The sequence below is a fragment of the Struthio camelus genome, chromosome 1 (genome assembly GCF_040807025.1).
Source record: "Struthio camelus isolate bStrCam1 chromosome 1, bStrCam1.hap1, whole genome shotgun sequence".
Lineage (NCBI taxonomy): Eukaryota > Metazoa > Chordata > Aves > Struthioniformes > Struthionidae > Struthio > Struthio camelus.
In genome coordinates, this window is record NC_090942.1 from 102,785,292 (window position 1) to 102,929,470 (window position 144,179).

General features: G+C 39.2%; 1 long non-coding RNA gene across 2 annotated transcripts; it reads left to right on the forward strand.

The window, feature by feature from the left end:
* The first annotated feature begins 1,908 nt into the window (after positions 1-1,908).
* On the forward strand, positions 1,909-89,515 carry LOC104144203 (uncharacterized). Of its 2 annotated transcripts, XR_694075.2 has the most exons (7): positions 1,909-2,030; positions 49,626-49,667; positions 57,105-57,135; positions 57,338-57,396; positions 76,953-77,140; positions 85,858-85,945; positions 88,197-89,515. It is a non-coding gene; the product is annotated as an uncharacterized lncRNA (long non-coding RNA). The 2 variants fall into 2 exon arrangements; XR_694077.2 differs by lacking the exon at positions 85,858-85,945.
* The last annotated feature ends 54,664 nt before the right edge of the window (positions 89,516-144,179 follow it).

Here is a 144,179-nt window from a genome sequence, read left to right on the forward strand (position 1 = left end):
GGTTTTGTATAGCATGTGTCATTACTGAGAAATACTGCAGAAACTGGCCCTTTCTATCCCAAATTTTGTTGGGTAACTTTTTCATATGGAAAGTTTTCCTTACAAGTTTCCTTTTTAAGTCTATCAGGCTGTAATTAACATTTCAAAATATTTTGAAATATAATATGCTCTTTTGTTTGTGTCATAAATTTGTGCACTTGCTCTATTTTACTTATTTCTCATGTGAGAGCATGAAAGCTCTGTGCATGTTTTGCTTTTGTTTTAATAGGGATATGATCTAAATGAGAGCCTATTGTAAATCTATGTTTTTGCATGTTAGACTAGAAAAGGTAAAGAAGGACTCCTAGCATTATATATTATAATCTACTAGTAAGGAATTTTGCTCTCTAAGCATGATGTGGTTTGACCTGTGATTTAGTTCTGTGGCTAGTGTGTACGCAGAATCGCATAGCATAATTTTATATATAAAAGCCTGTAGCTGCGCTCCTGGCAGATGAGTTTAATTGATACTCAACTTTTTTTTTTTTTTTTAAACTCTTAACAGCAATTGTAGGCGTACATCTAGAGTTCCTTTAAAAACAAAAAAGAACTCCTCCAAAAATACGTACACAAATAACCCCAACTTTCTATCTGTCGACGTCTTATTAGATTGTAAACATTCGTGGATTCTAGGTTGCTCATAGTGTTTTGGGAGTAGCCTCATGTGCTTAATAGAATATGTTGTAGAATTATGTGCTTTAAAAATAAAACCTTTTAATAGGGGAATAACTGAACACGTGGTGCAAGACAATACTCAGAAGACTTATTTCTTTGGATAACAGGAAGAAAACGTGGAAAAAATAGATTAGAAATGAATCCGTTTTGACTGCATATCACTTTTAGTTCAACACGTTTTATTCTTCCTTGTTGATGTTTATTATACACTTTATCATCTTTATTTTACTAAGAGAAGTTTTGCAGCATGTTTTCCTTTATATAAATGGAGGTGTTTTAGATTCAGCTCAAAGACCAATGGGGATTAGAAGTTATCTTCAGGAATTTGTTATAATTACGTTATATCCACATGAGCACCAAAAGAATTTAGCATGATTAATGCTATTATAAGGCATATGAGGATTAGGAATAATAGGTTGCTCCTGTTTTAAAGAGAACCAAGTACTTGTACAAGAAGAAACTCAAATATTTAAACTGCGTTTTATATAGTCAAGAAAATAGAAACAGTAGTTTTATTAACTGCTTATGCAGTTGCACTATGAGCAAGTTAATAATAACTAACGATAACTTCAAATTAATAGTGTTGCAGCTGAAGCTGAAAGCTGACAAGTGGAATAAACTTGCAGAGAGTGACGGAGCAAGTTCTCTCCTCTGTTTTTAACTAGTGCAAATTAATTGCAGTAGCTCAGACTGCGCTCCGCTTTATGTCAGAACTTATCTATTGCCGCTACGTAAAATATTACTCTTTATGTTTAAAGTCTCTTTTTGATTGTATATATTTTAAAGACAAAGCACGTGAATGTTTTCTTTCCTTGGGAACTAAAAAAGAGAAACGGATTTCAGCACCTCCTCTGCCATAAATGACCGTCAGTCAGCTTTGCACGCTGCGGCAGCCTCCGCTGTTGGGTATGGCAATATGTTATCTGGCTTTATACCGGGACTGTGAAAGGTAGAAGGATGTCTGTTACAACCCACTGCTGATGCTTTGCAAAGCTGAGCTCTGTGTTTATATGCAAGCTGAGGGTTGATTAATACTAAAATAAGATCATGTATTTAAAAAAAAAAAAAACCCTAACCCTAGTAATTTTGTGGAAATAGCGTGCATAGCAACACCAGCATGTGATATAAGATGCAGTCAAGTCTCAGGCGATATGATCAGAGTAACAATTTTATTTCTAAACATACTGCTCTAGCCCTAGTTTTCATCCCCAAGGGCAGGTTACTGTGGTCAGAGGTACTTTAAGAACTAGCCTGTGTATTATCTCGATCTGTTACTCCTGCTCTTTTACCTTACTTTTGCAAAAAATCTTCTTAAAGTAAGTATATTGTTTGAGTACAAATTGGATTTTGTCGCTATGCTTTTCTCTCTCAGCTCAGTAAGCATATAGGTAAGGAGAGCATATGTTATTCTATGACAATATTGCATTAAACTGTCCTGTATGGTATTATTTGGTATGATACTGCTCTTATTGCCTATAATTTGTGGACTCCTTGAACTTGCAAGAAATAAAATACATTTTAAAAAAGCATCTAATCCTGATAAGATATGTTTAAGTAAATATTACTGCTTTTTATGGAGTTATCATTTTAAGATAGTTGGATTTTTCCTGTGTGCATGAGAGAGAATTTAGTATGTTTAACCAAACTGATTGCTGGGGTGATTAGCATAGCTGGCTTTTATAATACCATAAAATGAAATATTGTGATTGGACTGTGCTCTTAACTCTCTTTAGTTCACTTCACTAAAAATTAGAAGTTTAGTGCTTCATTGTGCTTTACACAGCTCCACTGCCAGCTGAAGAACTGGCAGGAATATGCTTTGTGGAGACTATGAAGCACGGCTCAGAAAAATTCCTTATACAGTGGGCAATCACAGCACAAGACTACTTTTTTTTAGTTAATGGTAGTCAAACAATAGTGAAAATCATGAATGAATTTTTGCTGTGTGTGTGGATAATCATAACCTTTTCTATATTTCATTCTGATTTTTTTCCTGTAAACTTCTTTATGCTGTTTACTGATTTTTTTTTTGTTTTTTTCTTCTCCCTCCTGTTATCTGATGACAATTTAGAAAAATAATAACCTAAAGGAACACAATAGAATGGCAGCTTGTCTTTCAAGAATTATCTCATATTTTGCCTTTTATCCAGTAGATCTGTTGTTTTCATAAGTGAGTGATCAGTGGTTTTATTATAACTGGGATATAAATCTAAATTCAGTTCCTGGTGCCACAAGGTTCTTGCTTTTTTTTCCTTTTTTCCCTCTTTGTTTCCTCAATAGTCTGTGGAAAATGCTTACAGAAAAAACACCTTCAAAAGCAAAAAAAAATTTATCCTTTTCACATATGGGTTATCTAAAGAGCTTTTACAGATGAACTATGCTGAGGCAAACCCAGTCCAAGCGAGCTGCTGGCCACAGGCAGTGAGGACCGGGGTAAGCAGCCGAGGGGAAGGGAGGTGGCAACTATTTTAGCAACTTCAGCACTGGCCCAAGCGACTGCTGTTTTCAAAGTGTGCTTGTGGGCTTTTTTTTTATTTATTTGTTTGTTTTTAAGTACCTCAGAGTGGTAGTGTAAGCGCAGCATATCTGGTAGTTAATTTTGACATGGGTAGAGGATAATTCCATCTATGAAATCCATGTTATTTGCCTATATAAAAGGTAACTCTTCTAAAAAGGCACCTTCAGACTGTAAAATGAAGTTTCTATTATTTTCTTAGATTTGCTGCATGAAATATTATGACGCTAAAGAGTCTAAAAACAGTTTCTCTGGATCCTAGCTGCTTCACTTAAAAGTTTAGTGGCGATTTTCCCCGTTATGTTTGGATCTGGCATTAAAGTGCTTTGAAATTCAGTAACAGTGATCTGAAAATTGAGGTGAACAATTTTTAAGGGTGGGGGGAAAGGGGAAATCTCTTCGAGGAAATGTTTTCTCCCTGTTTGTGCATGAACTCTATAGCTGTGTGAAGCGTGTGCCGTTGACTGTGATAAATGTGTAAGCACCGTGCGCATTGCCGTTTACAGACGTTCAGAAATGCCAAATCGTGTCATACCTGGAGATGAGTTTAGACGCTTTGAGCCTAAAACGACCCTGAAGTTCTTTTGATTTATCCAATAGCTCTGCAGCCTCTTGCATCTACGTTTTTGGTTTTCCCCGTCACAAAATAATATTGAGGGGGGGGAAAAAAAAAAAGCCAATGCCTTTGAAGTGCAATGCGAGCGTCTGGCATAATCCCCTGAATCCAGGACTTTGCAAAACAGCCAAATACCCCAGAGGGACTTGGCAGTGGCATTTAAAGTGAGGGTCCAGCGGAGGATGAGAAGGGTGAGCGCTCGGCGCGCTGCATCTGCTGCTGCTGGCAGGACTCGGCCAGCGGACGCTGTATGTTTTGGTGGGTGCTGCAAGAGCGTGTGCCGTGAGACTGCCATTGCAATTGCAGAGAAGAGGGGCAGCTTTTGTACCTTTCCAACTGCTTTGTAGAGCAAAGTACTGAACCGAGGGCTCCCGTGAGTTTGTAGGTAATACTGTTCCCCATCCTATGAATTTCACCTTGCTGCCTCACCTTCACAACGTGCCAGGTGCAGCGATCGGGTTTATTTAAGCTATAGAGTTTATTGCTTTAAAAGCTGTCTTACCAACATGTAGCAATAATTTAGTAGGTGCAATATATTCACTAAACGACTTTTGTCTGGCGGTTTGGAAAATACTGGTTTAACATAGAACACCTAAATAGTGAATATTTTCTCTTTTCTCTCACTAAAAGTCTGTCACAAAGATGATAGGCGCAAACAGATGTATATGGGCAAGTACCTGGTGGCCTTTGCCACTCAATTGGTCATTGGACAAATAGGCAAAATATTCCGTGCGTCCCGACTTCAGAACAGCTACTAACTGTACCTTAATGTTGGCTAATCATTATCCTCAACCCCCGCCCCCCCCCTTTCAGATTGTTAAATATACACTTATTAAAAAAAAAAAAAAAGGGAGATTGAAGCTGTCTGAGGCTGGGGGTGAGGGGGCCTGAAATCTGCTGCTTCCACACCTCCAGCCTGGATAATGCCTGCATTTACCTAACTTGCTTCTGCGTGCGTAAGGCTCCTGCATATTTAAAGGCTGGGTATTCAGGGATTATCTGTCGTGCTTTTTCTTTTCGTTCGGATCACGCAAGGCGCGGATGCTAGCCAGATGCATAACTGGAACAGAAGGCTGGGTTTTTTGGGTTTTTTTTGTTTGTTTGTCGCCCCCGGCCCCCGTTGCATTCTTGCCTTCCCAAAAGCTTTACTAGGGCTACGCGTTGTGCTGGACCTTGCGTTCGGAGGGAGGCAACGTTACCATCCTGAGCGTGCAATTTTGTAAGTCCTGCGTCTGTAGGATCCTTGCTTGTTAACGCGCACAGGCGCCTGGCTGAAAGGCACGCTATTCTTCCCCAATCAGTCCTTAGCAGTGAAGCAGGACGTCTTGAAGGAAGACGTCTGAAAGTCAGAACAGCGTGGTGAACGATTGCCAGTAGCAAGGGAAGAAAATATTAAAATTATAATTAACATTCAAGGAAAATATGATTGCAAAGTGCCTAAAGAGGCAATGGTAGATTAAAATTTCGTGTTTGTTACATGGCAAAGATGAAAATTACATTTATTTTTCTAGGAAAATCTAGGGAAAAAAAAAAGCACCGCAGAGTGGTGCCTAGCTCCACTTAATTACCTGTTCATTACAGATTTGCTGCTCTGCTACGTAAATTATATTTCAAAACAGAATCAAACTATTATATAGCTAATTAAAAAACTCACTCTACATGTTTGCTTTTGTAATCTTGATAATCTTCTCCCCCCACACCAGGAGATTAGTAGCAGGTATGTTGGTAAAATAAGTGAATAAGAGATCAAACTGATATATCAGAGAAAAGGAGTATATTGCTGCACAGCTTAATGATGCGCTAAGTTGGGTGACACATGGACTTCCATGTCCTGTTGACTTACGGACTCTTGTTCTTAATCTAGATAATTTTAATTTTTATTTCTCAAGTTAACTTAACTGAATTGAAAAGGTTTCTTGGTCTTTTTCTTTTTTTCCTCCAATGTTAAATCCTTAATCCTATTTTAAGTACCAGCAGCATTAATGGTAGTTAATAGTAATTCCCGCATGTGTACTTTGATTCAGAAAAATCAGAGGTTTAGGGGCTGGTATCACACTCCTAGTATTCTTTGTTGCAAATTATTTGCAGATGAGGTTAATTGAGCCATCTCACTCTCTGGTTTTCGTTCTGACATGTCGGTCACAAATTGAATCATAAACCCTTACAGTAATAATCAGCACATAGCCTTTAAGGACTATCCCTGATGAAACACAGTATGAAATCAACAGTTTCTCAAAGCCTGCTCTGAATTACTGTCTGTAGCAGAGCACAGTACAGTTTGTAGCGTTACTAACAAATTATTGCTTTAGTATAAATACCTACATAATTTTATTCTATTCTAATTCATGGATATGCTAATTTTGCAGTAATTGTCCGAAGAAGATTAGCTATTTTTCTGCAAGGTTTCATTTTAGCAAATTTCTTGGCTCAATAAATTATAGGATTTTCTTACAGGTAATTGTCATGGCAAAATTGCAAAACCATTACAGAAGTTAAGTGTAGAGACTTAAATGTTGCTCCTAGGCTTTGCAGTGCCAGAAAATTAGTTTCCCTTAATCCTGTGAAAAGGTAGGTATTCAAAAGCCGTAGCGATTGCAGCAAGTAATCTTTAACTCAATGGAAAACAATATAGGTGAAGCCAAATTTGATAGTTTTATAGCCGCTCTCCCTGCATAGTACCCACCATGAAAATTTGAATGAATATACTTGTGGCTTAAAAGCACGAGAAATCTGTCTTAAAATTCAAAATGGGAAAAAGGAAGAGGAAAGTGAAATGGAGCCGGTTCGTTCCTCTTGCTAAGTATATGTCTCTGCAGACATATTTTGGGTGTGCTCACAATATACAAGTAATGTGACAAGATATACTTTGAGCTATAAAATACATAGATTTTCAGAGCTTTGGGGGGGAGGGGTAATATGGCCTCACACAAGTTATCTCGTGTATTAAATTGTGTTGTATAGCATTTACAAAGCAGAGGTCCTAACGAATCTCGTTTCGCTTGACCCCTGAAAGGAATCAACGCAGTGTGCACCGTGAATGTATGACCGTGTTGCAATATCTGTATTACTTTAAAGCGTCTTATAAGTGCTGTGCAATCTGTACAGCATGCAGCATCCATTAATGAGTGTTATAATTGAAAGAAGCAAGGTTTCTGGACAAAATGGCCTAAACTCTGCAGGCAGATTTTCTCCTGTGCAGACAGATTTTCAACATGATGCATTTAGGAACTTTGTTAGCTGTTATATTTGCATACTTTGGTATCATGTCAATTTAGATTTGTAAGAAATAAAGATGTTTCACTAAATATTCTGCAGCCCTTTTGGGGGTAAAATACCTTATTTGTAGTCTATATTACTTAAAAAAAAAAAAGTTTTTGAATTTGCAGTAGTGTAGTGTGTTATCACAGTGTGCTTTTTTTTTTCAGTGCAAGGTCAGAGAAATAAAAAAAACAATGGATGACACTTTTCAGTATAAAAGCATGAAACCAGAGTAGTTGTGTAGCACAAAAGGTGCTGGCTAATCAGCTATTCTGCATTTAAATATGGGTTTAAATGAGATTAGAAATCCAGACTGTGCAAGAGATTTCAAGTCCAGAGGTCAGAAAACATGCTAATGAGATAATAGGAAGTATTCACAAAAGCTTATCTACGTTAGAAATTTGCTTTTCCTTAAAGAAATCCTTCCACTAAAATACTTTTAGCCATATTTTTTGACCTATTAATGCTTAAATTGTATCACACTGTCTATTAGTTTAAAAATAATCTCTTAAGGGACTCTGAATGAATTATAAATCTTTTGGGGGAGGGAAGACTTCAAAACCAAAACTTTTTGAAGTTTCTTTTTTCTCCCTTCTTCTTCTTCTTCTTTTTTTATTGGATGTGTTACATTTCTTAAGTTTAATTGCATTCTCTGTTACGCTGATGTAAAGCAGAAGAAGTCTGATTCCTGCAGGGTGCTGGTGATATTTAAGTATGTGGAAAGAGAGACAACCTTACTCTCAGCTGTTTGGTACATATGCAGGAACAATAAAAGTTCATATCTTATCAACCCTCCTGAACAAGTGCTTTGAGGCTGAGTTCTTAGAGATGAAAACTTTTTTGAACTTTTCTGATGAAAGTTCTGATGAAAAATGCAATTTTATGGAAGCAAAAATTTTTTTGTAGGCAAATATGAAGCTTTTTAGTATACTCAATAACATACAGAACATAACTGACAAATGTCTTCCATTTTGACTTAATGCCGTTTCATTTCAAATTTTAAAATTACAGTTTTAAATTGAGGATTGCTTCACTTTGAAATGGTAACTTAAAAACTTGAGCTAGCTTTTCAGAACAAAACATACTTGTCTTTTTCTAATCAATCTAAAATCTTATTTTCTTTTTTGGCAAGTCTTTCAATGTGCCCTGTTAAATGTACAATACTTTTATAGGCTATCCTGTGACGAGGCACAAAAATGGATCTGCTGACCATAATCAAAGGAAGAATAGAGTGCTGCAAATGTTTGCAAAAAGCTATGGTACGGATAGCCAGGCACTTCCTCTCAGCCTGGCTTTCTCAACAGAAACGCAGTTGTCCCAGTCATGGATAACATAGAAAAATGGCAGTTTTCTACTTTCCCTTCCACTTTTTATGAAGATGTAATGTTTGTTTATGCATTGCCTGACACCATTTGAAAACAAAATTTTCCCAAGAAATTCCTTTGTGAAAATTTCTGCTACAGTTAAGGACAAAAATACTTGTCATGTAAAAAGTACTCTCCACCTGTGTGGAATATTGTTCTTTACCAGCTTAGAGGCGCAATGCCTAGGCTGAATGTGGGACCAAATGAAAGGAGTTTTGAAAGAATAGTATATAAAGCTGTTGATAAATTCATTCAGCATTGTAAATCTGTGGGGGAAAATGAATTAGTCCCAAGAAATACACAGTTGTTGCTGATCAGCTTTTAATGCAAGTAACGTAAAAGTGTTTTTTGTTGATGCTTTGGGTTTTTTCCAAAACGAGGAGGACAAAAAATGGCAAAGGGAGAAAATCTGGGTGCTGCTTGTCCACAGACCCCCCACAAGAAAGCTCTTCTGGCCAAGGCGGTGCGACGCACAGCCAGCAGTGCAGGTGCTCCAATGCTGAGCACGCAGATGCCTGCTGTTTCGGAGATCCCGCTCCCTCTCCCCAGAGCGCGGGTGAGCTGGGGGGCTCTGGGAGGTTTCCTGAAACCAGTTCCCCTCACCATAAGGCTCGTGCAGCCCCTCTGGCAGGCGGAGGGGGACGCCGAGGCAAGCAAGCCACGATATTTTCCAAAGGCCTCCCCTGCTCTTTGTCTGAGGGATGAGATGTCGTTCACAGTAGGCTCTGCACCAGTTGTGCTTTTATGAGCAATTAAATAATTAACAATGTTGACATCTAAATTATCTTTGCTTGGCATCCGAGTTAACCCCTTACTGAGACCTTTGGGAAAATTATATGTCTCTGAGCCAACGCTTCAGACTTGGGGCAGGCATTTCTGCTTCAGCTGGGTGGTTTCACATTCACATTGCCTTCCCTGCCATAACCTCCGGGGCTTTCGGAGGCGATTCTGCAGTGGATTTAGCACTTTGGTGCAACCCAGCAAGATTCTTTAATATCCAAGTCAACGAGACTGTCTGGGCGCTTCAAGAGAAACATGTCCTTAAGCAAAACACGAATCGGATCAGAGCTCTTACTGCCGTTGGGTTTGTTTGTTCCTTGACAGCATCAGGCTTTTCGTGAGAAGTAGTGCCCATTAAAGAAATACTTAGGCTGTTTTGTTTGACTCTAGTCTATACCAGAAAGTTTAGTACTTTAGTGTTGTTGTTGTTTCAGTCTCTCTCTTTCATCAGAAAAATGGAAGCGGGGTTATGTTCAGCTACAACCAGGGCAGCATCTCTTTGTGTATCCCTGAACCTGAGAAAAAAACTTCTTCCCTGTGAGGGTGACAGAGCACTGGAACAGGTTGCCCAGAGAGGCGGTGGAGTCTCCTTCCCTGGAGATTTTCAAAACCCGTCTGGATGTGATCCTGGGAAATAGGCTCTAGGTGACCCTGCTGGAGCAGGGAGGTTGGACTAGATGATCTCCAGAGGTCCCTTCCAACCTCAGCCGTTCTGTGATTTCCACAGATCCTCTTTCATTTAGCCCTTGGATTACCAAAAAGAACCCTTGCAGCTGGAGTATCAAATGGTGTTCGTATATCAGCTCACTTGTTTTTTTACATCTTCTTAACTGATGAAAGTAATGTAGTCTCTATTGTTTCAGTACACCTTAAATGTTAAAAATAGTGTTGTGATCAGGTCAAATCACAGCTTGCGCCCTGATAGGAGCTTAAAGAAAAGAAATCCTTCCCTCAGCTTTTCTCAGCCATTTATCTCAGCAGTGCAGGCTATTATCAGGAAATAAACTCAGATCCAATTAGCTTTATCACTTAATTAGAGGCACATTTTCAGATCTATTCTTTAGTGACCTCAGTGCTATTGAAATGAAAATATTTAACTTCTGAAGAAACTCTGTAAGTTCACACCTCTCCATTCATTAAATTTTGCTGTTTGATGCCAGTCAGCCCGTTGTGCATTTGACTTTAGAAATAATAATATGATAAACATGGCTGGGGTAGATGATGCCATTTTCAGCTCCAGGGATTTTATTTATTCATTCTCTCTTTCTCTGTCACATACATGCACACACCTCATTTTGAAGACTAGAAAAAGCACTCTGGAAGAACCATCTAGGTTATTTGGAAGAAAAAATGGGTGAAACCTTGAGGATTCTTGGAAAATCTTGCTATCCATCAAGATAGGCTGAATAACTGTGTTTTACTATTTTTAAAGAATAATTGGCTTTTTAGTTGTGAAGTATGCAGTTGTTAGCTTCTTCCTTTCTTTCTTAAGTAAATGCTGGGTGCTACAGAGCTTGGAAACCTCCAACCTTGTGTGCTGGAGCCATTTTCCCAGGCAGTGCTTTTTCCAGCTTGTGTCCTGAGGAAATTAGATTTATTCAGTTGCTTTCTCTGTTCCATCCAGTCTGTCTCTTCTCTCCTCTGAAATAATTTTGAAATTCATTGTCCAGTTTTAATCAAACTTGAAAATGAAACTGAAGTCTCGAAAATAAGTAAGTTTCCTAATAGATGGCCAGGAACAGGAGGGAAATTTCCAAAATAATGCTCCAAATGAGGGGAAAATGAGCTTAACTCGGCAAGTCCACCCAGCAGCTGCTGGCTGGCTGCTCTGCAGGTGTGTAGCTGCTCTGGCTGTGATAGCGCGGGGAGGTTTTACATTCGTTGCGGCCAGGGAGGCAAAGCAGCCGTCAAGAAAGCTCAGAAAACTCAGGGAACTATTTTTTCACATATACAGCTGTGCTAAAACCGCAATTGTTTTGTTCTCAGAGCTGCTGCAATCAGTGTAGAAAAGCTGAGCTTGCTGAGCTGTGCTCCCTCCAGGAGATTTCAGTTTTTTGGAGCTTGTTCATTTTCTTTCATGTGTTTTACGCTTTCTGTGAAACCCCTACTATCTTCTGGTGGCTGGAGAAAAGTGACTCAAACACAGCATGAGGGTCATTCCTCCAGAATGGGAGACAGAGCCCTTGTATTTTAGGGAAGAAAACTGAGGGGCCTTTCCACTTACAGAGGTATTTCTCTCCCGTTACTCCACCAGCAGGAGATAAAAGCTGAAGTCCCTATGCCCAACTCCTCATTTAATTCCATAATTTAAAAATCTACCTTACTCTTTCAGTACTTTTCTCTTTCTCTCTCTGAGTGCTCTAACAATTTCTTCTTCCGTGGAACTTTTATACAGGAGCGATGTTTTTATGATAGGGTGGTTTTGAATATTTCCCCATATTTTTTTCCCATTTTGGAAGGGGGAGGGGGTGTGCACATGTGGGCTGTTTATGTACGTGGGCTGTTTTTTTGTTTTTGTTAGTAGCTTTTTTTTCGGGGGGGGGGGGGGGGACTACTATTTGCAATGGACATTAAAAAGATGTCTGACATTCACCTGGTAGCTGGTGCCTCTTAATACTTTAAAAAGTGGGACTCAGATTTCCCTGTAGATACTTTTCACTGGGGATTTAAGGTGACAGGAACTAGAAAAATAATTGGGTTGATGGAGGAAGGTGTGGTTGTGAAGAAGACAGAGCTCCTGCAGTTGTGGCTTATTTCACAGGCGTCCTCTGCTCCCTCGTGCTGAACCCAGTTGATGCCCCATGTTAAGTCAGTATAGCTTTGCTCAGTCTTTTAAATCCATGTGTATACCTGTCATCTCTCCTTGATGTGATATGATGAATGTTTTAGTTTCTAGTAAAAGTTTTTGCTGAATGTTTTGTGTCTATTTGTTCTGTTTGTTTTTTATTGGGCGGTAGAGAAAAGAAATAATAAAGAAGGCTGCGCAGAATTCTTTATTTAGAAATTGCTTTTTGAGATTTGCATTCATAATTATTCTGGAACCGTGGATGTATTCCAGGGCAGATTAGCATCTGCTGGTGAGAGTTTAGGAGAATTAACCCTGTCATGATTAATTATGGAATGGTATCTCAAATCAAATCAAATTTGACCCACTCTCTGTTGTTGTTGTTGTTGTTGGAGCTGTGATTTGGGCATGGATTGAGGGCCAGCAATGTCTGGCTTCTAATCCAGGCTTTCATGCTGGCCAGGCTTGACCTATTGCTCCTTCCTGTTGTACTACTTTTCTCCTTCTTAGCATAGGAATGACACTACTTACCTTTCCTGATATGTGTTGCTATGGTTAGTTAATATTTGTAACCTCTTTGAAATCTTTGTGGAAGGACTTGGAGGCTCAAAACTATTGATTTTCCAGCATTGCAAGTATACATTTTGTTTCTCACATTTTAGGAAGCATATTATAACCAGCATTCCGTTATTGCTTTCAACTTTTATACAGACTGACTCAAAAAGCTCAGACCTTTGGTTTCAGTATTTTGACTGTATATTATATTAGGCTTTGAGATTTATCAATAAGATAACTTTTAAATGTAATTTATTTTGTTAAATACAATGGAAGAAAAAGTATGTTGCTACATGTTCTGCATATTTTAAAAGAATACACTACACAGCAAAAAAGGACTTTTCTCAGTTAAGTTAAATTAAGGGCTAATGAGAGCAGTGCTGTCTCAGTTAATCTGCAGTTTGCTTCTACTACATCATCCTTTTCTATTTTGTCTAAAAACACAGTTAGTCAAAAAAACTTTGGCTCTTCTTTATCTTTAACCAGTCCGTTCTTCTGCAGGGGGTATTTCACTAGTTGTAATTTCATTCTGAATATTAGAGGCTGTTCATTCATCCCTTGGGACTTTATAATTTTCCCTTTTCTGTCATCCATGTGTTGTACCTATCCCCAGAAGATTCAGTCCTCAGCACTGTGGAAGTGGGAACCATCTTCATATATGTGTTACCGCAGGCCCTTTAGGGGAAGGGTGACAAGTACGTTTTGCATGTGAATGTATGAGCAAAGTCGGTGTTCAAGTGAGGGAGAGAGTAGCAAGCTGGGGTGAATAATTCACTGAGCAATTAGGAGACCGTGAGGGCTGAAAGATGAGTCAATGCTGTGTGTTATTTTCCCCAGCCTTTGAAAGGAGCACCTGGGAGCCCTGGCACCATTCCTGGCCAGGTCATGTTTGTCCGGTCGCTACGCCATCCATCTTGCAGTTATATAATCCAGTTTACAAAAAGGAAGTGAAATGTTTTAGCTGGTTTCCTAAGGAAATGAGGCTTAAGCAGTCATTCCACATGCCAAATTTGACAGCGTTTTGTGGAAGTCAGCATCTGGGATGTGAAGAGAGACTAAATTAACGTGCCCAGTGGGAAAAAAAGCAAGGACAACTGATCTGTTTGGCAGCAGCCATCAGCCCGATCTATATGCAGAAGGCTCGACTGGTCGCAGCACATACTGTTCTTTGCCAGAGCCAGCAAGCCCAAAATTTTAGTTAGAAGTCATTGAAGAAAAGGTAAGAGTATGGTAGAGGTGATAGGAATATGCAGAAGGGAGCTGGGATTATGGCAGTCACAGAAAGGATGGGACAGGGCAGAGAAACATAAGGTTAGGCTAGGAGATGTAAAAAGGACCTAATGATGTTGTGGTGGGGAAGTCATAGAAGACCTGAGACAGAAATCCATAGAAAACTAGTTTTCCATAGTTCTACTTATTGTAGGCCAGTGCACTTTGCTGTCCTGGGACATCATGAAGAAATAGGTGAATTGAGATCACTAGTAGGAGATAATGCTTCTATGTTTATAGGCCAACTGAGAGGAGAAATTTTTTCTCAATAATGTTTTGGCCTATTGCTAGTAGGAGCATGGTTCAGAGTGCATGAGGTCGTTTTCCAAGTTAGTGTGACACCTGATGCAAACAACCTTTCTATAGCTAGAAATGTAATCCTAATCTGCGATCTCAGGTCTGTCTGTTTTAACTGTGCACCTTATCCTTCCTCCCCAAAGCACTGTTTGTTGCAGTATCAGCATGATTTATGAATGTATTTAAGTATTTCAGCCACAAGAATTTCAGAAAGAAGAGGAATTTGGCCTGAGGCAGGGAGGGAAGACTGGTAAATTGGATTGGTTAGGGGACCATGTGCAAGTCATGTACAATGAAATACATGGCCCTGGTAAAAAAAAAAAAAAAAAAAAAAAAAAAAAAAGATGATGTAAAGGAGAAGTGAGAAATCGGGGCTTTGTGGAGCAGAAATAGTCAAAATGAGATAGATGAATGTTTCTTGGATGGAGAGGGAATGGGAATGAGAATACTGATGGCCCAGAAGGGCCTGAACAGGTAGTTGAAATACGCTGCTGAACATGGAGAACCAGCCAGGGAGCAGGCCTGATATTTCCCTTGTTTTCTTTTCTTGTGGGGTGAGAGAAACAAATCTATTGAAGTACGAGAACATGTTTAAGTACCTTTTGAATGTTTTCTGTTAATGACTCTCCTGGTAGTCCTTCAAAATCCATAAGCCTGTTGGTTTAAAGAGCTTTTTTTATTAGCACACTCTGCTTAATCACTTTCTGTTGTTTTTCTTCATAAAGAAAAAAAAAAGTATGAATAAGGAAAAGGTTGGTCTTGCTAAAGGGAAGTGAATTTGCCAGCTACAGAGGAGATATATTAATCTGAAATATGAGCTGTCAGTTCTATGGCAATACTGAACATCCCAATAAGACCAGACTGCCATGCACATTCCTGCTGTTACAGAAAAATAAGGACTCTTCCTATTAGCTTTGTGCGATTGGAATGTGCAGCTCTTCAAGCCATTCACCATAAAAGCGAGGCAGTTTAGATGTAATGCTGAATAAAAAAGAAGGAATAAGCTAGAGGTGAAGTCCATGTGCAACCTATTAAATTAGCCATGATTTAGACTACGTTCTCAAATTTTACACACTAAAATGTCTAACCTTAGACATGCAATGTAATCAGCAGGTCCCCAAACGTGTAATAATGTTCTTCTTAGGGTTCTTCTTCTTGTTTGCACAGCTGCCAGATGGTGTATGGCATATCCCATTTCACCACATTATTATTATTTCTGTCTAAAGGTTGGTGAGGGCTACAAGCTGGACGGGATATTTCACACTTGAAGGTCGTCTGTGAGTTTGATCCATATATTAACAAAGACTGAATCTTTGCAAAGCCCCAGGCTGTGCAAGTAGTTTTTGTTTACGAAAACTGTAAGTTCTTTGGGGCAGATAATCTTAATGCCTGTCCATACAGCTACTAATGTGCTTAGTATAGCACCTACCTTTCTCATCTTCTTGGTCTTCCTAGAAAAATCCTTCTAATCAAGTTGCTTCTTTTTCCTTCATCCAATAAAAATACACTGTGGTCACAGGCATCTTAAACTTGCTTTCGACCCTTCCACATCTTAATGCTACCCACTTTCTCCTTCACCTCTAAATTCCTAAAATGACCTCTCCATGACTGCTGTCTGCAGCTCTTGCCCTTCAGTTTCACCTTATATCCTTTCCAAATTGACTCTTTTCTTGCATAGTACACTGGAACTGCTCTGTATGCCATGTTTCTGGCATGTTTCTTCAATGCGCATTTTAGGGCAATCACTTAATCTTTTGTCTCCATCCCTCCCCCGTGAGAGATCACCTTCTGGTAACTGAGACCTGTTGCTTGTATGTCATCTTTGACTTAACTCTCACTCTTGACTACTCACAGAAACAGTGGCTAAATTTTGATCCCAGGAACCTATGTGCAGGCAGCCATAACCTAGCATCTTTTACCTGTTCTTGATTGCTGTCATTGTGCTTGGCTCGTATGAAATGACATCGCTAAAATAATTGTGCTGACATGTCATGCTGCTTAATATTAACTCTTTGTGTCAATGGTTCTCCTTTCATCTCCTTAGATGATTGCAGCCTCTGGCTATGTACTAGTATGTGTGTATTTTCTAAAATAAGTCCTTTTCTATGGCCTATGGGTTTGGAGACATATGGGATAGTCAAAGTGCACAGGATCAGAGACCTAAACTCTGACTAGCTAAATCTAGAGTCTGCTCTTCCTAGGATTCAGGAGGGAACGAATGACTTGTGCTGTGGAAATCAGCATTGCAATGTTGCTGCCTTCTGTTCCTGTCTATGTTATACCTGCTTTTTATAATTTTTGGGGAGTTCGTTCTATGTTTCTGTGCCTTGGTTGTTTTCCTGCATAACTGGGAGAATAGTAATTAGTAAAGTTGTGGAGCTAGGCTCAGGTGTGCTCAGTGAGTTGCTTCCACACTACAGTCATAACCATGACAGAAAATCCTAAAAGAAGGAATAAGCAATGTTTACAGCTTTTTATAGATGATTTGCACAGTCCTTCACTGCTGTGTGTGCGTATCTGTTTTCATAGTCAAAAGCATTCTCGGCAAAGGTGATCTATGAAAGAAGAAAATATCCCAGCTGATTATGTATTACAGCTTTTGTCATCGGGGATTCAAAAACTGAACTCCACTATAAAGCAATCAGTTGCACAGAATTTAGCCAACTCTACTGGGAAAGAAAGACTGCAGCTATTAAAGTATGTGTTCAGTAAATTATACTTGGGGGGGGAGAGTTTTTATATCGTACATTATGTCTCAGTTTCTGCATGATCAGTGTTGTTGTTTGTGCACCAGCTGGAGAAAGTAACTTTTCAAAGAGTTAGAAAATAGGAAAGAACAGGATATCTTACAGCGACCAATTTCTAGTAAGTAATGAAAAAAGTGGCAAGAAGTGGATTCAGTATTGAGTGGGTTGAGGCTCATCCATCAGCATGTAAGGCTGATTTCACCCATCTTCAATTTCTTGTACAGATGCATGTCACTGCCACTATTAAGCTAAAAGCATCTTACTTCATCTGGTTGTTGTCATCAGATTTCAATAATTCTCCAAAGACAGGTATCTCATTTGCATCTGTAGGACAAAAGAGCATGTGATGCTTTGTGATACGTGTGGGCGTGTATACTGATGATGAAATAATATCACTATTTAGTACAACTTATTTGTAGTTAGAAAGTTTGGGTCAATTTTTTATCTGGTATCAATTCTACAACTTTGGAGTACTTTTAAAAATTCTGATGGGATTAGCCTTTAACTTCATGTGTTTCACCCTCTTTTGTGTTTATGCGTTTGACAGAACTGTACAGTTTGAATCTCATAATATGAGCTAAAATTTAACAGTCAAAACTGTTGACCTTCCCACCTTCCCAGTTCTTTCAATAAATACTTATCTCCAAGTTTCCAGATAACTGCACCAGATTATCTAAGCATAGTGCCTGATGCTGAGCCATAACTAAGTTACTAGGAAATCTTAATTCATATTTTGGGGACAAAAATGGCTTTATATCAAAACAGAAACTTCTGTTAGTAGCATGGTTGTTTCACTAGTTGCCTCAGTGAAGATGTGCATGTTCAGCTTCAGGCGCTTTCAACCTTTCACTACAAACTTGCACTACAGTTTGATGATTGTAGCCATCCTGGGCAAGGCCAGGGAGCAAATTAATGTGTACAGCAGAAGAACATAAATGAACAGAAAATCCTAAAAGAAGCCCACATGAAAAGGCTTTCAGTTGTGTTTGTTTATTTGTTGGTCATATGTTAATGTCAAGCATTCTCATGAAATTACTACTGCAGCTGTTGAAATTACCAAGTGGTAATGAGAGAGGGCAAGAATGGACAGGACTCGAGGGGACTTCTGCATTTATGGTCCCTCTGGCACAAGGTTGAGGTGTGGCTGCAGGGTAAGTCGAAAGATCGGCTGCTTCTCCTGCTTCTCTTGTGTTTCTTTGCTTCTGTTTGAATCAGATAAACATGCAATCGTATCATCATAGAAACTTTTAAGTTGGAATGGACAGTTTGGTCTTGCTTTAACCTTTCTCTTTCAGTATTGTTAAATTGTCACATTGTACTAGCAGGAGAAAACAAATAGGAACATATTAGGTAATGGCTGAGCTATTGTGCTGTGAATTTAAACTAATATAAAATTTGACTTCCAGATAATGCCAAAAATTATCGACGTTTGTGCACTCTTTGTGCTAAGTTAATATGGATGTGCAACGTTTAAAGGCACAAATTATCTCCAAGTAAGATTTAGGTTTATCTTGTACAGCATTAGCACTGAAATGCACAGTTAGAACAAACACAAATTGATTCATATTATGTTTTTTTCCCCTCAGTCAATAAGACTTGTGTTCATTAAAGAGATGTTATGTTAGCTTTCTGCTATTTTACAACAAACAATTCAAGCTTTAATTCGAGATCAGAGGAAGAAAAGAAGTTATATGTTGACATGATGGATCTTTAAAAGCAGTGTTCATTTGAACCCTATTCAAGACAAAATTCATAGACATAAGAGTGTTATTGATCATTTTTGCATCATAGAAAGAACTCAGAGCTCTGGATGGACCCTTGCAAAGAGTGTGTGCAGGGCCTAGCATGTCATCTGTCTGCATTTTTTTTCTTCTTTTCTTGCAGTTGAATTGTAAGTCCTAGTTTGAAAGCTGTACAGAGCTAAAAATGCAAGACTGTAACCATATCTGCAATTACTTTTTTGTGCTTGTGTACTTTCCAGTTAATGTTTGTTTCTGTTAGAAAATGCTCAGTCAGTAAATCAAAGCGCTTTATTGGAATGTGGGACTCGGGGGGCTTGCGCAGATAGTTGCCCTGGAGGACTGAACCTAAAGGCAATATTTCATGGCTATTTTAGGAGGAGCATCTGAAACAGTGTACGTGGGCAGTGAGGAAGGACAAGGGATTCTGCAGCCATCCCATCTCATAACTTCCATGATAATGTGAAGCGCCACATGAACAGGGTGCAGGACCCACAGAGCAGGAGCTTAGAGGGAGAAAAAAACTTCTGCTCCCTGTTCATAGAGCCTTATTTTCAAAATCACTGATTGTTCTCCATCAGATTGAATAGTACTGCAGTACTTAGCTATATCATAATATTTCTTTAGTATTATGAATGACTTAAATGGTATTGCCCATCATTACAAGAAATAAAACTATTGTTGACCATAGAATTTTCCCTGGAAGTGATGGAAGAGATGGACGATGACCTTAGGTATGTACATGTGTACGTGTAGATATTGTATTACTTGCCAGGATGGAGTATTGAAGGGTTTTTTTTCCCCTAATTGCAATTACATCTATCTTGCTCATGCCTGAATAGAATTCAATAACGTAACCTTGGCTATTCCCTTCTGGGCTCAGGTTGGGAGAAAGCATTAATTTATTTTTGTTTTTTCTTTCTTCAGAAATGCGATTTTTTTGAAGGAGCTGTGGTCTCTGATTTTGCAGGGTTCTCAGCTTGAATTTCATTAATCTATGTATTCAGAAAACATATGCATCAGAATCGCATTTTCAGCCATTACTATCATACAGCACTACAGCTTGATGGAGAGATGCAAAAGGTAGGGCTGAGGAGAAAATATCCTTTGTACAAGAAGAATTAACTCTGGAACCTTACGATAAGAAAATTTTCTTAAATTATTGCACTATATGATATCGTGTGTTAAAGAGCTTTGAAAGTTCTTGCTGTGAGGCTGGATGTGAAAGGAGCTGCATATGCCTGCAAGATATTAAAAGTAGTTTAGTAGAGAAGTATGAAGATTATACATTCCTCCTTATAATGATCTAGGATATACAGCTGAAGTCTTCCTTCCATATATTCACAGAATCAGAATAAGATTTGGAGGGGGGAAGAAGTTTGAGAGTTTTTCTAATTAGTTTGTTTTTAATGGCAAATTTGCTGTTCCTCATCAATAGCTTTCAGATGTAAGTTCAAGTGCAACTTGCATGCATTGAATTTAAGGATATATCAAAAGGTCTGTTTCCATCCTTCAAAGGTTGGATTTTGCACAAGTCTGCTCTGCTGAAACTAAGCTTGAAACTTTTCTTTTACTTTCTCGGAGCACTCAAAATGTCAACAAATCTAAACAAAAAAAAGTATTGTAATGACTAATAAATGACATAAATAAAATTCTCCCTGAATTTGTTAGTCCTGCAACAAAACCTGATGTTTGTGACTCCAGGTGAACTTTAGAGGAATACCTTGCTTTACTTAAAAACTACTCAGTTTACCTAGTCAGTGCATACCTTGTTTAAAGAAAAAAAAATGCCTAACAGAAAATGTTACTATTCTGGGGAATATATATTTACTTTGAAATGCTTCTTAACAGTTGAAAAATCTACTCTAAACTTTTTTTTAAATGATTTTTATCACCAGGAATGTTTCCAGCTGGTATAGGAGGTAATAGGAGGTGTTGCTTTACAGCCTATAGCTAATGAGAATTATTATGCTGAAAGACAGTAATAAGACTTGAGGAGAAGCGTTATAGAAATCGGTAAAAAGTAAAGAAGGCAAAAAGCAGAAAAAGTTCTCTGTTTTCCATTTGGCATCTAGGTACCAACGAAATTGTGTTTTCACTGTATTTTGGATAGTACAGAGAAAAGGAACAGAACTCTGCTCCAGCTTGCTTTGCTGGACAACAAGACAATATTTCTTAATCAGAAATTATGTATTTCCTTCTTACAGCATGGACTGTAATATTTCAGAGAAAGATGGCCAGTGAATGTCTGAAAAGAATTCATTCCTGAAAATAGAGTACTCCATATGAACTCAGCTGTGAATAGCAATAACAACGTTGTACTTCAGTTCCCTGTTTCTGGGCGCAGTTTGGATGGGATCCTCCCTTCCCTCCTCTTTTCTAATTTTAAAATACTGTTTATAAAAGCAACATGTTGTGTTAGGTTCATTTTCTCTTTTTCCTCTTTTTCCTTCTCTTTTATTCTCTCTTTTCTCTTCTTTTTTGTATGAAATGTAGTATTTGCTACTCACTCTTAGTAATTCAGATAGGCATTTTCCAGCCTGGCTGAAGAATATTTAAAGCAGTCTGATGAAGTTGTTCAAGGGGATGTAAGCATGCCTTCCTGGGCATGTTAATATATTTTGAAAATATGAGAGTGCTGCCTGTGAAATCTGCTATCTTACTGGAGGAAATATCTATCCCCCTGATCAGGAACCTCTGAGAGCTTGTAGTGTCACTCTCTGTGCTCTGCCTGTTATTGCAACGGTACGTTTGCCTTTCTAGAGATTTCACTTCTTAAGCATTGCTTCTTCTGTGAGGTTTGTTTCCCCCCCTCCCCATATTAAGGAAATAAAACTACAGGAAATGACTATACGCAGTGCGGTGAACGTTTTGCAAAACAGTACCTCTTAAATAGACAATCTGCCGAAAGAGAAGAGAAACTACAGTGCAATTCCCCTACCGCATGGTACATGCATAATAGTGGTTAATGACCTGTTTCTTGGTAATTATTTTTTGCTGCTATTTTCTCTTACTGTATTATGAAGCCTTGATAGCATAAACAGAATCAGAGAATGAGAATTTGTTGTGGTTTTTTTTTTTCTCTCTAGGAGATTTTGGTTAAACTAAAGATGAAGGGTCTGAAACAAAGCGCAGTTTGATGCACTTTTTAAAAGCCCATCTAAATGCGGCACTTTTTAAAAGTGCATCAAGTCTCTAAGTTTACCACTCTTCTAAAACTTGAAATCTCTGCCTGATTATTTGATAAGGACGCACAGCATAAGTGTTTTATTCACCTACTAGTTCTTCGCTGACCTTCTGACTTTCTTACTGTTGCGGGGCACAAATCCTGTGATCTTGTCTTCATGCCGTTTCTTTTGTCATTATCCATGATTCATCTTCGTTATGTCTCGTCAGACTTGAGTTATCTTTAATCCTTTGCTAGGTCTCCCTAAGGGCAGTATATCACATCTCTTGACACTGCACATGATCTCCCAGTCCCTGTTGTCCTGCCCTGTTCAGATTCCCTGTGTTCATTTGCTACCTCTGAAATTGTGCCAAGTATCCTTCTTCTTTTTTAGTAAATGTGCAAATTTGGACAACCTACAACCACTTTCATTTTTCAAAGTAATTTGTATGAACAAGTTAAAGAGAATCAGTCATAGTAACAAATCCTTCAGGGCCTCAGTTGTTATCTTCTGATTTGCAGCAGATTGTCCTGGGACACGATTTTATGGCAAAATATAGTTTGGCTGGTTTACTTTAACCTCTCACTTCATTAGCCAGAGTAATATTTGAAAAAGGTTGTGACCCTTCTCACTATTTAGATTAACCATTTCTGCACCTTTAAAATGCAGATAGGGTTTAAAACCAAAATATAGCCATTGTGCCAGGTTGGGGTTTCGAATTATTTGTTAGCTGTATTCTAAATGAGTGTCTTAGAGGGGCTCTTTTCCCCTTAGAAGGTCTTTGTGACTACCTGAGAAGGATGACATTTGCAAGGCGTGTCCTCTTCTCAGAGTAACACTTTTTGAACTATGTTGTGACTGTTGATTCCAATTTGCACTAATTTAAGTGAAAGGAGAAACTTCTTTGTGTTAGTCTCGGAAATAAAGTGAGGCTGGAATTAAACTTAAGTTTTTTCCCCTAATAGTGTAATAGTTAATCCCTTGCCCCTAAAAATTGCAAGAATTTTGGCAATTTTTCTAGAAGTAATCTTCATAAACCTCAGGAATTCAGAATATAATCTCAGCTTTAAAAGAACCGAGGTATTTTAAAAACCGGAAAAGCACCATTTAAACAGCAGCTTTAATCCTGCTTTGTCATGACTTTTCAGTCCTGCTTCCATGTAAATTACTGTTTTCAGGATGTAGGAAATTATATGCAAGTGGTAGATAAAGATGCTGACATTTTTGCATGAGTTTCAGAAACAACTTTCAGTGACACTTAGGTATCTTCTTCATTTACTTGGAAAACAGAAAACGGAACGGAAACATATATGTTACTTTGGTGCTTTTAGAGTCTCTATTCAGAAATGGTTTTTGTGTTTATTAATACCGTAGTTGAGTTACAGAATCTAAATGCGGAACGGTAGATAACTGCCTTCGGTAGAAATCAATGTTTAAATAGAAGTGGAATGTATATGTGATCCTGTTGAGCTTGTATGGCTGTGAAGAAAGCCAAAGATTCCAAATACCCTTACAGAGTTATGATGAGTATGTCTGAGTGTACAGCTGAAATAGAAACATACAGCTGTATGTTTAACTGGTATGCTGATATTTTTGTGGGTTTTTCATTATCTATTCCTTGTATCTCTAAAAGGCCAGGTAAAGATTAAATGGATGTAACAGGTATGTATATTTGGGTTTTTATTTCAGGAAAATATATCAAAAATCTCTTTATTGTGGGTTAATTTTGAAATGTAAACTTAGGAAATATCATGCTGAGGTGATGAGGTATCCCACATTATTTTTCAAATGTCTCAGGTTATTCAGAGTTACAAAAAGCCACTTCTTTAAGATGTGTATAAACTGACTTCTGCTTTCATCTAACATGGACAACACTGGGTGTTATCCGTGTCAGATACTCTGTAGCATCTGACAGTACTCTATTGCCTGCAGACTCCTTCCCGGAGACTTAAGCTGTTTCTCGTACTGAGTGACTGGATAGACCATGGCCTCCAAGAGGGGTGGCTGCATGAGCTTATTATCTGACTCAAAGACTCGATCTCAGCCCCAAGAGCTTCTTGCCAGCTCTTCTCAGCAGGAAATGTTCAAACTCGTTGTCCAAATGCCAAAACCTCTGGCTCCTGTGGACTTCTGTGCATGAGTAATGTCCAGCTCTAAAGAGTAAGCCTAGAGACTTACTTTTCTGGATTGGTTTTAGATGTCAAACCATTGACACTCAAGCTTTGGGAAACACTGAGCTCAAATTTAACATAGATGTGACCATGTTTTCGTGGGGAAAAGCTGGTCCAAGGAAAGCTAGTATTGTGGTTTCATGCATGATGCCGTGGCAACATTTTTTGTGTGGTTGAACCCAAATCTCTCGTCCTTGAGGTTTATATGTACTCATCCAAAGTGCTGTCCCTTTCACTAACTCATCCAGTTAGTGGCTTCCTTGAATATCTAGCCCATTACATACACTGAAACAAATTATTTTACCCTGTAAAACGATGGTGCGTCCTGGAAAGATGGATTATGATGTTTTCTAGAGATGTGTGGCTGAAAAAAAGTTTCAGCCATGATATTCAGTAGCAAGAGGCAGAGCTCATGACCGTCAGAGATAAGCTATTGTGTTTTTAGTTTCCAGTCTGCTGCATGAACTGCTTTTGTAATTCTTGGCTACTAAAAGAGGAAGAGGTGGGAGGTTAGGTAGGAAAGGAAATACTGGAAATCTATGTGCATGGATATGTTTACCTCTCTTTCCAAATCAATTGAGTTAAAAGAAGGTGAAGGACTGATGATTAAACACTTCCCAAACTAGTGAAAAAAGGTCATGTAAATTTGTTGTTAGTAGTTGAATGAATTAATGAATAGATTTTTGGCCACTGGCCAAACAATGCATGGTAATAGGTTTTGTTCCCATTGGCAAGAGGCTTGTGGGCAGAACACACTCTTCATTTTTAGGAACATTCCTCAATCTTATGGATTTATGGCTGAGTTGGCCTGTTCACATGCCCTGTCAATAGTGGTTTCTGGGTCTCACAGTTTGATAGATAGTCAGCTGGTCTTATTGGCTCTTTACTTGCACTCATTTGGAAAGTTTGTTTAATTTTGTTCTGTACCTTTCCTAGTTAGTACTGTTAAATACTCAATACTGAATTCATATAAAAGATGCAATCATTTTTTAAAAATTTTTCAAAACTAAAATGCCCAATTTGGTCTTGTTTCACTTTTTCAACAAATAGGATGCAATAGAAGTTGATTATCTTCTGTTCCAAACTTTGTCAGATTAGCTGCAAAATAACTTTTTTCTCACAGTGTTACATAAATACATTTTTCTCAAATGGTAATGATACCAAAATATTTAAAACAAGGGCTTTGAAGTGTTGTCCAGCTGTTTCAGTGTGTACTGCATTATGAAATGTTTCTATTTTTGTAGCTTTGAGGAATACCTTAATATCAAGCAAAAGCTGGTGTCCTTTTGCACCTCATGGAAATGAGGAAATAGTCGAAAGCACTTTTCCTTCCTGATGGTCTTCTGTTGCATGATGCTGAGTGACCACTTCAAAGGTGAAACCCCTGTATTTTTGTATTTGCATAAATCTTAGCTCCGGCCTAACGGAGGCCTAAAAACTGATGTAGTACAAAGGATTGCTGAAACTTTTGAGAAAAGTAACAATACTTTAAGTCTCATTTTTGTGATATTGGAATCTTGATCTCTTACGGTGAGAAATGGCAGTTTATAGGAGTTGCAATACACCAAATAGATACGTTTTATCACTGGACTTAGTAAGTTGTTTATTGATTTTTTTTATTATTTTTTACATTTTTTCTTAAGACCAGAGGGGAGAAATTATTTTGGAAAGCTGAGTATTGGAAACAAGGAAACAAAAACTTTCGGAAAAGGGTATAACAATTTATCATGATTTTTTTTTTTTATGGAATTTGTTAGCAGAAAGGAATAAAAAAGAAGGAAAACTAGATGAGGAACGTAACAAAAATTTTGCCTCAGTAAAAGTCTTCAGAAGCTCTTATGACCTTTCAACTTAAAAAGGAAATCTTTAAAATATCTTTCAAGTTAAAACTTGTTCTCTCATCCTGCTGCCATCAGCAGTTGTATTAAGACCATTTTGAAATCCACTAGCAGTTCGCGAGGTTTCCTGCCGATGCAGAAGTACAGTGGTTACCATTGGCACTGTACTGAAATGCCCGCAGTGTTCCCTTCCGGCATTTTGCATTAACTTCTGCATTTGCAAAGGTAGGTACAGTTTTAAGACGTGAACTGACGGGGTTCAATCTGTCGCCCAAATAAAGAACTGTTGTGATAAAATCACTGAGCAGCAACTATTCTTTTTAATTTTTATCAGTATTTGCAACTAGGGGACTCTGAAAGAGAAGCCTGAGGATAAAAGTAGCAAATAATGGACAGAGATAAAAGCCTTTAAATATTCATCTGCCTTTCAATCAGTATGTGCTCTGTGATTGTCGTCGTCTTACCTTAAGATACCTTTCATCCCTGTGAATTTTTGTTTCAGTGCGGAACAAAATGAAATGGATTTAAATCTTAAATTTGCTTCTTTACATAGTAATGACATCAAGAAACCAAGATCATTTACAATTTTTTTCATTATTTGACATAGTTGGTCAATGATATGTTAAGAGTTCACGTTTTAAAGCTTTCTTATGCTTTCTACTAGTCTTTCTACTCAAAATAAAGGTATTAGAGACTTTTCATAGTGTAGGTATTATCATGATAGGGAAAAAGATTTTATGATGAATGAGAGCAGGAACCACAATACTATTATTTTTTTTAAATGTTGGATAAAGTGTAAAAGAAATGTCATTATGTAGTAATGGCAAATAATGCACATTCTGCATGCAATAATTAAATTATTTACTTTCTCCCTGACTGCTGTGAGGCTACTTCTTAAAATTACATCATGTTTATTTAATTCCCTGAAGTGTTTGAAAGTACTTCCTGTTCTTTTTTTTATTTTTTTTTGAAGTGTTTGTGAAATTCTGCTCTGACAGAGATTTTCTTGTTGATTCCATGTTATGCACTGACATTTCAAGATCAGAATGCCCAGGCAGCATGGTAGGCAGTTCCATACTTTCTAGAAGTGCTCAAACAACCTCATTAACCTCACACAAAAGGTACAGACTGTTTCACACAAAGAGAAAAATGGCGAGCCATATACTTCAGTAGGCAGTTTTAGCAGGCTTTTGCATGGTATTTGGTTCCTCCATGCTCCATTTTCTCATCCTGTTCCAAATACCTTGAGGAGACCCTCAAGCAGAATCACTCTTTTTGAAGGTAGGTAGAAACCAACAGAAAAATAAGCGATAGGGAAACTTTCATTTGATTTTTTGTGATGTTTATTGTGCCTGATTTTTATTTTACGTGTGGGGTTTACTGTTCTTTACTTGTGAATCTGGAGTGAAACATATGTGACATAGAAAAGTCCAATTGAAATTAAGCCAGCCGATGTGGTCAAAGGGCCCGTGCTTGCTTTTCCTTGTTTGTGTGGATCTGACACAGTGACAGCCCTAGGGGCTTTCAGAGGGAGGATATTGATAAGAGGTCCAGTACATATATTCCCACTAATCTCCTGTCTGGCCAGTGTGACTGGCTAGTCAGGGAAAATAAGATACAAGAATGTCTGGCAGAGGGTGGCTTCAGAGCAGAGAGTTTGGCATTAAGGCCAATATCTTCAGAAATACGCAACTCTGCCCATCGCCAACCACTGGCATTATCTGTAATGATGAGGTACCACTGTACAGCAGAAAGGCAATACAAGGTCATTGCTCGCTGCCTGTGGGCCGTGGGGGGATTCTGAAGAAATGTCTCTCCCCGAGCGTTGCTGAATTTTATTTACTTGTAATCTGTTTCCTGGCTTCGAGGCTGGCATCGGTTGTACCTCCCAGCTGGGCTATCTTTACCTTCCACTCAGTTAATATTTTGATGAAACCCAGAGCAAGTGCTATGGCACATTATCATACAGGAGGAGGGAACGGGAGCATGTTTGCCAGCATTGTGTGGGGGAACGTTGTGCTTGGAGCAATATTTTTGCTTCTTGCTCTCTTCCAGTTTTTACCTCTTCTTATTTCAAATGCTGAATTTGTTGCATGACAGCCCTGCTGCTCCATCCAGGGTTCCTCAGTGAACTTGCCTGAAACTCGCACCGTCTCCCTCTGCACCATCCTTTGAAGTATACCCTTTTAATGTGAATGAGTTGCTTCTAGGGGGGATTTCATTGCTTTTCTGTTTTCACTCTTTTTCTGAAGAAAGGATAGCTGTCCCTTTGATTTTGCCGCATTCAGATGCTTCAAGCAGCTCTGAGTAAGAACATTTCAAATGACATGTTGACATTTCAGATGGGTCACTGACAGCCCTTCATGGCTACTTCTGCCAAACGTTAGTTTTACGTAGTGGTGGCCTTCATCAAGTGGCTTTGTAAAAATTTCATTGCTGTGTGAAGTGATTTCCTAATGTTTCTTCTCTTAAGCAGAATTAATTATGCAGAGAGAGGTAACTAGAGAGGCTCTGTGAGCAGAAGGGATATGAAAGGCAGGATTGAAGGCAGAGGGGTGATGTTCCAGCAATGGAGGCTTCCTCCTGGGCAGCAGCATAGAGCCAGCCAAGCAGCGTGGCTCCCTGCACCCAGAGACACCCAGGTGTGCCCTTGCTTTGGGGAGATGGCAGGTGTCTTTCAGTGTTTCAGGAAGGGATCTGTGTAATTGGCCAAACCTGGGAACTGGTTTCCAGCTGTTTCCCAGATGACTTGACTTTGGCCAGGAAAAAGTAGCTTAATTTTTCCTCCAGCTCTAGTCCCTCGTATAGGGAACCCCATGTGCCACTTGCCCAGGCTTCAGTATTTGGTCCAGTTTGTTTGTGGTGACAAGGCTTCCAAACTATTGGCCACAGACATAGAAATAATGTGAAATGTTAATATTGCTGTTCCTGATAAGAGTAATGTTGGAGGATAGGGGCAGTTTTTAAGTAGCAGAAGTAGGAAAACATTTAAATTGAAAAACACTTGAGTGGCTTTACACCAAATGTTTCACCACTTTTAATGTGTTGCATTTCTCCTCATTGTTCTGCTGGAGTGAATATGCAGGTAGACCTGCATACCCATATAATACTATTTGGAGATAAACAGACACACATACCATGGTTTGGATCACGTGTCAGGTGTTAATGTTGGATATATTTGTGCGGATACATGTTTCAAATGTTTTTTTTGTATTTTAAGAGAAGCTTGCAAAACAGCAGTAAAACTGAAGTGGCAGTATCTGCTTAGTTTTGCAGAAAAACTAGATGAGATCTGCTCCAATGTTCAGCTCACATCATTTTAAGTATGGATCTGACAGGTTGCAGAGCAGTTCCAGAGGGGTAGAAAAGGGAGAAGGACTGATCCCATTGTGACAGTTTGTTTCAGTGGGTGTTGTCAGCAGGTCTTGGCCTGTAACACAGCATCTTCTGGATAAGATGGGTTGAAACTGAATATTTTCTTTGCAGGAAAAGATGTGAAACAGCCTCAAGAACCTAAAAGATGAGAAAACTCTCCACCTGCCCAAATAATGACTTTTGGAGGAGTGGCTCTTGTTATTACAAGAGAGGCAAGCGTGAGGCCCAGGGAGCACACATGCAGTCTCAGTGGATTTTCCAATCTCCATGCAGCTTGATTGCTTTATCCACATCTGCAGTCCTCCACTCTGATAAGGAGCACGGTTCTTGTATGGTGTTCCTGTGAATGGAGTGTTAGTGCTGGGCACTTTAATCAGTGCTAGTACTGAAAAGGGTGCAGCCCTTTTCTAGAGTTGGGGTCACCCTCCTATATTTTATTGTGATACTATCTGTTTGTTTTTATGGACACTTCATTCTTCCTTTAAAGTATATAGATGGATATAAACCCAAAAGTAGACTGAAGGGGAGAGCTACTGAACAGAATTCCTTGCCCTACAGCAAAGTAACCAAAGTTCCAAATCTAAAATTAAATGTCTATTCCTAAGCGGGCAACTAAGTAAAAGATACTGAGGTGGTAAGTTTCTCCACCTCCCATTAAACTGGGTGTGAATTTCATGCCTGGACATCTCAATTTGAAAACGTTATTGTTCTGTGCCCAAGTCTGATCTGCACTGCTTAGATTATGTTACCCAATTTGGAGAGCTGTTTCTAACTCTAGTATGAAGTAGTGTAATACTTAGGTATTAGTACCAACTAGAATGGTCTACTCAATGTAAGCATAAATGGCAGACTACTACCCTAAAATATTACAATTTTATAAAAATGCCTATGTATGTACTTACTATAAAGTTATATTGCAATAAAGACTCAAAATATTGGAATGAGATTGCCTTGGGATTGTACCTTTTCCATAGCATACGTTTATATAGTAAAAGCTATACTCTTACAGGTTCAAAAGTTGAGACAGTATTTTCCTATTGTTGGCAGTATTTGCCCTGTATGTATGAGGAGGAGCTCAGCAGGCAGAAACCCATTTTCACTATTGTGCATTGAGTGAATTGGGTTTTCTATTTTTAAATTTTTTTTTCCTGGAATGTGGTGACAAAATTTTGCCAATGCTTTTGTTAGCAGCAGCAGTTGAAGATCATATTTTAGACTAAATGTATTACTTCTTATTGGGGAAGGAGGTATGTGAGTTTGTTTTCTTTTTTTCTTTTTTTTTTGATGCAGGAAAGAGTGTGGTTTGATAATGACTTTTTTTGACTTTTTTATAGATTTTTTTTTCTTTTTTTATGCTTGCTTGTATCAGGGAAAATTAGTTATTATCTCTTAGGCCTTTGTTTTATTCCCTAAGAAGCCCATGTTATTCGCCAAAACTAGCATGAGAAGACTTTTTTTTCAGAAGGACTTGAACCAAACCTCTATATTTTTTACATGAACTTTGAGAATCTTCAAAATTCAAACACTGTGTATGAAAAGAGCATACAGACAGCCAACCTAGAACACTGAATCAAGCTGTCATCTGGACCTTTCCATGTTCAAGCAGTGATTTAGGTTTTCTTATTCCAACCCATTTTTTGTAAGAACTACTCTCTGGGATAGCAGATTAGACTAAATTGAGTTGTTTTAATTTATCTTTTTGAGGCTATCTTCCCCAAGAGACTTCATGGGGCTTCATAGTCTCAGCGGGCTTTCCCTTCTTCTGTCCTCTGGACAAGATTAATCCCTTGTCATTGCCAATGGATAGAAGGTATATAAACACATCAGTATCTCCATCCCCATGAACTCCATCTGGGCTTGTTACCACAGCCTCGCATCATGTAGGGTGGTGGAAATTGCCTGTGTGCCACTATCTTGACTGCAGCAACGCTATGATGTGTTGCTGCATCAAACCAACTTGGAGCTCAGCATCAAGCACTAACAGGCCTCCTTGGTTGGCCCCATGCCTGCTGGGGCTGTTGCATGAATGTAGGTGTTCATAAGTTCCACCACAAACCCAGTTGCTTAAATATTGAGAATATTGTATCCTTTGTGCTTTTAATACTGTGATGTGAAAATTAGGGAAAACTGCTTGAGCATGGAAAGGGAGGTAGTATCTACAATTATGCAGTTAGGTGGAAATGCAGTTAAACTATTGTCTCAGTGTTTTCAATGAGTTAGTGTTGCTTAATAATTTTGTGTAACGGGTGCATGACCAACGAGTGTTTTTTCTTCAGTGTGGGTGAGCTATCTGAAGAATATGTGCATATGCTTAACCATTCTATGCAAAAGTTGTGTTGGAAGTTACTCTTACCCAAAACACATGATACCCGTGAATATTCACTGGGGTACGTGCAGTTTGTTTTGAAAGAGCAAGGGAAAATATTTGTGAACAATCAACAGATAAGAAATTGGATGTCAGCTTGCTATAGTAAGACTTTTGCATTTGTCTGCTTAAGTTACTATGACGTTTGATTTTGTTCATAGCACGTATTTTGAGCAGTTAGAATCTTTTTTGTGATGTTTAAAAACAAATTTAGGGGTGTGGAGGGAGGCAAACTGACCAGTTAGTTTTTTGAAATAAGACCTATTTTAAGTTTTGTATGGCTGTATCAACTTTATCTTCTCAGTTAGTATGACTCTACTTCTCCATAAGTTGTTTCTGGTAGCCTGAAACTACTAAATGTTGATTATACCAACTGTAGACTGCGGTCTGTATTCCTCAATAGATGCTCACTTCCTCTTATATAAATTTTTATCCTCTGTGGTAAAACATTTTCTCTCTGGAAAGTAACTGATACAAAAGTAGTTTGTCCTCCTCATGTAAAAGAGGCAGTAATATAATATGTTTTCTTTATGCAGTATACCATTGTGCTACATAAAAATCAAAAGAGGAGGTCCCATTACGGTGGGAGTTTTTTCTATACAAAAATCATGTTACTATTTTCTTTCATTTCTAAACAACCTTTTTCCATGCTGCCTTTAACCCTCCAGAAAGCTGCCCTGTGGTACGTATTTGGGGGGAGAGGGGGGATCTAGTAAAAGACAAGTGTTTTGAAGTTAATACAACAAAAAAGGTAAAGATGGTGAAGATATGCAGAGAGGTATATTTAAAAATACTTTATAATTTATGCTGAAAGTGAGACAGCAGGTTGATGATAGGCGTAAAAATGGAAAAGCAGAGAATATAATGAGATTATGTTGATCAATATACCACATACAACTTGTCAAGCACACGCACACACGCGCGCAAACACACACACACACACACACACCTGTAAAAGGCTGGAGAACGACAATCGATCTTTCAAGGGAGTTTTCCAAAACATGATAGAGAACATTGAGGAAAACTTGAAAATACTGAACAAATGTAACATCTGGGCAATGGAGGCTGGCATCATTAGCAGACAAGAAATTGGAGTAAGCATGCAGCACCATACTTGGCACAAAACTGAAGACAATTACAGGGAGAATATACGTAGGCATGAAGGCCTTTGAAGAGGAAGGTCAAGGGTATGCGTTCTATATAGCCGAGATTAGGGAGGGAGGGGAAGGGTGCAAAGAGACAGTCTAGGACAGTCCAGAAACAGAATTGTGGCAGGTCTAGAGATACCTGGGAAGCCTGCAAGGCAGCCAGCTGAGGTCTAAAAGCAGAAAAGGCAAATTTTTTTCAGAATTGTGACCTGTCAATAAACCCTGATGCTCATGGGAAAATTCTTCTGGCCCTGAACCAGCTGGTGTATATGATGCTGTAACTACAGCAAGTGGATTTACTTGCTTACAAGTCAGCTCTTGACTTACTGCATCATGCCCTACTGAGACATATGGATGTGGCTATTCTTTAATCAGCACTTAGTATGAAAGAGATTTTTTTATTTTCCTCTGTAGACCCACAGTTTCCCCACTAGAATAGTTTAAGAGTGCATGACATTACCCTTATACTTAAGACCTAGCAAATATTCTATCTGTAGCCCTAAGTGCTTTCAGTAAAGAGGGCCTAAGATCTGGCCATCTCCTTTCTGCTTGGGCTTGCAAGTTCTCCCCTAAGTAGAATGCACATGAACGGTGAGAAAGGATGCTATTTTAAGTCTGGCATCAGACTGTGGCATTCAAAGTTTAATATTACTGCTGAGTGTTTCAGGCTAAACAATCTTGAAATCACTTAGAATTAAAATGAGAAAACAAGCTGAAAACTGAGCAACAGAATAGGCTACAGGAAACGTGACTCCAGAAAACAGCTGGATAAGTATATAGTAATTCTGATATTCAGCCAAGGAACTCAGCAATGCCAATGAGATGACTGGTCATAGCGTGGTGATAATAAACATCTGGCAAATATTTGTGGTGAGTACTAACCCATAGGCTGAATTAATTTGCATGAGACACTTAATAACTGTAAAGAAATTTTAGGGGGAAAAAAATCGTTGCCTGCATGTTTGTGTCACTGTATTCTGGGTGATAGTCCCACTGCTATCAGTAGGGATATACCCAAAGCGTGTCTTAACTCTGCACAAATGAAGAAGGCAAACTTCACCAACAATTCACAAAAAAAAGTACCGAAAGCGTGGACCAAATCCTAAAAATAGTGATGTTTTTTACTTAGACTTCATAAGAAATTATTGACTATCAGCACAGAAATATGCTGCTGTTCCCCTATACCCAGGTACCACTAACTGCTGGTTGGAAACGATATTGGTTCTTCCTGATGAGTTGTCATCTGTGTGTCTCTATTTGGTGAGAAAATATGTAAACCTTCAGACCTAAAAGCAGAACTCCTGGAGTAGTCTAGAAAGGTGATTTCTGCTGCTCGGTAAGGGGCATTGAGACTGGGTATTGCCTTGCAGGTGTACCTTGTGCTGATGGGCTCATGTTCCCTTCTTCTGGGCTTCCTGAGGGTGTCTTCGCAGTTGGTGTTGGCAGTGGCTCTGTGTAGCTCCTGTCACTGGCTGGATCCCACATTTATATTCAGGGCTTTGGGGTGCCAGGGAGTACACAGCCAAAGGGTCTATCCTCACTGTGTTTTCTCCTCCCCTCCACTCCCCTTTTATTTACAGAAAATCCCACTCTATCATAAAATTAACCCATCATAAGGCACTTGCCAGTTACACATGACATGCCTCTGACACGGAAGATGGAAGAGAATAACGGAGGAGCGGGTTGTGGTTCTTTCTGTTTTAGCTTGTTTTAGGCAATCACTTGTCAGTGTCCAATTTTCTCTGCTACCAAAAACATATGAACACGTGGGCCAGCGTCAACCAAAGCTATCAGGAGCAGAGAGTCCCAAAGGAATTAAGTTCAGGAAAAATGGAACTGCCCCCACAGAGCGCATCGCTGGCCAGGCAGCACCTCCAAGCCTGCTGCAAGGCTTCCTTCCTCCTGTCCCCCAGGAGGCGGGGGCCAGGAGGAAGATGGGAGTGGGGACTTTCATCAGGCAGAGAGAGGAGGCTAACCCATGTGGGAACTGAGGCAGGATGAGAGGAGGGATTATAGCAAACACAGGGAGCAGGAGAGGATTGCTGCAATGGCAGGTTGCAGGGATGTGAGACACAAGTCTGCAGGAAACATGAGGGTTTTTTTTTTTGCTTGTTTGTTTTTACTTAGGTTTCTCATGGAATAACTGTTTTAGTTTTTAATGAAGCGTGAGGAATGCTGCCAAAAATGGAAAAAATTCATTTGAATTTTTAATGAAGCTGATTGTACCTCTTTTCCATTTAATTTCCATGAATATTCTAGAGAATATAAAGGAAATATTCACTGGAGCAATAAATGTTATGCTAATTCTGTGGGACAAAAGTGGGAAGTGAGTTTTGAATTCGTAATTGGGAGTATTCACAATGATAACCTGCTTTATACAGTACCCATCTAAAATCATGCTCTGTTTGCATTGAAATCAGAGACTCAAATATATTTCTTAAGAAATGTAAAGCTTTTGCAGAATTAGTACATGAGCAACGTATCTAAATAAAACTCTGCATACTCAAAGTATAACGAATTTTAGAAAAAAATGATTTTCATTTGTTAAAGACAAGGCACACAGTAAGCAAGTTTTCATAATTCTTGAAATAATATCAAACAGTCATATAATTAGGAATTGCTATTTGTTCATAGTTTTTTTTTGTTTTTCAACAAAAAGTTTATTATTCACAGAGATAGTTCTTCCATCCACTATGTCTGCGAAATAACAGTTCCTTTCACCAGCAAGGCCAGCATGAGATCATCAAGTAAGGCAACACTGAAGGAAAAGTTGTAAGAAACCAGTGGAAGAGGAGGAAAGAAATATAAAGGTACCACACACTTAATCTCCAGGCATAACAGATTTAGGACAACACTCCTGACCAAGCTAATGCAAATTAAAATTTAGACTTTTTGAAATAGTCTGAGTATTGAGAGTATTTTTATGCGCTATATAATGTAATCACATTATTTTCTCCACATATTTTATATAACCCTACCAAACTGCATCTGTTTGTATATAATTATCTTGTCCTTGTTTTTGTCTATCAGTTTCCAGTTCTCCTTTCTATATAGCTATATATCTTTGATAGCTCTCAGGGATGTATCACTGCATCTCTTATTCATGTTAGTTGTGTTATTGGCTTGAGTAAAGTTGCTTCAATGGGTAAGGAATAACTTTGGCAAGGCTTACTCTTTGTCAGCTTACCCTGATTTTTAGAGTCTGTCATATGAGACCAACGTATCAAAGCTTTGGCACCAAAGCAGCTTGATTGTCTTTTTTCTCTTTTCTAATAAAAGTGTAAATCAATGAATAGTATTTAACTATTTTGTGCGTATAGCTGACTAAATTGATTTAGCAGTTAATTTTATTTGATATGCTTTCTATGGCTGATGGAGTAGTTAGCTGATTGATAAACTCTCCTTTCACCTTTGGAGACATCAGTATAATCTTGGCATAGGTCACACTGGAAATTAGTTTTGATAGGCGTGTTTTAGTCTTCAGTGTATGTTTGTCCACGCCATAAAGCTATCAAGCAACATGACACAGCTAACAGTCAGCGCTGCAGACAAGCTCCTGACCAGACAAGCAGGCAGGATTTTGAAAGGCAATTCATGTCTTGGAAAAATTTCGATAGGGCAGAGCCAAGCTCAGTTTTTCCTGAATTCCTGGTTCTGACTAGTCACTCGGCTACTCAGTTTTCATGGACAGCAAATGTATACATTAGAAAGCATATTTTTCCCAGTTATTTTCTGGAGATTTTTTTACTGCAGCCTTAAAGGAACTAAGAACAACCCTAGAACGGGCATTTTGGTCTAATCAGGAAGCATCCATTTGAAAACATCTCTTGTTGCTTATTTAATCTTTAAAGTCTTAGCTGCAAAATGAATCCAACCTTAACAGTAGCAGATGCTCTTAGAGGTCATACCGATTTGTATTCTAGCGTTACCTTTGGTCCTAGGCAGCCCGGTGACCCTGTTCCAGGCTAAGCAAGAAGTCTCTAAGGCAGACCTCAGTGCTGAATCTAGAGCTCAACAACAGGAGCCAGCTTGCTGCTTCTGACTTGAGTGTGGGGTAAGAGCTTTATTATTTCACATTCTCTGTGTATAATTTCACCATGCACACCCCTTATTTCTCATAAGCAACTGCATGCTGAGCAGCAGAAAGGAAAAGCTAAGTGGAAACCAACAGGGATCTGTCTGTAGGAGGCACTTGTACTGCTCACACATGCAGGTGTCGTCGTCTCATCAACTGCAACACCTCTCTGTTTCACTTGCTTGCGTCCGTAAGGTTGCCAGGATTGCTGCTATGCCCTTATATAGCTTTTAAAGGTATAGCTGTGCATCTGACTTGGTCATAGTGTGATCACAGGAAATAGTGTTGATGGGTATTAGAGAAGGAGAAACATACTCATTGAGCCCAGCTGATGCATCTAGGGTTATTTTTGTCTTGTCCATAAACATACAAAGTATGAGAAGAGACCCCTGGGAGGCCAGTGACACTAATGGAAAAGTTAAGTGTGAGACTATACAGCTGGACTAGATGCCTTTTATTCAGAGTTGTTATTAATTTAGACAAAGCAATCTAAAGCTGTCAGAGATGTAACCTCTGTGTTCGCCTCTGTAAATTATCATAGACTCTATCACCTTAATAACAGGAATTCAGGCTTTGATATTTGTCTTAGGGGTGAGCCTCAATGTACTAGGCTAACTTCTGATTTGAAAGAAAACGCTTTACTATTGTCTTTTGGTAAGTTTCTTCTTCATTTTGCTGGCAGCTTATCTTCCCGAAAGTGGTAAAAGGTGAAGATGCTAGTGTGTATCAACTGTAACCTGTTGAGGCATTGGGTCCTCTGTGTAATCAAATTGCATATGGCTATCAGAAGAGATCTATCTTGAGTTCCAAATATTCATACTAATTTTTGACATTGGAAAGAATCCTAGCAATGGTGAATTTTTATTCTCTTTTCCAGTCATAGTTACATACCAGCTGTACCCTGAAATAGTTGCAACAGTTTTTCTTTAAAAGAGAGTATTCTTCGCCGTGCTGAGAATTGCAACCTGAAAAGACTATTCTGATTCAGTGGTCTCAAATGTCACCTCCCTGACCTCACAAAATAGACTTTTCAACTGTTGTATATCACCTCCTACTTTATCCGTACCCTCTGTGCTCTCATCACATCCTCCTCTACATTGACATTTGATTCACTGAGCTGGATTCTGACAGAGAAATCTTATATTAGCCTCTCTTCTTGTGAGACTGACAAAACCTTTGTGATAGATATGCTTTCTTCTAAAATTTGAAATAGTCTAGTATGTACCTACCTCTTTTGTGATGCTGTACGTATTGGGCAGGGCAGAATGCAGCTTAAGAACTAGGCATCTCTTTCATAGTATTTTTATACTGTGCTATGGAGAATCAGAATTGATTTCCCCTAATGTTAAACAATGGCTAGGTCTTTTTCATTTTTTTTTTCTTTTAATCTAGGAAAACATAACTCATTCTATGACTGTGTCCCTAATTAGTAACACTTACAAGCCTTGACCTTTCAACAGAGAGCTTGGCTCAGCTTCATCTATACAGAATTGCCCCTATCATGTAGCTGTGCATAATAATAAAAACAATTTAAAACACATTAAAACATTTAAAAAACCACTTAAAAGCTTAGAGCCAGACTTTTCCACATTTATTCGTGTTGAGTAGTAATTTGGTCTGATAATAGTCCCAGTGAGACCATAGTGAGACACTATGCACTGCAAGTAAGGGAGGCAGAACAATGATGCTTAATAAATAAGCAGTTGTGTCCTTTATTTTATCCATTTCTGGCTCAGTGGTCTTCATGTCCACTGCATGATTTCTTCCTAGGACCAGCCTAGTTTCAAAAGCCTTATTCTGGTACCTTATATGTACATAAATTTCTTTGACTTCATTTTTCCCTCGTGATTTCTCATTACCTGAGGATATTAAAGCAATAGCCAGCATCTAATGGCTTTCTCCAGACCGATGTCACTAGCTAGGCAACTAAAAATTTCATTTCCCAAGTGACAGTGCAGCAATACTTGCTCTGGTGAGAGAGTTCTGGCATGGCTGTCCCGAGCCCTGGCAAGTCTTGTGAAACCCACTCCCTGGTACCACGGTCCCTCACGTGTTTAGGATGCTTCCAACTTGTGGAGGAACTGGTCAAACTTTGATACAGCCCTTTACTCAGATTCCTTTTTTTCTCTAGCTCAACTTGCTTTTAGTACCACCTAAAAGGCAATGAGAAATAAGTTCTGTGTAAGACCCTCTTACCTGAGTTTAGAAGAGCAATGCCTTCTCATATCATGAACTGTCAAGACCCAAGTTTGTATGGCTCCCATTCCTTACTTCAAATGGTAAAAGTTTCCTCTGCCCAAAATAATTTTAAAAATTAACAAACTCTTACTCAGAAACCCTAAGTTATTATTTAGTTATTATTAAGCAATCTTATTCAGAAGAAAAAATGCAGTCAGTCTCAAAATCAGTATTTTGTCTCTGAGCTGGTTCTTTTTATCTAAATGTTTCATCCTTTTTTCTGAGGAAAACCAACTCAATACGCAATTCATGTTCTCCTGTCCTAGTCAAAGTACTTGTTCAGGGTTTTTTTTATAGGCCACACCTCTGCTTACTCCAAGCTGAACTGCTTCCTTTGTATCTATTGAGTCTGACAGCTCAACAAGTGATGAGGGTTTACAGCTTTTAATAAGAGAACTGCTATTGAGTACCTTAATTCTAATTTGTGTAGGTTCTCATATTCCCTTACATTTGCTCAATGTTGTGAAGGAAGTAATGCCTTTCAGTTTTATTCGGAGCAGAAATACAGGTAAGTACTCGGGCCAGCTATGTTGGATTTCTTTTCTTATTAAGGATGATCTTGTGATGTTGAAACAATTTCATCACCTTGGATGTTTTAAACTTTAGAGAAAATTATTTCTGCTTTTAAAGAAAGAGGTTTCGCTACTACATCAGGAAAACTTGAAGCATACTCCCTTTGATTGTGCTCTCTCTCTTTTTGTAAAGTCATTAACGTTAGCTGCTCGTTCATATACAAGAGAAGAATATTGTAAAATGCCCTTTGTTTTGCAGTTTACTACCATCTGCTATTAGCCTTTGCAATGGAGACGCCAACTCAATCACCAGGCAGAAGCTAATATTTCAGTTCCCAGCAATTTGTTGTAACTCCTATGCGAACCATAGTGTGCATACACTATCTACCTAATCAAATTCTTCCTATATATCACAGTGATGCTGAGTGATAGTTACCGTGGGTTCAAGAGTCTGGGCAAACTGCTTTAATTCAGATTAATGTGTTTTCTTAGGATTAGAAGAGAGAGTAAGGTCTTGATCTTCGAGATTACACATTGCCCATGTAGGCTGACTCGACAGTTAATGAAAACTGGTCTAATGTGATTCAGCCCAGAGCAACAACTGGTTGGTAGGCAGTTACAAAAGCATGATCTCGAGTTTGCATTTATTCCAGCTGTCCTTTACCACCCTCTTCAGTAACTCTTCAAAGCTGACTTTTTAGGGTGAATAAGGAATAGGCACCATTTGATTGAATAGCTTCACTATAATTCAAGAATAATGCCTCTACACAAGGAATTTTATTTCTCTAAAAAGCATACAAACACACTGTGGTCTGTGTAAGAATAAACAGAAGATGAACAAAAGAACAAACTTAAACCAAAGACTCTTTCCCCCTAAAAACTTTCCAAAAACCTGGTATGATAGAGAAATCAGGCAATACTAGAGATGGGTATCAAACCAAAGTCCATCCTAAGGAGCACCTTCTTATGTGAGGATATCCTCTAAAGTACAGATTAGCCTTTTATAGGCTCTTTCTCCAGCATTCCTTTTTACGACTTTTGCAAATAATTGCATATTATTCTCTTCGATCCAATAACTACAGATGTATTTCTTCAGCTTCCTCATTTTTATTCCTAAATAAGTAGTACAATCTTTTGGCAACTGTCTTTCAACTGTTTAACAAGGGAAGTAATGCTGTTAACCTTGAAATTGGAATGTTTTATTTTTATTTCAACACAATTTTTCTGTTTTAAAGCTTCTGAAAAGAACAGAATGGCTCACACGCATTTCAAACCTGTGGAGATGTGATGGAAGCAAGACTAAACAAAAAATCATTGACAATGGAGTGCTTCAGCAGTTGAAGTGTGGTTTTGGTGTTCTGCTTTTATTATTACTATTTTGCAGTTGGAAAAGGACCTTTGCACAGCTGCCATTCTAGCAAAATAGGCTAAATGCCCTTCCATGTTGAGTTCTAAACGTCCACAAGCATAAATAGAGGGAAAAGATGCCCTGCTATTTAACACAGTCAGTTTTCTGGGTTAATTGATTAATGTTTCATCTTTTGCTTTTCTGTCTACATTTTCTGATTTTATAATTGCTATTTCCTTTAGCTATCATGCAAAACATTGTATATTTTAGATGGCTGAGATTATAACCAATTCATTTCAGTTAAAAGCTACCAATTCAATTCCTCCTTCCTTGCTACTTAACCTAAGCTGCTTCTGAACCATTCGGCTATGGTAACAACTCAAAAAGAAAAAGATAATTATGGTAAACTGAGGTGTCATAGTTCTCTTTATATATGGCCATTGTAACATATATAGCAGACCAACACTGACTCATCAGTAACACTAAGCCTGCAATTTTGCTGTGTTTGCAATTTAAAAGAAGAAAAGCAATTCACAATTACATGTATTAAACTTTCAGATGATGCTGGAATTATGATGTACATCATTTATATTATCTGTCAGCCTATATGGAGAGAATGTCAGGTCTTTATGTGGCCCAGGTGCACATTTCTTATAATTTAATCAGCACAAAGCACCCTCATTTCACCAGAGGACTCTAATTCATGCTGTGAAAACCACACCGTGCCCTCCATCCTCCCCCCGCCGCAGTCAGTAAATTACAGCTAACAATTCATAACGGCTACCTGCACTTAATCTAGCGCCCTATGCAGCAGGTTCACCCAGCTTCACTGCACGGCCCCGTAGCGTTATGCAGAATGCCAGGAATTATCTTCATGGAGATCAAGGGTATCAGAAAGGGCTGCGGTAAAAAAATGTAGTGATTGGGTCTGGGCAAATGTGTGTATGAAACGCATTCACGATCTCCGTTACAGGACGGTGTTCCTCTGCTCTGCGAGGAGGAATCGATATTGGATGATAGCCAGCTGCTTGCCTACTTTCTTCCCTCGTTTCTTTTTATCTTCCTTCCCTTTCTTCCCTACTCTGTCACAGGCCAGTGGTCGGGGTAACGGTCTGAGGAAAAAGCTGTCTTGTCAGGGGAAATTCAACTTTCCTCATGGCCAGACCCTGCAGTAAGATGTTAAATTTAGAAGCCCAAGGTTGGGGATTGGAGCACCTCTGTGATGTCCTCCTCGGTCAATTCCTGGGGTGGCCATGCCCTGTGTGGGCTGGTGGGAGGTTTAATTTTTTTTTTTTTTGTCTGTTTGCTTTCTAAAGGCTTTTCTACCAGAAATGTAGTTGTCAAGAGTTTGCTGTCAGTACATGGGTATGCTCTAATTCCTGTTGGCAACAGGGTATCCTTCGACAAGGTGAGATGGGTGACGGAGGGTTGTGAGGCGCCCCTCAGTGAGGGACCATCCTTCAGACCTGGGGCACTCAGCGAGAGCCGCTACTGTGGTTGTACCTCTGTCCCCATGCACGTCCCAGGAGGCTGCATCACCCCAGAAAGGTCTTCACAGTTGCCTGTGCTTAGTGCTGGAACTGACCCTCCTTCTGCTACCCACCAAACATGATGAAGAGGTTAGGGCTGACATTTGGAAAGACGATTTGGATGCTGAGTTCTCATTAGAAACTGGTGGAAAAACAGGTGCCAAAATCCTATCATTAACACTGTAAATCTACCTATCCCAAATAAAAGACAGAGAGTCAGATAAGGAAAGACTAATGCCTATTTTGTTGACTGAAATTAGTTGATTTCCTGCCACATTCAATAAATGTATTTTTCTTGCTGTGTCTTCTCACCTTCGCCTACTCCAAAATGAAGGTGCGTGGATGTGGAGGTGAAAATTGCCTAGGAAATGTTGCATACAGTCATTTTGATTTTTTTATTTTGGAATTATATTCCTCTTCTATTTATCTCAGTTTAACGTAAAAAAAAAAAATAAAAAAAAATACTGGTCAACTCAAAGGTTAATGCCTTATGCTGTTCTACTGAAGACTATTTCTGGGTACAGTAACTACCAGTCTTTCTGTGGCTTAGCATAAAGTAGGTTAAAAATAGGCATGTATGAGAAATGTGCTTATTTATCACCAAAAAAAATCTTCATGTTCTAAGGCAGGTGGGGCAGGAGGAAGAAGGGACAGTCAAAGCTTAAGCTCTGCTAACACCAGCATCCCTATCGATTTTAGTTGTATGCATAATTCACAAGTAGTAAATCATAATTGATGGGTTTATTAGTTTTAAAAAAAAGAAACTAAGAGAAACATTTAAAAGGCTCCTTTGGTTACAGTCTAATCCTATACTCCTTTTAAAGGGGAATCATTAAAGATAAAAATGTTGTGGAGATTAGAGAATACCAAACATCTCTTATTCCCAGAATAAGGGCTAGGGTCTGTCCTTGGGTACTGTAGGCAACGAGAGTTGCTTTTATGCAAGGAAAATAATTTATTTTAAACATTAATGATTTATGCTTGGCATATCTCTCACCATCCAAACGTTTATAAATTGAAAAGATATATAGCTGCTAAAGAAGTCAAAGGAGAATGTTTATATTGGCTAATATAAGGTGACATTCTTGCAATGGGCATGAGACCAGCAAGTAGACATTATTAATCCAAACTAAATGCCACTGTTTTCTCTATAAAGTTCATGCATTTGGTTGTAGAGAAGTGTGTGATAGTCTGATGTGTTTGTTCTGGATATTAATACATTGCCCATGATGTCCCTGAGATACTTGTGCGTTTCTCAGTTTCATTTTGATAAATTAGTTGATGTCATTACAGTTGGAGATCAAAAGGGCTCCTGTGAGATGAAAGGGGACATTTGTTCTTTGAGTTCTCCTGTTAACACTAGCATAAATTAGTCCAGATTCTGTATCTAAACAAGATCCAAAATATGTTGGAAAAACAGTGGTGTTGTGCAGTTTTGGCTAGCCCACAGTATACCTTACTGCAATTTGATCCCCTGACCATGATTCATGTACGTTGCAGATGGGCAAAGGGATCACCAGAGGAGGAGCCCCATGTCCTCTATATAACACATCCTCTAGCTGCTGTGCATTAACATCAGGTACCCCAGCTAAAGGTAACCTTGGCATCTTTCTTTGCTCTGCTTATGTTATTGTTGGCATTAAGGTTATCCAGGCTTCAGCTTAAAATAGAATCACTTAACTGTGTTTTTCTCTTCGTGTGTCTGGCCTTTGTTGGTTGCAACTCTCTCCGCAGTGGGAAACCCATTGCTGTAGTAGTATTGGCATCCAGCACTTGGCAACTTAAACCTTGCCCACAGTTATTCAGTATAGGTTGTTACAGCAAGCGTGGAGATGAGTAGGAAGGAGCAGCAGGCTGCATATTCCCAAATTTAAATCAGAACGTGGAGTAAATCACTGAAACCCCTCCATGTTGGGAGTTCCCCACGATAGGGTTTTCACAGGTTTGTAAGCCTGACTGCCTCTTACTGCGTTTATACACAGCTTTCCACAGATTGGACTAGTTGTGTCGTAGCAGCTGAAGACTGTATGTTGTTTCTAAAGTGATATGTGCAGAGTGTATTGATATGTGCAAGTTATGGATTTTGCTCAATATTTATTGCATGGAATAATTTGTATTGTCTGATACTTTGAGTGCTGGTGAACACTGTTTAAATTTCAAACAAGTTCAAGCCCGTGGAAGGTGCCGGTGCTATAGAAAAACAAAAAGTTACAGTCGGCTATTTTCCTTTTAACTTCTTTACTGAACCATTTCTACTTGCTTATTGTGGAGGGACTAAATATCCCTTCAGACAATTCAGTTCTTGGCTCTCCCACTCTTGTCAATGGCATACACAACCCTAGTGATAGTCCCCCCCCCCCCCACACACACACCTTGTGGTTACAGTATTTCTTCTATAGAAATTCTCTGGAGGCCACAGACTAATTTTACTTAAGTCGGTAGATGGGAATTACATGGCATTGACTCCTGAGTTCTCTCCGTCTGGTTCAGATTATAACTATTGACCTAGAGGTGAAAGGCTCTATATCCCGTTACCAATTCCCTTAGTCATACAGTTCCTTAAACGGATGATACAGGATGCTAGTATTCAATAGCATCTGCACTAATAGCACTTACTCAAATTTATTGGCAAAGATGTCTTCCAGGTTTTGGTTTTTGAACAACAAATACGTGTCTGTACGTAGCTGCACTCACGAACTCCGTGCAAAATCTTGAAGCCCTTATTCCTCTAAACTTTTTGCTGAAGACAAATATCCTAAGCAAGAGTTAAAGGCAAAATGACCTGCCTGCGTGGGTTTTGGGTTTTTTTTTTGTTTTTATTTTTTGGGACTTTTTTAAGAATTCTGGCAAACTATTATTCACAATAATACACTAGATACAGTGAAAGCCCTGAAATTCAGAAAAATCTCTTTATCAGTTTTCCTGTTTGAATGCCAGTATAGTCCTTTTCATTTGTGATTGGGACTTAGCACACTTTCTGATTGCTGCTGTATTAAGAGCTACACGCCTCTGCATTTCAGCTCCCTTTTTAACGTGTACGTGTGAACAGAGAAGAACTGAGATACAAAGGATGGAGAGTTTGGAAGCGTAATCTTTTTCTCTATTGAATGCAGGTGGAAATCTGCACCTTTACCTGGCATTTTATTTGAGGTGATTTTCACTTCTTGTTCACATCATTACTATTGTGTAGCAGATGTTGGGTTCCATCGTTTATATTGCACTCTGGTCACCACATATAACACAGTTTATATACGCATATATATGTGCGTACAATGTACAATCTCCATGTACAATGGTAAGAAAAGACACTCATAACAACCAAAAAAAAAAAGTCCTGTGTTTAATTTGAGGACAATATCAATTTAAAACTACAAACAGGAAAATATGATCTAGTTTTCCTAGCATTATGAATATCTGAGCTTGTTCTTGTAAGATGTATCTGACTATTTTCTTTTTTTCTCTGGTACTACACATATGGAAATGAAAAGACAATGTGCTCCTTGGTATCTCATTATATATTACTACAAAACAAATGTGTCAGATGCACAGACATTGACTAAGGTGGGCTAAGTTTTATTTGGTATGTCAGCAAGAAAATTGCTTACATGAGGAACAGCCAAAATTTGGAGAAGGGAATGAGTAGCAGATACTGTATCAAAAGTGGTAACCCCAGAAAGGTTAAGTGACGGGAAAATAGTGAAATAGGAGAGTATACTTTAGAAGAAGTAGGATTTAAGAAGACTAAATACGGGGAGAATAGGGTATAATGAAGCAGCTGATTCAGAATTGCATTACTGGTATTACTCAGGAAAAAAGCCTCAGATATAGGAAAAGGAGTGATGTAACTCTGCTTTGGATTTGAAATATGGGAAAAAAGAATCTAGGAGTAAGAAGGGAGTGTTTTTAGGCAGTGTTTAACAATTAATGCTAAAAAATATTTGTACTCTTCATTAGACACAGAAATAAGAAACAGAATATTCAGGTTTCTTAAGTATGTTCTGCAACGTGTTTTCTTCTCCTGTCCTTCTAGACACCTTGAAGCTTGTGAGTAGGAGTTGCAAAACGTTTAGAAAGAACAGTTCAAAGCCTCTCAGTTAGGAAGGAACAGCCAGGGTGCCGAGTGAGATATCTGTTGCCAAATAAGAAATGGTAGAGACAAAAAAAATAAGCAACCTGAAGCTTTCATAGGTTTCATTGTCGTTAGCAGTGTTAACCAGAAAGTGGAGCAGCCTGGAAGGAAACAGGCAGATTAAATATAGCTAAGTCTGCCACATTTCCATCTGCTTTTACGTATCCAAAATACAAAAGAGCCACCTGCTAATCAGAAGTGACACATTGCATTTATGAATGCAATTAGTCTTTTTTAGTTAATCATCTTAATTAGTTTGGAAATTTTTAAACATATGGGAAAACAGCAGAGGATCAAAAGATATCAATTCTACAAATAAAAGTAGTAAAAATATGATGAGTAATCACATGAGTTCAGGACAAAATTACAAAAATTATAGCATAAACAAGATTGTGATTAAAAAAAAAATACAAATACTCCTCCCCTCATCTAAACTAAACGTGATAAAAATGAAAGAGGAAGAAAAACAGTAAAAATGATCTCTCCCCTGTACATTACTACCCTCTTCTCCTTCAAAAATCACACAGTATAAACACAAACTAGGAAAAGGCAAGCAAAACAGGTTCAGTTGACCATATTTATGTCTGTGTTACTTAATTGCACAAACCCACTTTGTCTAGGCTTCAGCTTGTGCCCTTCAGTTTCTTTTGGGCTGCATGTTCAGCTTCTTCAGTTACTTCCATATCAGAAAATTACATAATGAGGTTATTTATGCACCAAATAGAGGAAATAAAGGCTGCCATTAGAGGCAATGATAAGTGAATTTCTATATTTTTCTCGAGATTTTTGTCCATTTTCTGTTTGTTTTTGTTGATACAGCTGTAAGTAAAATGCATTCATGGGATACATAAAAAGTTTTTTTAAAAAGAAAAAAAAGCTTCCTGTAAAATTGTTAGGAGAACACACAGATACTTTACAGCCTGCCTTTAGAAGCACAGCTTTGTGGTAGATACATGACTATGCGTGTTTATCAGCACTGGTTTCGCATGGCTTCTCCTGGCAAGGTTTTAGTTGGAAGCAATTTTGATTTGGTTTTGATTAATCAGATACCTAGCCTTTGGGGGTAAAATTCGTGCCTTGGGTAATTTTTAGTGGAGTCCCTGGCTTACCCCGGTACAATTTTAGTGGCTTGGCTGCTGCAACGTGGATGCAACTTGGCTAGGGCTTTACCTGGCGGCAGCACGTGGCCATTGGGTTGCCCACAGGCCAGGTAGACCAAAGGCCCTTGGAAGGGGCAGGCAAGCAGCCGCCAGGGCTGCAGCACCTCCTCATCCTGATGAATCGTTGCCCAAGGTATGCAAAAAGAGTGGGATTTGGTCTTTTTTTATTTACTTATTCCTTAGGTGTTCACATCGTCCTGATGTACCCATGCTAGGTAATTATAATGCCTAAGACTTCATTTCTACATGCATTTTCCTCTTGGCTTCCCCTTTGGTATTCATCCTTCCTTTCTGCAAATCTGCTCTTCCAGAGTAAAATCCTTAAGAACTACAGGACATGTCTTGTAAACCTTGGAGATGTGCTGTAAGAGAGGGGCTGTATTCACGAGCGGGGCTGTGAAAACAGCCATCCTTTTAGTGGGCTGGGGATAGAGCTTTTGGCTACACCAATATCCAGTGTGGGGCATGCATTGTCTAAGGAAATCCTGCTGCAAGCAGCAGAGCAATATAGTTGTTCTGCAGCTTACTTTACTGCAAATGTGTCCCCACAGCTGAGTTCAGGATGTGCTCATTCGTGTGCGAGTTCCCTTTTACAACACTTATGTGCAATCTAGTTTTCTTATGAGAGTGAGCAAACAGCCTGCAAGACATACCTGCAGTGCCAGGGAGAGACAGGAAGATTGGCTTTTGTTCTTTCGACATGAAACAGACTTCTGGGATAAAGATGAGGAAGAGTGAGTTTTAATTAAAAATCCTCTCAGCTTATCTTCTCACTCAAGGGAACGTGATTCTTCAACCATTAAAAGCAACTGGAGCATTGCAGTCCTTTTTCTGGAAGTAGAAATAGGTCCTAATAGAGTGAGGCTTATTGTGTGCAATCCAAAAAATATTCCACGGCGCTCCATATGCTTTGCATGCACTGTATACAGGATGCAGTTTCTGCACCCCGACATGCTCTCAGCAGTGGGATGCACTGCATGGCGAGCTGCGTGGGCAGGCACAGCTCACCTGTGTCAAAATGGCCTAGATAGCAGCCAAGTAACGCATAGGTGTGTGAGCATGACCTGTGAGTGCATTCGATAGCAAAACCCCATCGTGCTAAAGAGGAAGATGACCCTTTGTAGAGAAATTTGCAGAAGCATACTAACATTGAGTAAGCACCCAGGTTTGCAGCTTATTTGTTGTACTGCTGATATTGATTCTGAGTGTATAGGTCACTGATCGCCAGTTATTTGCATGCTGCTAATAAATCGATAGACTGTTTGGATCCTGATAAGATTTAAACTACATGAATTGAGCAGTTTTTCCCTGAAATGCTAGTGGATAGAAAGATCAGATCAGACAAATCAGAGAATAGAAAATGAAAAGATTGGGCTCCAGAGAACTTGTTGCCCTTTTATTTGACTGTCATGTTGCTCAGAGATATTATAGCTCTTCCATGTGTTTTTGTTTTAAATAATGTATGGGTTGTACTGCTATTGCTGTTTCTTTCCTTCATAGTTTTAAGAAAAAGCATGTTTTAGGGCCTATGTCAGACAACACATTAGCCTTTTTTCTCTGTATAATGTTTACTATGTAATGAAGAAAAATGAAAAAAGATGAAAGGTAAATAAACATACCAGTATATCCTTTTTTTCAGTTTCTTTAAAAAAAAAAAAACAAAAAAAACCCCAGGTATTTGAAACACCCTGTCATATAAAATATCCACTTTCTTCAGAAAGCAAGAACATTGTGAATCCACAATTGCTGCTTTCCTCAAGAAACAGTAACACTGACCTTCCTCTAATCCTTTTGACCTACTATTGTAAGGCTAGCTACAAACAGAAATAGAAACCACATGCTGTTGGTCAGAGCATCCTTAATTTCTCATCAGGAGTAAAATAAATCTGTATCCTCCATGAAAGAGCTCATATTTCTCTCCTTTCTTGCAGCTGAGAAGGAGCACAATGGAAAAGGACGCTGAAAAATCATAGGTGGGTAAAAGCCGTGACAACACCTGTCAGGGCTCAAAAATATCTATTCAAAAGATAGAAAGTATGCTTTTCTTTCTTTTAACGTCTGTGAGAGTTCCTATAAACAGCTTCTTGCTCCCCTGCAAGTGGACAATTTCTCCAGTAGGTAATTCCTGAAGAAGTTTGTCACCAAACAGTGAACAAGCACTGATAGCATTCACGATGGTGCTTGATACTGCCAGCATTTTTCTACCTGTTACCCAGAGCGTGGGCGAGAGTGCCAGTGGCAGTCCAGGGGTGAGGCACGTTAGCTTATGGGCTTGGAGGAGCAGTGCAGTTTTAGCATGGACTGGAGGACATAGCTATTCCCTTGATTGTCCCCACTTAACCACGTGATGGTTCACAGAGCACGGTTGATGCGTATGAGCTGTACTCCTTTCAAGAGGAAAACAAACTGCCTCGGGTGTGCGCTGGAGAGGAGAACATGTGGGTCTAAGGTGATCTCTTCTTGCCAGCTCTGATCCATGAACCTGCTGGGGATGTTCAGTTCAGGTGCTCAAACTAACTGTAGGCCTTAGCAAATCCCCCAGGCTGCTGTGGTGTAGTTGTATGGACCTCAGAACCATTTGCTTCCGTGAATGCTCCTTTCCTTTTATACTGAAAAACTTGCCAATGTAGACAGAGCCCAAAATAAACAATAGTTTGTAGAACTGCATACCTTCATAATAACTTCCAGTTATATGTTTAAATATTAACAGTAAAGTGGGATTGATTAGATAGAAAAACAATCTTTAGAGAAATCTCAGTTGCTTCAGATGTCTTGAGAGATACTGTCCAAGTAGTAACAAAATCAGAATTCAAGTTACATATACTCATAAATATCCTATTAGGAGGGCTGATGTGCCACAAGCCTCTAGAAGATAAGAAGACGCGACTATTGCTTTTTAAGAACTCATTTGTATCTCTTATTTGTTTCTTAACCTTTTATTCTTTTTACTAGTCAGAATAGCTAGAATATCCCAGACCTTGACCGTGGCATTTATGCTAAGGCAATTTTGATTGCATATAAGAAAGGGCTGGACACACATCTGTCAGGATTGCGTTAGGTAATAAAGATTCTGCTGTAGGGTAGGGGGCTGCACTAAATCACTTTTATAGAGCCTTTAGGACTATTTTTTTGTATGATTCCATATCTTCTTGTTAGTGATTCATGGTAAGATATTGTCTGGTATGCTATGTACATGATATCGAGTAGTGCAGATGACAAATTGCCCACCTGAATATCAAGCAATTTGGGTGATGGATTGTCATCCCAATTAGAAGCTTAAGATCAATCGCTCTAGGGGTCAAAATACAGCTGACAGCACAGCCGTAGTCCAGAACATCACTAAGACTGTAAGAAACATTTCATTTCCCCCAAAGTTCTTCATTTGTAGTAAATAAATGTGCCTCAATACTTAAATATTTCCTGGGGTCACAATATTTGAGTGTTTAAAAAATAGCAACGAAAACTAGACCTTGTTGAGAATTTTTTACCTGTACTTGGAGGACTGTGGGTATATCAGGGATCAGTCTTTTGGCAACTGATCAAAACACCCATTGGTCCTAGGAACAATTTTGGGTTGGAGGCTGAGGTGTATGAGATGCCTCTCAGCTCTGAGATGAGGTTTCTCGCAGAACAAAAGTAAAACTGGTTAATTGTGTATAAAGAGGCCTTCACCACAGATGCTTAGTTATTTCAGATGTTCAAGCCTCAGAGAGGGCAAGATCCAGGTGCAAACTCACGTCCTTGCTGGTCATACTGGAGACTCGGGATTGGCTCTCCGGCACCTCAAGCGGAGTACCCATCATGCAGCGCTCCAGTCTCTTGTTATGTGGGGTCTTCCTACTCCTTCTGCTGGAGCTCCTCCAATTCATATAGCTAATTCATTGTATCAGGGGCTGACTCTGTATCCCATTCATCTGGTATGTAAAAAAAGCTAGATTCAAAGCCTTGCTCCAGAGAGTATTTATTTATTTGTTTGTTTACGGGAAGTGGAAGGCTATCACTAAGAAAGACTAAGGCATCCGCTACCGCTAAGCAATGGCCTAGGGAAAGTCTGCTGGGAGATTCTGGTTCGTGTATTCCCACAAGTGACCTTTTGCATAGATGATTCCTGCATGAAAAACAAATCACAATCTGCTGTGGATATTTGAACTGAAAGTGGAATGACAACATTTGCATAGTATTCCTCTCCTGGCTGCACTTTGAAGCTGTGAAATCCCATCAGTTTGGGGGACAAATCTCTACCAAGGTCATTTTACTTGCTGCACAACTTACACTTGTTCATTTACATCAGGAGTCAGAAGGACCCTGCAGCACGCAGGGGTACCTTGAGATGACAATTATTCTGATGTGGAATTTTGTGTACAATAATTAAACAGTCAGGTACAAGCAGACATGTGTTACCCGAAGATAACACACTCCTTGGAAGTATCATGAGGCAGAAGTTGAAATTAGTGCCTCCAATGACCCGGGAAATGCATTATCTCGCTACAGCACAAGCTTGGAGTTGCATTGTCGCTGTGTACCAACTGCTGCTCCTACTAGTTGTATTGTGATTGATTGTGCCATGTGAAACATATGTTTAAAACATGTTCACCTGTCATGCATCATGTGATGATGTCTGACTCTGAAGTACGGATATATTAAGTGTGTCACAGGTGCATGAAGTATCGTTTTTTGACAGAAGTCCAAGACTAGCAAAAGTTATCTTGAAAAGGGCTTTAGAATCAGCATCCCATAGCTTCAACAAAACAAACATCCATAATGCAGTAGAGAGAATACTGATATGCAATCACTTAAAATTTAATGTCCACAACCACCGTGTCTTATTATTAACCCTTTCTTATAAAGGTATGCATGTATCTATGTGCTAGCATGCACGTGTCTGCGCATAGAAGAGCAAAGCAATTTTCAGTGTTTCTTTTTAACTTACCATTAATTTCCAATTTTCCCTACTGTCGGTTATTTCATTTTTCAGCTGATTGACAGGAAGCGTTTTTTAGTTCAGCCGTCGCCAAACAGCTTGGCACTGTAACCGGCCCATTGGTATGTCGGCTAAAGCAGCCGCAGCAGACAAAGGCCTTTGTGCCGCTCGCTCCTTCTCACAGCGCCGCAGCGCGACGCGACATCCGACAGAAGAGAAGGTCTATCTTTAATCTGAGCTGCTCAGGAAATCAAAGGAGGTGGATTAAAACAAGAGCAGTGACTGATTCCCGCAGGAGATCGCTTTCCTGTTCCATTTGATATAATGAACAGGATAATCAAAGCAAGGTTAGAAACCCCCTGTACCTTTTCTCCTAGGATTTTTGTGGTGTCAGTTCACAAAGTATTATAATAATTGAACGCACGTGTGATAATGGTTTAAAAACTAGTTTCATTTCGTACCTTAGAGGAATTTGCATATGGCTGTCCTGGCAAGGTGTGCGTCTGTGCAGTCTTCAGGCTCGTAGTTAAACGCGTTAAATTATATTATACCTGCACCTGCTTGTTTCTTTGTGTTTTAGCATCTTTCTGTCTTTGCCAAAACTAGTTACAGTGCCTGTATGAGGACTGTATTTAAAGGTACGGTGGGACGTTGCTTTTAAAGTTCAGACCCAATAGCAAAGCAAAAACCTGATGCTCTTCTCTCTCAGTATTAATCATAAGACAAACGCTGTGGGAAGAGGCACCGTGTTTGGTCAGGTAACATCCTACAGAGTCCTAGTGGTTGCTCTTTTCTTTTAAAAACGGGATGCCACCGGGACTGTGCTGATCCCTCCACTAGGTACACTGAGGGGGCACGAAACACCAATTACTCGGGCGGTGGCCTCGTGTAATTTAAGTCGGTTATGGTGATGCAGGTGGCCCTGAGGGGGGGAGCGCGAGGGTCTTCTCCCCAGCTGCTCCACGCGACGGTCTCCCTGTGTGTGCCAGGCTCAGCGGACCCCCTGTGGCAGGCAGCCGGGGGCTCAGCCCCACGCACGCCGTGCTGGGGGATGCCTGCGAGCGGCCTCGTGGTGCGTTTACTGCAACGTCGCAGCGGAAACATCTCGTGGACTGGCACTAATGCAGTCACCCAAAATTCCCCTGCCAGCGCTCATCGCGGCTGTACCACGTGAAAGCACAATAGTGCCTTTAATGTGGAAAGAAGTATTATGTCCTTTACTGGCAATACCTATCACGTAAGTGAAATGTGCTACTCTAATGTGTTTTATACAAGTTGGTGGGGGTTTTTTTCTCTCTGTTCTTTTACAATGAGGTTAAGGTGGCAGAGTAGGATCTCAGCTAATTCTGTACTGGCTTTCTTTGCACTTCGGCTGAATCCACATGGGACGGTGATATTCAGCTCTGCATTACTGCTATTTCTCACTTTAATGACCCTGGTAAATCTTTAATGATTGCCATCACTGTCAGAAGGGCACAAAAGGCCCTCGTCTTTCTTGATGCAACCTAAAAAAACATGCTCACAGATGTCAATTAAAATAATGGCATTGGTGGTAGGTCACTTGTATTTTTATGGCTACTTACGTCTTCTTGCAAAAAGTAACATAAAAATTCCACTCATAATCATTATATTCACTAAGAAAAGTAAACGTAGATGTCTTGGGTTTTGCTTTGATTAAGCAGGGCAGCACATTCCAGACAAAATGAATTGGGACAGATGCTTCACAGAAATGGGCCTCATCGTGTGAGTCAGTACCTAAAACCTACGCTGTTGTTTTAAATAAGGTATTCTAAAGCATGAGTTGTTCATCCTATAGTACTTACTTGAAAGTCTGCCTCAGAGAAATTCATTTAACATTAGAACCAAGCCATTTTTCCACCATTTAAACATTGTTTCATCATGAGTGATTTCTCTATCGCAGTATAGCCTTTAAGAGACAATTCCTTCAAATTATGGGGTGCGTTAGCAGTCTGGTGAGCTGGGAACTGGATATACTGGTCTTCTGCTTTTGTTAATAGCAGTTGCATGCCTAATTCACTGAGCAGCACGGAGAAAATGTAGCCCCATGGGTCAACGTCAATGGATTCAATGAGATCTTCACCCTCTAAAAATGTCATTAGTGGGAGTAATAGCTGGCTGCGGGCCCTACCACTCACTACAGCTGCAGCAAGTTGGCTCTCTGGGGGAGCAAAGGTCTGACAGAGAGGGGCTCTGAGCTCATTTGGGGAAATTCCCATAATTCACCACTGCTGGGCCATTTAGAGGAGGACTTGAGGAGTCTGCAGTCTTTGGGGGAGATCAAGACCTTCAAGCCAAATTAGGAAAACTGTCCTTAGCCCCAAACAGCTCCGGTGACAGCATGGCTGATAAAATAAGATCAGAAAGGAATCCACCTTTTAGTATTGTACTTCAAAATAAAGAAAACTTGAGAACGTTTTTGCTATACCTGGAGTGATAGCATTTTAATCCGTATAATATCTAGAACGTGATGTTGGGGGAGGATGAATGACCTAAGCGAGCACTGTGTAACCTGAATTTTATTAAAGATGAATAACTAAAGGTTGAAAACTTTAATATTGGAAACTCTAGATCTTTATTTTATTCATAAAGCATATATTCCTAGTATATTTTAATTATATTTCTGTGTTCACCTAATTTTGTAGTGTCTTTTGATTTTTGGCTTTTCTGTAGTTATTTTCCATTTCTAAGTCATTTGATCTATGTTTTCCTTTAGATCTTTGCCTCTCTGTATAGTTTACTAGGAAAGAGTTCAATAACAATTTTGTCTCTGCTGTGGATATTTCTTCAGTGAAGATTATACAAAGATATCTCCTTTCTCGGGCTCCATTTCAAACAGGGCTTCGAGTGTAAAATTAGGGAAAAAAATCTTTAATCTGAGCAGTCCAAGACATGCTTCATTTCAGCTTCCCTTGATATGGGGTTGATACAATAACGTCAACAATGAATACTCACGTTCTCTGGTACTATATAGAACTGAATAGTCCCAAGTCTGCTAATTGTCTATTTGCAGATTTTCATATTTCATTAAAAAATAGTAGGCTCTTGAAAAATGTAGTATAGTGTTTGACTAACTTCAAGATAAAAGATTCTTCTGTTAAATATGCATTTTTGCTTGGATGTGGGCTCTCCCCTCTGCATTTTGTTTTTTCTTTTGCAAATAAACATATCACAAAACATTATAATCTAATAATTAGAATATTCCTATGAAAACACATTGCTTCACATATTTCTAATGTAAGCTGCATAGTAGTTCCTTAGTTAAAATTGTGTTGAGGTTTTTGCTTAAAATATTTTAAACCTCTTTGTCAGATATGAATTACAGAAAGACTATTCACCCTGTACTTACAGCACTTACTTTGATTGCTGAATGGGTTATGTGCGAATTTATGAGTAAAGATATTAATTAGTTTGGGTTATACATTTTATTAGATATAATTTTCTAGCAATATAATTCTTGAAATTTGAAAGATGAAAATTAACCTACTTGGAGTTTATTCTGAAGTTAAAGATACAGATTTTTCTTCTTTCTTTATGCATGTGTTTTTATGTAAGGATATCATTATTTATATTCATTTTCATTTTATGTTTTAATATTTTCCTCATACTGTTTTTTCTTCAAATGTCTCTGAGATAGCATGCAATTGATATAGTGCAACTTTTTGAGGAGGAGAAGGATGCGCAACTGAACTTTCTTCCTTAATCTATAAAGAGAAAATAAGAATCTTTTTTTAAAGAAGGCTTGACCCTCAAGATGCTAAACATATCAATCTAGTACAGTATGTAAACACAGCTTAACTTGAAGTATTGTAGCCCCAGGTGATTTCAGTGACATCTGGGCTTTGTGTTTGAAGCTAAGCAAAGTACTGAGTTTTCTGCAGGATTCAGAACTGTCCTGCTTATCTCATAACCTAAAAAAAGTAACCTTACTACTAACCTGGTTTCATACAACTTAAAGCTTTATCAGCTGCAGTGAAAGCATAACCGAGCATTAGCCCTTTCCAGCCTTCGAGAGGCAGGTGGTGGCATGTGCTAAATTACTTGTGGAAACAGGGATTTGCACGTTTCCCAGAAAATTTCACTTTTCAAAACATCTAATCCTTATCATAATAAAAAACTGAATATGCCAAATGGTTGTGTGTGTGGAGGAGAGCATGATTTAAAATAAAACAGCCTAAAGAAGAACCAAAATGACACTTGAAGGCTGAAGGCTAAAGCCTCAAGTCCCAGCTCCCCGGGTAGGCAGAAATACCTCAGACCAGGGCATCTGCAAGCCTCCGGGAAGGACCCCAATTCCTGGCCTCAGGCAGCTGCCTCCACATGGGGCAATCATTTTCACGCTCCTACTGTAATGCAGATTTGCTTCTGTATTTTAGTAGAATAATTAACAAGTCCGCATGTTTACAGAAGCATTTGGGATCATATAAGTGAATTTTGAACTTGCTGACAAGATGTGTTTCTTTCTTTGTAGGTTTTGTGTTATGGAAAGATCCCTGTGAACGGTAAGTTAACAACAGTTGTGTGTAAGAAATTGAAGAGGAGAAGAGAGGTTCTGTACTACTTGTCAGAAAAGTTTACAAATGATGCTTAAGGGATAATTTACTAAAAAAGACCAAAGAAGTTGAGACAATTGACAGATTTGTGTGTGCTTGTTAGCAAATGTTGGCACCTATCCTGACTAATTTATTATTTTTCCTTTGACAGCCATCAAAACTTCTTGATTTCAGAAGTTTCTTGAAGATATACGTCTCTCAAAAGCAAGGGTAAGCATTCTTGCACAGGCTGCTCAGTCAATCATATTATCTTCTTTTAGGGAACACGTGTTAAATTTTGCAGTAGATTTTGGAATACGTATTTCATATTTTTAGTCTGCATCCCTGTATGTACTATTCATGCTGTAGAACTTGTGGGTAAGAAGTCAATGAGAATATTTCTCTATGATTTGTTCATATCTTTCTAAAACTGGTTTTGAGCTGGAAGTGTGAAAGACATCAGATTACTGGTACTTGATGCTATAATTCAGCCACATATTAAATCAAAACAGCCACCAGAAAAAGCAGTCATGCTCTCTACTACCTCTCCTGTTCCAGCAAAAGTATTTATGACTGAGCAGTGATTTTCCCAACCTTGCTGTTGTCTGTCTATACAATACCCAAATCTAGAGCTTTCAGACAAAAGCCTGTTGATAGGAAAGATTTTTTTTTTTTTCCATTGTAGTTTAGTGTGAACCTCAGCCAGAGTAACTCTACTGTTATAACTTGTCATGTGGAGACTCTGAGTATGGTATATTAATGAATGCTTTTTTTCAGTTTGTCTGAAGAGACGAGAGTAAAAATTTCTGATATACGTCATGTAAACGTTATTTATTGCAAGTGTCTGTGATGAAGCTTAAATGGTATGTGTAGTTCCTAGAAATAAATGGGAATTCTTAACAATTTGTGCAAATACATTTTAAAAGGTTTTCATGCTGACAGTAAAATAATAAATAAATAAATAGATAAAAATAATTTTAAAAAAGGAATGGGTTTGAGATCTACCAGAGTAGTATTTTGTGAGGCTCAGGAAGGAATTTATACATAGATAATTAGTAAAGGGCTTTCTCCACAGCATGCTCTGCTTCTATGGATGCCCTACAAATTTATACCCACTAAATTTTAGCCTTGCCCTTACAGGAGACTCATACACTGGTGATGCCCTAGATATCACCACGTGTTATCCCTATTTCTTTTTAGATAATATTGCAGGCCTTAAACTGATGGAGAGCAGCAAAGGATGATGTGAACTTGGGGCGTGTGAGGGCACATAGAGCAGATACCACGTCCTTCCTGGATTAAAGCTCTGCTCTGCATTTGCCTGCATTTATGGGGAACTAGACTGATCTAGCAGATCCCTTCCAGTCTTATATACTGATCTTACAGGGGATAACATTTGTTACATCTGCTGTTTTGTTACTCTTAGGTACGCTGATTCCTCTTGTAATCTCAGTCATTTTATCTCATGAGGTTATTATCTGATATATGTTTACATGATTTTCCCATCCACCCTGCATTTTGTCTTTTGGGATTTGGAATTGGAGATTTGCTAATTGTTTCGTCCTTATAAATATCTAAGAAGCATTTTTTTTTTGATTATCATCCTCTTACCAGCATCCTAGATCAAATGAGGGCAGACCTCAGGCATACATTTGGCCTGACAGTGAAATCATTCAGGTGCTCTTGGACCATGGGGTTCTGCAGGGTTATGAAGTTTTGCAAAATCATCTGATAGCATAATAGGTTATCTCCTTTGTATTGGTATGTGGCTGCTCTTATTTTATATGAAGGCACCAGATTCTCATTTTTCCTGCATGAGTAGATGTTCATCCTAAATCGCTCACATGTTTTCCTAGGGCTTTTATTAAACTTATTTTAATTGATTTAAATCTTTGTTTATAGTTGTTTGTTAATTTTTATTATTATTATATCAGTAGATTGGCACCTCTAGTCTTTTTCATACTACTGCAGGCCTCTAAGAGTTTGGGTGTGCCTCTATGCATCACTTTCAAAACGCTACCTCGTATCATTATAATTTTATCATTTTTAAAAGTCACCAGCAGTGTTTGATGGGGTAAGTCTTTGTTTTTGTGTAACAAAAAAAATATTAAACAGATGACGTGCTCACTTAAAAGATAACATGTCAAGTACTTTCCACTCTTTTAGCATTGTCCATGCAATGCGGTTTTGGAAAAACGCATTGATGTGGACTATGTAACAGCAGAAAACTGTAACTAAATTTGTATTGTGGAGTTTGTATCACTGCTGGAGAAATGTGAGCCAAAAAATTTATTCTAACATAGTGATCATAGGCAATGGTTGCAGAATCAAAAAGCTAAAATTCAAATCTGTATTGGGTAAGGCTGTGCAACATCCATGAGAGGCAATGAATGATGCATTTGCAGAGTAAATTAGAGCTTGTAGTAAAATGTTAACCTAAAATCTGCAGATTTGAACAGATATAAATGGGAGCTAACTGTTCTCTGAATTTTTAATAGCCTTTTGATTTAACTGTTTATGTGAGATGCTTGCATATATGACCGACAGCAATTTCAAGATCAAAGTAATTCGTGATGTAAGTCAGTATAATTTGAACTGGAGATAACGATAGTTATGCCCACATATGCTAGAGGTGTTTTTGGATGAGGGTCTTTGTAATCATTGTATAGACAAGGCTGGAAAGAAGAGAGAAATTGTGCTAATTGCTTTCTTTATTGTTTGATTTACTGGCTGCTAAATCAGGAAATATGTCAAGTCTTTCCCCTCCCCCCCCGCCCCGATCTTCTCAATGGCTGTTTTCATACTTTCTACTGTAGAATTATTAGTAATATTATTAAAACAAGAAGCACTTTTCAGCATCTCACCTTGAAGACAGCTTTGGGAATTTTCCTCTTTGATCTTCACTCTTTTTTTTAAACCTTATGTAAACTTGATTTTACACTCCGTCTCATATTGGCAACCTGCCATGTCCTTCTGTGTTCTCATTTATTTGTCTTTTTGTTTCGCTGCTATCTTCTGCTGCCTTTTCGTGTAAAATTAACAAGCTCTTGCTTATACCATGGCTGAGTTTGGTCCACTGACTGATCCAAACGTGCTATTTGTGTCTGCACGTTCTTTGTGTCTGGAAAGAGTCCTGCTTTCACATTACAATCACCGTGACAGCTGATCGGGAAATCAAATTGCTTTTTGTGGAAAAAATCTTAAGGAAATAAGTTTCTTGAAAATACTTCCAATTTTTGAAAAAAATGTTTGTAGAAGTTTTCCATTTTCTCTGTGAAATCCTGTAAGTAATATTTTAGATTGTATTTAACATTTTTTTTATGACTTTGATATAAACAAGAGAAATGATTTTTTTTATCATAGAATTCATAGGAATGTAAAGAGATAATATTTTTATATGCTAATAGATCTTGTTTGTGTATGTATTTATATGGTGCAAAAAATATTAACAAAGGAAGGAAGTCAATATTATATTATTTACTAGCACAAAAGATAGGAGTAGAGTCTTGCCTACCACAGACTGATTTTTGTTCTCCTCAGTAAGTGCATCGTAAAAATAGCCCTGATGAGGAATGATAGAGATTCCTTTATTTTTCAAATTTTGGCAAGTGATTTTATCTAAATATTTAAAATAGTTGTCTTTTAAAGCTACCTAAAATGTTCCTATAGTGCTATGGTCTAGTAGTTGCAAAACACTCTGCAAATTAAATTGCAAATAGATGAGTTCTGTATGATGTAGTCACTTCACCTTCTAGTTCTTATTGCTAGTGATTTGGGAACTAAGACCAAAGTTTTATTAAAAAAAAAAAAAAGCTGATGATTTGGGAGGATATATCATCAGCATATGTGGAACTCTAAATCTGTAAATAATCTCCTGTTCCCATAGTTAGTCTTTTCCCTGTGAAAAATGGGCCTTGTTACATTTTGCCCCATATGCCCCCAAATGAAGGGCGATGTTTTTGAAAACATCGGCTTTGAAAATCAGCCGTGCAATTTGAAACAAAAAGGATTTTGGCAGTCCCTATTCATCCAGTGATATATCTGAAATCACAAAAATCGCCTGGAGGTCTGGCCAGGGGAATATCCTCTGTGACAAGGAACATGGCTGCACACCAGCCCAATGCTAAGGCTGCCCTCAGCCTTAACGCAGTGAGGTGAAGAGGGTCTCAGCTCCTCTCCCCATCACACGTAACCACATAGCTGCAGCTCATAGGAGATAAAATAGTAATAATGCTATTCAAGCTTCATTTCAACACTTCCACTGTCTGCAGGGGATAACGCAGTGTATTATTTCTTCAGCTGAAAAAGGAAAACATTCTTGTGGACAGTGTTTGCTGAGTCATCTAGTTGTAAGGGCATTATGGCAAACTGCATATGTCTTCTGTAAAGAGAGATCTAAGCTGAAAAATACTGCACTTTAGCTTCATCTGCCCCGGGGGAAGAAAACAGTGGTCTTGACCGTGAGCCCAGCCAGGGTATAGACACACTGTGAGAAAAAAACAGCTACCCTGGACACGCTTCCTTGCTGCCTCTGACCCACGCACATATGCTGCATCAAGCACATTTATATATGTATTACACAAACTGTTCCAAACGAGCGGACAATATGGCCTTACTGATGCTATTACTGAATTTCGTGTTTGTCATTCGCCTGTTTGTTTTCCATAAAATTTAATACTCACAGTCAACCTTCAGGTGACGTTTTGTCTCTTTCTAAGCCTTTGTTACATTCAAAAAGCTGTGCGAATGTCCATCAGCTCTCACAGCATCATGGTGAGAAAGCGTAGGGAGGAATTTCTGGCCTGTTTCACTGATGAGGCAGTGCAAAAAAGGACTTGCTGAAGGTCATATGCCCAGTATGTGATAGGACCAGAACTCTTGAGAGTTCAGGATCAGACTTGGCTCTTAAATTTATTTCCTCCTTCCTCCCCCACTTCCCAAAATCCAGTGTCTTTTTGGATGGGGTAAATAATTTAGCAAAGGCTGAAGTGACTGAGATATCTTTAAATGTTAATATTAGTGTAATACTAGTTGGGGAAGCTGCTACTCATTCTTCAGTCCTACTTCATATTGGATCATTCAGAAACTTGACTTAATATTCTAAATTTAGCGTGTATACTTAATATTCTAAAGTTAGCTTTATACTGTAGTATACTGTATAGTATGTATACTGTAGTACAGCTTAGTCACCAAACAGGTAGAAAACCCATTTTGTTGGACACTGTCCAACATACCGGTGAGTGGTAGTCAACACCCTAAAACAATACAGTTGCAGTCACGTTAACTGTTCTAAAACAATCCCATGGTAATTTATGACTTTCTGGTCTGGGGCTTGAGAGCCCCGTGTGCGTGTCCCCAGCTTTCCTTCAGACATCCCGTGTGACCTTGGGGAGCTCGTTTACCTTCTGTTCTCATTGCCCCATCCGTAAAAAAAAAGGGCATTAATGGCCCTCTTCCTGTCAGGGGCTGGCTGAGGGTCTCAGGTGCTGTGATCAGGAGATGAATAATTTGATAAATATAGTTAGAATTTTTCAAGGAAAACAAACTAGGGAAAGAGGCATATGCTGCACAAGAATTATTACCAGTCAATTTCCAGATCTGCTATTTTTTCTCGCTTTTATATCATCCCACAGAAAATTATATAGACCTAGCTCTAGTTTATGTACCCGGCCTGGATGTTCCAGACTTCAGACTTGGTGCTGCTGTTGTGTAACCATTTAATATTGTTATAGTTTTGAAGTAAATACTAACATCTTTTGTGTGCTAGAGATCAGTAAAGTCTGTTTCTGTAGTTCAGCAACAAAGGCAGAGAGATGTGCCAAATTATTCAAAAATAATTAGAGCAGATGGCAAAAGATGGCATCTCAAGCCTTCCAGAAAGAAACACCTAATATTCCAATTGCATTTTTACAGATTAAATGTTGACTGAGATAAGTGCAGTAAGGTACTTTTTATAAACTTTTATTGACAGCTTTTGTTTCCCATAGACAGAATTACGGTTTAGCTAGGTAAGTAGACACATTGTAATGTAACTTCAAGACAAATTTCACAAACAAAATAAGGTAACATAGATGGTGGCATCTGTATTTTTTAACTGGCACTGCTTTGCATGACGAAGAGTGAAATAATGTTTCTCCAGTGGACTTGTGCTTATTGCGTGTCCTTCTTTTTCACTTAAATTATTTTTAGTTTTCTCTGCTCAAAATCTCATGGAAATGTCTGGCTGACTGAGATGGCTTATAAAGAGAAGACTTGTGAGGAGGTGAATCCTTGCAGTCTTAGGTCCCTTTTGGCTTCTCAGATCTTCCCAACCTCCTACCACTAAGTAAAAGTGGATCAGCACCTGCGAAGATGCTCTCCATAACTGTAAGGCCAGAATTTGCCTCTTAAATCACAACTCAAAGCGCATTTCAGTTTAGACACAAGAGTTTAAAGTTATAAAAGAGGAGAATGGAGGGAAGAAAAATAATTTATTTTATTTTGTCATTTCAGTGACTTTAAGTCCCACCCCAGTAAATATTTCCAGCTTAGATGGTGTGGTAGGGGTAGAAGGCTGGGGTCACCCAGGTAAGCGTGAATGGTGGTAAGTGTAAGAGTGAGGAGGAGGAAGATGAGGTTTTTACTTCATCACTGACTCCCAAGAGCTGAAGTATTAAGGAAAATAGCAAACACAAGATCCACCACAAAAAATGCTGGAGGTGCTGGCAATAGACAGATTCCACTGATTCCAGTATACTGTCAGTCAGAGAGTATAGAAGAAAACTGTTTTATCTCTAGAATAGATGGAAATGAAAGGATAAATTCTGCTTATGGTTGAAGTCTGCTTGAAGAGCTGAGGAAATTGGGCCATCAGCCCAATTTTAAACCCTTCAGATAGATTTTTAGTCAGTAAGGACTAAGGAAAAGAAGCAAAACAAGTTAAGAAGTTGGCAATTCAAAAAATGACAGAGATGAGGGCCACCCCACTTTCTATAAGTTAAGTTTTGGAAGCGCTTATGTTTTAAAGGATGTCTTGTAGGAAGCTGTAATGCCACAGAAGGAGACAACAGCTACTTTTCAAGCTGCATCTCATGCTGGGAGTACAGAAAGTGAAGATTATAGCAAATTTTCTGGAAGGAGCGGGTTGCAGGAGCCTTAATGACTGGTGACAAACCAGACTTGTGAGTTTAGTAATTGCTCACTGAATTTATCTTTCTTACAGCAAATAGATAACATGCCAGAATGGGCCAAAGGGCTCAGGTGAATATTACCAGACTATACTCCAGACCTTTAGTGACGAAAGAGAAGGAGTAAACAACTTCATTAAGCTGCGGATAGCAGGGCAGGAGACATGGGTTTTAACCAATTTCTAGTTCCTCTGTTGGTACTTAGTGCTGCGTTTGGTTCTTTAGTAAGACAGAGTGGTGTTAAATGTGCTGTCCGAGAAGTGCTCTCCCCTGGAGACGATGAAAAATACCAGGTCATCCAAATGGACGTTGTTGCAGGAATATGTTATTTTGGATGATATTTTCAGCAGGAAAATTCAGGTCTTGAATAGAATATGCAGTGAAATGAGAACAAGGGAGGGCTAAATCTGTCATGTGGGAGAGCAAATTCAAGGCCCTGCTTTGAATTGAATAAGCAAACTAGGAACTGCATAGTACCTACCTACCTAGTATACACAGCACTATATACAGAAGCCTGCTGGGGGGATGCTTGCTTGCAGAAAATGGAGCAGTGAAGCTGTCCATTTGTCAGGGCAGTGAGAACACATTTCCCAGTTATGCCCAGGGCCCCGTGTTCCAGTTTTACTTTGATTCAGGCACAGTAGGAAATATAACCCAGATCTTCCACACCGCAGGTGGGTGCTTTGTCACCAGAATGCCAAGAGCTGCTGTGTTGGTATCGCATGACTGCTGAATCAAATGTCAAAACTTGAACTATTCCCCAAAATGGAATTTTTGTTTTTTGATATTCTGCAAGAAATGGACACAGAAGTGAAACGCCTTCGGGTTATTTATTTCACTTATTGATAAACTGTAAACCTACTAAAAATATGGAAGTCAGCTCTGGGTGGTTATCTATAAACTGTAGCACACCCGTGTGTATGGAGCCCAGTTTGAACTGGGAGGTAGCACAGGAGCTTTTAGAATAACCTTGCTCCTCTGGTATTTTCTCCCCTATATTTGACTTGGAATTGGAAAGCTGGTGTACAAGTATTAAGGCGTGGGTTCAAGCTGAGATACGCTTATTTTAGGGCTCAGGCTGGAAGGAGCTGATTATCTCAGGTTAAAAGTTGCTCAGGGGACACTATTAGGCAGGAGGGTAGCAACTTGTCTCATAGGGCTGCTGTCAGATACTGTGATGGGCTGTGGATACGGTTAGACCGATGGGTCACAGCTGAGCAGAGTGTCCAGGCTGAGAGAAACTGCTCATCTCTGTTAGCAAAGGGGTTAAATAGTAGCTGCAGGTCAGTGCAAAATTAGGGCTGGTTGTGTGGGAGCCTAAGGAAGAGAAGGTGAGAAACTGCAAACTCTAGATAGGCCGAGGAAGATGAATCTGACTGCTTTTTTTTTTTTTTTTGGATATTACTTCACTTTAGATGAGTAAATTGATACTAAATAATGTTATGTGTAGAGTAGTGAGCTCATATTGCTAGCTGCGCGGTCACTTTTCAGTGCAACAGCTTTTTGGAGCCTTGGACCCAATGGTAAGTTTCAAGCTCTTGAGGCTTCGTGTTAAATGGTGTGCAGTATACACAAAGTACACTGCCAGCTTGAGTTTTTATTTTTAAGGTGTTTAATTTTTGTATTACCATAATTGAAAACTGCCTGCGTTGTTTCCAGAAACTTAGTGAGGCGAGACAGTTGCCAAAGTACTGTCATCTTTACGTTTCACCAAGTCAACGTAATGAAATTGTTTTGCCCTTCACATCTTAAAATAGTAGTGAAATGGAATTTTACTTTAGAGAAGAAAAGAAGTGCAGGTTGCAAATGGGACAGGATTGTGTGTCAAGTGGATTATGCTCCTGTTGGGGTACTCCGGATTTTACAGACACAAATCTGAATTTAACATATGGCCCCAGCCCTAGGCTAGAGTCCTATTTGAGTTATTCCAGGCTCGTACAGAGAGTGCTGTGCTCCAAACAGGAATCCAATTACCAACGGCAGCCAGGCAATTGAATGGCTATAGAAGAAATACTCTAATAGACGGGAGGAGGGCTGAAGGGGGAGGAGTGGGGAGAGGACTATGATTTGTGTGGTAATCAAGAGGAGAAGGTCAATTGTAATAGAACAGGCTGGTTTTGGAGACAAAGCTCTAATGCAGGATGCCTTCCACTTTGTTGAGGGATGCTATCAATAGATCTACTGCTTTCATTACAAAAAATGTCACTAGCTGACAAGATGAATATAGGCAGGGAAAAAAGGGCTTTTGATGGATCAGGTGATTAAAACCCAGACTGCAGATGAGCAATTAACAAACGCTAAACTGATGACCTGTATGGGAACTTAAGTATATGAAGGGAGGAACGGAGAAGGTGCGGCAGTGCGAACACACGCGTGCAGCTGGTTTTGATTGATGACACTGAATAGGCTTTTAAATGTGTTTTGAACTACTGCGGGAAACTGAATAGAAACACCAAAAAAGCCTATTGTCCCTGGAAAGAACATGTTTTTGTTAACTATTTTATTGCAATTTAAGCAGCTAGCATCCTGCTTTTCTAAAGGCAGCGGGGATAGCGATGAGTACTTATTGATCACCATTTGTATGACGACGGCACGCAATAGCGGGTCAGAGCCTGATTTGAAGCGTCTGCTGTGTCAGTGCTAGAATGCACGAATTGCACATTTCAGCCACTCATTTCCCGAGAGCAGCTTGGGCAGCTGACACCCCCAGGCCTAGGAAATTGCTTACTTTTTTTCCTCCTTCATCTCACAAGATGAGGGCTTTCAAAAAATCTGAGTGTACTTTCCACTTGAGAAATATCAGTTAAGTGTTCAGTGCCTTCTTCCACCTTACAAATCCATCTTTAAGTCAGAAAGTTTTTTTGGTTACTTATGTTTGATTTACTGCTATTTACATAATGTTATGTGTGATTCTTGAGATATGGCAGGTGAGCTAAGGCTGCCATCCGTTTTAAAATGCTAACATTTATGTAAAAGAATTGATTGTCAAAAAGCTTCTAGGGCAGTGTACGTTCAATTTATGATTTAAAGAATTACTATGGATTTATCAAAATATTTCTGGGATTTTAATTGTCTCTTATAATATAAAGAGCTGAACTGCATTGAAAGAGAATGTGGGAACACCTACAAGCTTTGTTTGAAATATCTGCATTTTCTTTTCTAAAGGATCAGCTTTTAAAAAACTGGGGCATTAGAAGTTATAATGAAATGTCAAAAGCTATTTATTCTATAAAAGCATATGGTGTTAATGTTTCCATCAGTGCTGATAAATCCATCATGGCTTAATCTGTTGTGCTCTGTGTGGTAACAGGACAAGAAGCAGCCATCTGCTTACCATATTTGATTGCTGTTTCTTTGCACAAATACAGTCCTGCTTCTAGCACTTAAGAATGATTAGCTGTAACTTATGGAGCTTGCTGTGGTGTACCCACTGAGTAATTGCTGGAGAAAGGGATTGCAAGAGCATCTGAACATGGAGGCAAATTGTAAGCAACTACATTTGTGACTAGTTTAAAGTCTAACAAATCTCCCTACATGTGTGCCATAAGGGAAAGAAAAAAGGGCAGAGTGCAGTCTGTAAAGGATGAGGATGTCGATTACAGACATTTTCCACAACCTACCCTGCAAAAACTTGAAAAGCCTGATTTGTTTCCCCTCCAAGCCCCTAAGGGAAAACATTCCTTGATTAAAAAAGGAGAAAGATTTTAATTGCTCTTTCTGTCACGTTCCCAGCTCAGTAATTTATTTTTCCAGTAGGGCATCTGTGTTTCACTGGCATTTTGGTGGGCACCTTCACAGGCCCGGGATGGGGTTTTCTGCTGTGCTTCCCCTCGCTGGGTGGCCGGGGGGTGAGGCGGTGGCAGGGGCTGAGTCACAGGCACAGAAAAACCTTCTCTCCAGCCACTTTAATAGAATATTGTATTTATTCTATTCAAAGCAGTAGTTCTCCAAAGTCCTTCTTAAAAGGACAAAGTCCTACCTCTAAAACTGAACCTCCTCGAAACCCTACTCTGTCTTGGCATTTTATCCAATCAAGTGTTTGTTTACACAAGGGCAAATTAAACACACGATGAAAGAGAATTCATTTAGGAGAGCAGACTAGGATATTCAGAACAAGTCCAGTGTGCCTCTTCAAGTACCAATTTTGCCCTATTTTGAGTTCTTAAGTAGGATTTGAGGTTTTCTTAGAACTACTTATGGTACATTACTCACAGCAATTTTCTTTCTGATTACCTGTAACTATTACCCTTCTCCCTTTGCAGCATTATACCACCTTTTCTCCACTCCCCTGAAGACCCCAACTCACTCTAACGGAAAATTAAAGTGAAATTTCATCTTAACTATCACTGGGCTTTCCTCCAAAAAAAGGCTTAATTGTAACTTCAGGATTGTATTAGCCTAACACAGAGAAGAATTTCTCTTAAATGCATGATATAGCTTTTGGAAGCACTCTCGGATATGTGAAAGATCCTGGATGTCATACAGAATAACGTATGTGTATTTCGCTTGCTCTGATAAGGGTCAGCCGTAGCTCAAGGTTGTGTTTTCAATGGTTAGTTAAATGGGCACTTCTCTTCTTGAAGCGGGGATAACCTATGCAAAGCCAACAACACAGCTGCTATAGCTCCAGCTGTTTTCAAGCGGGCTGCCCTTATGCTTTTTTGAGAAATAAAATAGATCATTTGCAGTATGCAGTGCGGCTCAGATCCTACCTTTAGTGCGGTTTCTGCATACACAAAGTGTCCTTGAAGATGGTGGTGAAATACTTTCCCTGCTGTTCATGGGCTGTGTAAGCAGCTCCATGCCGTAAGACACTTTATCCTAACTTAACGTGAGTGACCAAGAGACAAAGATGTTTTTTATGTAGCTGTTGACAAGGATGGTTTTTTTTGGAAACGCGTTGAAGAGCGAGTCTTTCCCTGGCAAATCCCAGAGTGCACCTGCTTTAAGAGTCTTCCTGTTGGATAGATGGGAGGAGCAGGTAGGCAACTTCATTCAGTGAGGTAACAACAGAAATTATTGCCAAGAGCAGTCGACCAACTAAGGCAGCGTGTTCTTGCAGATTGCGCAGGGACCCCTGCTCAGTCAGCAGTTTGCGGTTGACCTGCCTAGCCATTCTTGAAAAAAGACAGGCTTGTGTTCCTTTTTTATAATAGGAAACATTCACAGTGATTGGATAAGACAGAAGAGCAAGTTAAAATAGAAAAAGAGGAGTCAACAAGTCAGAAGATATGCAAGCATCTCCAGAGGTACAATTGCACTGTATCAGGGCAACTCCAGAAATTCAAGGCTGGTGCAAAGGTATTCTATGTGTTCCTCCAAAAATATCTCAGGAGGAAGATCTTTGGTCCTAGCTTAAGGTCTAGAGTAAACTCTATAGATCAAAAAGGTCAGGAAGAGCTGTTGGAAAACCAGTTACCTTTCACAATAACATCAAGGTCTTGATCATTCCAGAGTAACCAGATTTCTCTAAATCTACATAATAATGTGGCATATGCTTATTTTTAATATCAAGCTGTATTTTTTTCTGCTTCATACATTTTTTCAAGTAAGGATTTAATGCTCTTCACATATCTGGTGACAGAACTCATGTGTAATCCGGAAGAAATGGGAGAATGGTGTCACCGGGACAGTCCTCATTCTGCCTCATTGCAAGGCCTTTTTCTTTCAAAGTTATTGAATTTTTGTTCCATGCCATAATCATACAAGATAGAAGAAAAAATAACTTGTTGCAGTATTAACTCCATCTTTGCTTTGAGAGCAGGGATTGCCGGCAGAGAGATTCTGCTGTTGCTTTTATCTTGACTAAAAAACGGTGACTTTTGTTTTCTGCTCTTGGTTGGGTTTGTGCCAGAGCCTTACAGCAAATTAAATATGTATTTCCCATATAACCCTTGGCTAATTCAGACACAAAGTAATTGATTTTAGAATAATTAATTTAAATCTATTGCCAATATTTCTGTGTGTCTTTTGTTGTTTTAATTATCTAATGATCTGATGGTGCAAGCAATATAGGAAAGAGGTTTCATGTTTATTTGCTTTTGTATCACACAAAGTCCCTAATATGAAAAGCAGAGGTTTGCCATCCAAGTTGCGATGGACTTTTAACCCAGCCACCAATTTGACCTGAACAAATCAACAACTTGCATGCCATTGTTATGTACAAACATTGCACGTAGGAAACATCCTGCATTGTGCTTCAAGTAAATACTTAATTTCTCAGTTTTATTTATGATCATAAATGTGTTTTTTGTCAAAGAACGAGTTCATGTGTTCTTTCATTCAGGCAAAGCCTAGATCTACTTTTGAGAAGACCACTTTTTTTTTTTCCCTCCCCCGCTCCTCCTCCCCCCCTTAGAAGTAGTAGTAGTATGAACTGACGTTGTGTGACCGTGCATTTTTTTGCTGTCTGATTAATGCATCCTAGGACATAGGATACAATTGGTTCTTGAGCTAATTACTCTAGCTAGTTCGTTACTGCTAATTTGCAACATGACCTCTTCCAGCATAGCAAGTTAGTGTCTGTGCCATGCTAGTAACTGTGAAAAACAAAGAAAAAATTACTTAGGAGTTACGTAAGGATGGAAGGTGATATTATAGTTTTCTTCCCTCACTGCTAGCTGCAGGATCCATCTGTGACAAGTGGAAAGCTTGTCATCACCCAGGGGGCTGAGGAGTGAGAATCCAGCGACCAGGATGTTAAGTCATTTATCAATAACTATATCAGTCTGAGGATGAGAGGGCAAAAAGTTGACGATGCCTTTGTGGAAACTTGAGTCAGAATGGAAACCAAAAATCCACAGTACACGGAAACTGAAGACGTGAAAAAAAAATAGTTGGGAACAGAGAAGAGAGTGAAGTTAATATCTAAAACTTCTTTGAAATAGATGAACCATGCAGAAAGCAAACTGTTGTGACAGCCTGGGATATCTGAAGGATTGAAGAGGATATGTTCCCTCAAGCAACTTGTCAATAGTCGTAACTGAAACGCTCTAAATTCTCACCTCATTGAAATTCATTAAAGTCAGTATTTAACAAGCATTTCTGGAAGGGATTGGCAAGGCATTTGCTTCTAGCAATATCCTGAGGAATCTTTTATTGTTGAAAGATGAGAAGAAGAGTAAAATTTTGAGATTTTGCAAAATTAGAGGATGCATGCCTGCAGGCAGAATTAAGTTTGTGGATGCTGGAGCCACTGAATTTGATCAGATTCCTGCCGATTATGATTCTGCTAAACAAGAGATGCTGTTTCCCTTCTTCTTGCCCTTCTCTCTCACATACTGAAGCTTTTGGCTGTTTGTGCAGAAGCAGGGATCTAAGCGCAGTTAACTCCAATATGGGGCCTTTCCTAACAGCCCAGTGTAGGTTTTATCAGAGATGCAATTTAGCACTGCTGCTTTTAAATTTCTTTGGCCTTCTAAGTTGTTCCCTGTAAGAAACTTTAATACTGCCAGAACTTTCTTCTGCTATCCTATATAGTTCCGCTGCCTGGTTATTACATGCATATTATGCCTACTTGGTTGCTGTTGCACTAGCTATAGCTAATAGCTATATTATTATTTTGGCAAATAGTAAATGTTTGTTCTATTTTCCATCGCTGTCTATTGCATATACTGTTTTACAAGCTTCACAAACAGCTTCCATAAAAGTAAAATCCATGAACTCTTGAGTTTGAAATAAAATCGCATAGTACTTTTAAAAAGTTATTCTCATTTTATAGTCATTTGTCAGGTAATCAATTTAAAGGTCTTCTATACTGCCCTTTCAATGTGCAGGTGTAACGCCTATAAACATTAATAGGATTTACATTTCCTATTGACTGGAGACCATACTTTTTAATTTGCTTCTTATTCTTTCAGCGTGTAGGTTACAATGATCTGTTGCAGGGTAAAATATTACAGTATATTTGCAAGTACTTTCAATATTTTGTTTTGTCAACTTTGTCTTAAATTTATTCTAGTTCGAGAAGTGAAACACAAAAGCAACATTTTTATCTCTGTTTCCCAATATGTGCAAAGATAACATGGCACACTCTCTGGATTTTATTTCATAGCTAATACATTTATGAGGACACAAATATGGTTCTTAGTATTGATTACACACCCCAGGGGAAAAAATACTCAGCGGACTAAAATTCTGAAAAGGGAAACTGGGGTCATTCCTGGGGGAGCTGCTCTCTGAGCAACTGTCCAGTAAAACTGGAAAAGGGCAAAATATGAGGAGAGGTGGGGTGGGTGGCCTTCAAAAACAGGTGAGGAAGCAGAAAGCTGCAAACCATACTCCAAGATTTGTGGGTATACAAAAAATAGAAACCCAACAATGTTAGGAAGGAATTTTTTTTTAGAACGTTGAAGATAGAATTTCACCCTACTGCAAGTGGGTATATTGTACATGTCTCTGCTCCCCTGCACCAGTGCTAAAATTGGCCCGGACATCTGGAGGCTACTGCGTTATCCTGATTTTCAAAAGAAAGAAGAAGGAGGAAAAAAAAAAAAGGTAGTAGTTCTTCCATATGGAATAAAATCTTCTGTGTTTCAATTGCACTTTTACGTATGCAAGGTTTTCTTTAGGGAGATTGAACTCTAGCCGGTCATTGGGTATAAGAGTGTGTGCTATCAAAATTGTAAAAAGACAACATTCAAACTTCAGCAAGTCCATCACGTGTGTCATGCTAATCACTGTAGAGCTTTCTTCAGACTCCATTAGCAAAATACGCTGGTACAGACCATAAGAGTCTACCAATGGAAATTTACTGAAAGCCCTAACAATTGTACCGTATAACAATTTCAGTCATTTTGAAGCACATTTATTTGACATTGTATACGGTTATTTAAGAGCAGCTGACTTTTCCTTTGGTTCCCAAAGAAAAAATATGCGTTTGCTCGCTCGCTTTCCATCCTTGCCTCAGAGCTTGACTGATCATTTCTTTCATCAGAGGTCATCTGTGCTTCTAAAAATGAAACCTGTGTGGCCAGTGTTTGTTCAGTTGTTGCATATTAGCTCCTCAGTGGTTAAAAAGATCTGAACAAATAAGAGGGCTTACCCTACATTATATTACCCTTTATTAGTAGGAAATTGAAGTCTAGAGATTATTATTAAGCCTCAGCCACTGCAGGCTACCCATACCCTGATAAAGACCCTTCAGACTGACCTCTGATCAAGCCGCATTAGATGGATTTTACCCTTGTTACTAATTAAATAAACAGCTCTGCGGTATTATTCTTCCTCATAGCCGTTTCATGACATCAGCTCTCTGTGGCACCCACGGACAAAGGGAATCGGGTTCCTATTTGAGATGCGGTGGCGTATTAAGGCCCTGACACTAGGCCATCCGCTGCTCGGCTGCCCTGTTATGTTTAACACACGGGCATATCAAGTGTCCAAGGGCCTTTCGTTGACGTTTGCGGAGAATAAAGGCCAGGTTCTCATTAAAATAGAAACTGCAGATTTCATTTTTTAAGTGGAGGAAAGGCAATCTAATTTCTGCCTTCGTGTACCAGAAAATACAGAAAGAAACAGGTTAATGAAGCTGAGAGGCTGAGGCATCAAAAAAGAGAATATCTGGGTAACTGTGTGCTACCTTTCTATCACCTCACTCAGCTTTTTGTTAGAACTGTATCTTTGCAGATACCTTTTTTTTTTTTTTTTGGTATCTTTTTTTCACTTCAAGCTAGGCACATAGTTAAGTCAACGGACCCTTGAAATTTCGTAGTGTTTCAAGTGGAAATTTCATTTTGAAGGGCATAATCTCTGTGCCAGTGTAACCTAAAAGTAAATAAATTCCAAGTAGAGTATTTATTATTTCTTGTGAAGAAGTCATCTCCACTTTAAACAGAGAGAGTTCACTGGAAACAAAATAGAGATGGATCTGGGGTTTATTTTGTTTTTCTGATTTTGACTGTAAGGAAGAAGCCCTAGAGTTTACACAGTGTTACAGTCAGATCAGAAGGTCTAGCCTAGATAACAGAAATCCTTGTCACTCATAGGATCACATACAGAATCACCCCGTTGCTCTGCTATAGACTCTACTGCCTTCCAGCCTCGGTTAAGGGGAACATATGAGCAGGAGCTGGAAAAATAGATGTGCGTTTAATCAAAATAAATAATCATCTCTTCTTCCCAACATTGCTGGTTTTGTTTTTCTATCTTTGATGACACGCTGTTAGGGAAAACAGATGGGCTAGGGCCTTTCCAAGCACTGAAGGCCTGACTTCAGCTTCAGTGTTCAGAGGAATAAAATCATAATTTAGATAATTAAGAAGGACCCGTTAGGTTTTTTGTTTGGTCCTTTGACGTAACAGAAGTCTTACAACTTCAGTGAAATGAATGCCACTTGAACTAGCATATTTATTTAAACTAAAAAAAATTGCAATTGAAATGTTAAAATTTCCAGTGAAGAAAAGAATCCACTGAAAATTGTTGGCAATTTGTTTCAGTTGCTGCCTGTCCTCACTGTTAAAAAGAATTGCTTGCACCTCATTTTTCTACTCTGTTGTTTTTCCTAGCTTTAGCTCTCCTTAGTTGTTTCTCTTGTACCTTTTGTGTACAAGTTTACAAACCCCCTACTATCAGTTTTCTGTTCCTCATGTAAGTACGCGTAGCCTGTGCTAAGCGCTCCTTAATAACTTCTAAACAAACGAAATTGCTCGGGTCTGTGATCCTTTTCCAGTCCTTCAATCATTCTCATGGCTTTTCTCTAAACCACCTGTTTGTAACACCCCCATCAGCAGCGTACCCTCACTGTGATACCACAGTGCGGCTCGCAGGCAAACATCCCTGTGTCCCGGCAGATTATGTAGCCCAAAGGTTTTGAGCCCGTGCTAATGTGACTGGTTGCCTGTTTTCACCTCTCTGCCATTGCTGTGCGTGCGTAGGTCTGAGATCCTCGAGCAGGAGGACCTGGCTCTGCCTTGGTGCCGAGGAGTTTGCACATTGCTGTCGCCCACCTTCACGCCTCCCTTTGGGGTAGCATGCGCATGGATCTCAGCCCTTAAATTTACAAGACCACAAAACCTATTTTTCAATATGCAGCTGGCACCACGTGGGAGTGGAAATGGTTTCAATTTCTCTGTGAAAGATGAATTTGATGAGAATTTACTAACAATCTATAAATATTTCCAAAACCAGAATCAGTTTTGAAGTTACTCTATTTATTTTACTACTCATCTGTTTCGCAGTAGCTTTTGACAACGTAGGAACTTGAAGTGCAAGACAAATATTGTTGATTGTCAAACTCTATAAATTATCGTTAGCACTGTGTGGGAATTTTTTCTTTGAAGTGCTTTCTAACAGAAAATGAGGTCTTGTGAGAAGTAGAATATTTTGTAGAAAAGTTAATTTAGATCAATCTTTTTTTTGTGGGAGAATGGATTATAAACAGTAAGCTTGATTTCACTTTCAGTATTTCTCTGAAACAAATAGGTTTTGTTTGTTGATTTTTTGTTATCATTTTTATCATGTATGTAATTTATTACAGCAAAAGAAAGAAAAGAAACTTTAATTTTATAAAAGCAAAATTTATATCAATGCTGCATAAACTTTTAAATTTTTTTTTATTTTCCCTTTTGCAGCAGAAAGTTTTAAAAATCCTGTAAAATCCTATCCCTGGAAATCTTTATTTGCTTGTGCTGTGGACGTTTTGACTTGCACTTTTGCTCGAGGCTAGAGCTGGGCCGTGAAACTTGTTTTCACAACCTGCTAGGTTGGGAAAACTGAACACGGGAAGGCAACTAACTCAGATGTGAACAGTTTGGACACTGGAGGGGCAACCTACTCGAGTCTCGCAGTGCAGTGTACCTGAGCCCACGTTCACTCATGGATAGCACTGGACAGATCGTTACAGACTACCTACAGCGGCTACTTGTGCTATCTAGCATACGTATGCAGTGTAGGAAGTTGCTCCTCCTCCGTCTCAGTGCTTACTTAGAGTTTTCACAAGACAAAACAAAATTCAGGTGACAGAGAAGCAATAATTCCTTCCTACAGATAATGTATGGAGAAATTTAGGCTATACTTAAGGTCATGGGAAATCCACAGATAAATTCATGATCAACCCAATTTTAACTCTGTTCTAGTTCCACTTTTTTTTTTAATGCAATTTACAGCCTTTCTCAGTGAGATATATTTACGTATGCATCCTTTGAGGTGAAGCTTGTTTTTTTTTAATTTTTGCTTGTTTGTTCATTCGTTTGTTTTTCCCCTCCTTGCTCCTCCAGTATAATCGTTTCTAGAGAGTCATTCATTCGTAGTAACCAAACCTTGGTATCTGAGATACTGCTGTTATGATTTTTCTGAATATAGGTTGCCCTTTGAATAGCAACTGTCGTAATTAGGTGGTGATAAAAGTGATAAACTGCATGAAAATACCTTCTCTAAAGGCATCACATCCTAACAAGGATCATGAGCATATATTTTTTCCTAGCCTAAAACTGAGCACATAGATTATCTCGGAATAGTACATAAATTCTTGCTGTGTTATACAGTGTCATAGTATAATGTCACACTGTTTATACTTACATTGCATAAATGTCACACTCTGTCACAGAAGAGAAAAAAAGTGGCCTTGTCCCAGAGCAGCATGTACTTCCCCCCCCCCCCCCCAACTTTTTTTTTTTCTTTCAGTGGAGAATGAAGAAAATCCTGAACCCGGTGACCTTGCAGCCTCCGAGGAATGCGCATGCATGACGCATCCTGCATTCTGATACTGCGAAGTTCAGTGCCCTCCATGTAAATCTCTGCTTAAAATACAGCAGCGTCGTTAGTTGGTATGACTGATGAAACGTTGCAAAGCCAGAATGAATCACAACAAGGTAGTTACAAGGGATGGGAGAATGTAAATAAATCAAAGCGGAGATACTAAAGCGGTCTTTTAACCATAACATTTCTCAGAAAGTGAAAGGTGGGGGGAAATGTCGGAATTGTTTTTCTAAGTTTTCTGTGTGTCACTTGTTAAGCTATTCTCCAAGAAATTCTTAGGGGATAGGATGTGCTGTTTGAGAAAACTCAGTGGCACGCTTTTGTGTCTCACTTTAGGGATCTGCTCAAACTTTCTTTTACACCTTTCAAGGTGTTCGCTGTACACCTTGAGAGAGGGAGAAATCTCTCTATCCGTTTTCCTGAGATCTGCTCCTAGGAATGGCATGTACCAGAAAGAAGAATTAATCCTTTGTGTATAATTGCAGGCATTCTGGTTAGCATGAAAGAAATGGTTTGTTCGGTTTTGGACGTGTATTTTTTGATTTGAGCCAATCCCTAATCCAGGAGGGAGCTTACCGAAGCTCTTTAGATGGCTTTGATTCCTAGTTTTGTATTATTTGTTTGAGGTCTTGTCTTGCTTAACCGCTCCACTTCAGAAAGTACAAGGTATAACGAAAGTGGCTGGTCACAAAACCACACGTTTATAGCAGTTACTTTAATGTATGGTTCATTTTACTTATCTGCGTATCTCAAAAGTAACAGCAGTTCCAAGAATGCAATTTCCTATCCTCTCTTCTAAGGCTATGGCAAATCGATAACTGTCTTAAATTTCCTTTTTCTTTTTAGCTTATTTGAGAACCTATATTTAAATTTAGCAGATACACTTAAAGCTATAGGACTTTGCTATAAAAGCAGATGTTTGTTGTTTTGTGCGTATATATGCATGTGTCAGCAGGGAGCACGCAGCAGGTGGTTGGGAAGGATGTTTCGATAGCTTCAGTAGCTTAAACTTTGTGTTCTCCTTATCTCTGCCTGGATGGCAGACTTTTGCTTTTATCTGTTTTCTCATGTAACGATGGCTTTTGCCATCTGTTAATTTATGTCTGTTCCCAGCTAAGTCATTTGGAGAAAGAATTTGAATCTACTAGTGTTACTTAAGTTGTAGGAGGAATACAAAGAAAGAGAAATTTCATCAGTTGTGTTCCTTTTCACTTCCCTGCAGAGAGTTTCTTTATGGTTTCTTCCTTATAGGAAGTTTTCAGCAATTCTATTACAGATTTTTAGCTCTTTGGAACAATTATGAAGTAAAATTTTATCTACTGTAAATGCAAAGAATAGACTTTCCAGAAATGCTTATTTAGGTCTCCCTTCCAATGTCAAAAGCTGATTTTGAACCATGAAGCTTAAAAAGTCTGCGGATTTTTATATGATGTTTTCTGTTACCGGGATGTGGTTAACAAGATGCTTGAATAATAAAAGAACTTAATATATATATACTGTACAAAAACTAAGAGTTAGTTTGTGATCCTGAAGAATACCGTATGTTTTGAATTTAGCTGACTGTAACGGTTTGTACTTTCCCTGTTTCATTTATGTATTGTATTGGCCTTCCTTGCTGCATTAATACTTCATAGGCACATACAGTATATGGTGATTGACAGCTGTTCTAAGGCCCTGATTCAGGAAAGCATTGTGGTGCATGCTGATTCCTACTCTAATCAAAGTCAAATACGTTAAAGCACTGCCTTGAATGGAGTAAAGCATGTGAAGCATGTTTTTGAATACCTACCTGAATTAAGGTCTAAATAATCCTCCTTCAAGGTGAACAAAATATATTCCTCACTCTTTTAATTGTAAAAAAATGAGATAGCTAGCCTCTGCCATTTTGTTTCTTAGCGGCTACATTTGATTCATACCAAAAAACTGTCCTAAAAAGTATCACCATTGGAAAGAGGGTAAAGCACTGGGCCTTTGGTGAGTCCCGAACAAAACACAAGCAGGAGCATTAAAAAAGAATGACTTTCTCAATGAAGTTGCTATGGAAATGTCAATAAGCAGACAAACAAATTAAATGATCTGGTCAGGACTTTTTGTTTCTGCTCTTCTTTCCTCGTATGAGAAAGTACAGGAAGGAATATGTTCAGATAATGTGGGAAGGAACATATTCCAGAAGTCCTAACGTTGCACCAGTGACTGTCCAAACTTGAGTATCTTGTAAAAATACAATTAGATCGGTAGGTCTGTCATGGAAGGTCTGTCTTGAAGTGAGAGACTGAAAACCAGTGGTGTCCATTTAGAAACCATACCACAGTGGAAACCCTCCTGCCCCAGGCTGCCTGAGAATAAGCAGTACTGGAGGATGCTCAGGAGCAATGCTCAGGTCTGATCGCACCGCTGTGGCAGCAGGCCTTTATTTTTGGTGTGCCAGCGATGCCCAGCCTGTTGTGTTTTAATTGCTGGCAGTGACTGCCCTTTTGTTTTTATGTATTCCCTCTCTCAGTGTGCCTTCCATTCTGGTTTGTTGGCAGCTCTGAAATGCTCATAGTTCCAGCAGTGATTGCTTTCATAAGAGTCATGAGAGAGTGCACCTCTAATATTACCCGCACTGTAGGTAGAAAGCAATAGTTATCGTTGGCAGTATGCCTGTGAATAGAAAGTGACATTTTAAATGGACACTACTGGTGCATCAAGCAGATGAAATTAAAGGGAGACTGTGACAGCTAATGAAAGGTTGGTATGGGAAATGTCCCGGGTGAATTTGTTGTTTACAGGCAAGTATACCTGATTGGATGGAGATACAGCTGAGTGCAATTCACAGTGGGAACAAGGAGATATCGCGTGACAAATGCAGCTCTCCCAGGGTAGAGTTAGTTAGTCCTTGCTTGGGGAGATTCATAGGTTAAGCAATATCATCTGAAGTGCCATCATCAATGACTGAAGGTTTTTGGCTGCCAAAGAAATTTTTGCTGCTTCATGCGGGGAAAACAGCCTTTTGCAGGTCATTTCCAGATGTTAATAAAATAATGCGCAGAGGCACAGAAAGCGGCTTAAAAGCAAACAGAATCAATCTAGCATCCTTCCTTCACGAGAGAGGTAAAAAGGCCAGCATAATAATCTGTCTGATATGCATACAGTTAGTTAAGGCTAGTTAGTTGCATTTACACAATGCATATCTCACGCTAGTGATTGCTCAAAGTGATTTTTGGAAAATGTCTGTGTATAAGCATTACCGGAACTACATGGGTACTGTAGTACTGCAGCAAAGTCTGTGTGCCAAGTTTTAGTCCCCATGAGGTGCGCAGGGCTTTAAACATTGGCTTCAGTGTGACCATGAATTGGATTAAATTTACTCTCCAGGGATACACTGCTTAATCGAGCAACGTCCTGCCTGGCTAGTGCACTCAGTCTTGAACAAAGCTATTTTGCAGCTATTTGATAAAATTTAATTTTGAGAAAAGTCAGAAAACATCAATATCAAAACTTTAAATAAACATTTTTTTTTAATGTAGACCACCTAATTTTATTGTTTAGACTTCTCAAGCAGAAGATTCATTTTAGGTCTGTATTTTTGGGCATACTTCCATTTATACACCGTCTTGGATCGCTGTTCAAACAGAAAGAACAAAAGGCAGGGTTTTCAAAAATTTTTAGTACAGCTGGCATCTCAGAACTGGTTCCAAGCCAAGGTCTCCAACTCACAGATCCAAGCAGGACCTACAAAGGCATTTACCAAATGTTAGGAATGAAGACTAGGTGTGCTCTAGCATTTTAAAATGCTAAAATAAACAACATTATGGTTTTTGAGTTTTCTAAAATTGTGTGCGAAGAAGGGAGGCACGAGCTAAAAATTGCATGTGAATATTATCGGGTGAGTGTGTACGTATGCATGTGTATTTAAAACTGTTTGTTATTAGTTTGCAGATAGGGATCCTGAAAAGAAAACTGAAGCAATCAGAGTAATTAACTACTTTTTATTCTCACTAGGAAAATCTAGAATAGTTTTAGATGCAGAACTTTGCCATTTCTTTATACAGTGGACTAAGCCAGATAGGTGATTCAGCAGTGATGTTTTTGCTGGCAGCTGGCTGGTCATTCTTCAGTGGAGCTGCAGGGCCTGCAGATGTTGAACTGTTGGGATTCTACAGAGTTTCTAAAAAATATTACTCAGATAAAATCCATATCCATGGCCTGCTAAGAATCCTGCATGGCGGTATTCACTATTGATTCAAGTTTTGAATATTAATGTGTTAGTGGCAACTGTGGGAAGCTACTGAAGAAGAGATAATGATGTAAAAAGCTAATGAAAAATAGCTATTGCTAATAGAGATGATTGTTTCTAGGCATGATGTGAAAGTAATTGCAGGTGTGTTCTTATTTTCAAGCAGCTTCATCCTTCTCAACAGGGACTCTTCGCTGCTGAATTATTTAGGATTACATTGTTGTGATTGAACAGAGTTCAAATTTAGAAACGTAGCAGCCAACAAAAAAGAGAAACTGGAACTGCAGAATAAATAAAGTTTTGCGACTTCAGTGAGTTCTCATCCTATCTCTTGCCTCTGCTTGTGCCACTTATCAGCACGGTCAGAGCTTGAGAGGCACTGCGGAGGGTGACGAATTAGTTGTCGGCCCTGCAGCTGGCTCCCCCTGCAAAGGGCAGGTGCTGAGGCTGCCTCTCCTAGGCACCACGAAGAAATCCCTTCCGGACGTCCTGCAACCTCATCCTTCCCTGCAGAAGTAAGGGAAGGCAGCTCAGCTTGGCCCCAGAAGAGAAAGAGTTAACTGTTCAAAACCCCAGGCTCATTTCTGGGTCAACCACCTGGCCACGGGGAAAGAGTCACAGTGCCAAAGCCAGTACCCCAGGGCTGCCCCGAAGGGAAGGAAATCCCAGCTCTCTGGGAATGCAAGGTTGTAGGAAGAGATTTAGGGATATGTTTGTGGGAGAAGCAGAGATGGGCTGGAGGACCCAATTTTTTTCATGGTGCTTGATGTTGGAGAGGCACAGGATGACATTAAGCCTGTAAACACGAAGGTTCATACCTGAATTCGCGGGTGCCCTGGTGACAAAGGATACAGAGAAGGCAGAGTTATTGAATGCCTTCTTTGCTTCCGTCTTCACTGCTAAGGCCAGTCCTGAGGAATTCCAGACCTTGGAGACAAGAGAGGAAGGCTGGAGAAAGGAAGACTCTCCCTTGGTTGAGGAGGATCGGGTTAGAGATCTTTTGTCCAAACTTGACATCCACAAATCCATGGGCCCTGATGGGATGCACCCCCGAGTGCTGAGGGAGCTGGCGGATGTTATCGCTAGGCCACTCTCCATCATCTTTGAAAGGTCCTGGAGATCAGGAGAGGTGCCTGAGGACTGGAAGAAAGCCAATGTCACGCCAGTCTTCAAAAAGGGCAAGGAGGAGGAGCCAGGAAACTACAGGCCTGTCAGCCTCACCTCCATCCCTGGAAAGGGGATGGAACAGCTCAGGCTGGGTAGATGAGGGCAGAGCAGTGGATGTTGTCTTTCTGGACTTCAGCAAGGCTTTTGACACTGTCTCCCATCACATCCTCCTAGGTAAGCTCAGGAAGTGTGGGCTAGATGAGTGGACGGTGAGGTGGCTTGAGAACTGGCTGGATGGCCGAGCGCAGAGGGTTGTGGTGAATGGCGCAGAGTCAAGTTGGAGGCCTGTGGCTAGTGGTGTCCCCCAGGGGTCAGTGCTGGGTCCAGTCTTGTTCAATGTATTCATGGATGACCTGGATGAAGGGACAAAGTGCACCCTCAGCAAGTTTGCTGATGATACTAAACTGGGGGCAGAGGCTAACACACCAGAAGACTGTGCTGCCATTCCGAGGGACCTGGGCAGGCTGGAGAGGTGGGCAGAGAGGAACCTCATGAAGGTCAACAGAGGCAAGTGCAAGGTCCTGCACCTAGGCAGGAATAATCCCATGCACCAGTACAGGCTGGGGGTTGACCTGTTGGAAAGTAGCTCTGCCGAGAAGGACCTGGCAGTGCTGGTGGACAACAAGTTAGGCATGAGGCAGCAGTGTGCCCTTGTGGCCAAGAAGGCCAATGGTCTCCTGGGGTGCATTAGGCAGAGTGTTGCCAGCAGGTCGAGGGAGGTGATCCTCCCCCTCTATTCAGCCCTGGTGAGGCCTCACCTGGAGTACTGTGTCCAGTTCCGGGCTCCCCAGGACAAGAGAGACATGGCACTACTGGAGAGAGTCCAGGGGAGGGCTACCAAGATGATTAGAGGGCTGGAGCATCTCTCCTCTGAAGAAAGACTGCAAGAGCTGGGCCTGTTGAGCCTGGAGAAGAGAAGATTGAGAGGGGATCTCATCAACGTGTACAAGTATCTGAAGGGGGAGTGTCAAGAGGATGAGGCCAGTCTCTTCTCCGTGGTGCCCAGCAACAGGACAAGAGGCAATGGGCAGAAACTGAACCACAGGAGGTTCCATCTGAACCTGAGAAAAAACTTCTTCACTGTGAGGGTGACAGAGCATTGGAACAGGTTGCCTAGAGAGGTGGTGGAGTCTCCTTCCCTGGAGATATTCAAAAGCCGTCTGGATGTGATCCTGGGCAATATGCTCTAGGTGACCCTGCTTGAACAGGGAGGTTGGACTAGATGATCTCCAGAGGTCCCTTCCAACCTAAACGATTCTGTGATTCTGTGAATTATCATCATATCTTAGAACCGTAGCTGCAGCAAGACACTAAAGGCAGCCTTGACTAGGATTAGTGTCCTTTGAGGTAGACTGGACCATTAACCACCCAAAAGGATACTAGTACATATTTGAGGCTCAGGATTCCAATAATGGTACAGTGAGAAGGTCTTTTGTATGAGATCTTGCCTCTGCCATGGATAAATCTGTTGATTTATTCTCAAATGAAGATTCATTTTTGGGACTAATTCCTAGCTACTTGATATTTTTAACAGAGAACTGAAAGATCTGGATATAGTTTAAGGCAAACAGTGTTCTCCCCAGTGTCTGGCTTGGGACTTGGGAATTATGTAGGGTAATTTTGGGGGATCATGTAGAGTGATACTAGTTCTTAGTATTTCAGAAAATATCTAGGCTGATACGAAATTTGAATGCAGATATTTTCATTCATGCAAAACTAGACATGGATTCACCAAAAACTGCAACTTACTCTGGAAAGTGTTAAATGTGCATAATGAGTACAAACTGCTTCACACTGGTGTAGCACTTCAAACTGAAATTTGTAATGGATTAGCTACATTTCCTCAGGATGTAGAAGACCATAGGCAATGGAACTTTGGAAACCTAGCAGACTGAAAACTTCTTAATGGAGAGGTTGTTTGAATTCAGCTCTATGTAATTTAAAGGACAAGAAGCATATACAATGAACAGGAGATGTGCATTTATTTTCAGGCAAGCCAGGTAAAAGCCGCTTTCCTCTGCTTTCATCGCATAGACAGCAGAGATGGCTTCTTAGCGTTCATAGCAAATTGAAAGTATGAATGCTTATTTACACTCTAAAAAGAATTATGTTTCTCAGTTCTAAGTGAATACAGTGCTTGAAGTTGGAAGTTGAAGTTAGCAAGTGTCTGTGAGTTGTAGGAGGCTGGTGAATAATTATCTGGGAAAAGTAACTTGAACCATCTATTCAGAGCACTTGAATTGCATTTCCTGTATTTTCCAGATGTGTCTTTTCTTGTGCGTGTTCACTTCTCAAATCAGAAATCATTTAGTTTAGAGACCAGTGTGTGTGCGTGTGTGTGTGTTTTTAATGACCGGATCCATACTTAAAACAAGCAAAAAAACTTTCCTCTCTTCCAAAACAAACTCTTGAGTTATTCTAACTCATAAACAAGTAGAAATATCATTTTGATTACATCAGGACAGCATAATAAGTTTGGACATATGGTTCCTAAGCAACATTTGTTTGCTGTGGAAATCAAATGGGAGCATTAGTCAATGACTCAAAAATGAGCAGTTTGCCAGTTTGAAAACACAAGGAAGTGCCCCAGCCATACCTAGTCATACTTGCAGGGGAGGAAAGGTCTAAGGACGCTTTCTCTGCTCCATACACTGCAGACTCTGTGTTCATCCCACGACAATCTTTAGAGCAAATTAGGCACACAGGGTGAGGATGCGGGGAGGAAAGAGGAGCAGCTGCCTGCCATCCGAAGAAACAGAGAGCTAATAGCTTCCAAAAAGAGGGGCATCTTTTTGAGCTCCTGCAGTGTGCCCATTTGTGTGCAAACACATCGGCACTGTGGCAAACAGGCTCCCTGTTATTCTAAAATGACTCATGAAGAATTAGGTATTGTAAAACAGACGACAGTAAAGATCTCCAAACTCCAGATAGATCAGTTTCAATTTCTTCTCATTTAGGATTCTTCAGTGCTGGCTTAGATTCTTGTGGAGTCTCTATACTTACGTGACTGGAGGAGACCGAAGGAGAATGTCAATCATAGCCTGATTAGCATGAACTCCTTAAACTAAGGCTTCATCTTTGACAACTGTGATATAAACTTACTCTTCCAAGAGTAACCAGGACAGGTACCTATAGGTGTCATCCATCACCTTCAGCTCTGCTGACTTACTTGCAACCTGCCTTCATAGGCTCTCTTTGTATTCCTTGACCTTGGTTAGATTTTTTTAAGAGTTTGAACTTTGTATTGGTTGAGTTCTGCCCTGAATAAAAATGTTCTCCTCTCCACAGGAAGTTGTGAAATCCTAATAACTGAGGTGAAAGTTTCAGAGAGCTGTAGTTCTTGTGCATGTTTTTAAATGCAATTAAATAGAGCAGTGCTGATGAAGTTGCAAGACTTCCTCAAACATCTCACAGTGGCATCACTTTTTTGCCTACTCTGACTAGGTAACTGCTCTCCTTGAAGGCTAAAAAGTGCCAAACTGAGAATGTAGGACGGAAAAGTGATGTGGAAGACGAGGAGACTTGTGAAACAGTAAGCAAGGCATGCCACAATATTATTTCCTTTCTCCTTGGGATCCTATATTTAATGAAACTTTGAGACAAGGAACAGCCACTTTCATCCATAATCTGAGTTAATACATGATAATAATCCTATCTGAGGTACTACTGTTTTGCATATAGGAAAGAGCTAAGCAGTATTACATTGGACTAAATAGTTTTGCAGGTTTGCTTACCTATTTGGTGACATATTTTGGGGGGATTTTGTTTTATTTTTGTTTTGGATGGTCTTTAGTTCATAGTGAGAGTGCTTGGCATTTCTGAAGTTCTGGTGGTCTCCATTTTAGGATGAAACATAAATTTTAAGGCTCCTCGAGACCGTAAGGTTATGAAAATGTGAGCTCAAGCGATTAATCTAGATCTATATGTAGAGAAGTGGGAATGTAGAGAAGTATAGAGGGTCAGAAGTGGAATCACAGTTCTGGGACTTCCTGGTTCCTTGTTTAGGGACTGTTCTTATTTTCACTGGAGTGAATAGTGAAAACGTTTGTGTCACTTTATGAAGGACTGAGACTCATTTTGATACCTTAGACATGATATAACTCTCAGCACAGCTTTTCCTGAAATGGTCTTCTAGCATAAGATCTCTGTTATTAAATCCAGGCGCATAATATTATTCATTTTTTCAGTGTTTCCACAAGTTAGTGTGATATGGACACAAAGTCCAGAAATGTTGCCAAGTGCCAGGACTTTGATTTTCGATGGTTCCTGCCTTAACCCTGCCAGCTGTTGCTATGAGTAGTGCTGTGTACAGCTAAACATGCTCATCTGAATTTTAGAAATTATGTCATTGAAAAAATAAATACACAATCAAAAGTAAAATTATTTATTAACATTGAGGTAAGGCCTGAAGGCCCCTACCCCAGCACATGCTGTTGAAATCCAAGCTCTGTCAGCAACTCAGATGACTGGTTCCTGAGCCAGTTACAGACAATGAGTCTCCCTAGGTATGTAAATAGGAATAGACTGCTGGCAATTGGGACTGCTTTTGAACAGTAAATTGCTTTCTTTGTAATGTTGGTTTCACATACACTCCATCTAATACATTTCAAACCCCCATGCTTTTTAGTTTATTATGCCTCTCAACTCTTTTCTACCCTCCTCACCCCCCCCCCCACCCCCCCCCGCAAAGAGCACCAAAATAAGTCTGGAGAGAGAAAGGAGAAATCAGCTGAAAAATGAAAATAAGCATCTGTACACAATCATATCCTCCATCAGTGTGAATTCAAGGCACTTGAGTCTTACACAAAGCTGTGAACATTATGTGCCAAATTTGTTATAGGTGTAGGCAGAAGCTAGAAAATACTAAAAAGACTAACAGTTCTCATTTTCTATCTAATTACAAAATATTTTGCAGCCAATAGGTATTTAGTAAAAAAAGTAACATGGAGACAGATGAAATAGATGCCTCCAATAGTGTAGGTTTTATCCGGATGTCATTCTTAAAATGCATATTTACATGCATGAAAAGTTCTATGGACTCATTTTTTAAAAAGTCAGTTTCCTAGCATGTTCTAACTTGGTAAGAATTGTGAGGTTAATTAATCTGACTTTTGTTTTTGTGGCCAAAATCAGCATGTTGTATTGTTTTTACAAGCAGTTTATGCTGTGTCATTTTCTATACCTTAAAGTCATTCCATGTAGGATGTACTAGTTTTAACAGAAAGAAGTTTTCATATTTGCTTCTGCAGTCTTCCCAAATGACCTGTCTTTAATAAAAAATAAATAAAATAATAATTAAAAACAACCTTATGTGGACCTAAGACCAAGATTGAGGAAAAACGAGAGCTTCCCCTGTCTTTTTTCAACTAGGTATTTCTGATTTTAATAAAGACATTGTGTGGTGAGTGCAAAGTGAAAGTGAGGAACTGGATTTTAAATATCATATCAGATCCTGATCCTGTAACTGATTTTTCATACCTGACTTGGACATGATGTCTGAATGGCACAAACCTTAGAAGAGCTTAGAGTGAAACAGAGTTGAAGTTTAAAAAAGTTGAGGTTTTATCTCTTAGAGAGATACTAGCTAGCACTTTCTAAATTGCTTTGGAAGAGGAGAGATTTGCTTTTTCCATGGGAGAATTTAAACGTTTTGCCTAACAACTGAATATGGTATGGTTTGCATTCAAAAGCCTGCTAATTTTTAATGCCTGGTGGGGTTTGTGTTTTGGTGCTTTATGAATTTATTTTCCTTTCTCAGTTGGGCTTCTCATGTTATTCCACAGCTCAGCAAGAAGAGAGGTGACTTTGGTGGGGCCTGGGAAAAAACGTCTGACCAAGAAGACCAATGCTGAAGGGAAGATGGGAACTCTTCAAGCCCTGACTTCCATAAATTACCATGCTGGTATTCACTAAGCAAAATTTCAGATTTGAGACTTTCTGTCAAATTGCCAGCACTAGTACCTGGAACCATAATTTCAGACATGTATGACATTTGGTAGGTTTTACCTTTATGCGTGGATGTAAGATAGATAAAAGCACTTAGGGGATTGCAAGAGCTGGCTACCCTGGCATACAGACTTTGCCATTCACTTCGGTGCTTGTAAAGGTTAGAGGGACCAGCAATGCACATAGCCCAGGGCATAGCCTGTGTCACTTGAGTCAAGTATAATCTTGTGGAACTCGTACCTTTCTGTAGGCCAAATTTCAGTGTACTGGAGCTTGAGTTTAATCTGCATCTGCAATTCTTTCACACTCCTGAAATCCTTCGTCTAACGTAGATGATGAAATGGAAAAGGTGGGGATGCTTGATATCTTCTGACCACTACTTTATGCAAGGTCTTCCTAAATTGACAAAGCATATTGTCTTCTTAGTTATCAAAGTATTTAATATCATTGTGACTTTGGAAGAGTAGGTATTTCATGGATTTTTTTTGTATAATAAACTCATCAAAGCTATGTCGTCTTCTGGTGGCTGGTTAAGATATGCAACTAATCGGCATCTACAGCTTTGGTCATAGTTGTCTCTATCCAGGACCATCACTAAATCAGGCTGCTTTCAGAAAAATTGTATCAAAACTAAAAAAGGCTAATGGATCCTTTTACCTCTTCCCTATACCAATAGTCCTAAGAGCACTGACTAGTGTGATGTGTGAGCCTGAATGGCTTGATGGAGTTGTATATGCACAGCCTTTGTTGTTTGGATCAGGGAGGTATACTAGTTTGTTTTACGTCTGGAATCACGCTTTGGTTTGTAGTTGTCCAAACGTGTATGTAGACACCCAGATATGCATATCTAATTTCAAGTAGTTCATTTTAAAGACTAAATGTAAGTTTCAATCAGAATGGCAACGCAAGTAACACAGTAAATCTGCTGTGTTAACGCATTGGTGGCATTATAGCACCTTTGCTTTTCTGAGAATAATATCGTTTTCTGAGGTGCTGTTTGTGAGGTAATTTCCTTTATTCACAATAAAGAGTTAACTTATTTCAATGGTACTGTTTCCGAATTAGGGAAGTGCTCTTTGTATTGTAGTAATAGTCACCCCAATGCCTAAATTTTCTCACGCACGTTTATTGTAAAAGAACACTATTAAACAGCAAAATTGGGGACTTTAAAGGTTAGAAATGTCAATATTTAAGACTTAAATTTAAGATTTAAGATTTTTTTTTTTTTGACAGTCTTTGTTTACATATTGTTTTACCTTCACATTATCTGAGGTTGGGCTGAAGATGCTTAATGGACATCTCTGCATTTCTTCAGTGTTCTGCAGGTGGGTAGCATCATATCCCCTTAACAGAATGATCTTCAGATCTTATTGTGGCAACTAAATGATTAATTTCCTGATCAGTTTTTCTTCCTGACATTTTCTGGGGCATCACTCCAACTTCTAGGCTCTGCAAGCAGTAATTCATAATAGTGAGGGGAAGGTATTCATGAATATTAGCTTCTTGATATAAGATACTTAGAACTTCTCACAGTATGCACTATAATTTACATGTCATGTTTTGAAAGAGCGGCTCCCACTTAGTCCTGCTGAAACTGAGTAGCTCAAAGTTCTTTCAAATCAAATCACAGAAATTCGGCAAATGAAGATGACGGAAAGTAATGTGTAAATCTGGACTTCTGCAATATGCAACAAGAACTTCAGCAGGTGTAGCAAACCTGGTTCTCTTCTCACCCTTGCTTTCACCTTGCTGTTGCAATTCCTGCAATACTAATGTCACTGACTCCCTACAAGTGGTAAGAAATGTTACTAATAATTGCATTCTGATTTTTGCATTCTATTGCATGTCTTATTTTTGAGACTTTAAATATGTAGAACTAACCCCTGGAAATTCCCTCGTAGCATCACGTTGACTTCTATCCCTATTTGGGGAGCTAATGGAGTGGTTGCTACCCTCTGTGTGAACCAGCATTAGAGGAGGAGAGGATGTACTGCCTTCATAGGCACTTAAGTTTCTCAATAATAGAGGTATAACGCAACACAGTCTACAATTTAGACCCAACATAAACCTCACGAGTTCAGAGCTACAGCTGACAGGAAGAGTCATGCTCAGCCTGCATTAGCTTTGGGAAATTAAGCTGTAAAGGTATAGCAGTGCTAGGAACAAACTCGGGTTTTTTTGTGTGTTTTTCTCTCAGAATCTTATTTCTGTCTCAGTCGAGTTGTATTTCGCAGAAATGGTAAAAGATATACCCCTGACATAAGGGTCATCCCTACTGAATTGCAAGTGCCTGCTCTGACACATCATCACAGACTCCCAGCTAGAACATTGCAGGAAAAAAGGTTTTTCCTTATATAGACCTTACTGGAAACAGCTGGATCATTTAGACTGAAGTGGGGGAGAGAGACAAAGGAAACAAATATCAGTGGACAATTTACTAGTGAATTTTAGTCAAAGTGTTTGGAGTTTTTACAAACGTACAATTAACTGAAAACGGTACATTATATTTTGAGTGTTGAATAACTTGCTAGTTAATAGGCTAGAGCATGTGTCCTGAAACTGTTCAGAGGTGCATAGGAATTAAAAATCTTCACTTCTGTCAGGCACAGAGAAGGTTTTCATGAACAAAAAACACTGTTTGCATAAAACTTGTTTGATCTATTCTTGCTTGTTTCCTTACAATTGCATTTCCTGATGGGGTTTGTGAGCCGATTTGCAATATTGCCTGTGTGCCACATGCAAAAATAATTCAGTGAGTGTATTTGTCTACATTTCTGTATGGTACATGTGTATGTTTGTATGTATGTGTGTGTATGTTTATATATATTCTTATGTCTACTAGTAAATCATTTATTGCAAGAACAGATGCTCTTCTGCTGTTCTGAATCTCAGTGTTTCTGCGCTCGAGTGCCATAATTCAGAAAAAACTGTCACCGTCACAACTCTGCTGCGGTAATGGTTTTGTAAGAACCAGCTTAATGAAAACATCAGGCCTCTCTGCTCCAAAAAAATTTATTATAGTTAACAACTCAGCCAGCTATCAATATGTTGTCACCAAAGCACGCTCTCTATGTGAATGATAACGTGAGTCAGAGTTTTGGATTTTTGTGGCATTGCACATATATATGCAGTGTCCTACAGCCGTGTAGGAGTCCTTCGAAGGAATAGAGACATGCAGGAAGGAAGGATAGTCCTAATCTGCAATAGCTGTTTTGTGACAATAAGGTTCCACAGGTATCAAATCAGTTTGCCTGCATTAATTTACGAAAAAAATTTGCAGAGTCCATTTTCTGGACCTTTGCCATATGGGTTTTTACTTTTCTAAAATAAATACATTATTTTTAAATAACTGCGAATTCCTTTAAGGAATCAACTCTGACCTTTACCTCTCCACAACATACGCCCTTGCGAGTGTTTACTTGGGAGTATTCCCATGAATATCCTCCTTAATGGAAATACTTTTGTACCTAGAACTCTTGGAGAAATTTATTTGCCTTGTATACAGCTCTTATGCACATAAAATGTGTGTTCATGTAAGAACCATAGTCTTTCGATTAATATTCTTTTTCTTTTAAATGTATGACAATGCTACCTGTGCTTAGCCCACTACTAAATCACTGCTTGAACTGTACTGCATTTTTACAGTTATTTTTTAAAAATATGCTACAAAACTGCTTCCTTAGTTCTCTGTGCATCAGTTGAATGTGGAGCTGGGTATTATGCTTGTCAGCTTTGTATTGATATTCTTCAGGTTTCCTCTGCTGTTTTAATGTCTGATATTTCAAGGATGACTTGGCTTAGAAATTGAAGCTAAGAAATGTTGATTTAGGAATCGTGACTTTTGAGTGATATGGAGAGTTTTGTAACATACTGATCCTCAAATCTTATGCTGTTATTTATGATGCTGAACTAAATGTCAGTTCAGTGGAATTTTACCCTTAGAAAACATGAATGGGTTTGATTCATTATGGTTTCTAGGAGCTAGTGAGTAGAAAAGGATGAGTTTTTGAAAATGTATTCTCACTGATCTTTTTCTGCCTTCAGAGATATGTTCATTGTATGGTAAACTAAGGCCATTATATTTTTCCAGAGAAGAGATATGATAATTAAGAACAGAAATAAGTTTCAAAATTAAATGAAAAAAATAGTTATCGAGTTTCTTTCGAAAATGAAGCACAAACAAAATTCATGCTGATATGTGGATGATTAATGGGGGAATGCCAAAGTCTTTCCATTAATTCCTTTATACTGCTGTACGCAATCATGCATACTTTCGATGGCCATCAGAATCTTACTCTATTAAATAAACGTAATATCGATCGGTAGTTTCTCATGGCAAATAAAAACTGTTAATATCTTCAGCCCTCTCTCCATTTGGACAATAAAACTTTCTGTGCTTCAGCTGGTATGGTATGGTATAACTTTTGTCATTATTCACTTCCTCCTCGGCTCAAAGAGTGCGCATCTAAATTAATTCCTGTCACTTAGGTGCTCTCTTGATAAATACGATATCTATATCTAATTTCTTGTTATTCTCATTTTATTACATGCGTGTGCAGTAGTGAAAGATGATATGTAACAAGGCAGAGTATCACAGCAGGAGAATTTGCTATTGTTTCTATGTACTTTTTGGTGGAACGTACTGTAAGCCATGAATTACCTACATATCCACTTATCTTTTTAAATCCATGGTATAACACTACTTCATATTTACATTGCACTGATGAATACCCTTAAGCTCCACCTATACAGCTATAATATTTGTTTCCATAGTAACCGATTAATTTACAAATGTTATGGGCAGGAAGACTATTTTGAAATCCCGTATAATAGGTGTTTGCATGGGGGCTATGAGGCTTTTGTTGCCTGTGCCATAGGTAGTGGTTTAGTTAAGGAAAATGAGAGGTTCAGACTCAATTTCTTAGGTGAGGAGTGATTTATGGTTGCAAACAGAAAGGAGTACAGGAGTAAAAATAATAAACATTTGGCGAATTTGCACACTCCTACGTTTGCTATATATAATTATTTCCTGCGTGTAGTATTAATGTCTCAGGAGTAAAAAAGCGTCTTGTAACATGTCCTCCTGCAGTGTTGCTAAGCTCACCTATTAAATACAATTGTTTGTGCAGGGTCAGTTAAAAAAAAAAAAACAGGTACTTTATCTAAAAGGCTATATAGTCTTTCTATTATGGGCAGGGGAATTTACAAGTTCCCATTGTTTGTTCAGTGCAGTAAAAATATATTGAGAACTACCAGTGTACGCATATTACATTTAATATAAGCAGGCTTCAAACAAAAAGCAGTTCCCCAGCATGCTCCTTGTGAATGAAAAATTACTTGAAAATAGGACTTATATTGTTTTTTTTGTTGTTTTTCTTCAAAAATAGGCAAATGACTGTTAGGCTTTAAACATACCATTCTCGGTAAGAGTATCTATTAAGCTCTTAGTGATGATGACCATATTCCCTGTAGCTGATATAGAGTAGTTATCGTAACTCACAGTATGATAATCCATGTTTCCTACCAAGTTTAATTGTTTGCAAACAAAATGTGATTTTTTTCCTCTTTTAAGATGTTTTGACTCTGTCTGTGTAGAGCATTAATGATTTGCATTGTTTCTAAATCTGAAAAAAAATGAGATTGTTACCTTTAAGGTGTTTCTGGAAAGAAGTAATGAGGAGAATATAAACCACATTGTGAAACACACAATTAATGAGGATTCAAAAAGCTGTTCTGGTAGACTGTGCTTTCTATGTTCCTGTACCCACAGCTTGTGTCAAAGCCCTGTCCCTTGACCAAAACGTAAGTGTGCTAAAGGACCAACGCAATCCCGTCACTTCTCAGTGACCCCGCTACTGTAGAGTTCAGGTATCATAGGAGCATTCTGAAAAAAATATACAGGAGAAAAATAGATTCTAGTACAATGCTTTAGTGATCCAGGCTGATTCCCCAAAACCTTATTCCTGGTGTGGGTGTCTAATTAATGTCAAAAAACAGCTATGAGAAAGATCAGCAAACGAGGGATCTCAGGTTCTGTAGCTTAATATTCATAGGCCATCATGAAAAATTAGCAGTCACCAAGTAAGAGGATGTGGGAGGAGTGGGATGTGGGAGGAGTGGCTGACACACCAGAAGGCTGCGCTGCCATTCCGAGGGACCTGGACAGGCTGGAGAGCTGGGCCGAGAGGAACCTCCTGAAGTTCAACAAAGGCAAGGGCAGGGTCCTGCACCTTGGGAGGAAGAACCCCATGCACCAGGACAGGCTGGGGGTTGACCTGCTGGAAAGCAGCTCTGCAGAGAAGGACCTGGCAGTGCTGGTGGACAACAAGTTAGGCATGAGCCAGCAGTGTGCCCTTGTGGCCAAGAAGGCCAATGGGATCCTGGGCTGCGTTAGGCAGAGTGTTGCCAGCAGGCTGAGGGAGGTAATCCTCCCCCTCTCCTCAGCCCTGGTGAGGCCTCACCTGGAGTACTGTGTCCACTTCTGGGCTCCCCAGGACAAGAGAGACATGGCACTACTGGAGAGAGTCCAGCGGAAGGCTACAAAGATGATGAGGGGACTGGAGCATCTCTCCTCTGAAGAAAGACTGCAAGAGCTGGGCCGGTTCAGCCTGGAGAAGAGAAGACTGAGAGGGGATCTCATAAACGTGTATAAGTATCTGACGGGGGGGTTGTCAAGAGGATGAGGCCAGCCTCTTCTCCGTGGTGCCCAGCAACAGGACAAGAGACAATGGGCAGAAACTGAACCACAGGAAGTTCCATCTAAACCTAAGGAAAACCTTTTTACTGTGAGGGTGACAGAGCATTGGAACAGGTTGCCCAGAGAGGTAGTGGAGTCTCCTTCGCTGGAGATATTCAAAACCCTCCTGGACACGATCCTGGGAAGTATGCTCTAGAGGTCCCTGCTTGAGCAGGGAGGTTGGACTAGATGATCTCCAGAGGTCCCTTCCAACCTAAACAAAAAAAAAAAAAGAGTAAAGATATTTGAGGAACAGAAGGAATTAGAATAAATCGTTGAATTGCAAACTGGCAACGTTTAGTAGGGCATGCCACAGTGTTCGGTATTAAGAAATCATTCCATATGTTGTAATGTGTGGTTTGGAAAACAGGATAAAAATTGAAGTATCAAAATTTGCAGCTGACAAGAAAAATTACTTCAGTTAATTGGGATTAGATGAAATTCTCTACTGAAATATGCAAAATTATGTGGAAAAAAACCAGTTACCTAAATTAAATGACCTATAACTATTCACAGAATTACTGGATGTCATTTTAGTCTATACAGACCTCAAGGTCTGTATATTTAGGTCTGTGTATGTATTCTATACAGACCTTTGAACATCCCAAGATATTCAAAAAGGAAAAAGCATGCAAAAGAATAGAATGGGTTATCCAACAGGATGGATATGAGTTTATCTGGAGCAAGCATTGTTGATTTTTTCTCAGAGATGAGGGAGAGGTTCACCTGCTAATCCTTCAGGTCAGGAAACGTAGAGGTAATTTTGGAGCTTCAGATTCTGGCCACTGTTAAGAGGACATATCACTATGCTACATAAAACCTTTGTCCACAATAATATGTTAGTTCCAATTTTTTTTATTTTTTTAAGAAATAAGAACTTTTTAAAGAACTAAACCTCACAATAGCCCTCTAATGAATCTGTCACTTTTGCTAATTCAATACTAATTCAAATAATGTGGAAAGTGACATTTGGCTGCAGTGCAGCCCTGTTTCATGCTAAGAAGTCCACAGTGACGTATCAAGAGTTTGAAATTCTTTTAGATAACATAGAAACATATGTGCAATTAAAGCTGACTGACCCTGCAGTCAGCTTTAGCAGCTGCTGCAGTCACTTTCCTCCTCGATGACCAACAGCCCGAACGGACAAAATCCTTTCAGAAATTTCCCGGCAGTGGGGTGGATTGTGACTATGAATGAGAGACCCCAAAGTTGCATAGCATTGGTATTCCAGCTGTTCACCTGCTAATCCTTCAGGTCAGGAATGTTTTAGTGTCACAGGCTTCTGTTATCCTCACACAGGCACAAAATGTATAATGTGTTTCTGTTTTTCTATGATGTCTTCCATGCTCATAGGTTGAACCTGATCTCCTGCTGTCTCTCTCCACAGAACACCTGCAGCTCCTTTCGTTTGTGGTAATTCCACAGCATGTCATGTTGTTTTGCCAGCAAAAATAGTGAGTTCAGCCACAGCTGCATCAATTAGCTTCTCAAGCCTGCAAATAGTGACACTGGTGACACTTCTTTGAACGAATGAGCATCTCACTAGAGAGTGCATGAATGAAATGATCAACCCTTCCTTTCATGTTTCTTTTGTGTTTACATACATAGATGTGCAGAAGTTAAAAATATATTTGTTCTTGTTGGCCAGACATAATTGATATTTTGTGATGTCAACATTAGATAACTGGTATCTTGTGATCTCTGAATTTCATGGTGTTATTCTTATCCTGTGCTTGCTCCAGATAATTTCTGTCATTTGACATTAAATATGTGGGATGTCCTAGATGGGGTTGTCTTGAGCCCTCCTCCCAGTCTAGATACAGAGACTTCTTTTATGGGGGCTTGGTTGCTGAGGCACTACTACTTGACAAAATATTAAAAACAGCTCGCCTGACTTCTCCAGCCCTAAGTTAATTGGTGCTATTCCAAAAGTGAATGCAAGCTTCCAGCACAGGCAAATAGATCATTTGAACAAACTATTGAACCTACTTGAACGTATCCAGTAAAAACTGTACTGTTAACAACATGCATGAAATCTCTGTTTTGTTTAGATCATGTCTGTCTCTGTACTTGTTAGTGGCTGTCTTACTGCTATCATCGATCTTTATTCTTTGTTCACAAAGGCATGCTATAGCTGGTACTCCAGCCCTTTTTAAGGGCTTCCTTAGAGGAACGTTTGATTCAATCCCTCTGGCGCGTCACGTTTTAACATGTGCTGGGACAACAATGGTAATGTCTATGAGTTGCGTCTTAGAGCTGTTTTGGAAAAACAGTAGCACGTGCAGGAACGAAAGCAAAGGTAGACATTTGTATCAAGTGGAAGACAAGGGTGTCACCGAGAAATATGTGTCACTGTAAGGAGGGGGCATGCAGGTGTCACAATGACCAGGATCATTTGCAGATACTTAATTGGATTGGCACACAAGAGTTCTGGGGACTTGTTAGTATGATGGAGAACATATCTATGAGCAAAATGAGGGGGAAAAGGGACTTTAGGAGTCAGCTAGGCAGACTGTGCAGCTGGATTAGAACCGCAGCAGCGGTAAACACAAGACCTTGAGGTTTATTACTGACATCTTCGGCGAGTCACTAGAGCTGATGAGGAAAGCAGTGACATTCTACAGTGGATTCCAAGGTTCTGATTTTTTTTAGATTAATAGTGAAATGAAGCAAAACTCCTGAATGTTTGTTTCTGGCTGGAGTGCTGGGAGAGGGCCTGTGCACCAGGCCATTTGCTGGCTGTTTTAGGGCATTGATTTGGGATAGAAGAGATGTGGATGTAAGTTCTGCTCTGCTTGACTCAGAAAAGGGATTTCCACCTCAGATCACTTTTGGGCAGAGTAGGTGCTTGATATTTTCATGAAAATGCTGCACACAACTCTGTTTTCCACATTAGTTTCAAGCTCCCTCTTGTTTACCTTGCCTCCCTTTTACTTTCAGGGGAAGAAGGTCCCTTTGATCCCCAGATTGGCTAAATACAGGGAGACAGTGGATGTCAGTGTGGGTGTATGTATGCCTATTCAGTTGCCTCTTTGTACATTTCAAAATCATGATGGGAAATCTGTCCTGAAGGAAGAAACGCCAGAGGACTTGATTCTGACCCTGCGTTGATGTAACTCTGTTAACGTTAGTAGAATTGTTGCTGATTTATAGCAATGTGGGGTCAAAGAGCCTAGCTTCATAGTACCCAGAGCAGCTGGGATTCTCCTGCAAAGGACAGTAAATAGGCACTCTTTGCTTTTCTCAATTACTGCTTTGCTACTTCAGGTTTCAGCCAGGGATTATGTCTTTTTTCTCCCTCTTCTTCCAGTGGTACATGAATGTGCCATGTCAGATTTGTTTACAGTCCAGTAGAGTTCATAGGCTTCACACTACCGTAAAACAAAAGCAGTTTTGTAGAGGCCAAAGAAATTGCACCAAGGGAAAATGAGTCTAACTATTTTTTTCTCATGCAACTTGACAGAAAAACACAACAGAAAAGGATGATCTTGCTTCTTATCTTTAGCCTGTTTGTATTTCCTTTCTCGTGATGGCTTCCTGTCAGCTTTTTCATTGTCCTTACTTGCTTTTCCCTGAGCCTCCAACAACAGGCAAAAGAAAGGAGGACTGAGCTAGAGGATGGTTAGCAGCAGTATATAAACTTGGTAGCATATTATGAGCATGCTTCAATATGCTATATGATTTATAAGGCAAAATATGCAGTGTGATTTTACAAACAGCTCTGAATCACAGGTATATCAAAAAGCAGGAAGCTGAAGAATAGGCCACTAATGCTGCTTATAATGACCCCTCCAGAAACACATTGTTGCTTTCTTTCTCCGTTTAGTTGCTCTACCCCATGTATTTATCAGAAGTTATTACTAGTATGTCTCCATTGATAAAGCTCCATTGTATCCAGCACTAAAAAGAGAACAAAACATGTACAATTCTACGGCATATCATGCAGACTCTCATTGTACAGCATTGACTTCAAGGGCCAGAAACTTCTCTCATTAGGTTTTCTTCTGTGCTACTGAATTCCTGGCAAAATCAGAACTCAAAAACTGAGCTTAAAACCTGAGGGGAGTTGAATGTGTAAAAATACTCTATAACATGAAGGGATAGAGAGGTTTTGGACATAGTTTTAAAATATGTGCATTGTCTTAACTGATCCTTTATAGGGGAGCTGCTGCTCCTCTGGGCAGGCAAAAATTAGTAATGGCCCTGCCCTGCTTCTGCATCCCAAGCCACATCCCGCCTGGCTACCTTCAACCTCTCTTCTGGGAGGGAAGGAGACAGGGACTGTGTCTGGCCGTGGGGAAGGAAAGGAAGGTGAGCCACACATTTCCCTTCCCCTTTTTTTCTCATAGCAAACAGCAAAGTGCAGGAAACAAGCCAAATATGATCACTACAAAACCGTCAGGATCTAAGTGCTTTTGAAATTCTTTATTTTATTTTTTTATTTTTTATTTTTTGCCAGGAAATCCAAGCTATTCAGAGGATGTTTTGAAAGGAAGAGCCACCCAGAATTACCTGATGGGCCTGAACGTGGAGCCATGAGTATCTTGGTCTGGCTCTTTATAACCAAACCAGAGGAAAACCACTTAAACATAAGGCACCGTGGAGACTCGCAGACTGTCTAGAAATGCCAGAAACAGACCAGAATACATGAAATCATATGTAAGAAAGGAAGAGTGCTCTCCTTTCTTAGTGCCTCACTGGCTGCAGAGGAATATTGGATTAGTGAAAGAGCCAACAGAAGCCAGCACAGACATGAGAATGCAAGGAAGATTAAATACCAGTGATATTGAGGGGCATCTGAGCCATCCACAAAAGCAGAAGCCCTCGTTCACTGCAAAGCAGATGGCAGAAAACAGCTGTTTCCAGAGAATACAGGAATTTTTCTCAGGGAAACAAAGTGTGCTGTGGTACCAGGACTGTGGCCTATATGCCAGACTACAGGACCAGTGGCAAGGTCAGATCAAAGGTACTGGATTGATATGTCATTTTTAGAGTGTGGTCTTTGGTATGTATTGCCAAACTAGGCAATATGTACCTTGCTGCAAGGAAAATAAAAAGTTCTTCAGATACTCTGAAAGCTTGTGTCTTAAAGCTATATCCTGAATTGCTACCACTCATCCACGGTTCATTAGTGAATTCTCCTGTAAGAAAGGTCTAAAAAGCCGGAGTCTTAACAGCCTTCTGGGGATCTACACATATAGACAGTCCCTTACTGATGGCTGCCAGGAGGGAAGAGCTGCGGGATATGAAGTGTGGATGGAGCACTGGCAAACTTCTGGGAAGTTGTGGGTGGATTTCCAGGAGATGAGTAAGCGAGCTAAAAAAGTCTGTGGCTCTTGACTTCCTAGTTTTTCACAGGATGCTGCTGCAGGACGTTTACAGTTTTCCATATGACATTGCTGAAGAGGCAGGCACGCCAGGGCTGGGGAGGGATGGAGAAGTATCTGGTACGCAGTGACTCCTTTGGGATTGTGCTGTCTAGGAGATGGAAGAGGGCCAGGAGAGATCAGAGGCACAGCGTCTGCTAGGAAACAGTGATTACAGCCGTGCATATATATGGTTTTGGGGGATATTCTGTTTTCTGTTTTGATTTACTTCTTAAGCTGTTACAAAATACCATTTCAACTCAATTTCAGACCAGAATTTTTTGTGAATTAAAAAAAAGTTTCAGATTGTTTTTTACTTGAACATAAATGTATGTGTATATTGCTACAGGTGCGTATTCTATGACTGTCGCATTTAAGGGTAAGTTTAGGTACTTGTGCATTTACGTTCTAAAATTTTGTGTAAAACTGAAATGGTTCACTAAAAGGGAAATTATAAAACAGTTTAAGGATCCACAATCCCTAACTGGTCTTATTTTAACAAGAAACTATAAAAGGAAGCATTTATTTTCTGTGCTAAAAGTAAAGGTCACTCAGAAGCTTTCAGTTTTCTTTCCCTTTTTTGCCTTCTTGGCACTCGTGTTGGCTCCTGCAAATATTTCATTCTTGTTTCATTCATTTCTCTCCTTTCAAGCTCACCATCTGTCACTCTAACAGCTTCTTTCTTCAGCACAGTTATTTCCCAGCAAACTAATATCCTTGGGGGTTCTCCTGTCTTTTATTACAAAGAGTTCATATCATCTGGCCCTGTGAACTGGAGGGCAGATAAGGAACGGTTTTCATCACTGTAATGTTCTAGAGAGAGTCTGTACACCAATCTAAACAAGATTAATTCCTTAGTTATTGTTAAATTTTCTTTTCAGTAGAGCTTCTGGTGCCTCTCAGATGGAAGACAATCAGTGGTCGCTTGTACAAAATGACTGAGAAGCATTAAAAATTATGTACTAGCCTCCAAAACACAGAAGCTACTAGCACTTCACTGTTTTACTGAGACACAGGATCTGTCACCTCTTATTTATAAGAGGTCAGCTGCACTGACTATAGAACAGCCTGAGAATATATAGAATAGAACCATAATTTCTCTTACCCTAGGGTCTCTTCTAGGTCTTAACAAATGAGAAGTATAGAATATATTAAGTGGTCACTTTTGAACAGAGTGGTTTCCCTGGCCAAACTCTTGCAGTCGGGTCCTGAACTATCTGAATAGCTTCTGCTTTTAATGTACTAAAATGTCCATTTGTCAAACGGAGTCACAGCACCTGCAAAGCCCTTCATATTTTTAACATGTTCCGTGCCATTCAATAATGTAGAGGGACTTATGTGGGTTTTCAGCACTAAGATGATTTTTACTTTATAGACAGTCCATGGACTCAAGAAGTTCACAAAACTGCTGATTAATTAGGCATCACCAAATCCTGCAAATTTAGCATTTGCATGAGATTTTTGTGTTCCCTCTCTGAAGATATCTTGTCTTTTTCCCAGCTTTTTTTAAATTGATTTTTCCTAAAAAAAATCTCTACAAAGAAAAACTCTCTTTATTATGTTTCCCAATCCAGTGTTATTTTTTCTGTTTGTATATTTTTGGCAAGCAGTCTTTAATTTATAGCAAAACCATACTGAATTTTCCAAGTTTCTTTCCCTGCGCTAGCAGCTCTAGTGTAGCCTGTGGTGCAACTATTTCAGAAACCACAGTCTTGCATGAGCTTCATAGATTCTACACAGTAAAAACTGTGCTTTTGTAAAGCTGCAGACCACTAGAACTATTGCGGGTGCACATGATAATATTGTGGCTTTCTTCCCCTTCCATTTGAAATGGAAAACGTTGTTAATTTCATTCAAGCTCCATCTAGTATTCTCATCACCTCTTTCCATTCAATGCCTAGGAATAAAAGCATTTTCTCATTACTCCACAATTTACTTTTCTTCAATTATTTTTTTCTGTAGTAGACACGCTTGGCTGGTACTATAACAAAAAGGAAGGTATTTGTCCCCTGAAAGACTATCATAAGGTTCCAGGTTTTTCTACTTAGGTATTCTGACCTTCTCCAGAAAACCTTAAAATTGCTTCCTTTTTGAGTGTTTTCAATTAGCTTGGAAATATATATATTGAAAAAAAAAAAGTGAATTGACGGAAATTAAATGCTAGCAGAATTCTGAATTCTGTCCAGAGCAACCTAGCAGGTGAGAATTCTGAATTTCTAAGTAGATTTTCTGCTAAATATTTGTAAATTGATTATTGGATATTCTTTGATCACAGAATCACAGAATCGTTTAGGTTGGAAGGGACCTCTGGAGATCATCTAGTCCAACCTCCCTGTTCAAGCAGGGTCACCTAGAGCATATTGCCCAGGATCACATCCAGACGGGTTCTGAATATCTCCAGCGAAGGAGACTCCACCACCTCTCTGGGCAACCTGTTCCAATGCTCTGTCACCCTCACAGTGAAGAAGTTTTTTCTCAGGTTCGGATGGTGGGTCTCTGTTACCACTCTAAAACTGGTGTATTTGTAAATCGGCTCTACCTAATGAGGGGTGATCTACTGGGCTTTTTTTTGTTTTCCAGCCTATTTCCCCTTCATACCATGGGCTCTTGCTGTGATTGCTCATCCCATTTGCCTTCACAGAGGTACCAGCATGGCCTCTTTGCTTTGGCAAAGAGAAAGGGTGCTGATCTGGGCCACACCTCTCCTTTCCATCCTCCTTCCTGTCTTTCAGCCAGGAACTGAGTCTCACTGTTGGCAAACCCAGTGACAAGTGGCACGGGAGTTTCAGTGATTTTTCACTCTTTTGGAGAACCCTGGGTTGCACTGAGCTATTTAGCAGATACCCGTACAATCCGTACCCTCTGCCTCCGTCTCAGGGAGTGGGACATTCCAGACACGCTCGGGGCGGTCTGGCAGTGTTGTTTGGTGGTTCTTCTACTGAGACACTGGCATGACAGTCTTGGTGGCCCTTTTGATTACAAGACAGGAATGAAATCACTGGTATATGCTATTGCTGGCAGAGGCTGTTGTTGCTTTGATGGATGCCAATACTTTGGACCTTAGCTCTGTTTTGAACAGAAACTTGCATTTGCTCCCAGAGCTCACTATCGCCTGTTTTTAAGGTACCTATGTACATGTTGCAGGGAGACTCCACTTTGTTAAATTAGTAGACTTGATTAATACAATTATTATAAAAATAAAAGTATCTAAATGAAATTCTTTATTGAATTGTTTGGCACAGGAGTCTCTCTAATGCTCACAGCTCTAAATAACCTGCAGGAGCTAGGTCTAAATCTTGTAGGCTAACCATGTGTGAGAAATTCAGCATCTGCACAATAGATGAGAATTTCAATGTTTACCACTTTCAAGAACACTGTGTTGATAATTTTTTTTTTAATATTTATTGTGGAAAGAAGAAATTTGATAACTTTTTTAGGACTATGCCTCTATTCTGTATTCTGGCCTTAATTAGTTAAAGCAGTGGCTTGTCTTTTTAGGCACGTTATCTATTACTATATTAGCTGTTGTGCCAGAGGATGGAGGGACTGCCAAAACAAAAGGATTGTAGAGGGATCCTGGGAGCTATAGCCTGGTGAGTCTGACTTGTGTTCCTGACAAGATGGTACAGTCTATAATAAACAAGAGTTGGAATTCGCAAAAGTACAGAGAAGGGCAATCAAGATGATGAAGGGAATGGAGGTGCTGCCCTTACAAGGATGACTGAACAGACACTAGGACTCTTCTGTTTTGAGAAGAAAGCTGGCTGGGGATGGAGGGGGGATATTCATAAATGTAGGAGATAAACTGAATGCAGAACTTTCACTCAATAAATCCCACAATATGAGAACGAGGGCTCACTGAAAGTAGTGGAAATAGATTTAAAACAGATAAAGTATTTTACCCAAGGTTTAATGCACTTAAGAACGGGATTCGTTACCACAGGTGGCTGTGTAGGCAAGCAGTATCAGCAGATTGAAAAAGGTATTAGACGAATCCATGGATAATTAGTCCGTTAAGACAGGGAGGAGACTACATGTACCCTCCAGCATCTGTAATCCACTTCTTGTGGATGCTGGGGTAGTAGAAGAGGATGTGATGGCAGTATGTGACTAGACTCACATACTCTTTCCATGTAGCATCTCCTGCAGCTACTGGGTTGGGTGGAGCTCTGACCAGACCTGGTGTGGTGTTTGCTATATGTAAGCCAGTTTACTTGCACCAAAGAGTCTGCTCTCAGATTCAAGCTTACCTAAATACATATAAATGTTTTGAAGGATTGAGGCTTAATAGAGTGCAGTTCAGTGCAGAAATAATGTGTTTTATTTATCACATCTTCATAATTCTTCAGAAGAGGCATTGTAGAAATATATCTAAGATACCAGCAAATGTAAAAGAAAAAATCTCTTCAAGCATTAGTATGGAGTAAATCTGCCCAGTTGAAATGCAGCTCCAAACATTGAGGAAACTGGGTAAGTATAATGAAGGAGAAAGCACTGACAATTTTGGCAATCTCTTCTAAAAGGTCGTTGAGGGCTACTCAAGAGTGTAGAGCAGATTTCTTTTCAGCAGGCATGTCTTCTTTCTCTCTCTTTCTCACAGCTGCCTTTGTCTACTGTCTATGCAAATACCTACACTATATGCCTCATGGGTTTTCTGTCCTTTTGTCTATTTCCTAGATACTTCATTATTCTAGTGAGGCTGTGGAAGTGTTTGTGTGTGTCTGTTTGTATGCGCAGTGAACAATGCCATGAACTATTCACTGGAGTGATAAATTGTGTTCGTTTTGATGCCGGGTTCCTCTCATTGACTTTAGTTTCTTTCCTATTGGATATGTTTAAGATTAACCAGGCATTAGTCATTAATCAAGGAGGTATCTGCAAATAAATTTTTCATCGTAATGAGCTGTGTTGAATTAATAGTATTTGTACTTTCACTATTTGGCATGATGTATGGGCCTGGGACCACTGCAGTGCTTTCAACTTGCCTGTTGGTGTTGCTGCGATCTCAACAGAAAAGTGGGCAACAAATAAAATGCTCACGTAAGAATATGTCGGACCATCTTTCAGCTACAAGAAGAAGTTACTTCTAATGTTTTAGGCACTGTGCTACAGTTTTCTTGTAATAGATAACCATTTTTAGTTAATTTGTTGTCTGGTACCGATGACAAAGCGCATAGCCACATAACAGGCCAAAGCTGAGACAGGTCAGAGATGGTTTTTGGAGTTTGTTATGATACAGGCTGAACTATCTTCTAACTCTAGATCTTGCATTATGCACATGCACATTTCAAGTTTCACCGTACTCTGATTCTGCAAATTCTACTTGTAATGAGGAGTAAACAAAATCTTTCTTGTAGAAGCTTAGTTTTTAAATCCTGGTGTGGGCTTTCTTGATCCTATGATTCCCCACACTTTCATTTGTATCACCTCTGCCTAACAAACAGGCACCAGAACTGACACTCTTCATGAGCTGAGATGTCTTTTGCAAGAGGGTAACATTTCTCTTATGATTGACTCAATTCACAAAATAAAGGATGTGTGAGAATGATCAGAGAATACAGCCCCCAATATAATTTTGTTGTGGATAATGAGCATTTGGTATTAATTTAATATTCAGTTTAATAATGGAGAGAAATGTTCACTAAAAACACAGCTGTTGCAGACATTAACCTGAATGTCTGGATCTGCTCGCTTTCAGAGCACTCTCATGGATGTTTTCGAAACTATTTTACTGTTTATTCATGCTATTTTTATTGAAGAACTGCAACTGTTAAAAGGTAGCTTTCCAAAAGGGACTTTTCATGCCTTCAGATGGGGGTATCTTATGTTAGGGCCCTGGAGGCACCGGCAGGCTAAATTTCCCCAACCAGTTACCCCAAGCCTCTCTTTCAGATGGGGGCTGGGGGTGCCCCAGCCCTGCTGCCCTGACAAGGCTCCCCGGGCATTTCCTCGTCAATCGGGGGCCTTTGCTGCCCCAGCCTCGCTCAGGGGGCCCTGCCCCATGCTGGGGTTGCCCTTGGCTCAGCCCTCTGTAGCAGCACAGCCCCACAGCCCCTGCACCCTGGTGTCTTCGTGGGATGGGACAGCTGTGTGGGGAAGAATTGATAAGTAACAAATCTGGATAACTGTACTTTCCCTGAGCAATTTATGGGCTGAAACACACCCACCCAGTCAGACTGTTCACCCAGCACATGGAACAGGCCTATTTGGACAAGGTAATTCTAATTTCAGAAATGGAACTTGCTCCCCAAAATGAAGAATATTGATAGCATATGATTATTCTGTTGCATTTGTAAAAATGAAAGAAACAATAACAAAAAGCCTACCAACAAATCCCGAATGGACAATGGAGAGCTCTCGAATGTGGAGGAAAGGTGAGAAAAAGTTACAATTGTAGATTAACCAGGACTATTTTCCCAATCTTTGTACTGCATTATAGCATGGAAGGAAAAACTGTGACTTCATGTTCATGCAGAATTATACAGCCTGAGGACCTATTTCAGAATCTAAACATTTGCAGGAGCTTGACAACACTGTCAGTCTTCATCCTCAGCAAAAATGGTATTTACTTTAGCACAGTCAGTGTTGATGTCCTTGTGGGCATATAAAAGAGCAATATGATTGAGGAGAGCTTGTCCCATGGTACATCTATGCAAGGATTTCAGTCCCGTTGTGGCACTGCAAGATCACTGAGCTGTTGCAGATGAGGCAGGAATACCTAGTGTAAGGCGAAGCAATTGGAGGTGCTCTTTGAAAAATAGCCAGGTCTTGGATGTGTTCTGCACTAACTGATGCTGACCTGTAGCACAGGATAGGATCAGTTTGCATTTCTGATTCATGTCCTAATGCAGGTGGGCTCCCCAGAGTGGAATAAAGGCTTCACAGGATATCATTGAATTGTCTTTAAAAGGAAAGCTCTCTCTAAGGTTACATAAAAACTAAATCCATTGAAAAGTGCTGTGTGATCAAGCTAGCACAGCAAACACAGCTAACTGCTTTGGGATGTGAATTAATCTAAACCTTCATATAGAACAATATGAGCCCTTAAAGTGGAGGAAGGTATTTCTGTCCTTCACTAAAGGACAAGTCTTTCACTAAATATACAGAATTTACTTTGCAGATCAGAGATTCCTCCTCCTTCTGCTACCTCATCCTCCGATGATGTCCTAAAATGGGATTGCCCTGTTTTGTGACTTCTGTGATTCCTCCACAGCCTTAGCCTGGGACTGATTTTCAGTCTTTTTCTTGTAGGGCTTGGTAACTGATAAACTGGTGATGGTGAAGCCTCACTGTTTGTTGCATGTTTTTTCATTCCTGCCATCCTGGCCTTCCGTGTTGCCCTGTAGTGGGCCATGCCATGGGACCATCCTTCCGCTATTGCTGGAGGTCCCAAATTCACCCCCCACGATCTGTCGGGGGCAGGGGGGTTGGAGCTATGGGACAGCGGGTACACTGCTGTAAATCTCTGTTTACAGTAATAAAAGCTACAGCCTACTAAGAGAAGTAATAGTCACAATTATCACTGAAGTGTTTTGATGCATGTTTGTAAAACTCCTTAAGAGCATATACAGAATATATTATTTACTTTAATGACAGTCTGTCTAGCTGAGACTATTACTCACTGTCCCTTCTTTGATTTCTCTGAAACACCAGTTCAGAATATGCTCCTAAAGATGAGCTTGAAGAAATACTTTGGATTTACAGACATGAGCTTCTCCTAGCACTTTTGAGTTTTGATCAAGAGATATTACTGAAGTAACAGAAAACATGGGACTCTGAGGTATGTAAGCAGAATGAAACTCTCGCAATGGGATTGTTGTATTTTCTGGAACGAAAAGATTGAAAAAAGAAGTTTGTGTCTGATATGCATTGGAAGTAAGTGGCGTACTACAGGTGTAGGCAGGGAAACGGACAAATCGGTTTAAAACCTTCTGAGCAAAATACTATAGGTTAAAAATCTATAGGTTAGCATGAAGGTAAAATCCTTCCTTTCAACCCAGGACTAAGATACAGAACGATGGGGAAATCCCTTGAGTCCTCTTGCCTTTGGGACAGGATGTACAACTATGTTATAATTTGCTGAATGGTCTGAGCCACAGCATAGAGGTACAAATACAACAAATACCTCTACAGCTCAGTTGTGGCAGTGACCTGTAGGCTTTTGTCCACCAGAGGACTCCTGCAGTGACTGGAGTGCCGAGTGCTATGGTCACGCACGCTAAGCGATCCCTCTGCCCGGTATTGCAGAGGTGATGTTGGCTGTGCTGAAGAAATTTAAGGGAGAGAAGCGTGTGCTCCCGTTTTGCCAAGGGAGTGATGCAAAGAGATGACGCCAGGGCATCTGATGTCCTGCCCTGCCCCCTGCCTCCCTTAAAAAAAAAAAGACTTAACCTGTTTGAACGGTGTTTAAATCGACAGGAGGTTTTAAATTCCAGCTCCGATTCACATATTTATAAACCTGACGTGCATTTCTGTAGAAGAAACACTTAACAGGTTGACTAATGGCCAAATTGCTGCAGGAAGTGCAGAGGAAGAACATTTGGAGGTCAGATAATATTTAATCAGAAAACTTTTCAGCACATCTTTGATGTTCCTATTAATTTTATCTTTCCCTCAATGCGTAAATAATATCCATCTGGAGAAACTTAGGCACATTTATTTATGTTTTATTAAGCAGGAAATAACGCACCGATCACAGATTTTTAGGAAACCACACTTAAAAAAAAATCTTTTTTTTGAATTTTATTTTTTAATTCCCAAGGAGAATCGAATACATACATAGTAAAATCTCCTCCCAGTTATGTCTCAGCTACAACCACAGATTTTTCTTGCATTGCTCTCTTGTTGGATCACCTGAGAATAAACCCAAGCACCAATAAAATTTTGTGTTTACCCTGGATGTCTTGAAATACCATGGCTCTCAGGAATTACTTTGTTGTTTCATTTAAAGGGTACGTACTACGATTGATTCCAGTGCATCATGACATTTACAAAAGTGCTTTTTGCAAAAAGGCTAGTAATATCGGCGAGAAAAGAATACGTTCCTAATTTAAGATATATATATATTTGTATTTTTTTTTTATATTTTATGGTGAATTTTGTGCCTGTCAAAGTAGCAAGCTGTCTGGAAGAGGTGCAGGGGAAAGGCAGCTGAAGAGGGCTGCCTGCGGAGGCCTTGTGATGGATACCTGACAAGAGTCACAACTCCCCCCAGGGCACAGGAGCCAGTTGTACATATGCACCCCCAGCCCTGCGGTCCTGGCCCAGGCCCCCCCCCGGACACCATTTTGACACAAGCCTAACTGCCATTTTGGCCCACCACCAATGGGTGGCCGCCATTTTGTCCCAGCCCCAAGCCGCCATTTTGGCCCTGCCCGGGCCAACAGTCGCTGCCTCGCAACGCCACAGCGGTGCCGGCTCCAGCTCTGCCACGGCCCTGCCCCTGCCCGGCCACAGGACCCCCCAGCCCTCACCCCGTCCCTGCGGCGGGGGCTGCCCTGGCCACCCACCCCTGCAGCCCTGCGCCCTCAGGGCAGGGCTGTAGGGATGGGCCCCGGCTGCCAGGCACCGCCCTGCCCTGCTGACGGCCAGCACCACCCCCTGGCAACAGGCCCCACAGGTGCTATTGGCAGCAGACCAGTATTTGTTTGGCGTGGTGGCTTTGTTGGGTCTGTTATTAGCCAGCGAAATTCTCGTTTAAGGTTGGGATTGCTGTGTTCACCACCGTGAGTTGCATAAAGCCCCCGCCTGACCGCAGCCTTGGGGTTGTCAACTCAGGCCTCACAACGGTGAGGTGTAATACAGCCTACAACTTTTATTTCTTTGTTTGGGGTTTTAGGGTTTGTTTTTTTTTTGAGGGGGGGCCCTCACCTTTAGATTCTGCATGCCATGTCGGGCCTACACGTGACTCCCTTTTAAGTGCGGCATATCTGTTTGTTGTTCTTTTAAAATATGTTTTATACGTATTATTGCTGTATTGAAAGGAAACAAAAATCAGCCCAGAGGAGTCTGGGGGTGCAATGTTATAAACGTGTTACATTTCATTACTTTCATAAATTTGGCAATTCATGGATCTTAATTTTGGAGATCATAACAGATTTCTGATTTTATTGCATGTTTTGAACCAGAAGTAAAAAAGCTCCTTTCTAATTAACAAGTTACATATTAACAAAAATGTTAAAAATTGTGGTGCTAAGTATGCCTTGTTTACAACGTGAGAGTTCTCTGAAAATCCTTTAGAACAGAGTTTTGATCTATATACATAAGCACCCACAGTGATGGCATGAGTTAACTTTGAATTATTCTGTGATATGTTACAGGATATAAAATCACACTGAACTGAAACTTAATTGTCTGCACTGAAGTTACTGTGCCAAAGGAAGGTGTGAAGCAATACTGTAAGTAATTATAAGTTATTCCATCCTATATTCCTGTCCGTACAGTACGTTGTTAACATATTCGCACCAAAAAAAATAAATAAAAGGACACAGCTGTTTAGAGCCGCTAAATTGTAACTGCCTTTATTTATTTTTCAGATTTATTTTTAAGCACACAGACAACTGTCCTTTAGTACAAAATGCATAGTATTATGCAGGTGCTAAGCTGATCAGCTGGTATCTGCTTCCTTTGTAACCGATTAAGATTTAACAACTGAAAAATGTGTGAATATGTCACGATGATTTGGAAGCTGGGATAATTCTTAAGTCTGAATAGAATGGGAGTTTTGTGTTTTGAAATGACATTTTGAACCCAGTCCTTTCCTTTTTTTAGTTGGTAACAGAGGTAAGATAGAGAGAAGTCCATCTTCTTAGCTATCCAATTACATAAATGCCCCTTAGAGTTCCATAGTTAAGGCAGAACTGAGCTGCTTTTAGAACAGGAATGACCCACCTGGTCAAAGGATATGGTATTTCTTCCAGAATTATAACACTTTGGGTTTTTTGAATTATGATTTAATTATTGTAGGTTAAAGATAATTTTAAAATAGGTTGTTAAAGTCCTTTGCCATCTGCTGTCAGACTGTTTGTCCAATTACAAGTTCAAAACAATAAGCCTTTTAAAAATTCTAAATCCTGTCTAGCTGTTGTGGAAAAGAGTTACTTGTGAGCAGGAGATAGGAGGAAATGAAGCTGGGTTTTCAAACTGGGAAAATACAGGTATTGCAATAGGTATGAGAAAACTGCATGTTATGCATGGGCTGCTTCCAGTGTGCTAGTGGCATTCAGGACGTTCTGACTCCAAACAGCAAGCTACAGTGGAAAGTTTGCCGTGATAAACTAGCTGGTCTGGCTTCAGCGCTGAAAACATTCATCCCTGTGGTAGCACAGTGTAGCACATGGATTAATTAGCCCTGCTAAGAGGCACTGCCCCTATCAAAATAGAGGTGAGGCACAGAGCGCACTGGTGTGTCTGGATATAAATGCTGAAATCAAGAAAAGACTTCAAATCACTAGAAATAATAATGGAATGTTTTAATTAAAAATGAGCAGTACTAGATAAATGCTTTGCTTAGGTTACTACATCAGCGGGTTATATAATTATTTCATAGACCTAGTGTTTTAAAACCAGAATATTGAGCTGGGGTTGAAGAGGAATAATTTAAGCCATGGGAATGCGCACTTAGGGTATCCAAACAAGTTTAACTTTGCCCTTTAATGACAGTACATTACAGAAAAAAAGGCTCTAAATCCCTTTTAAACTCTCAAAATTGATTTGAGACTATGATGTCCATTAAAATGTTATTGTTGTGATCTATCTTAGAAAAGCTATCTGAGTATAATTCTGCTGCTTAGTACTGTATTTTTACGAATTGTTTTAGCCTGCTTTCTTAGGGAAACGAGATGTACCTACTTTGTGATCTTCCTTCCTTCCTTCCTTCCTCCTTCCTCCTTCCCAATATATTTTAAAACCTTAGCCAGTTTTTAGTCAGATATTATAGAGGTGTGTCCAGGATATTGCATGCCTGTTCCTTGGAGGAATACGTAGTTATTAATGCCCTAAGTAACAGCATGAGCGCAACCTTCATAGACACCAGAGAATCCACAAATGATATTCAAACTTGGAACAGAAAGCCATAGGTACCCACGTCTCATTTATTCCAGACACATAAACTTCTATTTATTGCAATCTACCTTAATAAATAAGTTACAATAGGAGTGAATTTGAAGAATGGAATAGTTGGTGCTGAGGCGCACGCTGCAAGCTTTTTGGGGGTTTCAGTTCAGGCCAGCTCCAGTTTTGTGCAGTAGGCTGGAAATCCCTTAGTGGCCAGAGCACACTAGGTGCTCACTTGGAGCACATGTTGGGGTTTAGGAAAGATTTCAGCCTGCACATTCCCAGATACTCTTTGGAATGAACCAAGGTAAACTTGGTCAGTCGGGAGGTTCTCTTCAGGAGTCCTAAAATGAATGCAAACACGCTGCATTATATGCATGGCATAATACTGTGGAGGTACATCCTTTCCCTGCTCTAAATAAACCCAGCTGATGTAAAAGATTTTTAATATTGGAATAGTATTGAGAGTACCGAGAGCTGGTTAATATTCAAGGACCACTTCCTGCAGCCTCAAGAATGGTATATCCTTATGAGCAAGAAGCTGAGCAAAGGGGGCTGGAGACCTGCATGGATGAACAAGGACCTCCTGACAAAACTCAAACATAAAGCAGGAGGTGTTTAGGGGTTGGACGAGAAGGCTGAGAGGAGATTTGATCAATGTCTGTAAGTATCTGAAGAGAAAGTGTTAAGAGGATGGGGCGAGACTCTTCTCTGTGGTGTCCAGCAATAGGACAAGAGGCGATGGGCACAAACTGAAACACAGAAAGTTCCATGTAAACATGAGGAAAAACTTCTTTCCTGTGAGGGTGACTGAGCACTGGAGCAGGTTGCCCAGAGAGGTAGTGCAGTCTCCTTTCCTGGAGATGTTCAAAAGCCGTCTGGACACAATCCTGGATAATGTGCTCTAGGTGGCCCTGCTTGAGCAGGGAGGTTGGACTAGATGATCTCCACAGGTCCCTTTCAACCTCGACCGTTCTGTGATTCTGTCTGTTCTATCCAATAGCTTTCAGACTACTTAATAGAGATGTCAGTATTATTGTTGCATTGTGCAGAAGGAGAGTGGAGAAGTGACTTGGTCAAGGTCATCTAGAAAGAGGCTCATTTGCAAAGTTGCTTATACGGTTCTGTCCAAAGAACAATTGCAGCAAAACTTCATGCTGTAGACAAGCTTGATTTGGAATAATGTTGTTTGAACAGTGTATTTGTATAAAGTTAAATATATGCGTAAGTGATTTGTTGACTCAAAGCCAATGTGTACTGTAAATGCATAGAATACTTGATACTTGCCAGTACATAAAGAACCGTTTGTGAAAATTGCTCTGTAAAGTTGAAGCAATGTTTTTGTCTGACCTCATCTACTGAGACACATCTTACGCTTATTTCATTTAAGTAGTAGATAGTTGGCCCGTATTTTCCTTTTTAGTTTTCCTGAATGATAATTCCCTACTTTCACCTGGCTCTGAGTCTTTTGTGAGTGTCAGTTATCTGAGGCATCCATATAGCGCTTCTGTCCTGTCTGTTTGAGCTGCCATGTTTCAGATGTGTTATCAAGACATTGCTATTGTGCAGTTACAGATTAGTTCTTGAGACTGATTTTTCTGCTTCACCAGTTCTTTTGTAGCCGCCAGAACTAATTGCTTACATTACATTACCAATCTGTGCCTCTATCATTCCTTGGATGATGCCATCCTTTGGAATACAGCTGCACAGTTAAGTGCACTTTGTAACTACTTCTTACTATTCCTGCTTATGCACACAATTTACCGCATGGTCCCTGATTTTTCTCTGACCTTCACTATTGTGAACTTGCCAGAAATTGTATAAAGGATGCATTGATTTGTTCATCTTTTCTGCATCTCACATTTTCTGAATTTTCAGTCACTTAGTGGGAGTTAAGCAGAGCTATCTGTAAATTCTGTAAGCAGAATCTACCCTCTCTGAGAATAAGTAGAGTTGCTCAGTAGCAACATTGTAGTGACCAGTGATACTTAGAAAATTTAAGCCTTAAAGGTGGAAGGAAAAACCTGGAAATATGTCAAAGCATATACTGCTCACATAATAAAGGTTTTTCCATTTTGGCCCAGTTATATTGCATCTCCATTCCAAGACGTAAAAGCCCAACATCTGCTAATGGAGATACACTTTGACACCAGCATTATCTGTCAATAAAAAGTGTTGAATGATACCTGCACACTGTCAGCTACTCATGTCAATGTTAGCTGAATGTTTCCTACATTATAACTTGAGAGAAATATTTTGTATCATACTTATTATTTTTACATAATATGTATACAGAAGGAAAATTACAGTCTTGCTGAGCAGAAGAAAATGAATGAATGTATGTCTGTGCGTTTGCATTTGGGAAAAACAACTCCAATATTTTTGTACTTCATTTTAGATTCACAGGTTTGAGACTATGAGGAACTGTATTTGGATCTGTTCTTTATGTCACCAGCACATCAGGCTATTGTGTTTAATGTTTAAATTTGTCAATTTTTAACAATTATATAATAATATAATATATTATAATAATTATATAATAATAGCAATGATATGCTTTAGCACAAAGTGAATAAATGGCATAAGACTGTGCTGCATTTGATGATTCGAGATTTGCTACAAGTTTTAAAGACTGAATATTCAAATCCAAAATACTGAAGTATAACTGATGCTAAGATTCTCTCAACATTTGTAGCAGCTATGTGGATTACATTTGTTCTTTCAAGATAACATTTTTAGTGCCAGAGAGTACATTTTTCCCCCCATAAAAATGATGCACAGTATTTCCTAAGTGTGAAATATACTCTTTTGGCCTAATCCCAGGTTTCATTGTTGTAGGTTCTGCTTACATCAGTTACCTATTTTCTTAAAGAAAGGACATCACTGTTCAACATAGTGCCTGATGCTTGTTAAATAACCCTAAATTTGTCAGGGTAATTTGTTCTAGCAGTGACTTTTTCAAGAGACATAAGGCAGACTGATTAGTAGCTGGGGAGATATAGCTGAAGGCATATCACTAGCTTGCCTGGTATCTGAGTTATCAGACTTGCATGCAGATGTTTGCCGCAGGGTCTGAAAAGAGTTTGTTCTTAGATAAGGATTTGAGATTAAAGTAGATGACAATTTTGGGAAGCCAAATGTTTTTGTTCTTGTGATAACTAATTCCAAAGGCTTTCAATGCTTTTCTCCATTCCCCCAGCTTCTACACACCCAGCTCTTTCCTTTCCTTGGTTCATTGTTTACTAATATCTGGAGCCTGGTGCTTTTCCCAATTAACATTACACTTTTCCAACATGCACAATTTTTTCTCCTTTCCTTAGCTGTGAGATGAAGCAGGGTCAAAGCTGTCCATGTGCTACACCTGTCATGGCATTGCTGACTGAATGTGCTGCACTCTTCTAAATCTCCGGTCGTATGAGGACAGTTTCCCCAACTTTCAAATGGAGGATGCTACAAATAACAGTCTTGCACAGACAGTGGGATTCCCAGCATTATCTCTGCCTTAGCAAATATAGAACAATGACAAAGGAGGAGAGAGATTACGCAGAAGGAAGTGCACTAAAGTGGTGAGGTAAAATGAGCTAGATAGAGACCACAGCATCACAACTAAGTTGTACTGTATTCTTCTACAGACTCAATCTGTTCTAAAATCATTGCAGCTATTTCCCTACGGGAGGTGGGGAGAGAAATTTATTCCAGTAGTTCCAGAATTAGATTTCTCAAAGGGAGAAAGGAGTGGGGAGAAACACAAACTGCTGTGGTTATATTGGATGCTGATTTAATTTACATTTGTGGTTATTGGATTGCAGTAATTTCCCTGGGGAGCAGCTCCTGAGATAATAATTTCAAAAGAGAAACTTAGCAATGGCAAACTGAGAACTTCCTAAAGGAGGATGGTGTACAGAAGAACATACCTTTTTAAAGGTATGTGAATTCAGCCCAATTTAATAGGAATTCAAAGAAAAAGAGTGCATGGAGACACTGTCTCGCAGGCAAAGCCAGTTCATTTGTGGGAAAACTCTGTGACTGTAAAATTGCTTGCTATAAAATGATCTTCCGGGGAATTGTATTCTATATGCTTTAAAAATATCTGTGGAAAGTTTGGAGGAGCGATTAATGAACAGCCTGCTATACTTAATTTTGAATGATCCATGCCACGTATTTAAAAAAAATAGGTAGCCGTGAAGTTCTTCAAGCACGTAAGAATGGGAAGGGTTTGGCCAGGAATCATATAATATGCCTAGGAAGGAAGAATCAGGTCCTGACTCTGTTTTTGATTTCTGCCTCACTTTTGTGCCAATGTTGTCACCTATCACCCTGTAGAAAAGGAGTTTCAGTCCTTCTCTGTTGCTGCAGGGTTTCAATCTGGTCCAGAAGATCCATCTCAGCAGTTATTAGATACTTTTATGAATAACACAAGAGCGAAAGGCTGCAAGAAATAAGGGTTGTAACTGACACTAAGGCAAACAAAGAATGAAGCCAAACAAAACAAAGAAACATTTTATTATCTGTGTGGAGTAGGGTGCCACAGAGAGTGTTTGAAAGAGATTCTCTGATACATTTCTGCTGCCTTTTCTGGTTGGACAACACAACAGAGTTGCAAAATCTGTCTGAAACCTGAAAGCCCAGCCTAGTAGTGATTCTGGCTCTGTTACAAAATCATTTTAGTGTCTCTCAGTTAGTCTGCAAAGTTATCATGCTGCCTTAGCTATGACCCATTTGTTAAATTTACTTTCATGCTGAAACTAGTCTCTTCCAGCTCTGGGTTCTATAGGATAACTTTTACTTGACTTGCAATGCTGTGTGAAGACAGAGATGAGCCAAAGCGACGATATTGGATGGACTGGTGTAAAGTCAAGCTAGATATACTTCTAGAAAGCAGGGTAGGGAAAATGCTTTGTGTTGTACAAGAGAAAATCTTTAGAGAAACCTTACTTCATCTCTTCCTAGCTGGTCACTTCTTTCTTTTACATTGGTGCACAATGATTGCTACAAGCACATATTAACACTTGTGGTGCCCTAAAAATCAGAAGGTACCTCTGATCCACTCTGTACAAAGGGGAAACATCTGCATCACATTTAGTAAGCACCCGCTCATTTTCTATTTCTCAGCGTCAGTCCCAGGCAGAGCGCTGTGGATCAATCTTCCTGATAGCTGATTACCTCATCACCCCAGCTAGCCAGGTGTCCAGTATTGGCATCTGAGCAGATCAATAAGAGACACATTGCATTGAGATAGATGAGGTGGCGGGCATATGCTGTGCATACAGTTTACACAATTCATGGAACATGTTTCACGCTTTCCTTAGAGCTGCTCTCAGTTCTTGATCAATTTAGTCACTCCATCTTGCTAGCATTTCTGCGAATATGACAGCACAAGAGAGATTAAAATTTCTTTTCCCTTTGTTCATCTGTAATCTCAAATGTAACAACTTTCCTGAATCCAGCAACTTGTTGCAAAATGTTTCCATCAATATAGTCATCCCTACCTGCTAGTACGACCACTCATTCTGTTTTCCTCTTTGAGTCTCTTCCCTGGCTTCTGTCTTCCCCTTTTTTCACCATCTTGAAAATTTGATTTTCCATTACTTCTCTTGAACTGCTGGTGGCATACAACAAAGCGCTGCCAAGGTGCCTGCCATTCTCTTACCTTTTTGCCTGATTGCCCTGTGAAACCGTGACAACATTTTAAAGACATGTACCCCTAGCAGAAGGCAAGGAAGTAGCAAAGCAATTTTTGCTTGTTTTGAATACAGACTGTACATTGATTCCTGCCTTTTTTCCTTTCATTTAATTAGGAGATTAAAAAAATTAATTTCAGCTCAACCAAAAGTGTAAAGTACACAAATAAACAGTTTCATCTCACGGTGGTCATTTTAAAGTGATTCATGAAGCTTGCTTAAGATTGAAACAGTAAAAGCAAACCCCTTCAGTTTTTTTTTTCTCTCCAGATTTTTTTAAACAAAGAACTGAACAAAAGCAATGCAAACCTGTGAAATGTGTCTGTGCTATGAACCTGATCTTTTCACACTCATACCCAAAAGAAAAGCAAAGCAAATTCTTAGCGTAGAAAATTTCCCATGGCTCTATGTGACTCTGGTTCATAGGGTCGCAATGTAGAAAGGCAAGTATCCAAGTAGGAACATCAGAATAGCCATCATCCTTAACCAAGCTTCTTTCAGATTGTGCTTCCTGTAAGCCCTACAAATGGAAAACTAAACTAATTTTCCTTTATGAAAATACTTCAGAGACTGAAAGGCAGATATTTGACTACTGAAGGTAATTTTGAGGCTTTAAAGTTTTTGGAAATACATTTGAACCCCTTGTTAACTCAGTTAACGCTAGGATGAATGCCACCCTCCTCCGTTCCTCCCACACCCTTGTTCTGACAATAACAATGGCCAGCCTGGATTACGGCAGCCCTTCTTCAGTGGAGACAGCATAGCAAATATTCAAATCCAGCAAAGAAGAATAGCATCTTAGAGTAAGCAGTTGCCCTTGAAATTTATCAGGAATCTCAGTAGTGGAAATAATTGCTGCTGAATAAATTCCTTTTGGGGGATCTTTTACCTGTCTGTTTCTGGAGATCTTGAATGTAGCTACTGTAGATCTTGGGTTCTTCCAAGTATGCAGTGATGATCTCTGGCTTTTTCTGGAAGAAGATATATAGGAGCACAAACGTGGTCCTGGGTCTCCTATGGTGGGCTTTCACATTATTTTTGCTGCTATGCTGGCATGGTTGCAGAGGTCGCAGAGGTTGCAGAGGATCAGGCCACCACAACTGTTTCTTTTACTTCTACAGCTGAGAATCTGGGTCATGCAGATTTTTAACTCAGCTAACTTTAACACAGAATATGCCTGTATGGGGTGAGAAGAGTAGTGGGCTTCACAGATTTATTCTCTGACCATTTGGCTGAGAATCTAGCCAAAGCATAGTAATATACAGAGCAGGATGGTGTGGAGTTCCCAAATTCAGGAGAAAAATGACTGGTTTGGTTCTCAGTGAAGTGAGAATCTTTGACAAGTGCTGTGATTTTATACTGCTTTATTGTTACAGAGACATAGTTGAGCTTAACTAGATCACTCGGTAGGAATAGTCCAACAACATTGAATATAGTGCACTCCAAGGTTGGTTTTGGCTTAAGCCAAAGTTTGAATAGCTTCCTCCTCCAGGCTAAATTTCTGGAGGATCAGACAAACGCAAAGAAGGCCATGAACCAGTGTAAGTGTTGCAGCAGCTGCAACTCAGACTCAGAGATCTGACTCTTAATTTTGTTGTCACTTACCAGATCCATGAGCAAGTCAGTTTGAAGAAGTCATAGTAATGACATTTGGTAGGTTACTTTTGCAATAGCTAGGGAAACTACTGACACTGGATGTGAGAAAAGACAGAGAGGCAGAATGGAAAAGAAGGATGCATGGTCAAAAACTGATGCAATGCACTGTTTTTTTTTCTTATTTGATCTATTTGGTGTAGATGTCTAATGATTTTTTTCTACCTGAACTCATGCATGTACGATGGTCCGCAGAGTACTCTTAGCTATACGTTGCTGCTCTAATGATTTTATACTAGGAGTGCCACAAAAATGTCTTTACTAACCTCTGGTTTGGAACATATTTGGCATTAGGAATTTCTTGGTTTCAGCACATGTAGAATGGAAATCATATGTATAACTGAAATGAGTTACTTCATCAAAGCTTTAATCCTAACTCCTATCTGCCTAGGTGATGGGATCTATCTAGGCTGTTGCATGGAAATGTTGAACAATCTCAAAAACATGGTTATAAAAAGGAGAAAACTGCGCACAGTCAGTCTCTGCCATCCTTCTGTCTTTTATGCTCTTGCTGTCACTTAAGATTCTTAAGATGGAGGTGTGACCCTTACTAATACATTCCCATACGTGTCTAACACTTCTGCTTAACAGCCCCAGACTTCCTCGTGCACAGCCGTCCCCGAAAGTGTGGATTTATTCTCTTATGAAATCTTACAAAAAGGTGCAAACTGAAGTGTAAATAACATTCATCTCACCAAATCGATTGGAATGTGACTGCTGCTGTTAAGGTGGATCAGAGTTTAGGGGAAAGTTAAAGATTTCTAACTAATGCTAAGACTGGGTAAGGGAATGCTAAAGCTTAAAGGCTCCATGTTAGCAGAAATTAGTTTGGCTTTATGCTTTTTCTGTTGTGTGGTGGATATTATTTGAAGATAAGACTTGGCTATGTACAGAAATATTTCATATTAGAGATGCAAAGTGTGTTACTTCTATAACTCCATTGCATTTTATTACTAATCAATTGTCATACATACAAAAGGAAAGCTATTTGGCAAGAGATGAGCCAGAAACTCACGCTAAAATGAGAAACTGATCCTGACAGCTCAGAGATAATTTCTTGACATGGAAGAGAATGAAGCAATGGAATCTTTTTTTTGCCACTGTGTCCTATCAGACCTTGAATTTATTTTCAGATGGTTTCAGAGCATCTTTCTAGCTGTCAACACATCCAGCCTGTTCCAAGGCCCATTGATGTCAATATGAGTCTTTCAGCTCACTCGGCCTGGCTTTGATCATACCCTTGAAAAGTTCAAAACGACTATATGCATTTGGGGGCTTTTTATGTATGGGACTGGATCATTTCTATTTCTGTGTTTACCAGTGCTGTACCCTGGAGATCTAGCCAGCTGAGAAACATATATTTTATTATAGGGTGGATAAATGTCAAAGCAGTTGGTATCAATTGAAGGTTAGGCTCAGCCCAGCCAAATTTGCTTGAGTTTTCGTCATCAGTTATGATATAGTATTAAATGTCTTCCTATAATTTGTCATCCTAGAATGATATGCCACTGAGTAAAAATGAACTCAGTGTAAAATCTGCTAATTGGCAATTTCCAATAGGAAGTCTAAAATCCTCCATGACCCCTTCTGAATTATTCACTGTAGAAAGATGCACCCCATACTACAGATATTTTCAGAGGAACAGGAAATAGACCAGTATTTATAGAAACTAAGCCTTCCTTCATGGTACTGGAAAATCTCCCTTTTCTTCTGCATGGAGATATTTTGCCCATTTCATTTTTGAGAATGGAATTTCTAAGTTGTAGAATACCAGATAGCTAAGCAATTACAAGGAAACTTGTGGAAAAATCAGAAGTCCAAAGTAATTTCAGATAAAAGTTAGAACACGAAGATTGGACCTCAAATAGTTCTTAAAAAAAAAAAAAAACCTGTAATGGAAATTAGATTTTCCTTTCAAGCAAGAAATATTCCATAATTTTATTACTGAGCTGTGTGATATATTTTTGCTGGAATATCTGCTCTCCTGACCTTTATTTTACATGTACAGAGAAGTGAACTACAGTAACTTTTTGTGCGGACACTGTTTTAGCCTTGTAACGCTTTCTGCTGATTATTCTACCCTGAAGTCATAACCTTAGCCTATTAATGAGGCTGATAATTTAAATAATTGTCAGCAACTTACAATTTAAAATCAGTGATTTATTCCACTGTGGTCAATAGAGCGCTTTTCATAAAGATCAGAATCCCCTCATTCACTTCTTAATGAGGATAACCTGGAGATAGGGCTCCACATATATCTATAGACATGATTTGCATTCCTTTGTTCTAGTAAATGAATATATCATCTTCAAAGAACTGTTTACGAAGCTGGCTTGGAAAGATACCATGATTGGGGAGTTTGGCCCTTCTGACAGTCACTCTTCAAGCAGCTGGAACATGTTTGGCTGTGGACAACATAAAGGTACTATATAAAGTCATTAGCAGAATGGCATGCACAAGTCATAGTAAGCTTCAAAGTGTAGTCAAAAGCCTCTGCATGGACTTGGGTCAACATTCAATTTGAACTCATCAGCTGGAGATGACAGGAGAGGAAAGAGAGTATTTTGACTGACTGATCTGATGGTTTAGAGGATGACAGTTGCAGAATGGAGTTTTAAAAATTGTATTTAAAAATACATCAGATGTTTTAAACAGTGTTCAGGAAACTTAAGTACAATTGTATAATATATTGATAAGAAAAAATAATTTGGAATACCTATAGTTCTGGTCATCAATGGTGAAAAAAGAAGAACATAATGAAAACAGATGCAGAGAGGTTCTCAAAGGACAATTAAACAAATGGAGTATCTCTCTTATGAAAAGAGAGTTTCATTTATCAGGTTATCCAGACGAAGGTTCAGTGAGGAAACATTAACAAATACATCTGGGGTTGAGGGACAGATATCGAAAAGAGGGAAGAGCCAGTTAAAGAGTAACCAGCTATCAAATAGTAATTAATAACTTTAGATTGGAAGTTAGAAGGTTTCTAATATTAAAATAATGGCTTATGAGCTACTTTGAGAAGGAGTTTGTGAAACTGGAAGAAGAAACTGTATCATTAAAAGGGATTGGAAATTTTTGGAATCACTGTTTGCATGCTCTTAATTTTGTACTAGTCCTATTTCTCAAGACTTCCGCTGACTGCCTACTTTGTTCCTTCTCCCCCATTTACACCTTTAGAGTATTCGTCCCCCTCTCCTTCTGATGCGCTGGAAAAGCTTCCAGAAATAAGATGAAAGGACAAGGCTTCCCGGTACACCTAAAAACTTTTAAGATTTTACACACTGCTGGTTATTTTGTATCCAGCTCACATGTTCACATGATGTAATTGTCAATTCTAGGGCTAGGAGAGGATTTTTCCTTCTGCTCAGATTGGTAGTGCAGAGTGTAGGCTTTAGATTTTGTTTTTCCTCATTTTTTGCTTTCTTCTATGAAAAGGAACATAGTAGTCTGCTTAGAATTAGCTGGGATTTTTACTGAGTTTTTTCCCCGTTATGTCAAAAAAATGGCTTCTTGGCAACAATTCTAGCTTTGGGTCTTTTATTATAACTTTCTAGTGTGTTAAGAAAGTTAGGAAAGTTTTATGGCTTATATCAAGTGAAATAGATGTTGTAAAATATTCTGCAACTAAACATCTGTGATGTGGCTGCCAGGGGTAGAATCAAGGCTCTAGATTTTGGCTTCTTAAATAAATTGGATTGGAGGATTTTAGAAAAATAAAACAACCTTTTATTTTCAGCCAGACCACATATATCCTCCTTATTCACCTTTTTTTTTTTGTTAGAGGTTTTAACTGGACTGATTTCAGTTCTCTTTATTCAGTTTGCATTATCTTGTCTGATAGAAAGATATTATGCATGGTTGCATTTTAATTTTCAATACATGTCTAACAACCTATGGTTTGAAGACATACCACATTTGGTAGTAAAGGCCATAGAACAATGAAATGAGTCGTCAGTAGGAATTTTCTAGATTTTTGTTTGTTGTAAGTTTTGCTCTTTGTTATACTTGTTATACTTTGTTATACTTGTTGCTCTTTGTTATACTTGTTAGTTTGAGGCTTTTTCTTTTATATGTATATGAGATTTAAAAGCAGGAAGAAGGAAATAATGTGCAAATGTAAAGATTTAGTGGCTAACAGTTATCTCAATATTTCCTGTCTATAGGATGTGTCATCTTCCATCGGTTATTAGGGCTCCAAACTAGTAGCAGGACCAGGTCACTGCCAGGTATGGGACTCAAGATTAGGGCCAAGGCAGTGAACCTTAGAGCACCAGAGGTCTCTGGGCAGAGGATTTGCATGTTTTGTTGACTAGAAAGCTGTCTATAAAACTAGTCAACAGGGTTGCTGTAACAGTAACACTTTTCTTTTGAAGGATACTCAAGCTTTTTAACCTTTCATATACCTAGTGGGAATTATTTTCTGTTTAACCATGTTAAATGAAGAACAAGGAAGTGAAGTGAATTTAATTGAAAAGATTACACGTCCTTCTAACATGCAGATCCACACACACAAACTATGATGCACACAATACATAGTCTCCTCCCTTTGCTTCCTGTGAGATTTTTATGGCAAAAGAGCTGGAGAGTTTGGTACAAATGCTGATTTAAAAAATTGAATTTGCAAGTCAAAGCCAGTGAATGTGGAAGGCCCTGCAGCAAATCCTACAGAGTACCCTTGAATTATTTTTTAGGAAAACAAATTACATGTTTTGATATATTGCTATTTTGCACTAGAGATGCAGTAGAAAATAGAAATTGCTTTTCCACCATGTATATTGCATTAAGGTAGTTCAGCCAAGAGGTAACAAGGACATGAATTACCAAGATGGGGTCACCATTTTCTCATGCCGTCTGAATATACAAGAAAGCACTACCCTCAGATATTGCTCTGTGGTGTTCCGTGAAAGCTTTGTATGAAAAGGAATCCAAAAGATCTCTAAAGCTGAGCTGGCCAACAACGTTACGAACTGTTTTCCTCTATTCACAGATATTACCTCTGGCCCATCTGAATTCAGCTGCCAACTCCTCCTCATCCATGTACCTGGGCTGTCTTTGTAGTTATATCTTGTTGGGCACTTCTGCCTATGCTGATTAGTCCACCTAAACATTTTATATAGGTGGCTAAAGGAGAGATAATACATCCTTTCTTCCTCAACCCCATGAATCAGTAGTAAAGTGTGGGGAGCTGCATGTTTTGATGCATTTTTTGACAAAGAAACAACATTATTTCTCTGTTCTGTGAGACAGCGGGATATTACGGTCAGCAGTGCTGAATCCTACAGAGTCCAAGGAGAAAGAGAGTAGCTATCCACCATTTAACTGGTGGAAGAAAGAGAATATCCTTCATTACCTAAAGTATTTTTTTCAGTGCCATATCCTGGTGTAGGTCCAGATTGTGCCTAGCCTAGACTGTCACCTTCAGTTAGATTTATTGGCCAAGATAGTTTGTCTTCAGGAATGAGATTTTTGATACTGTGGTAGGGCATGGCTAGGACTACTGCATCTAGGGCAGGTTTTCTGATACAGTCAGATCATTTTGTATTTGCAAGATGAAAAGAAGCATCCTTCCATTAGTGGTGCAAAAGTGTCTTGATCCGGCATCAGTCATTTGTCATTTTTTTCACAACCAGGAAAGACTTTCACAAATCTTACATTAAGACTCCATTAAAGTGTCTGAAATTTCTTGTTCAGTAAGGATATTAAGTTTGTGAATGTAGGAATTGATCCTGACCTAATGAGTCCAGTCATTTGGTTGGACTTCCCCCCCACCACCCTTACCTTCAATTTTGAAATTACCATTTTGGAAAGAGTTAGCTATCACTTTTAATAACAGCATAATTTTAACAAAATTTACTTCAGTAGTTGCATCTCTTTCTGTTGCAGAATTTCTCTTCTTCTCAGAAAAAAGCTCCTTAGCATGTGCTGCATTCTTCAGAAAAAGATATACATATAAAGCTTCCTGAAAAAAATTTGATTATTCAGAAAAATGACTGATAATTTAGCATTTTGGAAACTGTCATGGTGTTGTTTTGTGGGATTTCAATTTTTTCAGTAGCTTTAAAGTGATTGTCTTTTAACCTTCAGCTGAATCATATTTATTTTAGCAACTGCTAGCAGGGCAGCTGAAATAATTTAATACTATTTGAGACAATGCAGGCTAAAATACCTTAGTCTTGGGAGTTGTCTCTCTAAGGTTATGCACAAGCCAGTAAGAGTAGGATGGCCTTTGATTTAGCTAGCATGGGTAAAAATATTAATGGTAATATTAACAGTAGCAATCCAAATAACTGCTAGACACCTTGAGCTTTAGCTGCTGGAGCCTATGTGTCACAACATTTTTCACTATTATTTTTATCCATGAAAGTTAAACTAAACCTATTATTGCATTGCTTATGTACACACACTTTCATTTTGCAACAGAGACATTCATTGAGGGAAGTTCAGACATTATCCATTCAGCCCTCAATTCCTGTGGTAAAACTATAAAATACGAACATAGGAATGCATTTCTTTAGAACTGGCATGAGACCACAAACTCATTTCAGGAAGACCTCTAAGTAGCCAAGAGGTGAAAATAGATTCGCACCCTGATCGCCTGGATAGCATGTGAACAGCAAAAAATGACAAACAGCCATGACAGTAATGTTTCTATGGTTCTCCCTTGCTGCACTCAACAACTACTTTAAAATCGGATTTCCAAAAGAAAAGATGCCTTCTTACTTAGGTATCTTAGGAGCGCCAGGAAGACAAAAGAGCTGTATCTCCTCAGTGTGAATCCCAACTGTCCACTGCAAGAAGAATCAGGCTGTTTACTCAGGCTGGCATTTTTTTCTTCTAGCTGGAGATATTCATTTCTTGTTTTAATCTATGTAAACAAGAATTAATCTTGCAGAACATGCCTAGAACAAAGAGTGAGACAGAGACAACACCCAGTCAGAATAGCCCTCCTTTAAAGTTGCTCTAATTAATAGTCTCATTACTTTTCAATCTCGGCTTCTATGCCTCTCTGAGGGGGAGCAATGAAAAGGGGAAGGTCTCAGATAGTACAACAAAAAAAAAAGGGCTGAAAAGAAGAGATTTGGCTGCTGTGTATGTTAGTAATGCATCAGTGTGCCTCGAAATTGATGTTGATGTAGCCAGGAACAGAACCAAAGCCTGGTGCCAGAGGTGGCATATTTATAATGAGACCAAATGAAGGGGCTCATTAGCTTCACAAATGTCGAAGAGCTGCCTGTTCCCTCTCTTATTATCTCTCCTCCATCTCCATTATGTGAGTGTGTATGTGAAGGGGTGGGGAAGAAAGCAAGCGTTATCACATTTAGGCTGTGAACTGATCTGCATAGCCCTACTGGGAAATTAAAGAGAATCCTGGTGACTCCGTCTCCAGTCTCCTCCCTTACCTGAATGGCAAATTAGAAACAGGGAAACCTAAAGAAGGCAAAATATTACAGATAAACCTTTATATTTGCCTTGGATTGGAAAAGAGCAAGAGCTCTGCAGGAAAATAGAAATTAAAAAGCACTTTGGAGTTTGTGCTCTTTAATTTAGATGCCTGATGATCTGTGGTATCCAGGACAGGTCATAACATGCAACAAAGACACCATTGGTGTGATTTACCAAAACAGAAATGAGTTTTGACCCAGAGTGGCTGGAAGGCTGTGTGAATGACCCTTGGATATGTCAGAATGACACTCAATAGGTAATTGCAAACATTTTTTTTTCTTTTACAGTTTTTGTTCAGAGCCAAGTCAGGCAAATACTCCATACTAATCCCAATGCAGAACAAATAGTAAAAGCAGTCTTTGCCTCTAGGGCTGGGAGAAAACATTCAATTAAGTTGCTGCAGTGGTTTAGCGACAGCAGCCTTTCACCTTTGGAAACCTATCCTGTAGTTATCTGTCTTGGGTCACTAAGGAGAATGAGCTGATGTTCTTAGGCTAAGCCCTCAGGCACATTTTACTTGGAACCACCAAAGCACAGTATAATTGGGATCTTTTGTCTGTGTGTACTCAGGAAAGGGCTGACCCTGGAAGAAAGCTGAAATTCAAGATTAACGTGCATTAAGAGTCAGGCAGCTTCCCAGAAAATTAAAACACTGAAGCAAAGGCCATTCCCAGAACTTTAAAGGAATTACGTTCACCAACATGTAGAAGCTAAAAGAAAAATACAGGTAAAACAGTGATTTTGGAATCGTGAAACATTCCTAGATTTTGGGAGGAGAAAGGAGAAGCCATAGCTCTGCGCAGCAACCACGTGCCTGCGTAGATTAAGCAGCCCTGTCCACTCCTTCGGTCACGTGAGGCAGGGGAAGGGCAGCTAGCAAGAGCACCCAGCACGAGGGCTCCTGCTCCCCAGTCCTCATCAGGGTGCGAAATACCTTTTTCTGTAACTTTTCTCACTTTTTCATGTGGCCTGTGGGAGAAGAAGAGGTGAAAACGGTTGTAATTTTGAAGTACCTCTTTGAACTAGAAAGGACATGCAGGACTTGGGCTGGAGAGCCAGCCAGAGCTACAGATATCCATGGCAACCCTGGGAAAAGGGTTCTTCTTTTTCCCCCTGGGTGCCATTCCATGTTTTTTTTTCCTATCACTATAGACCCAGAACACTGTAATTTCCCAGATGGATTAGCAACTAGGAGTATGACAGAAGTAGGGGGTAGGAGTTTGTTGAAATGGCAGGACTGTCTTCCTTGTCCCAGTTTACCCACAGAACTTAAGTTTAGCAAGTTTTCCTCTCTTTATAAAGTCCATCAAGTATCTTTTTTTCATTTATTTTATTTTTTAATGGTAGAAGAAAAATCAGTTTATATATCTGTTTATTGCAGTATGCAGACATAAGCCAGAAAGCAATATAAAATAATCTTTGGAATGCTTTTATGATATAAAGATTCTCAAATCTTTGTAATTGAGTTTTTTTCAGTGATTGTCTGAAAATGCTGTGATGTTTCTCTCTCCTTACAGAGCCCAGACCTCTCTCTCCATGCCTCTGCTATACACTGCTATTGTTGAAATTAGAGGCTACAGTGGCCTGTTAGTCTTAATGATGAGTTTGATTTATGAGTAGAAGATTAGAATGAGATACAAATGTTCCCTCCTATCTTGATATTTCGGAAAAGCTAGACTGTCTAGGAGTAATCTGCCAGCTACTGCAGTGGTTGAAATTACTCTTTCCACTACTTGGATGGAAGGTATGAAAAAAATGGGCTATTAATGCTATTCGTCTTTAAGCAATCATAATAGCAAGGTTTTAAACTTTCCCAGCTATTTACACAACACCCCGCTTTCAGTTGATCTGATTATGGCAGACAGCAATTTGTACAAAGGAAGCACTTTGGCAGAACCCGCAGTATAGGAAGGAGGAAGCTAACCTGAGGATCGTTATCTTCCGTTTTGACCACAGGTTGTCAGCAAATAGCCTTTTGAGTTTAATTACATGATCAGGATTGCTGAGGAGTGTGAAAGACAAAAGAACAAATAACTAATGGAAAGCAATTTTTTTCATCTCCTTTACTCTGGGGCAGCCATAATGAAAGTTGAAGTGCTGCTGCTTTGCTGGAAACTGAGTTAGGGAAGTGAATTGTAATTGCAAACACTGTTTGTTCAGTCACTCTTGGCAACAGCATCACGTTAACTCAGTCTTTGTGTCTCCTGTGAATCCTCCAGATTGACGAAAACATCTTTTCTTATCCAATTTGTTATCACTGACTTCAGAAAGTCATTAAAGAATATCAGTAGAGCAGATTGGGATCTGGATTAAGAAATCAATTATTGCCAGGAAGTACCTTTATAGACACTAATTAGGCCTTGATTGACATTTACGGTATTCCTTTAATGGTATGTAAGGCTGGTTTTTAAAGATACAGGGCAGATATCAGTGTTGCATGTAATAACTACTTTTTTCAGCTGGCCACGTGCCAGTTTATGCTAGAATGGATGTGCGCTGCAAAGTCAACAAAATGTAGATTTTCATATAAGTAAAAATAAAATCACTGACCTATTTGTTTAGCCAGAGATTAAATGTTACACCTAGCCCCTGATAGCCAGTATAGGTCACATTTAGCAGGATAACTCCTACCTTTCGTGGCTCTTCTGCAGATTGCCAATGGCAGATAGATTAGGTCTTCCTAGGAAGGACCTAGTAGATATACGACATGGGTATATGGATTTAGACATCTGTGAAAGAAAGAAAGGCCACAAGATAAGCAGTCTTATGCTTTGAAAGATGGGAACCGCTTTAGAGAGCTGTAACAGAAACAGCCTAGACAAGTATGATTTAATACAGGAAACACAGAAATGGGACAGTGTCAGAAGCGAGATGGGAACACCGCTTGTTTGCACTTTATGCTTTAACTGTGTCTGATTTTGAAACAGTCAGCATGACTCTCCATATGGACAAACTCTGGATCTTGCTCCACTGGAAATATTACTGATGTCTAGATTAAACTGCCTCTGATTCCTAACCTCCCCTCTGTCAATTCCTACTGAGGTAAATATCTGACTTATAACTATCTATGATGTGTTTTATGCTTTCTTCATGGTCTTAAAACACAATCCATATTACTATTGTATAACAGCCCTTACTACAAGCAATAACTGTGTGAAGACAAAAACTTCCCAAAAAATGTAAACCAAAGGTTGTCAGATAACCACAGAAAATATAAGAAGGTGGAGGAGGACATTTAGTAAAGAAATAAATAAATCAATTGTGAATTATGTCAGGGTAGAGGCAATGAGTGTAATTTGCATAAAAAAACAATTAATTTCAGCATTAGCTCTTTTATATGGCCAATATATAATGAAGTAAAATAAATTTTTAGATGAGTCAAATGGAGACGCAGAATTAAAAGAGAAGTTAAGTCTGTATTTTCTAACTGTTTAGGATTCAGATCCCAAGCTTTTGCATTTGCATTAGATACATTGTTTTGGATAATTTAAGAGCAAATATATCATAAATAGCAGTCTAGATTTAGTATTTAATTTGGAACATGTAAAACACCCTGAAAGATAAACTTGTGCATTGTATTTACTTAAAATATCTTCTAAAATTAGTGTTATGTTTAAGCTGCCTAAATTTTAGATGCATATGTTATGTTTAGAAGCTCAGACTCTCAATATAGTCAACACAGAGAGGCACGCTTCTTCTGAGAGCAGTTCAGACCACTGAAGTTTCTATCTCTATTGATAAGAAATGAAGCTGAAATTTAGCTATCTGAAGTTAGACTGTCCTTCACTTATGTACCAAATAAAGAGAAAATGATGCTATAAGAGATGAGAGTCATCCTTCCTCAGATTTAACTCTGGAGAAGCTCTTCAGATTCCTTTATCTCCAATGTACCGTTAGCAGGTTTGCAGTATGTAAAATATTTTGCAACACCGATAAATATCCACCCTTGAGCTTGAATACAAATTATAGTGAAGGTCCCAATCAAGAGGACCTACTCTCAAATGTATCAAACCTGAATTTATCTCAGTGTAAATTATAAAGTGTTTTCCTCCCAAACCATAGATAATAATGAGGGATGCAGGACCATTCGATCTCATTTCTCTGCCTCAAGAAAACTATCATCTTGTCTTCAGGACAAAATTTGAATTTGGAATTTATTTTTTGCTGCATCATTCTGAACATTTAATGCATGGATAGAGTAGGAAGCTACCACAGTAATATGATGCAGAAGTGACCATTCAAATCCACATTACAGAGCTAAAAATGATACTGTTGTACAGTCCAAAAGAGAAACAAAGTCACAGCCTGTAACTTCATCTCAAAACACTAACAAAAGGTGCATTTACCAGAATTGCATAATGAGAAATTAATGCAGGATTTGTTTCTCAAGATCTAATGATCTCATTGAATATGAATTGTGTGGATCAGTAGCAACTGAAAATTCCTGGAAAGAGAGGATTGAATTTGGATATTTTATCTTATCGTATTCTGCAGAATGCTTTCTTACATGATGACACGTATTCTCTCAGCGCCAGTAACTCACACTATTTCAAGTGAGCAAGCAGTAAACATTAACATTTTTGGGACTTCTAATAGCAAACTGCACCTTATTCTCATGTCAAAACCATAAGACGTTTCTGTAGTAGGTGTGAGGAGAGAAGAGCAAAAATATCAGTCTATATTAGAGGGAGATGAATGGCTCTAACGGCTGTTACAACTCTAATGAAACAGTTGCGTCAAAGCATGGGTGCAAACTGATTCAAGAAGCTTGTGAATTCTGCTTAGGGTGCAAAACTGTAAAATATCCTATTGAAATGAATTCAAGTTCCTTTTCATGTCAACAGAAGACAAGGTAAACGTAGGGAGTAGCTGCAGCTTCCTGAATTTTAATAAGCTCAAGTTTTCTAAAAGTTTTTCACTGTGTGTTTGTGTTTTTTAAGGCTCTGCTATGCTTTACCAACTTACACGGGAAAACTTTTTCAAGAGGAACTAATAGATCAGAACACATGCGAAGAGGTATAATATTTCCATTGCATCCACAAGTAGTTGAAAACAGCAGGTACAGCAATTTCTGGCATGCAGTTTCTGGAGTTTATTATGGAACTACTTATTTTGCTTATGGGTTTATTAAAACATGCCGTCAATCTATGTTTAGTTCTTGAACAAAATCCATTTCTCTTAAAGGGTCTCTAGCCTTAATTCTTTAGAACAGTTTGTCTGTACTCCGCCAAGCGCACAGTGTAGGCTGGAGCAGTGAACCACAATTTTTGGAAGCATAGGAATGCTCCTGCCTGTACCGCATGTCTCTAAAGAATGCGGTAGAGTTGCACTCTGCAAAAGAGGGGCACCTCCTGAGATAGCAACCCTGTTAATTATACTGCCGATTTCTGTTGCATACAAGAAAGAAGGAAGCAATGACAGATGGGCAAGCACAAAAGCTGTGAAAAGTCAGTGATGCTCGGGGTTTTTTCCAGTGTGGTAATGACCTCAAGACGATCTGATTTTATCAAGAGAGTCTTGTACTGCAGTTGTCATCGGTATAGTCTCACATTGGAGAAGGCTTGCTTTTTATAGTTATACATCTCTACTTCCTTTCTTGTTATTTGCCAGTCACATTTCCAAATGTGATTCCATGCTTTCAGACACCACAAATCACAAAAATTGACATTAATTATCAGTGTGTCTAACAATCAGAGTAGGGAGAGTTGGGAAGAGAGTCTAGACTCTTCTGCTGATTGTGGGGGACCTTTGACAAGTTACCTAATTTCGGTTTCTTTGTCTGTAAAATAAGAATGGTTTGTCGTTGTAGATTTTCAAATGAAGGGTGATTTGCAGGTAGAGAGTAGAAATAATATTTGTTCATCATAAAAGTCTCAGTTTAATAACACTTGGAATTTTTGTCTTCTAATGTGAACACTATGATTTTGTATATTTGAAATATATTTGAAAAACCCTTCCCTTTCTGATGTAAATTTATTTAATACATCTGAATAAGTGTACAATATCTTTATAAGTGCTTTAACTCAACAAGTGTAAGATGCGTTTTGTCTGAAAATAGACCAAAAATCAGTAATACAAACTATTATTTGTTTCTATTTTTGTATCTATTTTATTCAGAAATAATCAAGCTTTATACAAATATACCAACTGAACAACCAGTTTGAATAACTGAATAAGGCTGAGCAATGAGCTCTCAGCCCTTTTAGAAATCTGCTGCCGTTTTTGATTATGTCATTTACTTAGCAGTTAAGATGAACACAGGTGCAATTTTGGGTAAGTGTAAGGATTCATCTATGGTTTGATTAAGGCACAGCAAGTCAAGCATCTGACCTGAGGTGACACAGTGTCTCTCTCTACGTGTAGTGTATTTCAGGTTAAGTTCCTTTTCTTTAGCCTAGCCTCACTAGACCATGAAACTTCCTAAACCTTGCTAGCATCCACGTTAATTTCATGTCATTGTTGGCCTGCATCACTTTCGGACTTGATACCTATAATTGCTTGAAGGTAGCATAAAGTTCATAAATCTTTGTCTGAAGCCAAAGTAATGTCTTGGAACCTGTTTTAGGTCTTAAGCTTCTTCTGTCATAATTTGTGGGTGCTAAATAGAATTCTGAATATGGTGTGCATATATCAGTCCTTCATTAGATTAAATAAAAGATAGGAACACATGTGGCCCAAAGCAAAGTTTGCAGTTATTAACATATATTCATAAATATATGTATATAAACGTAATTCCTTTTGCTGAACACTTCAAGCCTGATCTCCCAAAGTCTTACCATTAGTGTGGGCATTCAATTTTATGCACAGTGGACACAGCACCCTCGTCTTCTGCTCCAACAGTAGTTTCACTGGAGTATCAGCAATGAAGCAGTGGAGAGCTGGGCATCCAGGGCTCTGACCCAAACTGCATTCAGTCCTAACCAATCACACTGTCCCATCAGGACTGTTGTGCTGTACGCTTTGGGGAATAATTCAACACCTTTGATGCCAAAGCACATGGGCTTGGCTGCTCTCACCAGCTTTAGGGTTATGCTGTCATTCATACGGAAGGTTAGAAAGTGTATTTAGTAGTCAGAGCTTCCAAAAATCATTAAAATTTAATTTGCTTGTGGGGAAGGAGGCATAAAGCACAGGAGATTATGTTCAGTTTACGAGCCTTGACCTTTCATGCTTAGCCAATTCTTCGGTTTAATTTTGGTTCATGAAGTATATATTTCATATGGCTCTGATTATTATTACGTATTTCTTACTTTATTAATATTACTTAAATGTATATGGGAGGCTATCATTTCCTTTATTGCTGTGGGAGACAGCATCCTGTGTCAGTCAGGAAGTACATGGGGGTAACAGTTAAATGTTCTCTGTGCTAACTCTACGGTCAGCTCAAAAAAGAGGGAACAGAGCAGATGCTGTAACCTTCAGATGTGTTCCTGCTGTCAGCACTGAGAGGACATCAAGCTTTCTAATAGCAAAACCCCATGCACGCCTGAGTCCCCACAAGCCCTGCTGATTTTCCAGCCATCTGAATGCATGTTCAGCTGCTGTAGGCCCTGCTACTTAGAGACTACAGTGCAGCTGAATGATATTTCCCTTTTTCTCGTTGCTTTTGTAGCTGTTCAGTACCGATCATCGTGGGTCACTGTTTATTATCCCAGCTTCACAGTCATGTTATTCTCCACAACCCTCCACATCATTGTTTTCATTCCATTTCTTCTTTCCTTTTGGACTTTGAACAGTTCTTAATCAAAAAAAAAAAAAATCTGTGGACAATACCAATAGCAAAATAGTGTGTCTGGCTAGCAGCCAGATCCCTAAAATGGATGGAAAGACATGTCTCTATATGTTTGTGTATCTATTTTCTACCAAACTCCCCCTCACCTCCTGCAAATAAGTGCAGCAAAGCAAGTAAATGTAATCCACCCCATTAAAGAGAGATTTTGTATGTGAAGTCTTTTGTGTCTGCGCCTATAGTGAAATCTCCTAAGATCAAGTAGCGCAAGAGTAGCCAAAGCCAATCGGCTAAAACACAGCTGGTAAAAAACTAAACACATCTTAGCATTAAATAGTACAAAGATAGTGTCATTTATGAACTACACTTTTTTATATGCTGTGCAGTGTGCTTAGTGTATGTATGTACACGTCATTTAAGTAAGCAAAGGAGAAGGAATGAGGTAGGAAGGTAAAGGAGAAGACTGTCAGAACCAACAGTACTTATAAAAACATCTATTCTTTAGACAACACCATCCATCCATTTAGCCTTTCCAGCAAATTAATAAAGGGAGAAGAGGTGAAAGGAACTCAGTAAATAAGTCTGAAATCAACTATCACAGTGCCTTGTGGAGTTGGAGGTAGGAGAGATTAAGGGCTCCTTTCATCAATATTTGATTTACACCAGGCATTCTTTATTTTAAGTAACTTCTCTTCGTATCTTGACAGATGGGTTGGCTGCACAGCAGTCATCAGCATAAAATGCTTCGATGCAGGAATAGTGTTTGAATATGAGTTGGCAAACTGCATCTTTGCGTATAGATTTTGTGCTCGCTTTTGACCACCTTCATTTCCAAGAAAACACATAAAGGTCTTTAAATGAGTGTCACCCATAAGGGAGACTTTTGGATATTTGGAGTTACAAGAGAACAGTGTATGTAATAACTCCTTCTATGACAAAAATTACTCATAAAACGTGCTTTCTGAAGAACTGTAGCTATCATGTGGTAAGAAACATTAAGCAAAAAACTCTCTTTAGTAAGTTTCTATATACCTTGAGCTAGTCAAGTATAGCAAGAATATGCAGCTTAAATGTACAGCTTATTCTAAAAGCTTCTAACCAGGAATTAGTACAGCGGACAAGTAGTCAGCGCCTTTTATGCTCTGCAACCTCCTTGGTCCAATTCGTTTTTTAAGATATCTCCTTTCTGAATGTTTTAGTAATCCTTCCACAGTCAGGAAAACATGAAAGTACTGGGTGAAGTATGGAATGTCTTTAATTCGTACCTGAATGCTGTCTGAAATGGGGCATGTCTTTGGAAAATTAGACTGTCAGAGAGTGATTTAAGTGGATACCAAGAGCTTGCAAGTGAACTGTAGGAAAATTTGTAAACATTTAGTAGATTTTTTTTTTTTAATCTAGAATAGCAATTTCTGTGTCATATTGCCACAATATTTTTGATCTTTTTCTGGACTTCTCATTGACAACTAACTGCTGTGCGGAAGTTGTGATGGCAAAGCTTGAAGCAGTAATAGCTTATTAACAATTGGACAGTAACTCCTTTGGAGAGACTCTGAAATTGTGGAGACACTATGGGACTGTGAACTTGTGACTGATACCCGTACATTTATGAGAAAAATTCAAATGAAACCTAAAGACGGTACTTTCCCACAACTCTTGGCTGAAGCTGTCTTGGGCTAGGAAGATAACATAATCTATTCTTAAAGAAAAATGGTTTGGTTTTTTTGTTGTTGGATTCATTCAAAATAATATGATTTGTTTTGAACTAAGAATTTAGTAGTGGCATGACACCAACAAAGGAATTCTTCGCTGCATGTGTTTCCCATGGTGCTGAGAACATGCCTCTTGCCTCTTGCCTCCACAATTGATTCAGCCTCAGTTGAGAAGATGTCCCCAGTAAGTATAGCAAGTGAGTCCCCATGTCTTCTTAATCCCCAGGCAACTATAACAAATGTATTCAGCATTTCTGACGCAGACATCTCTTTGCTTAAGCAAGCAATGGAATGCCTAGGAAGTCAGCAGAATCCCGATCACAAAAAATTTAAGAATGGTTCAAACAAGCTTCTGTGAAGAGTTATGCAGCTCAGTCTCTTTTTACAGACCTATTTTTCTGATTTCATGGAAAGAATCCTTATAACTGATGCAATAGTACAAGCAGTCAGTGTCAAAAACTTGTGGTTGCTATGATTCTCAGAGTATAAATGACCCAGATACTTAGGACTTAAAACTGTCTTTATCTCTGACTATTAAATAAAGTATCACCGATGTAACTGTCCCTTTCAACAGAAACACTTCTGAAAGCAAACAAACAGATAAAACAGTGCTAGCTGAAAATTGTCTTAATATAACCTAAATATCTAGCTCTGCTTTTAAAGTGCCTTGGAAGTTGCTCTCTCGTCCTCCACTGTTAGTGCACTCTGCAGTCTCAGAGGTTGGGTCAACAAAGGAGCACACTGTATATCTTCAGAAGAGATCAATTCCAATCCCCCAAAGACTATGCTGCGTTATCGTTACAGAAGATCACTAATCAGTAGCAACTTGCCATATGGCACTGGACACATGTAACTTATCTCGCTGAATTATCCTCTTTTTTAAAAAAACCAAAACCTCCAAACAGCTATATGGAAGACTGGATAAGACTGTGCTCTTACCCTACTGAGTCTGGAGTAAACAGTGACTCAAACTTAGGATAAAGCCAAAATTCTTCATCTGAAATAAGCAGCATTTTTTTTCTTTTGGTTTGTTTGCTTGTTTCCCAATGGAAATGAAACAAACAGCATGGATCTTGGGGTATTTTAGAAGAAATTTGAATGTGTATGTTTAAAATTAGCATATTTCAAAAGATCACCCTCCCTTACATCTTCCTTGCACCCTTCCAGAGGTGGATGGAGGAAAATAAAAGGAAAAGAGTATTGCGAGGAACAAAGCGTCCGAAGTTGCTGTCGCCCAGAAGGTGACGCACAGTCTGACCTTCCGCTCTGTATATCTGGCTGAGGTTGGCTTCCAAGTTAGTGCTGTGGCCATGTAATTCTGAGTGACCATGTGAGTGCATGCGTGAACTACGGGCATGAATAAGTGCATGTATTTTGTGGATAGTTACCTGCCTAATAATTATAACAGCTTGATTCTATGAATAACAACAGCTTAGTGATTGCAAGGTGTTCTAAGAAATATTGGCTGTGATCTGTGTACCCCACCACCAGCTTCATTTAGATCCATATATGGGAAAAGGGAATTTGCAGCAATGATGTCAAGATATTGAGTAAATAAATGCTAAAGGGACAACCCCTCGATCTGTAACTATGCTTGAAAAAGCACTGTGAATGAATTTGCGTTTCTACAAACTTCTATGTGCTGTTGAAACAAGGTCTATCCCTAGAGTTCTGGTAGAGCTTCCTCTGTTACTAAGAGAGAAATCAGTTTTCTGGCCATTTACTGCAACTGCAAACTGCTGTTAATCACAAGTCTGTTTTGTTTTATTCTGCTTTATTCTGTGATTGTGCTGAGTCTTTGAAGAGTTGACTTGCTTTCGCAGTCATGATAGACATCAAACACTAATTGTTTTTGAGCATAGTACCTAAACAACATCACTCTTGGAACTTCTCAAACTTAGCTTCGTATTCTTGACATTAGAAGGGCTGTAGTTAATTACTGGTTTTGCAAACATAGCTACCTAGTTGAGAAAGGTACTGTAGGTGCCTATGGTATGTGTCTAACTGCATCTGCTTGGTCCTATTACAGTTTATCTTCCTAAAGATGGGATATTATCAAACACCTTGCCAAAACAGAAGTCATGAGAGCTGAAGTAGCTGATAATAGATATGGATATGTACTTGAGCAATAAAATTTACCAGTATCAAAGTTGCTTTTAAAGCTCAATACCATTAGAAAGATAAGTACTTCGGATGGCTGGGTGCTTTTAACTACTGTGTACTGATGTAACTGTGTTAGTTCAGTTATTACACATCCTGTTTGTGGTGGTGCTTTGCTGCTTGCTTGCCAAATGTATTCGCATTTGGGAATTAATTTTTTTTCACAAGAGAATAGAAAAGGAGGGGATGCAAAATCCATTGACTTCAATGTTGTTTGGCTTAAAGTACAAACTTATTACTCAGAGGATTTGTTACAGTTACAGGGATAACTACACTTCTTTCTCATCCTGGTATCCTCTAGAATAAATAACCTGGGGCATCCATCACCTCGTAGCTGAATCACACTTTCTTCCCACCGTGTCCAGGCTTCAGTCTCCTGTGATTAATGAAAGCTGCCTCAGCAGCCTTAAGTTAGCTTTGTTGTCTCTAGCTTTTTTTTTTCCTCCTGGAAACAGTATTCATGATAACTAGCTACTAAATAACGTTCTTCAAGCCAGACGTTTATTCAGAACCAAATATAAAGAGGTAGATGCATTTCAAAACATGGAATGGACTATATGCCTGCCTACTACTCCCTGTGGTTTACCACTTCTCAGTAATTTCTTATCATCTCTTTTTGCTGTGGTTTACCTCGTGCGTCAAACTGCCCTGGCAAGAGCCCTTGAGATTTAACCCATTGCCCCATTCTTCTCCTTCATCTCCCTTACCTCATCTGAGAAGCCTTTTAATTAAGGCGGGGATCCTTTTGGTCCCTGAGCTGCTAGTCTGTGGTGAAACAAGGCTTACATGTTCACTGGAAACAGTTTGCATTAACAACAACTGACTAATAACTAACAACAGCATTGGAAATAAGATTTACAAAGCTAACAGGTTTTCTCATCTGTAAAGCGTGCACCAAGATATTCTGATCTGGGGAGCTGCTGCACATATTCCTTCATGTCCTTTCAGCAACACCATTAAAACAGAAAAATAAAAGCATACACTGTATATTCCGCATAAACTAGCCACAGCATCAGTGACTAGGCCAAATAGTATATTCATAAAATGGTTATGTAGCAATTCCCTGCTGAACCTAGGGGTAACTTCATTTCTCTTTCTAGACTAGCTTTTCCATTAAAAGAATAAATATTTTCAGGTACAGTTTTGAATTGAAATTTTATTTTTATGGCTATACTTTTTGCACTGGTTAGTTGTACGGTAGATAAGTGCAGCATTATGCTGTTGGGGACTGTCAGAATTACTGTTTGACTGTCATGACTATGATACCTCCAGATGTTCAGTAAGCAATGGTGACTAGTATGTAAAATCGAAGTAGTAATCTGTCATCTTAAAGCAAAGAAAAAAAGCATAATAGCCTCAAAATATATGTAATGATTATATTATAATCATTTCCTCAGTTTTCCCTAGTGTTCAAGAGTGATTATGATGCCACTTGCTTTAAAAGCTGAGGAATTTGCTAAGAGAAAACAAACTTTATGCATTTATTCATAGATTAAATATGGTGCAGAAAGTGGGAGAAGTTTAACTTTCTCTATAACAATAGCAGAACTCAAGAAAGGCTTTCCAGTAGAAGATAGCTAAGAATAAAAAAAATCCACTAACTATATTCTTTACTCAGCTAAGTAATTCAGTGAAAAAAGTATGCTTGAACATCAACAATTAGCTTCTGCAGCTTGAAAACTGACAGCAGTTCATTTCCTCCATTGCCCTTCAGAAAAGCTGTGGAAAGTCTTTCCCCTGCTTGTACCAAATGACTTTGAGAAAAGGTTTTGATGAGCCTCTTTGAGACCTAGTTGATCTCCTGGGTTGCAGTTTGTAAATCAGGAAATGTAGATAGTAATCTCTGTGGGATAAAGATTTCCTTTCAGTAGGAAGCAGCTCCTCACCTGATGAAATCAAAGGTCCTCTGATGCCAGCCGAGTCTTGTGTGTATGTGTGTTTGTTGGGGCCTTGCACATGCAACATGCTCTTACTTAGACTGGCTAATCACTACTGGATGGTGCAACCAATATATCTGAAGTACTCAAGCTGAGAAAGGTCCTGGTATTTTTCAGCCCATACTTGTAAATGGCAATTTGAGTACACAGTTTGTTTAACCATAGGAACAGTCTTTATTCCCAGGGTTTAGACCTCACAGTGAATACAGTAAATACAGTTTTACCCACATGAATTTTCACATAGCTGACAAACCTCTGAAAGCTGGAGTGTGCAATGGAAAGGAAAATACTACTCTGTCCTTAGATCAGTACTATGAACCAGGCAGAAAGGTTACAAGATTTTGAAGTGCTTTTTGTAATATCTTTCGTAGTTCTTCAGTCTCCATCTTTTTTTCCCTTTTTATAATCTTTGCAATATTTTAAATTCCTTGTATTTTTCACTATCAACAGGATACTTGCAACAATTGATTTAACAGTAGAACATCTGCAAAACTATACTGAACATGCAATGTTCTATCTTTTTTTTTTTTTTTAAGCGTGGAATCCGTTACTAAATTTAGACTGTAAGTCAACTTGATTACAAGGTAAATATGTTTTTTCATCCTGCCCTGGTAAATAACATTTAGTGCACGTAGCCAAGTAGATCTTTCTGTGATTCTGACTGGAAATGCACAGTGGAAAGCCCTGGGTCCTGTTTCTTGGTTCTGCTACAGTCACTTTATTCTTTCTGTAAGAAATGAAATTTTTTATATGCGTCTAGTGCGTGGTAAGAATTGTAATTATTTGTAAATAGTCTAATACATTGGGAGTAGGGCAGTTATAAATATATTATTTATGCCCACTAATTCACTCTTATAAATATAATCTATTGTACTGTATCTTATAGCAAAGGCTCACAGCTTCTTATCAGCTGTTACACAGTTGCCTATTTAAAAGTGAACCCATATTATATCTGTATTGGTCGAAATAAGACTTGTGTGTCATGCTTGGACAAATGGAAGTCCCAATGTAGATATAAAACAGGTTTAAAGCTCTGAAACATCTGAACAGTTTCCTGTCTCTAGTTCTCATTTTTATATTTGACATCAGCTGCTATGACCTTTACTCCTGTTCTTTAAAGGGATAACGTTTATAGCAGTGGGGGTGATTTGGCCTCAGATGTCTGCAACTTCTACTGGATTCCACTTGTACCATATGTGCCTATAATGGTGCATGTTGATTTAGTGCTGTGGGTTGTAATCCCACTCTCCCCACTTTCCCATCCCAAAAGAGCTCACAGAGATCACTTGCACTACTTAGTTAAGGACATTATTACACGTAGTTGGCTGTAACCGGGGTTGTTGGGGACTTACTGTCCTTGTTAGGACAATTTTTATACCAGTACATGCTCAGAAGTTTCTACTGCAAAAACCTAGAATAATTAATACTAACCCTGAGCATTCTGGATTAAAGAAATGGATACCTCACATCAAAGTCTTTTAAAGCAATCGTATTTAAACCCTTGCGGGTATGTGGATTGATTCTGGTAGCAAGTAGCTTGGACAAGCAAGTATATTCTACTAGGTTTACCACACAGCAGTTCTTGTTTTCACTGGAAAATTGTTAGGGGTCTGCAAAATGAAAAGCTTGAAAGCCACTGAAATAGAGCTAGACTCCTTAGGAAGAGTATGAGCAAATATTGTGTTTGTTTTTTTTTTTATTTGAATTAAAAATGATCAAAGAAAGTGATGGTACCCTTCTTACTTACTCCACTCCTTCATTTCCTTATATAGAGATCTCTGATTCTTAAAATCTTAATTTAAAACAGATACATTTGGCCAGTCAGGAGAAAGGAAAGTACATCTATTACATATTTAACTTGTTTGAGAAACACAAAAATATTCACTTTCTTTTCTAGTAGTAGAAGAAAGTAATACTCTTGCATGTGGTTTTCTTACACCTCCAAAACACACTTGTCAGAGCTGATCTTTGGATAATAATCATCTATTTTGAGCACTGTGAATGTCTTGTCATTGTAAATCCTGCAACACAAAATTCTACTCCATTAAATAGTCACCTCATCAATGATTTCTTGGAGCCTAGATCTCCCACCCCAGCAAACACAAAGCAGAAGTTGTCTATAATCTCTGTGTGTTTATATGTCTCTTCGTTCTTTCACTATTTATCGTCCATTGCATCTTTTGGCTGTCTTAACCATCTCTCCATTTGTGAGCTTTCACATTCATGGGTGCATCATTAATGTTGGCATACAGACACTAGTGAGTCTGTTTCCCGTGAAATGAAAAAGGTTCATGAGAAGGGATGTTGTTCAATGCAGAAGATGCAGCTTTGTATTGATCCTCTGTCATGTGAACAGCTATTTTAAGTATTGGTTATGTTGGGCCTACCAGTTGTTTCATTTTATGCTGTTGCTTCCTCTGAGTCCACCAAAGCCCCAAGAACAGAGATGTGACTGCTGGGCAAATATTCCAGCTCTCATTCCCAGTAGTGAGAAAATTGAGATAGCAGTTTAGACATCTGGATGGCCAGATTGCCAATTCGTCTAAGATTCATCTCACATTATACTTTCTCCACTTTTATCGCACTTTGCTTGGGCACTTAGTCATTTGGTAATATGTTACGGCCTGATCTGAGATGATCTTGATCACGTAAAGTAGACAGAAGGTTGCTTCTGCTTTTTCTAATGGAGGCTTCTTCTCAGCTTCATCCTCCGATAACATAAAGGAGCAGCAGTCTCGGGAGTTTCAGGACAGCCTAGTAGTCCTGCATACAGACCATATGCAATCACCAGCCATTGCTTTCAATGTTAAAACAATGGGACAGTGTGTCTGCAGGCTGGCATACTTTTGGCGTATAAATACCTTAAGTAGCTTGCCACCAATAGGGGATTCTACCTATAAAGGGAAGATATATGCTGGTATAAGGGGAAAGGGTTAAACACAGGGAAACATCATTTTTTCTCTAATGCTGCATATGGTCTCTGAAAATCAAAGCATGAAAATGTCATGGAGCTTGGAAAACGATGAAACCACAAGTCATTTTTAACTAATTCCTGTAAGCCACGTTCCTGAATTTTACAAGATACAGCAGGAAAAAACCCACCATGTGGTTTCATTTAAGTGTGTGTTGGAACTCCTAGGTGAACCCCATGAAGCAAATGAGTGCATAGAGGATGAGATTTGGATTATAAATTAGTACTGAAGTATTCCACCTCCCTTTCTAAGCTGGAGATCAAAATCTAGTAGTTAAAAGGGATAGATTGGGGCTGCATGGGAACGGTAATGTAATTCCTTGCTGATCAAAAAACGTAGGAAGAAATGGTATTCTCTTACACTTTTCTGCTCCA